The 103,152-nt window shown below is 48.5% G+C and overlaps 21 protein-coding genes and 1 pseudogene across 22 annotated transcripts, besides 1 other annotated feature; 13 read left to right on the top strand and 9 right to left on the bottom strand.

Moving 5' to 3' along the window:
* Positions 1-9,190: 9,190 nt before the first annotated feature.
* Positions 9,191-9,997, top strand: NCS54_01196200 (Hypothetical protein; the record flags this gene model as incomplete). The annotated part of the gene is made up of 1 exon (XM_053157216.1): positions 9,191-9,997. One exon carries the CDS (start codon positions 9,191-9,193, stop codon positions 9,995-9,997), a length of 807 nt encoding a protein of 268 aa, XP_053013191.1.
* A 2,397-nt stretch (positions 9,998-12,394) lies between these two features.
* On the top strand, positions 12,395-14,683 carry NCS54_01196300 (Hypothetical protein; the record flags this gene model as incomplete). The annotated part of the gene is made up of 1 exon (XM_053157217.1): positions 12,395-14,683. One exon carries the CDS (start codon positions 12,395-12,397, stop codon positions 14,681-14,683), a length of 2,289 nt encoding a protein of 762 aa, XP_053013192.1.
* A 1,455-nt stretch (positions 14,684-16,138) lies between these two features.
* Positions 16,139-20,427, bottom strand: NCS54_01196400 (Hypothetical protein; the record flags this gene model as incomplete). Its single annotated transcript, XM_053157218.1, has 3 exons — positions 16,139-16,904; positions 16,968-17,954; positions 20,396-20,427. The coding sequence occupies 3 exons, from the start codon at positions 20,425-20,427 to the stop codon at positions 16,139-16,141; spliced, it is 1,785 nt and encodes a 594-aa protein (XP_053013193.1).
* A 6,007-nt stretch (positions 20,428-26,434) lies between these two features.
* Positions 26,435-26,818, bottom strand: NCS54_01196500 (Hypothetical protein; the record flags this gene model as incomplete). Its single annotated transcript, XM_053157219.1, has 1 exon — positions 26,435-26,818. One exon carries the CDS (start codon positions 26,816-26,818, stop codon positions 26,435-26,437), a length of 384 nt encoding a protein of 127 aa, XP_053013194.1.
* Positions 26,819-37,202: 10,384 nt separating this feature from the next.
* Positions 37,203-38,003, bottom strand: NCS54_01196600 (Hypothetical protein; the record flags this gene model as incomplete). Its single annotated transcript, XM_053157220.1, has 3 exons — positions 37,203-37,464; positions 37,519-37,687; positions 37,763-38,003. The coding sequence occupies 3 exons, from the start codon at positions 38,001-38,003 to the stop codon at positions 37,203-37,205; spliced, it is 672 nt and encodes a 223-aa protein (XP_053013195.1).
* Positions 38,004-38,467: 464 nt separating this feature from the next.
* Positions 38,468-40,282, top strand: NCS54_01196700 (Hypothetical protein; the record flags this gene model as incomplete). Its single annotated transcript, XM_053157221.1, has 7 exons — positions 38,468-38,713; positions 38,775-39,055; positions 39,299-39,386; positions 39,437-39,603; positions 39,689-40,008; positions 40,073-40,182; positions 40,262-40,282. The coding sequence occupies 7 exons, from the start codon at positions 38,468-38,470 to the stop codon at positions 40,280-40,282; spliced, it is 1,233 nt and encodes a 410-aa protein (XP_053013196.1).
* A 2,982-nt stretch (positions 40,283-43,264) lies between these two features.
* Positions 43,265-44,633, top strand: NCS54_01196800 (annotated as a pseudogene). The gene is made up of 5 exons: positions 43,265-43,417; positions 43,467-43,503; positions 43,557-44,019; positions 44,069-44,199; positions 44,254-44,633.
* Positions 43,265-44,633: a sequence feature.
* A 3,018-nt stretch (positions 44,634-47,651) lies between these two features.
* NCS54_01196900 (AA-permease domain-containing protein) lies at positions 47,652-49,439 on the top strand (the record flags this gene model as incomplete). Its single annotated transcript, XM_053157222.1, has 3 exons — positions 47,652-48,139; positions 48,203-48,339; positions 48,391-49,439. 3 exons carry the CDS (start codon positions 47,652-47,654, stop codon positions 49,437-49,439), a joined length of 1,674 nt encoding a protein of 557 aa, XP_053013197.1.
* A 3,200-nt stretch (positions 49,440-52,639) lies between these two features.
* On the bottom strand, positions 52,640-54,357 carry NCS54_01197000 (Maltose permease; the record flags this gene model as incomplete). The annotated part of the gene is made up of 4 exons (XM_053157223.1): positions 52,640-53,632; positions 53,687-54,029; positions 54,096-54,162; positions 54,213-54,357. The coding sequence occupies 4 exons, from the start codon at positions 54,355-54,357 to the stop codon at positions 52,640-52,642; spliced, it is 1,548 nt and encodes a 515-aa protein (XP_053013198.1).
* A 496-nt stretch (positions 54,358-54,853) lies between these two features.
* NCS54_01197100 (Beta-glucosidase) lies at positions 54,854-57,464 on the top strand (the record flags this gene model as incomplete). Its single annotated transcript, XM_053157224.1, has 3 exons — positions 54,854-54,991; positions 55,048-55,502; positions 55,553-57,464. 3 exons carry the CDS (start codon positions 54,854-54,856, stop codon positions 57,462-57,464), a joined length of 2,505 nt encoding a protein of 834 aa, XP_053013199.1.
* Positions 57,465-60,940: 3,476 nt separating this feature from the next.
* NCS54_01197200 (Amino acid permease) lies at positions 60,941-62,578 on the bottom strand (the record flags this gene model as incomplete). The annotated part of the gene is made up of 1 exon (XM_053157225.1): positions 60,941-62,578. The coding sequence occupies one exon, from the start codon at positions 62,576-62,578 to the stop codon at positions 60,941-60,943; it is 1,638 nt and encodes a 545-aa protein (XP_053013200.1).
* An 871-nt stretch (positions 62,579-63,449) lies between these two features.
* NCS54_01197300 (C6 zinc finger domain protein) lies at positions 63,450-63,919 on the top strand (the record flags this gene model as incomplete). Its single annotated transcript, XM_053157226.1, has 2 exons — positions 63,450-63,553; positions 63,616-63,919. The coding sequence occupies 2 exons, from the start codon at positions 63,450-63,452 to the stop codon at positions 63,917-63,919; spliced, it is 408 nt and encodes a 135-aa protein (XP_053013201.1).
* A 796-nt stretch (positions 63,920-64,715) lies between these two features.
* NCS54_01197400 (FAD dependent oxidoreductase) lies at positions 64,716-66,062 on the top strand (the record flags this gene model as incomplete). Its single annotated transcript, XM_053157227.1, has 1 exon — positions 64,716-66,062. The coding sequence occupies one exon, from the start codon at positions 64,716-64,718 to the stop codon at positions 66,060-66,062; it is 1,347 nt and encodes a 448-aa protein (XP_053013202.1).
* Positions 66,063-66,173: 111 nt separating this feature from the next.
* On the bottom strand, positions 66,174-67,597 carry NCS54_01197500 (Hypothetical protein; the record flags this gene model as incomplete). The annotated part of the gene is made up of 3 exons (XM_053157228.1): positions 66,174-66,690; positions 66,772-67,237; positions 67,285-67,597. The coding sequence occupies 3 exons, from the start codon at positions 67,595-67,597 to the stop codon at positions 66,174-66,176; spliced, it is 1,296 nt and encodes a 431-aa protein (XP_053013203.1).
* A 1,376-nt stretch (positions 67,598-68,973) lies between these two features.
* Positions 68,974-69,591, top strand: NCS54_01197600 (Cupin-7 domain-containing protein; the record flags this gene model as incomplete). The annotated part of the gene is made up of 1 exon (XM_053157229.1): positions 68,974-69,591. One exon carries the CDS (start codon positions 68,974-68,976, stop codon positions 69,589-69,591), a length of 618 nt encoding a protein of 205 aa, XP_053013204.1.
* Positions 69,592-70,380: 789 nt separating this feature from the next.
* Positions 70,381-71,531, top strand: NCS54_01197700 (Hypothetical protein; the record flags this gene model as incomplete). Its single annotated transcript, XM_053157230.1, has 2 exons — positions 70,381-71,079; positions 71,136-71,531. 2 exons carry the CDS (start codon positions 70,381-70,383, stop codon positions 71,529-71,531), a joined length of 1,095 nt encoding a protein of 364 aa, XP_053013205.1.
* Positions 71,532-73,596: 2,065 nt separating this feature from the next.
* Positions 73,597-76,083, top strand: NCS54_01197800 (EKC/KEOPS complex subunit BUD32; the record flags this gene model as incomplete). Its single annotated transcript, XM_053157231.1, has 1 exon — positions 73,597-76,083. The coding sequence occupies one exon, from the start codon at positions 73,597-73,599 to the stop codon at positions 76,081-76,083; it is 2,487 nt and encodes an 828-aa protein (XP_053013206.1).
* A 2,696-nt stretch (positions 76,084-78,779) lies between these two features.
* Positions 78,780-79,376, bottom strand: NCS54_01197900 (Hypothetical protein; the record flags this gene model as incomplete). The annotated part of the gene is made up of 3 exons (XM_053157232.1): positions 78,780-78,900; positions 78,970-79,174; positions 79,232-79,376. The coding sequence occupies 3 exons, from the start codon at positions 79,374-79,376 to the stop codon at positions 78,780-78,782; spliced, it is 471 nt and encodes a 156-aa protein (XP_053013207.1).
* A 3,525-nt stretch (positions 79,377-82,901) lies between these two features.
* Positions 82,902-83,663, bottom strand: NCS54_01198000 (Pfs, NACHT, and ankyrin domain-containingprotein; the record flags this gene model as incomplete). The annotated part of the gene is made up of 1 exon (XM_053157233.1): positions 82,902-83,663. Exon 1 carries the CDS (start codon positions 83,511-83,513, stop codon positions 82,902-82,904), a length of 612 nt encoding a protein of 203 aa, XP_053013208.1. The 5' UTR covers positions 83,514-83,663.
* Positions 83,664-84,272: 609 nt separating this feature from the next.
* Positions 84,273-84,878, bottom strand: NCS54_01198100 (SesA domain-containing protein; the record flags this gene model as incomplete). The annotated part of the gene is made up of 1 exon (XM_053157234.1): positions 84,273-84,878. The coding sequence occupies one exon, from the start codon at positions 84,876-84,878 to the stop codon at positions 84,273-84,275; it is 606 nt and encodes a 201-aa protein (XP_053013209.1).
* A 758-nt stretch (positions 84,879-85,636) lies between these two features.
* NCS54_01198200 (Hypothetical protein) lies at positions 85,637-88,215 on the top strand (the record flags this gene model as incomplete). Its single annotated transcript, XM_053157235.1, has 7 exons — positions 85,637-85,784; positions 85,844-87,483; positions 87,559-87,561; positions 87,796-87,798; positions 87,874-87,876; positions 88,110-88,112; positions 88,189-88,215. The coding sequence occupies 7 exons, from the start codon at positions 85,637-85,639 to the stop codon at positions 88,213-88,215; spliced, it is 1,827 nt and encodes a 608-aa protein (XP_053013210.1).
* A 6,141-nt stretch (positions 88,216-94,356) lies between these two features.
* NCS54_01198300 (Hypothetical protein) lies at positions 94,357-101,085 on the top strand (the record flags this gene model as incomplete). Its single annotated transcript, XM_053157236.1, has 2 exons — positions 94,357-96,064; positions 96,521-101,085. 2 exons carry the CDS (start codon positions 94,357-94,359, stop codon positions 101,083-101,085), a joined length of 6,273 nt encoding a protein of 2,090 aa, XP_053013211.1.
* Positions 101,086-103,152: the final 2,067 nt, after the last annotated feature.

Consider the following 103,152-nt stretch of genomic DNA (forward strand, 5'->3'; position numbering starts at 1 on the left):
GATAGTAGAAAGGAAAGAGATTATAAAAGCGATCTAGTTAGACCTAGATATTATCTAGACTCGAGACGAGTTAGCAACATAGCCAACACCGCCACCTATAACTAACCCCATCTTATTTATCTACCCACCATAGAGCGATAAGTTAGGTTATAGCGAGGAGGGTTGTTTATATGTGGCAGGTTTAGCACGAGCCATGTAGAACCATTACCGCAATTTCCATGGATAGATAAATCCACGAGGCAGGGGTGGAAGTGCCTAGTAGCGAGCCATAGAGGCATAGCAGGTCCCATGGCGTAGTGGTGTCTAGTATCAATGGTTTTTCAGCAATGGGACAGGCAGCCATTGGTTTAAGGTCAGATTCGGTGCACCGATTAGCCAAGACCCGGACGAGGCAGCCATTGCGGATCGTTTAATGTAAACATTAGACTGGCAGGAGCGCCGGTTTGATTTAGAGGACAAAGAACGGATTAAGGCCGCTGATTCTAAGTTGGACGCTAATGCGTGGTTAGAGCACGTCGGATAGGCCACCTATTTATAAGGGTTCGACCCGGAAGCTATATAGCGGTTGGTCGACCTAGTAGGCGAGCAGGAGCACGAGTTATAGTTAATCTATGATAGTTTGGTGCGAGTGATGGACTAAGCACGCGCCATAGCTACGCCCACTAATATTAGTAGCTATGTATTATTCGAGGTGCAGCGGAAAGAGGTGGATAAGAAGCCACGGCGGCTATTTGACAACCGCGTCGAGGATAATACGTGGACGCGTTATATAACCGTGTGGACTAAGTTAGTGTGTTACATATATTGTGCCGAGAAAATGCCAGATGCAGACAGGCCCAGGTTTTAGTTATCTAAGCGGCAGGGCAATTTAATAGATGATTTGGCAGATTTGGTCAAGGCGTACATGGACGATCTGGAAGCATAGCTATTAGATAAGGACTGAGTGGATGGGTTAATATTATAGGTCGTTATAGTATTATTGGACTACTGTTTGACCGCGGGGGAGTATCGCAGTGCTATTATTAGTGGTTTAGCTATATTAGGTATCCGAAAGGATAGTGGTTAGATAGACGTGTTAGATTATACGCCTATGTATTCCGCCATCATCAAGGTTGCCCGCGCCATGGTAGTATACTAGTCATACTAAGAGAGGCAGGCCGAGGTGATGTGATTAAAGTAGGATAAGATGGATGAGTGGATGATGCGGCGGCGGCAGGAGGGAAATCAGACGTAGGATAAGTAGCATGCCCGAAAGGAGGCGGAAGATGAGGCGGAAGAGGAGGCGGAAGAGGAGGCCACCAGTATATTCCGCATCGTGCGTGGGAAGGTGCAGTGGTTCATGACGGTTACGCCTAAGGATCCCCACGCTAAGGCAATGCCGATGGATTGGATTTATGAGGCACGCATGTATAGGATATATATCTAGTTTAATACGCTAGCTAGCGGGTCCATCGATTGGGTCAGGGACCGCATTAAGCACTGCCGGGTGTAGTTCTGGATGGGCGAGTTGATAGAGATGTTATATGCGTTGAAGACGGAAGCATAAGAGTTGTTGATGACGTTGATGATAGTAGACGACATTAGCTAATTACCGCGGATCCCATGGCTATTAATCAAAGATGACTATAGCGAAGATAAGGTGGGATATTTATTTTTGGATAATAACCGTAACCGCACGTGGTTAGTAGCCGGTAAGAGCTGGAATACGCGCCGGATTATCGAGACGTAAGGGCGGCGTAAGATTTAGTTTAACTATGGAAGGGAGGACGGGAAGCCGTTCTAGGCCAGAGCCGTGTAGTTATATGGGAAGACGTTTAATGAGTTCATAGAAAAGATGTTTTTGGTGATGCATATGATAGGTGGGTAGCCCGCGTGATCCACCGAGATTTTAGGCATTTGATATAAGAATACTATGAATGGCGGCGTACGTAATATATTCGCGCACGATGGGTTAATATGTTTTATTATGTCGTACTATAAGTCATTCTGGGCTATAAGGCAGGCTAAGGTTATCTACTGATATTTGCTACGCGAGGTAGGCGAGTTATTAGTGTGGTATTTGTGGTTAGTGTTGCCGTGGTGGTAGTAGATATAGGGTGTTATTAAAGATGCCGGCATATATAGCCCGTATTTATGGCTAGACGAGGTGGTTCATAGGGACAAAGTTAGCGAGACGGAGTAGAGGGAGAGGAGGTAGGCCGAAATGGAGAACCAGGACAACTAGGACGGCATTGGTAGCGGCGGTGGCGATGATCGTGGTGATGAGGATGGTACCGATGAGCCCGGTTTTAATGCGAGGTTTAACAATTGGGTACAAGAGCGCAATTGGACGTCAGACCGTGTCCGCTGCATTATCTAACGAGATAGCAAACGATTATTAGGCACTATATTGAATATTAGTTCGTAGCGGCAGATTGCTATCGCCATATCCCGTCGATATTTAGATAAGGCATTTAAGGAGTCAATAATGGATAGAGTTAAAGAAGACGATAATAGCATGGATGATAACCCGATCGATTTATAAGCCGGTTATGGAACGCACGTGGCCGGCATGGTATACGCACGAGAGTTATAGCAAGGGTTATTCAGCACGGCCACGATGCGCAATAAGTTTCGGTCTATTAGTCGGCAGTGGCATCGGTTTTTGGAGTTCCGCGAGGGCGATAGTTTAGCCATAGCGATACGCTAAAAGCGGGAGCCGTTCGAGACGGAGCGGGAGCACCACTAGTTATAGCGTTTTAGGCGATTACAGCAGGTCGATATTGCCGCCCGGTTAAGGGAGATAATAGGACTAGACGCCGCGTTCCATGGCTAATAAGAGATGGTAATCCGGGCTATTATGCGGGGTAAGAGCCCGGTTATGCAGATCATAGGCACGGGAGAAGGCAAGAGCATATTGTTTATATTACCGGCGTATTATTCCGGCGACGACAGAGGGATAACCATTATTATCGTGCCGTTGGTAGCATTGCGAGATAATTTGTATGGCCGTTGTGCTAAGAGCTAGATCGCGATATACGTTTGGAATAGTCGCGGCGAGCACTAGATCACCCCTATCGTGTTTGTTACGCCCGAGTCGGCAGTGATGAAAGGGTTCGGCGATTTTGTGAACCAGTTATAGGCATAGAAAGCGTTAGATCGGGTTGTCGTGGATGAGTGCCATGCCATTTTAGATAATACTAGCTAATTCTGGCCGTAGTTGATGGAGTTAGGCCGGGTGTTAAATGAATGGGGCGTCTAAAAGGTATTTTTGATAGCCACGTTGCTATTAGATGAGATTGGGAGGTTTTTCGAGGTCGTCGGGTTATTAGCTAGCCGTGTAAAGGTATTCCGATCATGAACGATGAGGCCGAATATCAGGTATAGGGTAGTGGTTGTTCGACCAGCCAAGCGCAGAGATCACCATAAGAAGAAGCAGCAGTAGCAGCAGCAGCAGCAGAATACCAGTCAGACCGGTAGCGGCGAGGTTGGGGCAGACCAAGAGGCGGAAGATAGCCGCGTGGTTAAGATCGTGCAGGATTGGTTACATAGAAACAGCCAAGGTCGCGTCATCGTTTACGCCAATACCATCGACCGGGTTGAATGATTAGGGCGATTATTAGAGTGCAGCGTGTTTTATTCTAAGGTCGACATAGCAGCGGGCAAGACGCAGCGATTGAGGTCGTGGATCGATCAGGGTCATTTAATCGTGGCCACGAATGCGTTAGGGTTAGGGGTCGATGTGCTAGATATGTGGTTAGTGGTCTACGCTGGGATACCGAACCGATTGCGAGATTACGTATAGGAGAGCGGACGGGCCAGACGGGACGGTAACCATAGCGAGGCCGTCGTCGTCATATGCCAGCCAGGGGAGGAAATAGGAGGTCCACGGTTATTAGCCAAGGCAGGGAGAAGAAGAAGGAAGGCAGCAGCATCAGACAGGGCTAAGTGGCTAGCAAAGGAAGTAGCCGTTAAGCGGTTTATTAGTACGAAGTGGTGCCGCCGTGTGGTATTAGACCAGGTGATAGATGGCCAATACGATTGAGCAGGTTATCATCTAGAGTCAGAGGTGGTATATGATATGTGTCAATGGCAATGGGACTAATTAGCATTAGAGGAGGATATATTATGGTTTGAAAGAGAAGGCGACATAGCGGTAGAGGCGGAAGTAAGGAGGGTATAGGAGTGCTAAGAGATAGAGGTTAAGGAGCGTTTCAGGAGGGCACAGTAGAATAGCCGATATGAGTAGTTTAGGGCCAGATAGGATACAATGTAGGTAAATAAGGAGGCTAAGATGTTAGAGAAGGAGTTAGTATTGATGGCTGGTTAATATATAGGTTGTTTTATGGCGATGGGTATGGTAGAGGATAACCAATTTTATCCAAGGGAAGAATACCCGGTACGAGGTGCGAGGTAGTAGCGATAGGTAAGATGATGTGAGGAGAAGTGGCAGTAGGGCATGTTTAAGAAGGGCGTGATGCGGGATTTTTCTGGTTATTTTTAGTGTGGGTTACTGCAATATATTTATATGTATTGGGAGGCAGTGGGCGATGATTAGGGGATATATAGGTTGCGGAGAGATAGGGAGTGCTAGTACGCTGGGTTATTGGTGAGTGTATGGGGAGCGGCCAGTGCATAGTATGAGACTAATATTAACGAGGTGATGGGGAAGATAGATGTAGAGTGATAGTATGATTGGCAAGATATAGATGATTAAGAGATTTACGGGGAGGGGTTAATAAAGTGGTTAAGGGATAAAGTTCAAATAGGTTTATTAGAGATGAGTAGGTTTTATCAGGGGTTTTATGATATTATCTAGTTAATAATAAAGCAGGGGGGAGGAGGAGAGTAAGGGTATAGTAAGAGGAGACGATAACGAGGAAGCATTTTGCTATTGCCGTAATATATGAGCGTTAGGAGGCGGCGAGGAAATATATGTGGTTATTTAGGAGGGTTAGAGGGAGGAAGCGTTAGTATAAGGGGGTATTATTCTGGATTATGGTGGCATAGCGGGTGCGGGGAGATAAGTGGTAGTAATATTATATAGGGCAGATAATAGGGGAGAAGGTTGAGTTTTTAGATAAAGAGCAGATAAGTAGGATATATAGATGGTTAGGGGAATTAGTAGAGTGAGGTGGAAAGGCGGGCGGAGGGATATAGGCGAGCCGGTTATGCCAGGTAGTGATACGATTAGATAGGTTATGGATACAGCAGGGGGGTAGATAGATAATGGGAGAGCAATTAGGACCGTTGCAAAGAGTCAAGGCAAGGAACAGAAGGATTTATAATGCAGAGGTCGGCGGCGGGGCGGTTGCATACGAGGAGGAATGATCAAGCGGGTCAAGAGGATTACAGTAGCATTGAGGTGCATTATATATTGGAATGAGATAGGAAGTATAGAAGAGAATGTAGGGTAGATAGAGGAATAGAAGGTAAGCGGTTAGTAGGCAGTTATGGTTAAGAGTAGATATGCTATATAGAATATAAGTAGTTTACGCAGGGATACTATAAAGGTTATGGGATTTTATGTAAGTGAGTAGACGTAGGGGGGGAGATAGAAAGAGAAGCGAGTTAATCATTGGGTATATAGATATAGATATAGGAGCAGCATATTATATAGATAAAGGGGAGGGACGATAGAGAGATAGGGAATAATAGGGATAATAGGGTTAAAACGGAGAAAGAGAGGAAGGAATAGAGAGGGGGAGAGAGAGAGGGTATAAGGTTATATATATAGGGTAAGTAAGAGTAAGTATAAATAAAGCATTAAATATATAAGAAAAAATAAGAAGTAAAAAGGTAAAAGTAAATAAAGAGGATAAAAATAAAAATAAGAATAAATAAAAAAAATAAAAAATAAAAAATAAAAGAGTAATTATAAATATAAGTAGAGATATAAATTTAAGAAGATATTTAAGAAGAAGGTTAAGGTAAGGGAGTAATTTATAGTAAGGGTTAGGGGTAGGATTTAAGAAGAAGGTTAGGGTGAGTAGTTTATAAATATGGTTAGGGGTAGGATTTGAGAAGAAGGGTTAGGGGGGAGTAAGGTCCATATACGGCCATAGAGAACCGAGGCAAGGGATAGCATGTATAATTCATCACAGAATAGTCACGCAGGAGGGTCAAAGCAGAGTAGTTGCAGGCGTTGATTTGTATTTTAGAGTGAGTCCATAGCCATAAGACCAGTAACCATTGCGTTGCGTCCAGTTGTCGGGGATAATGGGATTGATGAAGAAGCCGACGTGAAAGGGTGCGGCGGCAGGGGTGAAGGCGATATTGAATAGGACGATGGCGGTGAAGCGCGGAAAGTTGAGAGAGAGGCGCAGCGTGACAGTGCCATTGCCGTACGTGAGGGCGAGGGCAGGGGGGCCAGTGGGCAGAAGATGGGGCATTTTGGCCGATATTTCCAGTAGGCGTTAGCACGGAGAGCAATAAGCAGGATGGAGGTGAAATACCGAGTTTTGAGAGTGAGGTCGTTTAAACGGAGGGGCGACGATCGAGAGGTTTGCGGTTAAGATATCGAGAGGTCGAGCATAGGCAATGGTTTCGGTCGGTGGTGGTTCGGTCGAGTGGTGGATGGAGAAAGGAAGAATTGAGGGGAGAGTTGAAGAGAGGGGAGGGGGGGTTTATAGATGATATGCAACCAGAGAGGCATGCGACCAAGAGATATGCGACGCATGCGATAGATGCGACTAAGGGATATTCGAGGAGGAGGTGAGGTAAGTGAGATAATAATAAGAGGGGAGATAAGCAAAGAAAAGAAGGTAAAGAGGGGAAGTAAAGTAAAGGGAAGAAGTAAGGCGAGCAAGGTGTGAGGTAGGAGAAGAAGAGTAATGCGATATTTATAGCGAGCGGGCATTGAGGATGAAGACATAGGCATGGGTGAAGGGATGGATCATGGGCCGACGGAGAAGGTGAATACGAAGAGGAGATGGCGAGGGCGGCCGAGATGGAGGCGAATTATGAGAGAGGCAGTAGGTTGATCCGGCAGAGAGAGACGGGGCGAGAGTTGAATATGGTGAAGGAGGCGCAAGATGCGGTGGATTTGGAGGCAGAGTTGGACGAGTAAAGTAGGTGTTGCATTGTGTATAAGGAGGGAGGGTATGATGACGAGGAGGATGTTGAGCAGGGAATAGATGCGTGTGCGAAGAAAGGGTCGGAGATGTGGCAATTGTTCGCGGAGAAAGGCAGTGAGGTTGGGGAAGGAATGTTTAAGAAGAAGAGGTTTATGAGTTGAGCCGCGGTGCGATGAGGCATAAGGGGTCGAGGTATGAAAGTGAGTTTTAGTGGGTTGTAGTCGCATTAGATTTGTGATATTGGTATGATTAAGCGAGTAAGTAGGGTTAAGAGGGAAAATGAAGCAGCATATAACGAATCGAGGCATGGGTTGAGAGATATAATGGGGTTGAGTGAAGGGAGTAAAGCAAAGAGAGATAGATATAGGCATAGAAGAAAAACACATTGGCAGGTGAGGTGGAGGTCAATGGTTATATAGGATAGGTGTCGATCATAGGTGCAATGGGTTAGAGGGAAAACACGGTGCGAGTTACAGAGGGTAAGCATTATAATTTTGAGGATGGATGGATGTAATATAAGGAAGGCGTTGGCAGAGCAGTAGCGACACGATAATAGTGGATCGATTATGTGTAGACGCATGGGTTGAGGGTTTGACAGGGTTTAGAGCGGGGTTATATGCAAGGTAATCAAGTAATCAAGGAGATGCGAGGTAATCAAGCCTACTGCTACATACCAAAATCAACTTTAGTAGAGTTGATTTATTTTGCCCCACTTCACAGGGGGTAGAGTTGATTTATGCCGGGGGGTAGAGTTGATTTTCAGAAAATCACTCGACAGGTCGACAGGGAGGGTAGAGTTGATATTTACCAGGGGTAGAGTTCATTTAATCAAGGGGGTAGAGTTGAATTTATGATTGGCCATAAACCTTGCCATCTAATTGAGGCACGTCATACGCGAAGAACTCTGGTACGCGTCGCGTAAGGCTCGTTGTAATTACCTAGCATTTAAAAAGGGGGGGGGCAACCGCAATCGGAAAGAAGTTAGAATTTTTAACGGTGGCACTTCAACTTTTCGATTACCACAATGCGCCACGACGATGAGTTCTGTCATAGAACGAGACTCGTCTAGTGCAATCTACCCGTTCATTCTACTTCATGAATACAAACTCCTTGTGTGCCAGTTATGCGAGTTTGGGTGTGTTGCAGATGAAGTTGCCACGCACTTGCGAACAAGACATCACGACATAGACCCGGAAGGTCAGCGTAAGCTGGTGGAAACCATACAAAAATTGCCCCATGTATTACGAAATCAGTCTCAACTGGATCAGCTGCAGTATCCACCACCGACAATCGAGCCCATTGCTTGTCTTGGCGCACCGAAGCCGGATGGACTGAAGTGTCGAGCATGCGGCCACATCATACGTCAAGTTCAGAAAATTCAAGCTCATTGTGCCAAATCCCATCAGTGGGTCAATCCAAGGTGTAGAGGACGACCATCAAAGGGATGCCCAATACCTCCCACTGAACTGCCGTGGATCGAAAACGTCGCATACCAACGCTTTTTCCCTTCCAGGGCGGGCAACAGATGGTTTAAAGTCAGTCAAAATACTAGTCGGCAGAGAAAGAAGAAGAAGTCGCAAGCGAAGCCAGCTTCCTCAAAGCCGCAGGCGACGATTCAAAGTCTTCCCTCAGAAGCGTCCATCCACCTAAGACAGATATTAGAACGAGAAGAGGGATACCAGGACGCCATGAATCAGCCACGTATAACCAGCAAGGATTCAGGCAGTGAAACTTTCGCAGCTACAAGTCTCTGGTTAGAGAGAACTCAATGGCCCTCTATGTACCAAAACGCTCGGCGAGACATATTACGGGCGTTGACCAGACTACCAAACCGGCAATCCCTGACGATAGACTACATTTTGGGTTAGGGAACCCTTCAGGGCGACGCAGACTTTACAAGCCCACACGAGGATGAACAGAAGATATCGTGTATTATGGGCGCATTGGACTCGGTCATAGATCGTTGCGAAGATACGGTTCGCTACACCAGCCGTACCCTTCTCTGCTGGCTGCTTAGCTCACGACTTCAAAGCCCCCGGGAAATACCCTTCGGTCTCGTGACAGAGAGGAATACCGAGCTCAGATACAGGCAGATCGAGAAAAAACTCTTGGCCTTCACTTTTCGGACGTACCGAATGCCAAGCAATGCTCGACAAGAAATTACAGACATCAGGCTGAATTCGACACTCTCCGGCCAACTAGAGCAGATCTGGAACCATAGAGTCTGGGACCTATTTGACACATCGAAGGGGCTCTGGCCTAGGATGGAAAGTCAGAGTTGCTATGGTGGCATTGGAGAAACACTTGATGATGCTCCTATCAGCGATGATCGATCAAACAGGGACGCATGCGATGTGTTGCAGGATGGAGAAGGGATACACGGTGATAGACAAGATGAAGAGGAGGATGACGGGGATGATGATGATGACGACGTGGAGGACTGGGAGCTCGAAGACGACGAGGATGACTACGATGATGATGATCCTGGATATGACAGCGACCTTATCGGAACCAACAAAGAGCCCAACTCAGAACCGCTTATCAGAGTGGAGGGCAAGTCTGCCAAGCCAGCATTCGACGAGTTCCATGAGCTTCTATTCCAACTATGTCTCACGCTATGCACCGAGACATTCATCGATGGACAGCCGGGCTCTACGTTGTTGGTATACTTCAGTGGGGTTCTTGGATTCTCTGGAGACTGTCGCAAGTTCCTACTCGCCCGGCAGTACTGCCCCCAACTGTCAGCAATCATCCATATCCAGCGCATATTGCTTCTGGAGCGTGCGTTACCGCTACGTCCATATCCCATTGTCGGCATTCCGCAGCGGCCGCGGACGGAGCAGCTCGAGACCTCGATGGATCGAGGTCATGACTGCCTAGGCACCATTGGGGCAGTTGTTGGACTCGAACGTCAGTTGGGGTTAGGGGTTGGGGTTAGCTAGCTAGGTTAGGGAGAAGAAAAGAAAGGAAAGGAAAGAAATGGATGGAAAAGAACATAAGAATTAAAGAAATCAAAAATCAAAAATCAATCAAAAAACAAATACTAAGGGTTAAATGATGTTTTATATGCTTTATTTCTATAAGATATCATTAATATAGAATAACTCTAATGATTAGATAACTAGCTAAACTTATGCCGCATAGGTTAGGGGTTTTAGCTTAGGGTTAACTTAAGGTTTTAGTTATTAAAGAGAAAAAAAAAGGGATATTAATTATATAACTATTATTAATTATATCTATTTAAATTTAAATTTAATTCGGCATATATATATAGCATAGGTAGCATATATTTAAAAAGGGGGTAAGAGGTAGTATTAATATTACTTTATAGAACCTCTACTATTATTATTATTAATATTATTATTATTAATTACTATCTACCTCCTAGTAATAATAGTAATAAAGGCAAAGGTAAAGGTAATAATAACAGTAGGAGAAAACAAGGACTAAGAGGGGAGGGATATTAATATATAGCGCTAAGTAAGGTTTAATACGTAACATAAGGTATATATATACCTAATATATAGAGTAGCGGTGCCTCTAAGAAGGGACCACATTAGCGAGATTATTAGCCACTTCCATAAGTAGTACTAGCTCAAAGGAGAAGAGCTAGCCTAGGTGACCGCATACTGCTCGGGACTGCCGCTATGGGATCTATATAAGATCTAGCTATTAGCCGACAGTAGCGCACCGATCGAGGATCTCGCCGTGCTAAGGGGCTATAGGTGCACCATATGCGGGTACCTAATAATTAACCGAAAGAATATACTCGCCTATCTGAGGAAATTAGACCACATAGACATCAGGGGCAACTAAGAGGCAATAGAGCTCTAGACCTTCTTATAGGGACGCTTCGCGAGGTACTAGGTTATTAAGAGGCCAGTACCGCGGGACGCTATGGTTAAAAGGGATATAAGCTAGTACTTAGATAAATTAGAGCTAGGCTTAGATGCTAGTGGGTATTATTATAGGGACGAGGCTAATAAGGGGGATTAAGGAGGGATATTAACCTAGTATAGCTATATACTTAAGAAAGAAGAAGATAAAAGGCGATAAATCACATAGAAGCCTAGCGGTATTAACTATAACTTAATATAGATTAATAAGATAGGCTAGGCTAAGCACTTCTAGGGGCGAGATCTTAAGAGGATCTACTAGCTCAGACTAGGGCCTAAGTCTAAGGCTATGCAGAGAGGTATGCGAGATGGCGCTAAATGCGAGGAGTAGGAGACGCTGGCGCGGCTTATTAAGAGCTTTGATTAAGAGATGTCAAGGTATGTCGGTTGGCTAGAACGGGTGCTAAACGAGATGCTTTGCTAGCTAAATAGCATTAACCTAGAAACTCCGGTAAGGCAGCCGTTTAAGCTAAAGGAGCATAAGAGCTCTAATGAGAAATATTAGGCATACGGGGGGCGGTATCTATGCTATTGCTAGCGGGTATAGAAGCTTGGGCGGGATAAGGCATAGACCGAGGTCGAGATATGCTTTATGGACGAGTAGTAGGGCCATTTATGTGCCGTTGTGGAGGCTCTCGATAAGGTTGGCGGGGGGGTACCGGGGCCATCGGGGCCATCGGGGCCCACTATAGGACGGAGCAGATACGGATCCATAGTTAATAACTAGCGCGGGCGCCGCGACGATAGCGGCAATAACCCTACTGTACCAATGTTGATCCAAATCGCGCCGCATTATTCAATTTTCGTCCGTGCCAACCCTAACCACTATATAATTCCCCGGTATTTTCCCGAAAAACCACCCCCAGATTCTACAATTTCTGTCCGTGCACATTGACACAGTAACCAGGTTCGACAAAAACAACCTGTTGTTTATCTATTTTCTATCCGTGCACGCGTTCCTTTCACTACTCCACCACATCCACTTCCCGTTCCAACTATCCACTCTATACTACTATCTCCTGCCTTTTAGTCTTCCGCCTAATATTAAAGAGAAGAGGAATCAATGAAGAACATCGAAAAGTAGTAGCGGCAAAAGCAACGGCTGACATCATGGACCCAATACCTATTGCCTCTGCTGAGTTTCTCGAGTCACTTTCTTTATGGGTCCATCCCGAGTCACGACTGTTGATCTGTTTCGACGAGAAATGCAGACACGCCATTTCCCCCGTTGGGTCTAACCCTACCAATCATCTACGTGATGAACACAGCATCCCCCTACCTCGGCGGAAAGGTCTCTCCAAGGTATTGGCTAAACTAAAACTAAAAAGTTCAAGCGGAGCTGCGCCTCTTCTTGACGGCTCGCCTGAAGAGCAAAGGCTCCGGTCTTACGATGGATTTTCCTGTCTGCATTGCAGCTATCGCACCATCAACCTTACTCTCATCATGCAGCACTATAGCCAAGACCTGCCCAAGTATCCCCAACACCCGCGGAGGCCTACCAGGCGGGCGGACATGGAGGCATACTTCGAGTACGTTTACTTGCAAGCTTGGGCCTCTGGCTCGTCTCGTGTCTACTGGATTGTTGCACGCAATGGCCAACTGACCCGACCGACGGTGCCTGTGGGCCACATGAGTGGGTCAGCTTTGAGCCGCCGAGACAGGATTGGTCAAGAACAACAGGACTTGATCAGATCTGTGCAGGAACGCGAGCACCAGCGCAACCACGGCCTTGCAGCCGATATGCAGACCTCAGCGGCCGGCTCGGCGACCATGTACGCCGAGCAGCGGCCATGGCTGGAGAGAACGAGGTGGGAGATCACGTACAGGAACAGGGACCGAAGCCTGCACCGTTGCCTTATCCAGACACCCTATCTCAGTTTCTATGGGCGGCCAGATGCGCCGCCGTACCTCCTCGCTAGCGCGGCCCGAGTCACTGGTCTCTCCACCGATCTAGTCAGCCCGCGCGAAGATGAGATCAAGATCGATGGGATCTTGAAGGCCGTGGATGTGGTTATGGACCGCTGTGAAGAGACCGTTCACAGGACGAGTCGCAATCTCCTTTGCTGGCTGAAAAGCAACCATCCCCATATGCCTTACTCCAAGCCGTTCACACTGGTCAAACATGCCTCATCAACCACCAGATACCGCTTACTACTGAAAAAGGCATTGGCCTTCTGTTTTCGGGTATACCGCATGGACGCGAAGCAACGAGAGCGGCTTATTGGCGTGCATTTTAACAAGAAGCTGAATCGTTTCCTTGATGAAATTTGGCATCATGAAGACCTAGCCAATCTACCTTTAGTCACCGAGGATGTGGCTCAGGTGGAAGGGCGGGCCGAAGAGGCGAATGGGGACGAAATGGGAGTCGAGTTGGAGGATATGGATATGGATATGGACGGAAATGTCTATGGAGACCTTGACAAGGAAGACGACGACGACGACGACGGCTACAGCGATCTGCAAACCACCACCGATAACGACAGTGATGATGATGCTGATATACCTAGCGATGACGACGAGAATGGAGAAGGGGGCTTCACTAATAGACCCGAAAGAGTTGAGTCACTTGGCTCCCTCGACGAGCTCGTTTTCGGCCTGAGTCTCGCTTTATGTACGGAACGGTTGAAGGACGGCCAACCAAGTTCGACGGTGCTTGTGTACTTCAGCGGTATACTTGCATTCTCGGAAGCAACCAACAGCTTCCACAACGCGCGTTCCTACACACCTTACCTTTCTGGACTTATATACATCCAGCGACTCCTTTTCCTTGAGCGAGCTCTTCCCCTGCGGCCGTATGCTCTTCTAAGAATCGAACGCCGGCCGCGGTTCAAACAGCTTGAGCGGTTCAAGCAGGTGCATAGGCGGCACATGGTCATGGGATCCCAATCGACGTTTGAAGAATTTGTCAGTCTTCGTGCCTACGGGTGCGTGGCAGCCCGCAACGATACGCCTTCCTTTTTCCTGTACTGGAGCGACGACGGCCAGAGGGTAAGCTGGGGGCAAGCGACAGAGGTCTCTATGGGGCAGTTCAGGTCTCTGAGCGCATATCTCATCAGAGAGGCCAATCGCCTGTGCAACGATTTGATGTTCGGGCTCGAGCCTGACATCGACCTGCTCAAGATCAAAGACAACATGGCCAACTGTGACAAGGGATACTCTTTCGTGACGGACCCCAGGAACGAACTGACCTCAGCCTATCTCGATTTACTCAGGAGAGCTTGTACAGCTCGGAGTGGGTGTCTCTCGCGAGGGAATTCTTGGAACTGGGCAGAGGTCGACCAATACATGAAAAAGGATGAGGACTTTCGCGAGCTCTTGGGAACGGGGATGTCCTTGACTGGCGGTCAGCTGCCACGATGGCCAGAACTCTCCAGCCTCTGGGTTGAGAACGACGAACTTGGACCCAGAGGCCTCTACGTCTACAAAGGCTACATTATCTATGTGGTCCGTCACCACAAGGCCAAAAGCTCTACCAACCGAGAATTCGTCGTCGTTCGTTTCCTTCCAGCCGAGCTTGCGTTAGCCGTCTTCAAGTATTGTACCTACATCCGTCCCTTCATCAATTTGCTAGACAGGGAGCGCGGCATTGTCAGCCCAAGCGAGGCGGGCCAGAGTTCCTCGCCGCTGCTCTTCCGAACCCAGACCGTATCTTCCAACAGCAAGGTATGGAGCACCAGCCGCTTCACCAGTGTGATTCGAAAGGTAACGACAGAGGCTTGGGGTTTGCAGTAAACTCTCGACTTCTTCGGCAGATCTGCATCGGTATAACCGAAAAGCACGTGCGTGAGGTATACCAGCCGTTTAATCGATTCGATGATCGAAGCAAGGACGCCCATCGAAACGTCGTCTTTGCTTGGCAGAGCGGACATCGTCCCTTGCAGCGTGGGTCAACTTACGGTCTTGACGGAGCGTTCCCAACCACGATGCAGCCTACCAACAATTCAGCAGCAATGTTGCCCCCCTAATGAGATTCCTACTTAAGAATTAACTGCCGAAACGGGGCTCGTTCCTAGTTTTGAACCAATCATGCCTCTCAGTTATCACAGGGGTCATCCCATATTGAAACGGGGCCTGTTCTCATTTCTGACTCTGAACCGCGATCGCGAAACGGGGCCCGTTTTCGCGTCGCGTTGGTCCGTGCCAAAGATGGTAAGCGCAGGTGGTTCTCGATAGACGTTCACGGTGAAATCGGACGCTCGGTAGAAAACCCTTCCCCGGAAAGATGGTGCTGGGCGAGAACCTGCTGGCGGTCGGGAATAGTGATGCAATTTTCTGTATACGTACGTACTATATTTTAAGCAGTTGTACGTGCGTATAACTTTCTTGTACGTACAAAATTGTACGAGTATTCTCACGGTCCTGGTCTCCTGCCATTCTAATCTCGAACCACTGATTCCACTTTCGTACTAACCCCTAATACATCACCTGTCGGCTGTAATACAACCTCTCACTCGAAATCTCCATTGGTGGAGGCCATCACACCATCCATCCAGACCTTCTTGCCCTGCGCATTCACAAATAACTTGGGTATGAATCTTCAAGTTCCAGCCAGTCCTTCTCCTCAAGATCCGCCCAGCGCTTTTTATGGGAGTACTTCTGATCCTTAAGGCGATTTAATACGCGGTTATTCATAAGAATGAAGGCCTGCATGTCCGCGTGCATGGGCGTAAGGCGATTTCGAGCTTTCGTGTGTATGAAACTGATAGCGAAGAAACTTCGTTCGGAGGGTACGGAGTTTGCAAGCGTGTTCATTACCTTCACAGCCACTCTAGCCAAAATCAAGCCTTGGTTGAGGAGGGTCGACGGCATTGTTTCTTGAGTTCAATCATTTTATGAAACCCTCCTGCCGTCGCAGCCGTGGGTCACTCGCATCCGTGATGGGTCCGGCCTTAGGTCTTTTTGGTGGTTCGGTGTTTTCCATCTGAGAGACGCGAAATTTTGAGTCTCGTCTTCCGAGGGAGGTGATGGGAGTCTCCGTTTTCGATCTTCTTGTCTGATGGCGTGCTTCAACGAGGGCTCTATTCAGGGCTCAGATCTCAGTTTTCTGTCGTTGCAGATGCTATCCAGCTAGGCCAAAATCGATTGCAAATGATACATATAATTAGATTAATTATTAATCTCAAATATGAGTACTATATGGCTTAAAATAAGTCATTTACCTAACTAGATACCAACACATATATGATACTAAGCCCACAATGCTGTGCATTTCTCACCGACCGCTGGGTTCCACTTGGCAAACTGCGCCATTGTGATCTTATAATAGTCTTGAATCGAAGCGCACGTGGTTGTGCTTGAAACGAGATGGAACTTCTTGTAGTTGCTAACTATGCCGGGCTGAATTGGCGAGGGCGTTGAAATACTGTTCCCTGGGTTGGTGGGGGTTCCGCCTATGATACCAATGCACACGTGGTAGTTAGCCCATAGGGCAGTGTACTTAGACCCGATTGTAGGATTCCACTTGGCAAAGTCTGCCATGGTGATCTTGTAGTAGTTCTGGATGGATGTGCAGGTGGTGGTCGAATTGACGAGGTGAAACTTGTTGTAGTTGCTGACCATGCCAGCCTGGATTGGTGAAGGCGTAGAGATTCCATTCGAGGGCCCCTTTGTGGTTGTAGGTGCCTTGGTTGTGGTCTTGGTGGGGGGCTTCCAGCTGATGGTGGCGATACAAACGTAGTAGTCGACCAACAAGGATGTGCAGTCCTTGCCGACAGCGGGGTTCCACGAGAGAAAGGTTGCGAGAGGGAGGTTATAGTATGACTCAATAGATGTACAGGTGGTCGTGGACATGATCTTGTGGAACTTTTCATAGTTCTTGACCATGCCATTCTGAATTGGCGAAGGGGTCTGAATACCGTTGGCTGGCGCCTGGGTGGTCGTGGGCTTGGCTGTTGTCGTGGACGGCTTCCATCCTTCGACGCTCACACAGACGTAGTAGTTGACCAACAATGCTCTGCAGTCCTTGCCAACAGAAGGATTCTAGGAGAGAAAGGTCGCAAGCGGCAGCTTGTAATACGACTCGATTGAGGAGCAAGTGGTTGTTGACATGATCTTGTGGAACTTGTTACAGTTCTTGACCATACCGTCTTGGATCGGCGAGGGAGTCTCGATACCATTTGTCGGCGCCTTGGTCGTGGTGGGTTTGGCGGTTGTCGTAGAGGGCTGATATCCCTCGACACTCACGCAGACATAGTAGTTGACCCACAGAGCACTGCAATCCTTGCCAACAGAAGGGTTCCATGACAGAAAGGTTGCAAGCGGCAACTTGTAGTATGACTCGATCGAAGAGCACGTCGTGGTGGACATGATTTTATGGAACTTGTTGCAGTTCTGAACCATGTTCTCTTGAATTGGTGAGGGAGTCTCGATGCCGCTTGTCGCCGTAGGCTTCGGTGTAGTTGGAGCAGGCTTGGTGGTGGGTGTCCCGGGAACACCTACATAGTAGTAGGTGCTCGCCCAAATGGCGCCACAGTCCTTGCCCACGGCCGGGTTCCACTTATAGAAGTCATTAAAGTCGAAGGTGCCATACTTAGCCACGATCTTGGCGCAAGTGTCGCCCTTGGTAGCGAAGTAGAAAGAGGTGTAGCTCTCGATGAGACCTTCTTGCGTAGGGCTGGGCTTTGATGGACCAGTCTCCACGGCCGTCTCAGTCGCGGTAGTCTGAGAGGGAGGGCTGGTGGGAGTTCTAGGGATGCCTACATAGTAGTAGGTATTGGCCCAGAGGCCACTGTAATCCTCCTCTACGGCGGGATTCCACTTGAAGAAGTCATTAAAGTCAAACGTCTTATATTTAGCAATGATCTTAGTGCAAGTGTCTCCCTTGGCAGCCTGGTAGAAGGATGTGTATGTGTCGATGAGACTGTCTTGAGTAAGGCTAGGCTTCGAATCCTCAGTGGGCTTAGGCTTAGCGTCCTTAGTTGAAGTTATCTCGGGCTCTTCAGGAAGGCCGTGGTTAATCTCGATATAGTAGGAGTAGCTAACCTTGATGCCGGAGTAGTTATCGCTAATAGTTAGGTTCTGAAGACGGAATATAAAGATAAGTCATGGGAACCACAAAGATAGCTAGTAAATAAAATGAATACTTATATATTCCGAGAACTACTCTAGTATAATAGACTAGTCCTCGAGCCACAAAAGATAATCGAGGTTATTATTAACCTATATATTATAAAAGGTATATTTCGGTATAATACCTAGGTTAGTAGGGTTTTTAGGTATCTTCTAATGATAAAATCTTTTGCCTTTTACCGCATAAATACTAATAGTTAAGAGACCTAGGGTAATAATAGAAGAGAAGCGCATCGTAAAGGGATTACTAGGTCTATATAAAAAGATTAACAGACGGCGATAGTATAAGGAACAAGTAAACTTAGGGGGTATATGACTGGCGGTTAAATACGGGTTATATATATTATCTGTAAGATTGGGTCGTGCCATGTCCGTCGTGTTCTTTTTACGCTTGCCTCTTTAGGTAGATAGCCCGTTTACGAAAGTCAAGCGAGCCAATAGTCATAAACTACCTATTTTGCAACTAAGAGTAACCCCCAAATAGGTCTAGTTACTTTTATTAAATTAAGGCTATTCGTTTTTAGGATACTCCTGTATAGCAAATAAATCATATAGATATATCGTCTCCGCAATTAGTACCTAGTCTGGGCATTCGGTCTCTCGCTCGCTCGGGCGGATATAATAGAATCCACCGAACACCATATAACTATATAATCAACTAGAGTAGAGTTCTGCTCCTAGCGGGTAATATTCTATCTTTACTAAGAAAGGTTTTCCCCGGCTCGATAAGGGCTTTAGAGGCTTTAGCTATCTAGGTATATAGAGTAAAATTATAAATTACATAAGGTTTATTATACCTACTCCGTGGACCACAAGCATGTATATACCAAGAGTAGATACTACTTTAGCCTAATAATCTTATTTTAGAGTTAATACTCTTTGTTGGCGGCTTTGCTAAATAAATACTCCCTGCCCTGGGTTAGCCTTAGCGCACCACTTTCCCCACTGATGACTATTGGTTCTAGGATGCTAGGGAGTTGGGCTATGCCGAGGTTAATTATTGTAACATTTCTACGACCTAGGCATGATCCATATGACTCGTGACGATTGGCTCGCAAAGGATTATCTAGTATACTGCGGCTAGGATGCGTCATGTCGCTGATCACTAACGGCGGCCACAAGGATGATCTCACGTACTTAGGGAACCCTAGCAGCAGAGCTTATTGCAAGATAATTGAACATAGTAGCTAGCTAAGTTATAATACCTAAATTATTTATTTTAACAATTAATACGAAAGATACTAACTATAATTAACTATGCTATATATAGAGAAATTATTCCATAGAAACAGTTTATCAAATAGTTATAGTTCCAATAAGTAAAGGCTTATCTTAGGCTTTAAGACGCAATTAACTACTAAAGATCATTCCTTAGGGGCTTCGGGCTTAGGTATAGGGCTATTAGCGCTACTATGCCGGAGTTATAGGGCAGGGCTAGCAACATCGGCTTCCTTATCCTTATCCTAGATCTAAGAGCTAGTATGCTTAGAGCCAAAAGCCCCGATATAGATAGTTTTGCCGTAAAAGTTAGTAGCCTTATAAAGGTTACTGTAGTCGATATTAATCCATGAGTTAAATGACTCGACGTCGTTGATATAGAGGCCTTATGCTCGCTTAATAGACTAGTATGTATCGTCTGGCTTTACTATATATATCGGGCATATCGTGGGAAGGCAGAGCTTAACACCTGTAGGAATTATGCGACAGTCGGCGATGAGTTCTTGATTACCTATATATAAAAAGATACCAGCGACGCCTAGGTTTACTTTGGCTATCGAGTTATATATATCGCCTTTTTTTATGGTATAGTACTTTTTGGTTAGGCAGAAATCCATAGACTCCTTAACCTTAGGAGGCGGGGGAATTTCGGTTAGGCTAGAGCCACCGTATATCTTATATACCTTCTCTAGCTCTGACTAGTAGTAGCGATTATAAACCAAGTATGACGAGGACTACATTATAGCGAGCTTTCATCCATAGCAGACGCTATAGAGCTTATCGCGGGGCATTTCCTCGTCGTCTTCCAACTCTATAAACTCATCGATAATATCTAATCAATTAGCTATATTCCTATTGCTGATTTATATGCAAAGCTCACCATTATAGTATCTCTTAGTCCTAGGATCTTTAATATAAGTCTCGTTCTAGCCGGCCTAGATATAGCCGCCAACGCATTAGGGGACGCCATCTCCGTAATCTTCGTTTGCGCATACGCTAACGACGGTATTAAACTACTTCCTGAGAGATATAGAGCAGGCTCCAGTATAAATCTTATCTATTAAGGTCGCATTTCAAAGCGACACATAAACACGCGGTGCCATAAAGGGACGTATAGCTATTAGACAAGTAATATTGGCCGACAAGGCCTTAACACACGCATCGCCGACATTTTTAGCCTTAAGATCCATAGCATTATAGATACTAAACGCGGTACTGGCACCAAGGCATAAGCCCAGCAGAGGGATAAGATAGTTAATAGCAACTATTATTATCCTTTAAAGAGTTAGTAAACTTAATAATAAGTAAGCGAGTAGATAAGATAGGCGAGTAGATAGAATAACTAGAACAATATCTAAAAATAAGGGACCTAAAATAAACCCTAAATTAAGCTAAGCTAAGGGCCTCCTATCAATTAATAGCTAGCCTCGGCAGTATCTATTAAGTAGAGTAGATACGCAAGGCATAAGAGAACTTATCCTTATATATCCAATATCCCACGTCCTAAACAGATCCTACATTAATTAATAGCGGAATAGCGATAATATAAGACCTTTTATAAGAAGCTAGACAACGGTTAGGAACAGGCGCGTGATTTTTCTTACCATCTAGATGCCAAGACTAAGCATTTTGCGTTTTTTGTAGAACCAATAGGTGGATCTATGTCCATGTCTATTTCTAAAGTGCTATGACTTATAAGGATCCTACTTTGATTAATGGCAAAGTGGCGATGATTTGAGACCTTTTATAAGAAGCTAGATAACGGTTAGGAACGGGCGCGTGATTTTTCTTACTATCTAGATGCCAAGATTAAGCATTTTACGTTTTTCTATAGAACCAATAGGTGGATCTATGTCCATGTCTATTTCTAAAGTGCCATGAATAGTAAGGATCCCGGGCTGGTGGTTCTAGCAAAAACAGAGCCACAGTGGTGCGATGCTACCCTGTTCCTAAAAAGACCCCGCCCTCACCTAAGTTATGCAATGCTGCGTTGGTGAAAAGGTCTGATGCGGTGAGACGGGCCAGGAGAGATAATGCCCAACCCATGATCGATAGGGTGAGCTAACTTTCCAGCGAGTTAACCCTAGTAGTGATAGATTCTTAGACCCTGGATTCTTAATCGTGGGTCTGGTTCATACTTTTTTCCGCTAGTGCAGGTAAAAGGACTTAGTCAAGGGTCTATCTGTATCTTATTAACAGCTTAAGCTAACTAGTTTTAAATTTAGGTTATCTCTACGACGACTAAGCTGTCGCTTCTAAACTACTCCCTTACCAGGATGTTTGGTTCCAGCAAAGATATTGCATTATTTCGCAATACATTCTTCCCAGTCACTAATTCAATTTAACTTTAGTGTGATTGATTATTCTTTCTAATACGTTCTTTCGGGCTTACCTGTCCCTTTCAACAAGACCAAGATGCGTTTCCGCGTCTCGTCTTTCGCTATGCTGCTGCTGCTGCTGCTATGCAGAGGCATAGCAGCAGCCAACAGCACGACCTACAGCGCAACCAAGAGGTATAAGCAGGGATACTATAATAAGTCTAGCAACTATGGATTTGGCCCCGATTATAAGGACACTAATATACTTTCTCTACATAATTGCTAGATACTAACTAAAATAAGATTATGGAGAATCTGTCTGCCGTTCTAACTATAACAGAAAGTTAGAGTGTAATCCCGGTTTTAGTAGCAGTTAGGCCATAAAAGATAAGTGCCCTCTGAATATCTGCTGCTCGAAGTATGGATACTGCGGTATAAGTAAATAAAAGTAATGCTACCCTGAGAATATACTGATAGGTAACCTATAGATAACTAAGGATTTCTATGGAAGCAAGATAATTAAGCGTCCGAGCTATGAGAAGGGCGGCGAAATAGAATGCGTTATTGGCTACTTCGAAGGCTAGGCCAGAGACCGACCTTATGAGGTCTTTTAGCCTAAATAGATCCCTATCAGTCTATATATGCATATTAACTTTGCTTTTAGCACCATTAACCTAAAGACATTCGCACTTAAAGCTAATACGCTTAAGGATAAGGTAATATATAAAAGGCTAATATTTCTAAAGAAGAAAGACAAGAGACTTAAGATCTATCTTACTATTAGCAGGTAGATATTTAATAATCCCGGTCCTATAGCTAATATCTTCTCCGATTTAGCTATATTAAATAATAATTAATAAAAGTTCTTTAACTCTCTCTAGTCTTTTATAACAAAGCATAAATTCAATAGCCTAGACTTGGACTAGGAATATCTTATTAATGATAAGCATAGCGGTAAAGAAGATAATTACTATAACTTTCCTAAGTTTATATAGAAGTTAAAGAAGTTAATAAATTTAGGCGATAAAGGCTTAACTATTACCCTTCCTATATCCTACTAGTATTTATAGTACTTTAATATTAAGAAGCTAGTAAGTATATTTCTAGTTATAAGGAGTAATCTAAAACCTAACTAATTAGATTTAGGAATCCATGGTTAACTTTTTTAATATTATATCCTATGACCTACATGGTACTTAGGACCAGCATGTTAATTAGACTAAGCCCTATTTTAATGCCTATACTAATTTGACTAAGATCGAGTTAGTACTAGATCTTCTTTGGCGTAATGATATTAGCCCGAGCAAGGTTATCATGGGCCTAGGATTCTATGGTCATGCCTTTACTATCTAATTAGCAGCATACAAAGATCCTAGCTGCCTATTTAATAGGCTAGCTAATATAGGTAGTTATAGCCGAGAAAAGGGTATCTTACTTAACTCGGAAATCCAAAATAAGATCAAGAAGCGTAAGCTAAAACCTAAGCTCTATGAAGAGGAGGCCATTCAGGTGGTGACATAGGGCAAGCAATAGGTATCATATGATAATGAAGAGACGCTTCAGATTAAAGTTAACTGTGTGGGAGAAAGATGCCTAGGCGGTGTTATAGTCTAGGCAATCAGTTATAATACAAAAGATGCCAGGTATAATAAGGCATTGGCCGGCATACTTAGACGTAAGTAGATAAGCAGTTCCCTTGATGATAATGAGAAGATAGGCACATAGGTAAAGAAGCCTTACAAGCAATATTAATAGACAAACTATAAGGAATTATACCCTAAGGGCTAGGTACACGTTGGCCATCTCGATAAAGGTACTCGGAAGAATAAGCTAATATATGACGAGACTGGCTATGGTGGTGATGGATTGTATCTCTTTTGCTATCCTCTTGACTAAGATATTCCCTAGTATGGATAGTACGGTTATGGCAATAGTACTTATAAGAAAACGACGAGTTGTCCAAGCGGCATGACCGAGATCGGCAGTAACTAGATATACTGTAGTTATCCCCCAATAATATAGATAGCGTATTGTATGACTGAAAGCGAAAGCATAAAGGTCTACGGCGAGTGTATATAGGGAGTGTATCCCGAGTATGATAGTAAGCCTAAGTATCCCTCGGGCTACCACGATACGCCCATAGCTAGATCTAGGTTAGGCTTTGGTGGCCTAGAGTGTAATAACCTGAAGAATGCGCTTAGCGCTGACATTTTAGGCGTATAGATGCGTAACTACTACTGCGGCACTAAGTAAGACTTGCAGTTCACTAACTGCTAGATCTTTCGCAATGTTGGCCCTATGATCCTAGGATATCCCGAAGGAACCTATCGCAGCAATTGCCCTAGCGACCGCGTCTGCGTCGCTATCGATTAGGCGTTCTATATATGTTCTACTTATGAGGTTAGCGGATAAGCCATATGTTGCAAGATAGAGTATGGCGAGGAGATATGGGAAGTGAATGAGAAGCTCGAGGCTTATAAGAATTATATGGCCGACTGGATAGAGGATGAATACTGTCTTAACCCCTCTAAGGTCCTTAAGAAACGCGGTTTATCGCCTTCATCTACTGAGCTTGAATACCCCCTCGACATGTCGCCTCTGGACCTCTTTACCAGAATACTTGGTTGTTTAGCCAGTGATGCTATGCTACCTTAGATATACCTCATCTGGAATACTGCTATTCGAGATCGCTATTTTTATCTGCAAGTTACCTATATATCTAACTATATCAGAAATAATTGGCGATTCGACTGGGAGGGCCCTGCTGTGTTCGCCCGCAAGGTTCTGTGCTATCCCGCCTACTAGGCCGCGTAGATCGAAGCCTTCTTGAACGGTGACAAGGACGGTGATACTCTACTTCTTAACTGTACGGAATCAGCTCTCTGTTATTCTGATGGAGACTGTGGGGAGCTGGGCGAGGACGCTAAGGCCGACAACAAACGTCGTCATGCCGCCCTGTTTGGCCGACATTCAAACCATCTTTCCCATTCAAGCCACCACTCTCACTATCACCACCGGGCTGCCGGCGAGGAGGAATCGGGAGAAGTGAGTACTGTCCGTATTATGGATGAAGATGACGAAAAACATGACTTCCAGATGAGGGTTCCTCCAGTAAGTCTTTTTTAGCACTGCTAAATTCTGATTTTAAACTAATGTAAGTAGTATTCTGATATTAGTAAACTTCCCCAAGATAATCCACTCCTTAATAGAGTAGTAGAGATATATTACTGTGGTCCCTGCGAAAAAGCCGATATAAGAATGAGGAAATATAGCGACGCTTGTGATTTTAAAGTGCATCATATATATCATTCGCCCAAAGTTCCTCTTTAGTATTAGTTATAATAGGTAAAAATAGTTAAGCATGTCCTCGATAAGAATATCTATAAGGCCTTTCTCGCAGGATTAGCCCTGGGACTATATGATATAACCCATAATATATATACCTAGAAATGTTTACTAATAAAGGCTAGTATACCCTTAACTAGTAAACTCTCAAAGTATGGACCTATTCTAATTGAGTTCTAGTTCAAGATAGAGAATCTCGACTTAAGCTTAAAGCCCAAAGCACCTAAACTCCCTGGAGGCAGAGAACTAGAAAGGCTCTTCGAATATGCGTATAAGTGTTTAGGCAGTAAGAATAACGACTAGGTCTTTATGATTGCTGACGAAGATATTAATGATGCTAAGAATTTTATAGGTCCTTTCTCTTATCTTTATTTCTATTTCCTTTGTTCACTCTTGATTCTCTCTCCTATTCTATTCTATCAGCTCCCTCATAGTGTATGTCCCCTTCTTTTAATACCAGATTGGCTTACTGACCCTGCCAGATGCTTCGCTTCCAAAAATAGCCCTCTAGAACTAGTATAGAGGACAAACTGGACCCGGATGGCAAGTCAAACGACGAATGGAAGCAGGACGCCAGGGTAATAGTCAGACGAATCCGTGCAAGATTCAGCGTGTTTAGATACATGAATCTGCCCGAAACCCTGGTTAGGTTAAACAAGATCGTTAAGGATGTCTATATGCAATTGAAGTTTGCCGAGAATGTCTACAACGAGGGACATCCTGGCGAGAATATCTAGATCGCCAACTACTAGCTTGACTGGATCAAGGGTTACTATGCGAAAGTGGTCAGCGAGTTTAAGGAGAACATGACGGATATGGTTGCACAGATCCATGAACTGATGGAGGATAAGCGTGTAGAGGAGAGATATGCTAGCCAGATGCGCGAGATGATGGCGCAATTTGACGAGATGGCAGGTGATCGTGATCGGATAAGGATTAATACTTCGGGGTTTCTAGCTTTTAATAGTCCTATTACTAAACCTAAAGATATAAAGGAAGATAAAGATACGGAGATGGGAGGGACTTGATTGGGGGCTTATATTTAGTTTTGGTTGTGTTGGTTGGGAATTATCTGGATTCTGTATATATTCCTATGCTAAGCTGGATTGAACGTTTTGTATCTTGACGAATATAATTCGGGTTGATGCTTTATACTTCCTTAGTACATATAATCCTTTTGGGTATTATAGTACCGCCGTGGGTGAATCTCTGAATATCTTCTAGTGTAGTGAAGTGTAACGTCCCCGGCCCAGATATAGTCCTCAAGATCTCCTTCAGGCCCGCGAAAGCAAAGACAGTACTCCATTCGGTCATTATTCCACATGAGGAATATCTATAACTCTAATAGATAGCCTATTGGGATCCTTATCCATCCCCATCCCGAGTTACCGTCCCATAGTAACGAGACAGCCTTAATAATAGATTCTCCCTTTTCGATGTCTTTCAAAACTGCTTCATTAGCAAGCAGAATGAAATTAAATAGGTGGTCTGCTATGGCTTAGCTCTCACGAGGCCTTGTGCTTACGCGGAGCTTCTAGCCGCCTTTCTCTATGACTTTAGTCTCCTTGAGCTTTTCGGCGTTGCAAAATTTCCGAAGACCTCGAACATCGAGTCCGTCTAGTTGCGAGGGATCGTCACGGACATCGAGATAGAATGATTCCTGAAGTTTTCGCCTAACGTCTTGGTCTATCTCCTTGTCGTCTTCGAAGGCTCCGAATGCCAGTTTAGTCTGATGCCTTAAAGAGTATAGAAGCGCTTGCCAATTCTCGTCATTGCCGTAATAGGTGCGGTAGATGGTAAAGCCCCATTTGCGGTAGTACTGAAAATTGTTGGGGTTCTTCCACGCTCCACGTCCCAGCTTGGACCCACGTGGGGGGCACCAAACCTGATCAATCATTTGTTTAAGAACGTCAGACATCTTGACAGAGCCTGGCTATGAGGATACGGCTGGTGAGGGCGTGGGTTTTGCGATGCTGAATGTAGAATAATGGGCTGATGTGGAGTGGAATAAAACAGAAAGAAGAAAGCTCGCAATTACAAACCGGCCGGATATACTTTATCGCACGGCCCTCGCTTAAGTCACCACTAGGGTTATCCCTTGAGTTATGTCAAGCCTCCCGGCCATACCGAGCCCTATATCCCCCTATTTATCAAGAGGGATAAAAGGGGAATAATAATATATTATTAATTAATTCCGCCTTTATTACCTTATAAATTATTTTAAATTAATTAATAGGTTTCTAATTAATGCCTATAGAGATACTAGCGGAGGCACTCAACATAACGTATATGATAAGCGAGCGGCGCAGACAAGCGAGCGGCGCACTTTTCCTAACCTTCAATACAAGAACTAAAAAAATAACACAACACAGCATTCAATCAATTGAAATAAATCGCTACACTATTACCCAGATGTATTAACAACTATCTGACATGTTCTTGTATTATGACCGGTGTTGCCGCATGTTCCACAACGCCTTTCCTTCGCTCGCGCCGACTCTCCTTGACCACCACTTCTCGACGATTCGGCTCCTCCCTGCGTATCAACGCCCATTTGATCAATTGCTTCTCTTCCCTCATCTACAGTCATCTTCCCTCTATTCTGCAGGCGGGTTCTTTTTACTCTACGCCGCTTGCTAAGGGTCTCATTTGCCTGTCGAAGGATTTGATTCTCCGACTTCAATAGTGCTATTTGATGTATCATTGCCTTCGTTCCCTTAGAAAATGACTCAATAGCCTCTAAAATAGATGCTGAGAGCTGCTCTGATGTCTTCTAACTCGCCTTTTGAGGTATTCAGACTGAGAACTAGTCTCAAGGACGGTCTTTGGGGTCTTTGAGACCCAAGGGTCGGGAAGGCCAGCCTCCTCTTCAACGGGTGTTGGAGTCCGTAGCTGCACATCAAGCTTTGATATGACACTTTCCGGGTCTCCAGGGGGGAATCAGCACTTAGGTTTTCAACACCACAACCAAGATTCCTTATCTTACATAGTTTTTTTCCATAAGCCTAGTCGCTAAAAAACATGGAAATGAATTTTTTTTTAATTAGATCTATGTTCTGGTTGTAGCTGCTTGTTAAATCTTAATAGACAATGCCGTCATCGCTCGGCCGTGATGATTTCCTCTTTTGGATTAGTATGATTTTAAGAGAGCGTGACGATTCCTTAATATAGTTAGCACCGATAGGCTACCCCACTACTAGGTTCGTGCGTCTAGATATAAAACGCCGCCAGTACTTTGGGGTTATGCGCCCAGCTTTGCGTTCGACTTATTGCATCAGGGACTCTATTTCTAACTACATAGACTTAAACAAAGATGCCTAAATACACAACTAATTAATCTCTTTTACTCTTTAGAAATTCTCATCAATTAACTAGCATCGTCACTAATCCCCGCGGAACCTATTATCCAACATTAGCTAATAAGAATTACCTAAGTATACCTCCTTCAATTTATACAAAACAGCATCCATACAAACACAGAAAGGAGAAAGGTATCCTTAAGAAACCTACGATTAAACTCCTATGAGCCCCTATTATAATCCTTAGGGTCTTCTATCTGCTATTAAGCTATTACTCTTTTTTAACTCTATAATATCAATTACTTTAATAAAAGTCTAAATATATTACTTATCGGGGAAGCAATAATGCGATTCAAATTTATTAGTGCTTAAGAATAAGACCCCGCTATGCGATATCGGCGTCGTCTAGATGCGAAACGAGCCCGTGACTACTAGCCGCGTCGAAAAGCAAAGCAAGGCATCGACACCACTGACCCTCGGACCGAACCATTATGCCAAGCAGTTGAACCAGGGATAAAGCCCGAGCAGGCGGGATCCAATAGTGCGCCAGTCGATTCTAAGGAGTTTGAATAGGAATTTATTCCTGCTGATAATATATCTATTACCTCTAGGCAAAGAGGTATAGATTCTGATGGGAATAGCATTGAGCTGGATCCCTATGGCGATGAGGAACCCGTCGGCCTTTACTTTTACTATGCTAGAGATTATAAAGCTTAGACGGAGCCCTAAATTCCAGAGTTCTATACTGAATAGGAAGCAGATCTTCCCGATGGCGATATCTGGCCAGACGTAGAATATGCCACCGAGAAGTTTATTTAGTAGTTTCTAGTCGGAATTTATAGTTATAGTACTAAGAAACATTAAGAAGACCTAGCAACGCATATCAAAGCTAAGGGAACTCATAACCATCATAGGCTAGATCAACTATTCTTAAGTAATATGCCTCACATACTTAATAAACCATACGTGCTATCCTCTTAAGCTCATCATACGATACCTAGTATGGGTCCTTCTCAATGGCAAGAATTATTCTCTGGTCATACACCTAGACGATTCGAAGACAAGCTTAAGCAGGCCTGTCTCCACACCGAACATTCATGATAGACTCTTTTAGTCGTTTTATTCGATATTAATAACATCTTGGGTTTTGTGACTTCTCCTATAAGAGCAGTCCACGGGATTCAGTTTTATTCTACTCCTCAGTATAGTTAGAATACTTCCATAGGCGTTCACCTGACCTTAGATCGCGTGGATCTAGATCCAGAGCGGCCCCAGTTGGTTCCGTCATGACTAAAAGACGCGCCGCATTTTATCTTCGCGAGGGCCGAAGGTCCTGATTTTATCACATTTTACCTATTCTTTCCATATTTACTATGCTCCCGCGACTTCAATTGGTGAACTAACGAGTAGCTCTCGCGGTGGTTTAATGATATCTTCTATCCCGCTGTCCATTAGGTCTATGATGTCGATCGACTCCAGCACTTGCCCGCAAGTTATCGTTACGTATTAGCTACCTGCCGCGCTCCTAAAGTAGAGGATCGTTTACTTGAGACACCTAGTTATGGGACCTAACTACAGATGTCCTATTTCTTGCCACCGTAAGGTTTGCAGCAACTATGGGACTATATTCTCGCAGCGGTATGATAACCTAGATTGCAGGACTTTCGCGATCTAGAGCTATTCGTGGAGGCAAAGGGCACTAAGCTTCTATTTAAATACCCGGATGCGCCATTTGACCTGCTTGCCGTTATTGAGAACTTTGACCGTAAGCTATACTATGTTCTAGACTTCTCCCATATATGCAGCGACCGGTTATATATCGATATAGGTAAAGAGACCTGCCCACTGCATGATAGTATTCTATCGCCTGAAGCTTAGATATACCTTTGGCGATATTGTCGCATCTGTTATCACCTCGGCCACCTCTATGATGGGAATATTCCTAAGACTGGCTAAAACTTCTACCACGAGTTAATGCTTCGAGATGCTAGCGGCATAACTATACTGATACCTCCGAGCTGTCGACTCCATCGCGGAGGTATTCTCTATAGTTAGATATACAGTCTTACTAAAGAGATCATAGACGCTGCTCGCACGTTTCTATTTCAAAATCCAGATCTATGGCACTTAGCATTAGACCCTTAACTTCGCAATAGTATGCAAAGCATTTACGGTAAGCCAGCATCGGTTAAGAATATCATAGATCGAGCATATCTGGCCAGCAAGCGCCATTATCACTGCGGCCTAATGGATTCTAAGCAACAATCCTTTAGTATCCGCGAGGAATATCTTATTTCGTAGACCTTATTTCAAAGCGCCTTGATGGTCCTATGCTCTTTAACCCCTGAAACTTGCTCTATTAAGCTATCAGGGCCTCTACCTTATTTATAGGTAGTTCATAGTTCTGTTTTTGTTGATTTTATCTGGCATAATATTAACAAGTTTATAACCGGGTTTAAGCTGGCCTGAGCCTAGTGCTTCGCGGGATTGATAATATGGGAGTAAACTAAGATAATGGATATATTTCTCCGATGTCTCCGAGTCGTAGCCGGAGGGCATGATTACTCCCGAGAAGGGGCATTATGGTGGAGTAGATGAGAGCTGCCCTAACCAGTGGGCTTGCCATAAGTGCGTTATGGCCTTGGCTTTAGCTAAATACTAGAGCAGTATAGCTACTGCTGGATTAAGCCTCGCATTAACTGGGCTCTATTGAGGTTTTTTCTAGATATTACTAATTCAGTCTTATTTGGGAATGGCACTTATAATTAATAATATCTTAAATATGGTGGCCATATTAGGTATTTCTTTGACCTCAGTCGCCGCGCTGATTTGGGCCTCGAGTGGCTCTGGCGGTATCCCAGGGAAGATGTTATAACCGATCAGATTGTATCATGGCTATGTCATATTTATCTGCAGTAAATGAGGGCTAATGTCCTTCATTCTATTTAAGGTGACCTCCGCCTGAAGGTTCGCACTATGATCCTAGATGATCATATCGACTTTTGCCGCAAAGGGCTTTTTGCTGCCCTAGTTAATAGTATAACGGTAATATCGGGTAATTATTCAAGTATTAAGAGCCCTTAGGAAGTTACCTAAGCATTATTCGGTTTTAATAATAGTTAACTGCGAGACCATTGGGAAAATAAACCGTTTCAGAAGCTTTATCAGTGGATATATACTACATTGCAATATATTCTAATAGATAATAGGCTATCATAAGTATCCGCACGTCGACTTCAATGCTACCTATTTATATATCACTAGGTATTGCCATATCCTACGCCGGGAGGACTAGCCCTAAGGACTAAAGATAGTAAGCGCCGGTGGTCTTTGATAGATATTTAAGGTGAAATAGGACTTGCAATAGAGAAAGCTTCTCTGGAAAGCTGGTGTTAGGCGAGAACCCGCTGGCGGCCGGGATACCCTGCACCTCTCCCCTAGTACCTCGGTTAGAGCTAGGATCAATAGCAGTCTTAGGTTAATCGATATATCGGCTAAACTTTATTATATAAAGTATTGGAACTTGGCTATGATTAGGAGAATCTTGCTTTTAACGTATTAGATAAATTAAGCGGTTTGCGATAGAATCCCCTGCGGGGCATTCGTGACTCTATTATTTAAAATTTAGGGAAGAGTCATAATATTAACTCTTTGATCCTAAACCTATCTAATGTTGAAAGCGAGGCGCACATATCGACGAGACCATAAATAATAATCCTAAGCCACCTATAACCCGAACTAGAGTTCCAGATGTGTTAGCAGGTTGAGCGGCACATAATGAGTTTTCGGAAATAGATTGCGCATGGATGTGCGCATGTTTTTGAGTCGCAAAAGTTAACCATGGCTCGGTCGATATATGCAGATATAATAATCTGCTAGGCACCGCTATTGACTGTGCAACCGCGACTTACCCCAAGGCCACTACTACTTAAACAATTGGCCCCCCTTACCTTAGAATCACAACTTAACCCCCTAAGTCTCCCCCGACTAACTATGCAAATATATCATATAACCTGTGCTAACCAATAGCCACATTGCGGCATAGAAAATAGATACCAATCAGTTTCTAAATAAGGTTGGCCCGCAAAGTACGCAAGTCGAGAAGAGAAGGCGGTGGCTGATGTTGCCCGAAGGCGAGCCCGAAGATGAGCCCGAAGACGAGCCCAGCGGCAAATGGCCCCTGATCGCTGTGCAGAGGAATTTCCCCGATTCTACTAAGTCACTTGGGTTGAATTAGGTATAGATTATAGGGACTCCATAGTTAGTAAATAACTAATATCTATTAGAAAGGTAAGGAGATAAATAAGTATAAGTACTGTAATTAAGAACTATTAATTTTACTAGCGAAAGTTAAAATTTCTTACTTTTAATGCCATACTAGTAGTATAGTGTAATTATAGTAGGCCTCGAAGATATTCCATATCCGAAGCTAAGGCTGCGGCGGATGTAAAGCGGAGACGGGCGAGACGGCAGAATGCGGCCCCCGTGCCATGCGATACAGTATACGCCGACTCTCATAGCCTAGTTTTCCCTCTGCTTCCTCTACCATTAAGAGGAGGCGCCAGATGGGTGAACATATTCAGCGACTCTTATAATATGGCTAATCCCACCGATACACTAGAGCCAGATAAGATAGATATCTCTCGGTTCTTACCCCTAGTTGATCCTTAACTATTATAAGATATAGAAGAGTATATTATGACCGATGTTAGGACTTTCGTAGAGGCTATAGATGCGGTATCTAGCCCGAGATATGAGAGCCTGGGCGTGGGCTAGGCTGTTACTTTTAATATGACCTCGGAGATCTTACCATAAATGGAGAATAGCGAGCCAGATCTAGTTGGGCACCTCGCATAAGAGCTAGTAGAATAACTTATTAAATTTCAAGGATGCTATAACGACTGCTATCTAGCGGCATAGCGTAACTATATGAAAGATCCCAATGAATAGATCAGCCTCGCTATGTACCTAGAGTTTATACCCGAATTAGGCCCTGACGTTCTTAGCAATGAAATCATCGCACGCCAGAAAGATAACCTAGCCGGAAGAATAAGTCCCGAAACTAGAAGACAAGTCTTTTGTGGTATTAACTCGAGAGCCGAGATACCTCACATTTACTTAGATAAAGATGAGAGGGTCTCGAATGATGCTAGGGTTACCTTCGACGTGGATAGCGTCTTAGCCTTCCCGAGTACCCAGGGGGCTGACTAATGATAGGCCGCCCCTCTGTTCATCACAGAGGGGGCATCACAACCTGTAACTGCGTCACTGCTGTAACCGCCTTGCGCACCGTAATTGCCTCATTTCTCCACGAATTGAGGTCCGAATAGCTTCAAATTAAAGTCAGATCTTATTTTCAATTGAAATTAACTATGCCTCGATTTTCAGCCAAAGAAAGCGCCGCTGCGGCGCGTGCGGCGCATGCGTATCTATCCGGGCCATCCACGCCACCGACAACTCGGGCGAACCCCTCCCCAGCCAAATACAGCATCAGTGACACCGCCGCGCTTCACCACGCAAATACCTCCCTGACTAAGAAATATATATATCTATTGAAAGCTGGGAAACCGCTGCCTTCTGACTCCAAAGGAGGGACTCCGTCAGCGCTGACTGGGCCGGAAGAACGGGCTTTGGTGACCTGTATCCGCTCAGTTGAGAGCAGCGCTTTTGCTGTGTCAGAAGCCTCCATTCGTAACTACGCCAGCTTCCTTCGGGGACACCGATTTGACAACTCACAGTCTCCTGTATCAGTATCGTGGGTACGGAGGTTTAAAAAGCGTCATCCAGAGCTTCAACATAAGTCCCCAAAGGTCCAAGAAGTCACCCGTGCCGCCGCCGAGACAGATGTACAACACATCGACAATTGGTTCAAGGAATTCGACGCCTTAATGAGCACCCTTGGTATCCAAAAGTGCGATCTTTGGAACTTTGACGAGACCCCCTTACAAATTGGGTGGGTAAATGGTAGCCCAAAGCTCTTTTCTACCCGGATGAAACGAAACTCACGGACGACTGTCTTTCAGCCCGGGAATAAGGAGTCTTTGACGTCTGTTGATGCCGTCAGCGCAGCTGGGAGGTCAATTCCTTCGTTCCTAATACTCACGGCGAAGATATTATTAGAGGAATATACGCATGCCGATATTGACGAGCGGGTTGTCCTCACATTCACGGATATGGGTTACAATAACTCTCATCGAGCTGTCCAGTGGCTACAACACTTTAACCGCTGTTCCTTTGCCGCCAGCGAGACCTTCGCCGGATCCTCTATTGAGGAGTGGTTTGGCTACCCGACGACTATCACCAAGTCCCAATTTGACGAGGAATATGCGTTCAAACCTCGTTACCAAGTCAAGAAGGCACCGACCTCGTACCGGCTCCTGCTGATGGACTCCTTTTCCGCTCATGAGGATCCTGAATTTATCTGGTATTGTGGAATGTTTGATATTATCCCGTACCGCGTCCCAAGTCATATGAGTCATCGTATGCAACCTCTTGACGTTGGCGTCTATCAACACCTTAAAAATGAACAAAAATGCGCTCTCAGGGACTTCATGATAGCCGGCGGTATACAGATCTCTCGATTTGACTTTCTGAACCAGTGGAATCGTATGTATGCAGCCGCATTTAAGGCCTGTTATATATACGTTGGCTTTGAAAGGTCAGGCATCTTCCCTATTAACCCAGAAGTTATCCTAGGTCCGCTCCGCCGGCACGCTGAAGAGCGACAAAAGCCTCTATTCCCAGTGACATTAAACAGGGATAAGGTGACCCCGAGGAGAGTCAAAAAGCAACTCTCTGATCGCTCTGTTCAAAGGTCTATATCCCTCCTTGATACACCAACGCGGAAGGTTATCCGGAGCGCTGAAGCGTGTGTTGATCTCGCCATTGTGACGCAAAAGTCACAGGAGAATGTCATCACGTTACAGAAGAACCGTATACGACTCGAGGGACGCCGCACACGAAGTCGACGCCAAATTAAGGGCGTCAAAGATGGTGCTTTTACTGTAGGAGAGTTAAAGCGTATGGTTGAAGCACGAGAGGAAGAAGACCAGAGACTAGAGTCAAAAAGGCTGACCCGGCAGCAGAATAATGTCCTCCAGAGACTTCGTGACGATGGCCGGCCGCGCCTCCGTGGCGGCGCGGCTGTGAAAGCAAAGAGGGAAAAGGCGGCCGCAGAAGCGGCCGCGATGGCTTCACAGGAGGCCAACCGCCAGAGAATAATGTCTGAGACGGAAAAGGAGACCTTACGGAACCGCAGGCGCCTTTGGATTGAAGCTGACGAGGAAAAACGGGACTTCCAGTATCGAATTTGGGGTCGGCATGTTCTTGAAGCTATTCCCGAGGCCGCCGACTATTTGGCCGACCTTGACAAGGCTGCAGCCTTGCGAGAGGCGGCAGCCTTGCGAGGTCAGCTAGATAACATACCTGAAGATGTGCTCTCGGTATCATCAGGAGACTTGACGCCGCTGTTGCTCGGCAACGAGGAGGAGGATTGTGAAGATATTGAGGTCATCATGAACACACAGATCGAAGGATTCACACAAGCCGCTTTGGCGGCCGGAAGAGGGGATTATTCGCCTGAAAATAGCGATCAGGAAGAGGATCTATCACGCCGAGAAGATTGGGGCGGATTCGGCTATGATCGCGTGTCTAATAACTACTCGGATGACGAGAGGGTCGAGGCGTGCATTGTGGTGGCCGGGATGACAATTCCCGTGCCGCCGTCGCGGGCCCGAGACTAGGCATCACATTCACTTACACACAACAATGTGGAAATAGCCTCAAGAAGACTCAAATTGACAGAATCAATTGATCAGATTAAGCGCTATTTATTGATAGTATTTTTATTGAGATTGGACTTTAATTCGTGGAGAAATGAGGTAATTATGGTGCGCAAGGCGGTTACAGCAGTGACGCAGTTACAGGTTGTGATGCCCCCTCTGTGATGAACAGAGGGGCGGCCTATCATTAGTCAGCCCCCTGGGTACCCCGCAAAATCCTGTCAGGTCAAATCGTGGTGGGATAAACCGGCCCGCCCCGTGCCGATCGCTTAGAGCCTAATAGATGATCTGCGTTGTCGAGTCGCCCTCTAAGCAACAAACTGACTGCTGCATTGCGGGTGTTAGTTGTAACCAGGCTGCCTGTCTTACCTCCCACGATACGAAGACCCTTGAGTTGCTTGTCTCCCCGCAGCAGCTAAGGCGGATAAACCGGCAAGATGCGGTATTTTCTCAACTAACGTAGCCAGGAATGCATTGACCCACTGCTGCCTGATACTCAAACCTGCAGCAACACCAAAAGAGTCATGCACTTTGCTGTCCGAACTGGACGTTGCCTTGGTCGAGCTGAGGTGGCTTACTGGGGGTTGCGGGGACGCGAGATCGGCCGTGCTATGTTTGATGGGGGTCCGAGCGGTGGTGAGTGATCAAACGATACTCCGTGTCTCTTTGTGTTGCTCAAGACGTGGATCCGGGAGGCGATACCATTTCGTCTTTATTGCACAATAAAGTCGAGAAAGCGCTGTTAGGGCCGCCAAATCTGGCAGCAGGTGCCGCCGCTTTTAGCGGTTAGAATAATGAGTGACCATGTAGCGAGCAGGTACTCGGGCTGATAGAATTAAGTGATGATCAAAGCTGAACTAAGCTTGGATAAATTGACAATACGCTCCTGTTTCGGAGAGATGCGCAGGCGTTGGCTTCGGCTGATCCGCTTAAGCTAGCTAGGTCGTATGAATATTGGCGTCCGCAAGCGTTAACACAAGCCGCCCTTCGCGAATTATGCCGTTGACTTTGCACTTTGCGTACTAATGGACTTTAAGCGATACTCGTCAAATAGATTTCAAGGGTTTTATGTCTTACAAGTCCTCCCCCGTAGCTCCATCAGTGGCAAGCGTTGCTTTGCATCCTGCGAGGCCCTCCAATTGTAAATCAAGAAAACAGTTCTGGGGCGATGAATATATGCGAAGAGAATATCCGCAACCTTGTCGTGCGTGACGCCGAGCATTCAGCTCAACCCTCTTAACAACTGATACTGATGCTTCCTCACCACGCTTTGATGACCATCCGTCAAGGTCCAGCCATACGCAGCATCCAGGCACTGGGAAATGGACTCCTTGTAATGCGAGTACGCTTCCCGCCGGCCTATCCCATGGAGCATGTACCCCAACGACGACACTAACGTCAGCAGCGCCGCTCCTGTTCCGACGCATACCACCGCCTGGAGTAGCTCTGATCTGACCTGTTGAAGACCAGATATTGCCATTCCCCTAATGCACCAAAGTATGAGGATCCATCACCCAGCACGTGGAAGAGGTACTCACGAGAAGAAAGCCACACCGATAGGGATTCTGACTTCCGGCTGCCGCGACAATGCCAATTGCTCGATCCAGAGGCTCATCTCGTTCAGGTCCCTGATGAGGCAGTCTCTAGCCGCTTTCATGCCCCAGTATCTGCCGTTACGCAGCTGTTCTCCTCGAGTCTCAACTGCATCTGAAGTGTCTGGTGGTTAGTTTGAAGGACTGCTGGTACCGAGTCAAACCCCAATGGCAGTGAGGGGAACAATACCGAAATGCGAGTTTGGCGCAGTCTCTGGCCGGGCAGATCCAGCTTTGAGGTGCTGGAAATACCTATCCATATAGAACTCTGCTGATCTCCTCGCTACTTCAAAACGACGCCAGGCTTCGTCGATATCCACATCAACATCGCCTGAAGGCGGCAGAGCGTCATTTTGGGGATATAGATATCTGTCTTTGGGCTGGGTGTGCTCGACGTGAGGCCCGGCAATCAGCGCAGTAGAATCCTCCATGGTGGCCATCTGCCCCTCAAGATTGACTCGTGATGTTTCAAGCACGAGAGAAATGGAATAAGAGAAGGAAAGGCGGTGAAACTGAACGTCGGCCACGTCATTTGAGCACATTGATAACCCCCTCGTCCCCTTTCAGCTTCAAGCATGCTACCGAAACGCAAGAGTGACACCATCTCAGAATGCGATTGGGCATCATGCGGCTACACGTGGCCGTCGGGATACTCGGACTACGGTATATTGCACTTTGCAATCACCAACACTACGTGTTGGGCGAATCAAGCTCCCAATTCGCAGAGCCTTCTGGTGAAGGGTGCCATGATGGCACAGCCGGAAAAACGTTTCTTGGGGTCACATCATCCAAGAGGCTCTCGCAGTTTCTTCCCGCCATGCCAGAAACCGGCGTACCCTGATCTCTCTGGCTCACTGTTCAACTTGCCTCGCCCAGAGCTTGAAGATTGCCCGTGATGACGCGGAAAGATGATGCAGTCGCGGGCTCACAGGAACGTGGAATAGAACGGAGCCCTGAGCCCCACACATATTGCTTCCAAGCATGGCATTTCAGCGACAGCCCGGTGACCGAGACATTTCACGGCAACCAGGCGATGGCGCGGCACCTCGAAGGGCGTCTTAGCCCCGGCTTCGCCCAAGTACTGCGCATAAGAGCATCCATCCCGGCAAACAGACGCCAGACTCTCATAGTTCCACGCACAGTAAGGCTGCCCCCCGATATGGGATGAATTAGGATGCTAAGCCGTCCGCCGGTGGTTCTAGATATACGTGTCAGTACGCCAGGATGCGGGCCCCGAGGTCGACGAAGAGGACGTCATCACCGCATTCCGAGACGAACATTACGGCGGCTTGGTTAGGGCGTATTTCCGAACGGAGCTTCACAAGACGCTGGATTTCTACAACTGCTTCGTCTGCAGCCCTAATGGAAAGGTCACGCGTAACCATTTCGCCAAGGTCATGGTGACGAGAGCTTTCAGCCAGACAATGGACAGGGAGCTTCGGCTCCCGAGAGAAGAGTCCTGGGGCGATATTGGCACGGGAATGTGAGTAATCCCCACAAATCCAACACATGTTGCTCTCTGCGAATATGCTCACGGATTCTGGCTCAATGCAGTATCCAAACCACCCTATCGATACCTGTGGCGTCGACATGCACCGCTGCCCGTTATATTTCGTCTTGGTTTGGGTGCGAAATCTCGGGTTCCAACAGTAAGCACCCCATCTAGCAGCTCCAAGCACCACAGACGAAGCTGAAATGTAGTAGATCGGCCCGGGACCGCCGGCAGAAGTGGGCCAGCTCCTCAGTCGAATGGAGCTGCACCACAAGCTGCTCCACAGGCTGCGCCAGACCGTCCTCCGAATGACACCGGAATTGTACGTCGCCATCTCGAACTTTTCGCAGGCATCAGCTAAATTATACGCAGCAAAGAGTAACTGATGCGCTACGCAACTTTTTCGAGTGGCTCACAGCCCAATCTGAGATTCCAGAAGCCATTGCCACAGCGGGCACCGCAAATAGCTACTGCCGGTTTAAAGAAACGACGGAAACACTCATCACCCTGCTTAGGTCGCTGAATCGGGCTTACGAGAGGTCTGAAAGTCAAGGTAGAGCCACGTCCATTCCCTGGGATTGTCGTCGTTGGCAGAGACATAGACCCAAGACGCTGACTCGTAAGGGGCAAAGGCGAGGCCATAGACGTGTCCAAGATCTGGACGCACCTAGTACGGGCCGATGCCGCACGGCGCCATGGCCAGGAACTGACCATCAATCTGAACCAGACCGGGCTTCTGGATGCTGTGGTGAAGAGACATTCGGCCACCAGATCCACCGCCTATGCCATCGGTAGTGTTGGCGGCGTCGGCGCAGCTATCTGGGGCGCTTATGCTCTCACTGGTTTGCCCATGTTCGCTATTGTTGTGGCCGGTTGCGCTGCAGCGTTGGTCGCGGGCAACAAGTCGCTGGATCATAAGGAGTACAGGGATCGAGTCAAACAAGGTAGGTGGACGTCGAATCTCACAGCAGCTCCATTCTGGGTGTATGTGACTGACTAGATGTGTAGTGAAGGACGACTTTGACAGTTTCAGACAGGCCTGGGACACAGTCGCAAGAACCCTGGCGCTCCAGTTCGCCGCCTCTATGGGTGTCGATTTGACCATCCAAGACGAGGACGTGCGGGACAACCTTTTGAGGAAGTTTGGCCTAGATTCTCGCGATTTTAATGAGATGGATTATATCATGGCGGGTCTAGGCATGCACGTCGATAATCTAGAGAAGACCTTTGCGGCATTTACTAAAAATGTGGACTGGATTGATGAACATGAGGATTTGGGTCTCAAGAGAGGGGTGGAGGCGAAGTGAGTTTACTACTGTACAAAGGATCGCTTGCAGTTACTTCACATGTTGAAGGCATCCATGCACTATTGAAGTCATACCTAAAAACAAGCAATTTCGACCTTTTCGATGTCTGGAGAACCATTAAGCACGCAGTCGAGAATCAGTTGTCAGAGCTGCAGTCAATACAGGCCAGGCAGCAGACTCGAAAACCAACAGAGCATCTCGGCGCAGGCTTGTTCAGTGCTCTACATGGTTGGATCTCCCACGAGGCCATGAAAAAGGTCGAAAAGCAGCGAAAGTTGCTGGACAAGAAGGATCCATTCTCTTCGCCACTCTGTACGGGGACCTCACCAGGTCACATGGTCTGCCTTGTGTTCACACGATCAAGGCACTGCAAGAGAGAAATCAGGTTCTACAAATGCATGATTTCCATCGCCAGTGGCATCTCAAACGCAGCGGGACACATCCACAGCCTATCCTTGAACCCAATAGGGTTAAAACAGGCACCATGAACACGAATATTGCACAGCCGAGCACCCAACGGGAACCAAGCGCGTTTGAACGATTGGCAAAGCCAGCACCTCCGAAATGCTCAAGGTGTCATATTGTAGGCCATTCAAGGACGTCAAAGTCATGCCCCCTGAGACAAGAAGAGGTTTTGTTAGAGTCGTCAGCCTCGCATTTAGCTGAATCCTTAACCACGTCAACGCAGATGTTAGCTGGCTGGTCTCAGGAGGCTGAAAATGCACTGGCCAGTCAGAGCCGAATCCCGTGCTCTTCGATTGATCAGCCCATCAATGTAGAAGAAGCCCAGTGCCAGGATACTATAGTAGTGGAGGGCACATCGCCGCAGCCATCACGGGCCTCAGAGGAACCAGAACTGCCCATGCCATCACAGTCAACGCCACTACCTTCATCCTCACTACCGACAAGCCGAAAAGCACGGGTGCTGCCGTATTATGCGCCTGAGGCTGTATATCAACGATATGTCGCTGCGAGAGCTGCATGGTACAAGAGCCAACCTGCTGGGAGCCTAAAGACCAACCAGGCATACCGTGGGGCAATGGGTCTTCCGCAACGGTACAGCAAGGAAACGTACGCTTGGTGCCAAGACTATAAGCAAATGGGACGATTTTGTTATTTGCCACAAGGAGGGCGAAGAGAATGGACGAGAGAAGAAATGATGGCCTTCATCGACTGGGACTGTGAAGAAGTTCGACGCACGGATGCTCAGGTCCAGCGGCAGCTAGAAAACAATAACAAAGAAAAATCTCGACGCGGCATGGCGGATATTTTTAGGGAGGCAGAAGAGGATACAAGAGTTCAAGAAGCGCGGTATTCTATAGTGTAAATATTCCAATCCATTCATTGTTACATGAGCATGGCCGCCCGTGGAGTACATAAACGATGAATTGTTTTGCTGGGGTTGAATTTGGAGCTGGTGGCCAATCAAAAGACAGGATGCCCCGCTAACATCTTATCGCGGCGCCCGGGCGCTGATTTTATTGCGGCGCCTGGGCGCCGTTCCAGTGGGAGCCGTGAGCCAAGACTTTCTTATGTCAGCGACCAACTCTTCAATCCATTTAATATTCCAAACCACGATAACTTATTCCACAAGATAGTGAAAAATATGGGACTAGTCTCATTTGATCGCATTTTTCTTGCTCTATTATTCATGTCATATTTTCTCTGTTCTGACAAGATTTTGTTTTCGGAACTCACCGTCATCCCTAACTCCCATTTCTCCATATGAAGCGACAGAGATGATGGAGCCACAACAGTCAGATGGCCCGTGGCGTGTCTAGTTCCCGAAGGTCGATGCATCTCGGGAACAGATCCCGAGCACGTGGATGGGATCTCGGAGTCTGGATTGCGCGAACTGACCAGGCGCTGGTCTGCGCCCGGGGTTTGACGCCATTTCAACTGAATTGTCATGCATTTCAGACCGGGCTAAGCACCTAGCGGCCAATCCAGGTGTCGGTGATGACATCGTTCGGCAGGCATGGAACGATGGCTTTGAGGATTCCAGAACGCGCCTCGTCCAGAGCCAATGTAACTGCAACGTCTTTGTCTGCGAGTTTGAATCGGGGGAAGTTTGGGCTTGATCCACTTGGTCAACGGTCATGCTGCTTCTTGTCCATCATTGCTCGTGGACAGCCTGTGGACTCATCCATCCGCAGCTGAACTCGGCTCACAAGAGAGCTCAACACAGCCGGGTATATTTGCCATTCAAGCCATAGTCGCCAAGAGCTGAGCCTTCCTCTGCCGTGCCACCAAAAACAGGTTTTGGCAAACCAGGGCGGCAGAAGTCGAGTCAGGCTCTTGTCAGGATCGGCTTCTGAAACCAACAAACTTCAGCCAATCGACCATTCGCAGTTTTGCCCCCCTTAATTAGAACCCGCGTTACCCGGCCCTTTGAGCATGCACTTTATCCTGGGATCGATAGCTAAATGGTGTTAGCCCCGGCCTCGCTTCCAGCCAGGACCCTTATCAACTGTAGAGGTTGCGGGGGCCTGACTTTCCCCGGATTTTATCAAACCCTCCGCGGTGAGACTATCCACAAAGCACCCTCGCTGTGACCCTCCCCCGCAAAGCCCAGCAGCCAGAATGTCCCGTTCGAAGCCTCTGCCCCTTAATCCAGGGCTTCGCAGCCAAGACTGGGCTTGTTGCCGTTTCTCCCCAGAGTCTTGGCGAGGCCTGGCCGAATGTTGACTGCGTCTCCTCCCCCGCAAGTTGGGCGCTGGCGAGGCGTTCAAATGCAGATCAGGCCCCCCGCCTGGTCGCCTTGCATTTGCCTTCTGGGTTGCCTTGTCTGCGACTTGGTGACTACTTGGTCCCGTGCCGTCGATCTTTCTTTCTGTCAGGTGTAGTCTAATCCCAAACCATCTTTTGATGACCACGACCTCGTGAGACTAAGTCAAAAACCATGGCTGGGCTCCAAGCGAACGCCTACGCCGGCATCTCCATCACCTGGGGTGCGGCCTTTGCTGCGCTGATCCTGAGGGTTTTTGCGCGCCGCATGACGAAGCAGGCCTGGTGGTTTGATGATTACTTTTGCGTGTCGGCCTTTGTGAGTCTGTCGTGAGTTTACTTTGAAGTGATATACTGATGGTTTGAAGGTATTTGCCAGCGCTTACAACAGCGTGATCATCGCATGTAAATACAATGCCTCTACACCGAGAGCATGTGCCAGTACTGACTGTTGTTAGGGACCGCTCATTGGTATCTGGGTCAGTACCTCGAAGACTCTCTCTCCGGCGATGAGAGAGAAAACATACTCGTCCGCAACAGGCTCCTCATGTTGGTCTGCGAGTACTGCTACGCCTTCTCGATAGCGTCGTCCAAGTTTACCATCCTCTCCCTCTACTGGCGCCTCTTCAAGCACTCCAAGATTCGAGTCCCGATCCAGATCATGCTCACCATCTGTCTTCTATGGATCTTGCTTCGAATCTTTATGGTTTCTCTGCAATGTATCCCATTGACCTTCTTCTGGGACAAGTCGGTTGATGGGTACTGCGGCATCGATGAGTCGCAGTTCTTCTTTGGCACTGTCCTGACCCATTTCGTTATGGACATTGCCATCTTGATCTTGCCGGTTATTGAGGTCGGCAAGCTTCGTCTGCGACTTGGCCAGAAGCTTGCGGTCATTGGTCTGTTCCTCATCGGCGCTGTGTAGGCCCCTTCCATGACCCCTAAGGTCTCCCAATTGCTGATCATCTAGTGTCTGTATCGCCTCCATCTTCGTCCTCGTCGAGTCAATCAACTATGACGATAACACCACGCAAATGCCCCACGATACTTGCCTCAACTTCATCTGGGGGGGTGTTGAAGTTAACGTGGCCATTGTCTCTGGTGAATCCCTCTGTCATCAAACTCTCCGCTCCATCTTGCTAACTCTATTCACAGCCTGCTTCCCTCTTCTTCGACCCGTCTTCCGCCGCATCCTCCCCGCGTCCTTCCTCTCCTCCTACGGCAGCAGCCATCCCGTCAGTCGTACCACACACAGCTACGCCATCAAGCTCACCACGATACGGACAAACAAGGAGAAGGACGTGGACGAGTCGAGCTCGACGCACCAGTTGGCAGATTCAGATCAAGGCTTCGGCGATGGACCAGAGCCTATCCAGACTGTCATTTCCAGTCACCTGCGCAGCTCTAGGAGCTACAGTAGTGGAGAGCGTGATCTTGCAGGGATACACGTAAGGAACGACATGGTCGTCGAGGTGGAGGCAGCGCTGCCCTTAAATGAAACAAATCAAATCCGGGGTCATATTTGGAATATTTGATAGCCCGCAAGGCTAGATTTATCGTTTGAAATATTTGATCAAATACTTCAAATATCAGCATCTGTGCTCTCTATACTACTTCTAATCTCCCATTATAACCCATCTCTCCCAGGTGCTATAGCGCCTAGCTTCATGGCACCATGCCTGATCTAGTTCTTGAGGCATTGTAACCTCTCTAATGTTTCCGCAGTTATGAAAAGCCTCTACGACGTCAATACCAACTTTGCGTGACTGAACGACCTCTCGCAATTAGTTGCCATGGCTGGTATAGCGAGTATATCAAGAGCCAGCTGGCTGAGCATCGGGAATTGCCCCTAGCAAGCCATCCACCACTCGATTAGATCCTCAGTTTCTTGCGATTCTAGCCGCAGATACCGCTTGAGTTCACTGCCCATCACTATTATTTTTGCTATCCTGCCTTTCACCCATTACTTAAATATACTATCTTTATATATTTTCCGTGGCATGCATAGGGACGCCATAGTCTCCGCAATTGTCTCCCACTACTTATCTATTGGCTGACTATAGCGATACTTATTAGAGAAGTGGCATGCATAATGATATTATATAGGTAGTTACCTCAAGGGAAGATATTACCCTATGATACCTTAATTATCAGAATAGTGTTATAGATCTATTACAAGATTAGCAGGTCTAGTATCTTAGCCTTATTATGACGATCGTGTAGGTCCTAAGGGGGGGTAAACCGGTCGCACTGGTTTATGTTGGCAGAGGGAATGCTGGTGTTGTTCTTGAACGGGATATAAGTCACGTCTGGTAATGTGCTCAAGGTATTGAGTGTAACCAAGTTGTATTGATAGCTGAGGTAGCTACTACATAAGGAAGTGCTAATGAGCGTGTACTATATACTTCGGTGTTGGGCTGGATCGCGATGCGCTCCCAGTGATCCAACCGTGATTGGTCGGCCTAGGACCCGCTTATGTCACGTGCTGGCGACCTTTCTTGAGGCCGTGACACTTATACCCTTAGATATAAAGACACGAAGGAGAATTAAGAATAAGGAAGATAAATATAAGAAACCTTATTAATATACTTAAGATCTATTAGATAGCGCGCCCTCACTAGGTCACTGATAATAAAAGATAATATTAGGATAATCTTAAGTATTTATTAGGTTCCTTTTATGTATCCTCCTTATTTTTTATTCTCTCTCGTTATCTTTGTATCTAAGGGTGCAAGGCTAAGATACTAGACCTGCTGATCTTGTAATAGATCTATAACGCTGTTCTGATAATTAAGGTATCATAGGGTGATATTTTCCCTTGAGGTGGCTGTCTGTGTAATATCATTATGCATGCCACTTCTCCAATAGGTAGAGGCCCGAGAGAAAGAAGAGCGGCAGTAGGACTTGAGGTGTCGGAAAGCACGTGTGGCACCAAGATGACTACAATTGTGTTGTTGTTCTTGTTGAGTTCAATCCGACTGTCTGAGGTCATCGCCACTTATGAGATACGCAGCTCCCCTCCTTCTTGCCTAATTGGGCCAATTTCCTTCTTCGGGTTCCACGTGAGCTTGTTGCGTACAGGGCCTAATTCAACATGAGAAGGTTATACCGGTAGTAGTAGGCTGACTTCGTAAGCTTCGTGATGATAGTAGACTGCGCCTTCGTGGAGGCGCTGCTGTGAAGGCGAAAAGAGAAAGAACCGCCGCAGAAGCCGCCGTGATGGCTTTAAAAGAAGCTGACCGCCGCAGGCTGTTAGCTTCGGGGCTAGGCTACGATAATATGTTGCCACAGCCAGTAAAAGGCTCCGCGGGGATCTTTTTTTCCAGCCCGGGTAACGCGGTAAGTGCCCTGCTTGTCTTGCCTCTCCCTGACTTGTCAGTTGTACGGGAGAGTAAGCCTCGTCTCGGGGAAGCTTATTTATGCTTCGGCTTCGGAACCCGAGTAGCCAGTCAACGGGCTGGTGGCTCTCATTCGTGACGTTAGTCCGCAGAACGGCCCAGCAGGGAGGCCCATGCAGCTGAACGAGAACCATGGGGGACTGATTGGAGAAGTTGGAGGGATGCGGCTAGGCTGCGGAGATTCCGTGAGGGGGATGAGGGATGGTGCGGAGGCAAGGGCCAACAGGTTACGCCACACTAGAGGGCAGGGATCGGTATCTGATTCCGAGGTCCTGCTGTTGTTTAGTAGGATCAGCACGGTCTTGAATCAGAGGCAAGGAGGAAGTGGACCGTACGTAGATAAGGATTCTGATATCAGATATGGCTCCTCGACTTCGGGACTTGCTCGGAGAGCCCCCAAAACGCGTAGAATCTAGAGAAGTCAGTGGCGTCCCCGTCGAGGTTTTCTGTGGCGAGCTGTAACAGCGTCGTTGGCCTGCAAGGTATTTCCCGCAGAGGCTTCTTCCCTTGCATGGGTGCCATCACATGTAACCCGCCAAGACCTGCTCTCGGAGAAGACCTTCAGCTCGGCCTCCCCCAACCTCCCCGGATTCCCATAGCGCCGGGCTAACGAGCTCTAATGGCTGGAGGCTAGGCCGGAAGGGGGCATGATTGCCTGACCATGTGGCGATGGGATGGCTCGAGGTTTTGGAGTCGAGCGAGGTGGTACGTATAGCCCTCCAGACTCTTCTTCCCCAGACTCTTTGCTTTGTCGGTTCCGCCGAGGGACTGGGGTTCTGTGGAGAAAAGACGACTGTCAGACTTGAAGGTCATGGAGATGCTGATGCACCGGCTCGCCGGATCGTTCAAGGCCTGGAACCTTGGCAAAGTGTCCGGCAGGCGTTTCCCCATCCATCGCTAGTAGCGCGGGGGATGGCTATCTGTTGGAGGGGGAGGTGTAATCATGGGCTCGAGATAAGCAGGGTTCAGGTCCAACGCCAATTGAGTGCGACGCAACCCAGGATTTTGGAGTTTGCTATCTCTGAGCTTGGTCTATTTAATGGCCTTGTATTCCTGTCTATCCTTTCTTTTTCCCGCCTCTCTTTTCCCTGTCCTCACAGCTCCCTCTCCCATTGTCTTTTCCTCCCTTCCTCCTTCAGCTATCCACTCGCAGCCATGAACGTAGACGAGGAGAAGCACCCTAAGGCCGACTTTGCCGACGCCGGCAGCCTCCAGCATGGCGACGTCGGCAACATGGGCCACCTCCACCGGCGCCTCAACAACCGCCAGATCCAGCTCATCGCCGCCGGCGGCTCCATCGGGACGGCTCTCTTCATCTCCATCGGAGGCGGCCTCGCCAAGGGCGGCCCCGGCAGCCTCCTGATCGCCTACACCCTCTACTCGCTCGTCCTCGCCCTCGTCAACAACTCGATCGCCGAGATGAATACCTACATGCCCGTCGCCGGTGGATTCGTCCGCCTAGCTGGATACTGGGTCGATGATGCACTAGGCTTCCTCGCCGGCTGGAACTTCTTCCTCTACGAGGCACTGATTATCCCCTTTGAGATCACCGCCCTGACCTTTGTTATCTCCTTCTGGAACGACACCGTGACAAACCCTGGACCTACGGCTGGGGTTTGCGCTGCCGTCATTGTCTGCTATGGGTAAGCTCTTGCTCATGCTCCGTGCCCGCTAGTTGCATCTCGTTACTGACAATCCAACGCCAGACTTCTCAACGTCCTCGCGGTCCGCTTCTACGGCGAGGCTGAATTCTGGCTCTCGGGAGGTAAACTCATCCTCATCTTTATCCTCTTTACCTTTACCTTTGTCACAATGTGCGGAGGCAACCCACAGCATGATGCTTGTAAGTGCAGACATCTCTCTATTCTGTTGACCATTGCTGACCACCATGTAGACGGCTTCAAGCATTTCTCAAACCCCGGGTCATTTGCTATATACCTCAGCGGAGGTGATAAAGGCCGGTTTGAAGGCTTCCTCGCCGCCCTCTGGAGTGCCTCCTTCACCATCGTCGGACCCGAGTACATCTCGATGGTCTCTGCCGAGGCCCAGCGCCCTACCTACTATATCAAGTCGGCCTTCAAGACCGTCTACTACCGATTCTGCATCTTCTTTATTATTGGTGCCCTGGCCGTCGGCATCGTGTGCGCCTACAACGACCCTGCTCTCGTCGAGATCTACTTTGGAAGCGGTAGCTCTGGCAGTGCGGCTGCGTCTCCCTATGTCATTGCCATGACCAACCTTGGCGTCAAGGGCCTGCCTCACCTCGTCAACTTTTTGATCCTCACCTCCATCTTCTCTGCCGGAAATACCTATACCTACTGTGCTACTAGAGCCCTCTACTCGTTGGCTCTTGAAGGCCGTGCCCCTCGATTCCTCCGATACTGCAACAAGGCCGGCGTCCCCGTCTACTGCTTCTGTGTCGTCATGTGCTTTCCCTTCCTCTCGTTCCTCCAGGTCGCCAACGGCTCTGCCAAGGTTCTGGGCTGGCTCATCAGCATCGTCACCGGTGGTGGTCTGATTACCTTCATGGTCATGTCCATCACCTATATCAACTACCACAAGGCTTGCATTGCCCAGGGCGTCGACCGAAAGACGGAGCGTCCCTACTACGGATACTTCCAGCCTTACGGAGCCTACATCGCCCTGGTCATCCAGTTTATCATCGTTCTTACGTACGGATACTACGCCTTCCGACCAAAGTTTGATGTAGAGGTCTTTTTCCAGAACTACTCGATGCAGATCCTTGCTGTTCTTCTCTTTGGCGGGTGGAAGCTCTTTAAGCGCACCCGCTATATCCGGCCCCACGAGGTCGACCTGGTCTGGGAGCGACCCCAGATCGAGGCCTACGAGAACTCCTTTACCGAGCCCCCGGTAGGCTTCTGGACCGAGATGGCCCAGCTGGTGGGTTTCCGAAGGAATAAGAAGACTTCGGCTGAGGCTTAAGCCGGGGCCAAAGTTGTTTCCACCATGTACATATTCTTTAGCTCCAACACTTGAGAGACTGGACAGAGCGGACCAGTCATAGCCACGCTAGATTCTTGCCAATATTACTGTTGATACCATCAAATTTGTCCCTTTTGCCTGTTACATTAAATTCTAGCTCGCACCATCTAAGAGAAACCCATCTCAGCAGCCATGCTTCACTTTTCATATATTCTACACCCCGTGATATGCCTTGTGCACGAAGCTATTAGATTAGTTAAAATTATCCTTTTTAAGTTTCGTAGTTAATACGCTAGCCTATTCTAGACTTATTGCTTAAAACCTCTAGCTAACTAGAATTTAGTAATTATATATTAACTTTATTTAATTTTTATAGTTATATACTAGCCTAATTAGGATTTCATAGTTAACTTAGGGGTAAGCCTATCTTATTAAGCTATAAAAACTTTAAGATAGTCTAAGTTAATTATTATAACATACATAATAAGCTTGTGCACCATCCAAGTATGTGTACTAAAAATCTCTTACCTTCTATTATTACTTTTTAATCAATTGATTCTTAACCAAAAATTATGCCTTAATCTTATTCTAAATATCAAATGCTTTTTGCACTTTAAGCCCTCTAAAATAATCCAAAATTAGGTCTCTGAGGCACTGCTAGGCTATACTAAGTTAACTACTGGGCCTTACGTCGCCGTCAGAATGGCATTCAATTAAGACGCGATTAAATCCTAAAGTTACATCGATTATCTAATCTAGAGGAATAGATTATAGTTTAATTCATTCTTGATCTAGATTTGCGAGGATTTTCTCCCCGACTACGTGCTATTAAAGAAATAGCTAACCAATTGCTCGCTAACCGCGATGCACCACCTGTCGGCAAGTACTAGGCTTATAACTTCGTTACGTAATATTAAGAGCTTAAGATGTGTTTTTTTTATAAATATAACTACTAGAGAGCTAAATATAAAGATCTAACTATTATCTGCGATTAGTTTTAGCTCGTAGTAAACATAATCGCGAAGTATAGTATCTAATTAAATAATATCTATAATATTAATAAGACTAGCTTTATAATAGGTATAATTTAGAACGGAATAGTTATTATAGGCATAGATAAGCATAAAAAGCTAAAATCAGTATAGCCTAGAAACCGGGAATAGATTATAGTTATTTAAGTAATTAATGCGAAAGGCTAGCTAATCCCGCTGTTTATTATTAGTATAGGCTAATATTACCTTACCAACTAGTATTAAGAAAGTAACCTCCCGGGCGATTAGGCTATTACAATAACCTAAAATAGCTAGACTAATAATGAGACTAGTCTTAAGTAGCTTAAGCACTTTAACTAGTATATAACTAATTGATTAATTAGTTCTTATTATCTCTTAATCCTTAATAGCCATAAAAGTTATTACTTAATTAAATTTAAGAGATATTACTAGGATAATAAGATTATCTAGCTTTATATACCTCCCTATTTATCTTACTTACTTTAGCCCCTTAATATTAGGTACTTTAGTATGCTTAAGAATACTTATGGCCGAGAAATAGAGTATCTAATCAGATGCTTTATTACCCATGTTTCAAAGACTAAGTTCTTCTTAGCCTTCTACGCCGCATTTTAGGCCACTATAATAGAAAAGAATATCAAATTAGCCTTTAGAGGGGCTAGGCTTATTCTTCTTAACCTAGAAAGTATTATCTTAAAGCTTAATATGTAGCTATGGACTCCAATGCCTACCGAGGAGGAGGCTAAACCGTTGACCCCTTGGGTCTTAAAGACCCCAAAGACTATACTTAAGGCTCAATCTTAGTCAAAATACCTTAAGAGACGAGTTAGAAGGCATAAAAGTAACTCCCCAGAGTTAATTCTAGAAGCTATATGGTTTTCTTTTAAAGGAATAAAAATAATTATGTATAAGGTTGCCTTATTAAAGGCTAGGGTTAAAGACCTAGAATAGGTAAATAAGATACTAAGCTAGCGCTGGAGGGTAAAAAGGATTAGATTATAGAAAAGAGGGGTAATAACGGTAGAGAAAGGAAGGTAAGTAATTAATCAGATGGATATTAATATATAGGTAGTGGCTAAATCGTTAAGGAGTGGTGGCCTAGGGAGGTTAGCGCGATTAAGTATTTGGCATTATGGTGTCTGCGGCAAGCCTGGTTATAATATAAGAATGTGTTAGGTAGTGATTAAGATATCTAGGGAAGAGTATAATGAGTAGTATAGATTAATTAAATGGTTTATAGTGTTTTTATTGCGATTTTAATCATGAGGTTAGGAAAAGTACGGCGCATACTTGCCTGCAGCGCATGCTTATCATGTATGTTATAATTATTATTATACTTTATAAATTAAGAAGTTTTATTATTAGCTATAATAACTAAACCTATACTTATTAACCTTATTGCTTAATAATTATTAAAAAAATAATCTTAATATAAACTTGCCACTAAAGTATAAAACTTATAAATATATATATTAATATTAATATTAATTAATTTATAAATATTTATTTTATATTTTATTTTATTTTTAACTTATTATAATTATTATAAGAGCTATTTTATTAATTATTAATTAATATTTATTTTACTTATTAATATATTTATATTATATAAGCGCTAAAGAATTTCTTATATTAAATTAATTATTAGTTATTAGCTAATATAAGCTATAATTATTAGGGATACTAGAAATAGGTAAACTGGAGTTTATTAGTTACCCCTATTATAATTTATTAGCTGCCCTCTGTTATGCTAGCGCCCTTTTATTTCCTACCTAAATGAGTTCGTTAGTTGCTAAATGACGCGAGGGATTTTATTAGGGCTAGGACATAAAGGGCATAGCTTAAATAGGGGTAAACTACCTGAAAATAACCCCAAATCTAAGGGTTAAGTTAATATCTTATTAATTAAAGTATATTATAGGTATTATATTAATTAGAATAACCTAACTAAATACTCTTTTATCTTCTTATTAACTTTTAGGCTCTTGCGGTAATAGGAATCTAATTTTTTAGGACACCTGGGGTTAATAGGGTATAGAACCTGGGCTTCATAGGTGAGCTGCTAGCGCCTCGCTAAATCCCCATATAAAAAAACCTTAGGTTGGCCAACCCCCGATTACAATATATGGTAGGTATCTCTCCAGAGCAACACCACACTGTAGAGTAACACATACATAAATAGTCGACCTAACCCGCAATCTCGCCTTCGTCGTCGAACTTATAGGAGCTGAATCTCTTTGCAGGTAGTTTCTTCTCAAACATGAGATCCAACTCCTCGTAGCTCCGACCTCTGGTGTTGGGAACGTCAAAATATAAAATGACGAGGTAAACAGCAGACATTCCAAAAAATATCCAGCCAATATTTCCGCCCATATCTGCTTCATCTTGATTAAACATGTAGGGCAAGACAATTGTCCAAACTGTAGAGACGATGGAGGAAAAAGCTTGACCTACTGCCAGAGACTTGGATCGGAGCTTGATTGATGACACCTCTCCAGCCACAGCCATGGATGCCCCGACTGTGGGACCATAAGAGATGCTGGGAAAGGCAACTGCAACGCCAATGACAGTAAGCGTGGTCGATGTACGAGCCATGGTACCTGCAATACCCATGGCCAAGTAGAAGGCCAAGCAGACACCGACCCCGGAGAACATAAGAGTCCGGTGACTGAACTTTGTCATGGCGACAACATTCAAGACAGCTGAGACAACACCAAGGCTAACAGCGACTTGAAGGATCTTGACAATCAGATTGTTGTCCATGCCGGTCTGAGAGAGGAAATATGGTGCGTTGGAGGATAGCACGGCTCCAGCAACCTGAGGCATGTACATGCATATGAGGAGAATGCGGGAACGGCGCAAATTCGTACCGCGGAATAGCTCAAGGTAGGATGTTTTCTCAGCCGCAAGCCGACGTTCGGTTTCGATCGAATGCTGGATTTGTACAAGTTGGGGCTCGATTTCTTGGCCAGCCGGGGACAAGCGCTCAAGAGCACGGCGAGCTTCTTCGTGTCGGTTCTTGGACGTCAGCCAGTAAGGCGATTCGGGCATGAAAGGCAACCCTAGTGCTAGCAAGCCTGGAAAACACCAGGCAACGGCAAAGACGACACGGAATGCAGAGTCATTCATGATCGACACTCGACTAAAGGTGACGGAAATAGCAAGCAAAAGTCCGAGGTTCTGTGAAAGTGTTAGCAGCGACAAGGACGAGTCGGCGGCAAAGACAATACTTACCAGCATAATCGCGTATGTTGATAAGGCAATTCCTCGCATTGGTAATGGTGCAACCTCCGATACCCAAGTCTGTGTGCCGGCGAGGATCAAGCCCATGGCATAACCAGAGACGATCTTACCACCGAGAAACTCGGGGGGAGTATTTGAAGTAAAGACCAGAGAAATGCCAGCAACAGCGATCAAGATCGAGGCCAGGAAGACGGACCGCCGACCGAACCGATCCTGACAAAAACCGGCCGACATGGAACCGAGCATAGTTGTAACATTGTACATGGCGCTCCAGAGCGACTGCCAGTAGGCAGGAATGATAAGTGTGCCATTGACTGGGGTGGCAAATCGCATCCTGCAAAGAAATTGGTAAACATATGAGGCGGCAGGGGATGGTATCGCTATGGAGGGAACTACTCACTGGAAGGCGGGCATAGCCAGACAAACTGACATTGCTAGATTCTCATATCCAACCATGAGAGGGCCGACTGGGCCGATGATCAGCACTTGAACGCAGAAAGGAATAAGCAGGACTGACTGTTGGCCCAAAGCGTCCACATGACAATCTTAGGATTAGCCTTGAGGCATTGCCAAGTTGTCAGTGAGTCTTGTTCAATTACGACATGCTCGTCATGGACTGCCCCCGGCTTCACGGCTGTGATCTCGTCCTTGCTGTCCGACATATTCGGAAATTGTCCTGCGACGAAAGAGGCTGATCTCGCTGCTTCAACTTGAATGGCAAATAACAATGATATGAATCGACTTGATGTCTTTGAAACTGGGATAATATGAGAGGAAGGGTTTGTGAGCAAAACCTCGAACCTGTTTTAAGCATCGACAAAGAGTCATGGAACCCCTTACCTGGATGGGTGATGGTTCACTAGTGCTCGGGATTTCCGACTTCCCCACACGCTCTCTCTCTCCCGTGGGGATAGATGCAGGGGTGGGATGTTCAGATATTGAGCTCGGTGCTTGCTACCCCGAGTCAGCGATAGATGTATCCGACTCGGCATTTCCGGACCCCGCTTCACCCCTGCTCCCTCGGCTCAGCTTTGCGCCGAGCAGTTTATTGAATATAATTCAGGCTAAATCTTGCTTTCCCATGATGATACTCAATGTTTCTGATCACATTATTTGCTCTCATTTGCCATCATACCAGCCACAATCCATCAATCAGACATGAGTCTGTCATCAACTGATCGGGACTTTTCCTCCCTACTTCCTGCACTCACACTCGAGGAAAAGGTTTCACTTCTGTCCGGGCAGGATTTTTCAACAATTGCTGGCGTGCCTAGGCTCGACGTACCGCCGATCAGAGTGAGCATTTGTTCTTTCATGAATGTCGTCGACTGTTTACTAACGAGACTGTTCAGGTTGCCGACTCGACTTCGGGGATCCGCCCATCAGGCCTCGAACTAACTATAACAACCGCATCATTTCCTAACACGATTTGCTATGCATCAACGTGGGATTCGAAGCTATTATATCGCGTAGGCACGCATCTTGCGCAGCAGGCTCGCATGAAAGGTGCCCAAGTTGTCCTTGGACCGACCATCAATATCCACCGCGATCCACGAGCCGGTCGGAATTTTGAGTGTTTCAGCGAGGATCCTCTCCTTTCCGGTCAGCTGGCAGCAGCTCTTGTTAATGGTATCCGATCTCTGGGTGTCGGATCCTGCCCTAAGCACTTCGTGTGCAACGACTCGGAAACTTTGCGACGGTACTACGATGTGCAAGAGTCTATTGATAGCCGTACAGTCCGTGAGATATATCTCGCGGCATGGCAACATCTCCTGCGGAGATCGAGCCCAGAAGGGATCATGACTGCGTGGGTGGATTTATAATGATCTAGCTGGGTATTGAGCTAACATGTAGCAGCTACAACAAACTCGACGGCCAATTTTGTAGCCAGAATCAAGACCTCACGCAACGTGTCTTGCGGCAAGAATGGGGTTTTGAAGGCATTACCATGTCTGATTGGTTCGGAACACATGCAACCGTTGAATCAGTCAAAGCCGGGATTGATATTGAGATGCCGCTTCCTGTTTTCAGAGGAGCCAAACTCGTCGAGGCGGTCAAAACGGGGCGCATCGCTGAGGCCGAGATTGACACTCTGGCCTCAAGAGCCTTGCAGCTCCGTGACCGAACCCGCGCTTGTCTTGGGTTTACAGCAGAGTGTTCCGAAGCAGACGACGATACAAACAAACTGGCCCGCGAAGTTGCGATCAGTGGTATGGTCCTTCTCCGAAACGAGAACAGTGTTTTACCGTTGGAAACATCGCAATCGCAACGGATAGCTGTAGTTGGCGAGTATGCAGCGGAGCCTGTGATTACTGGAGGTGGCAGCGCATCCTGCGTTCCGCAGTACAGGCAATCCCCTCTGGACGCCCTTGAGAAGATGTCATCCGGCATGATTCAATACTCCCGGGGTGTGAGAACTCGGAGAATAATCCCCATGATAGCGCACGAGAAACCTACATCTGACGAAGGAAAGCCAGGGGTCAACATCAAGTACTACAACCAAGGCGATAGTGAGCCAGTACTCGAGGAGTCCCAGAAAGACGCCTCCGTGTGGATGCTGGGCGAGTTTGACAAGAAAGGACTGAACCCGGCTGGCTCCCGCCTGGAGATGTCAACAAAAATAACGCCAGCTACGTCCGGCACTCATACCTTGGCCGTCAGATGCACGGGTGCTTTCTTGTTGTCCGTCAACCATGAAGAAGTGCTGTCGGGCCAAGAGATAAGCATCACGACTGAGCAATTCATCTTCAATCATATCTTGTTGGAATCACGAGTTCAACTCTTCATGGATGCTGGGGTCACATATGAAATTCACTTGAGTATGGATGGCCCTAGGGAACTTCGTGTTGACGAACCCACCCCTTATGCTGCTACCCTGGGCTTTGAAGAGGCTTATTCCGAAGATGCCGCGATCGCCGAAGCCGTCGAGATAGCACGATCCTCCGATGCCACCATTATTTACGCTGGAAGAAATGATCAATACGAGTCGGAGGGGTTCGATCTTGAAGATATCCGCATGCCGGACAACCAGACGAGACTTATCAAGGCAGTAGCGGCTGTGTCCAAGAAGACCATTGTGGTCATGCATTGCGGAAATCCGATAGACGTCAGCGCATTCATCGAAGATGTCGACGCCCTTCTGCTCGCCCATTTTCCTGGCCAAGAGGGTGCTAACGCTACTGTCGATCTTCTCTTCGGCCATGCTTGCCCTAGCGGGCGCCTGGCCACAACTTGGTTCAAGACCTTGCAAGATTGGCCGAGTTATGGACATTTTCCAGCCAAGACATCGGAGGAAGGCGATCCATTTCTTCGATACGCAGAGGGGCTTGGCGTCGGTTATCGTGCATCAAACTGCCACGACCGAGTCAGGTGGCCATTCGGTCATGGATTATCCTACACTACCTTTGACCATACGAACTTGCAGGTAGCGGTGGACGAGGACTTGAGAACTGGGTTACTTCGGTGTTCCCTCGATGTTCAGAACACTGGCTCAGTTCCGGGAAAAGAGACTATTCAACTATTCGTTAGCCCTACTAAAAAGACGAAGGTCTGGAGACCGGAACGGGAGCTAAAAGGCTTTACGAAGATATTGCTGAAGCCTGGTGAGACTCAGCACATCGAAATGGAGATCGATCTCAACGTGGCATGTGGTTATTGGGACGATCAGGAAAGGACATGGAGGCTTGATGAAGGCGAATACGGGGTAGTTATAGGGAACCAGCGGGTAGCATTTGTAGTTGCTAAAAGCTATGTTTGGAATGGGTTGTAGTTGTTGAATTGGGACCTACTACTACTACTACTGTACGCAGTCGTGCTGGTAATTCGATTAATTAGATAGAAACTGGTCTATGCACGTTGCTGGGTCGTCCGTGTATGCGTCGCGTCCTGTTGTATTTTATTAAATTACCTTAAATATGGCCCGTGTATGCATCGCGTCTAGAGACATTCCTCTACTACTGCTTCTACTATTACTACTCCTACTAACGTACTTGATAAGCAAGTGAGCCAGACAAGCAAGTAAGCCAAAAATCCCTCAACCTACATCATCTCTATTTGATCAATTGATTCTCAACCAACCAGCATGTCACAGTCTAATTATGAAGCTAGAATGCTCCTTGCCCTTCAGGCCCTTCAAAATAACCCAAACCTACGTATCCGACGCGCTGCAGAGATATATATAGTCAATCGTTGTACTCTAGGTCGCCGGCAAAAGGGCATCCAGTCTCGGCGCAATACCATCCAGAAATCACGTCGGCTATCTAATCTAGAGGAAGAGATCCTTATTTATTTTATTCTTAACCTAGATTCACGAGGATTTCCCCCCCGGCTTCGTGGTATAAAAGAAATAGCTGATTAATTACTTGCTAACTGCGATGCGCCACTAATTAGTATATATTAGGCTTTAAACTTTATTAAGTGATATTAAGAGCTTAAGACGTGTTTCTTTTATAAATATGACTACTAGAGAGCTAAGTATAAAGATCTAACTATTATCTACGATTGGTTTTAGCTTATAGCAAATATAATCGCGAAATATAATATCTAATTAAATAATATCTATAACTTTAATAAGACTAGCTTTCTTATAGGTATAATTATAAGCAGAATAGTTATTATAGGCTTAGAAAGGCATTTAAAGCCGAAATTAGTATAGCCTAGAAACCAAGAATAGATTATAGTTATTTAAGCAATTAATATAAAAGGCTAGGCGATCTAGCTATTTATTATTAGTGCGGGCTAATATTACCTTGCCAACTAATACCAGGATAGTAACCTCCTAGGCGATTAGGCTATTACAATAACCTAAAATAGCTAGACTAATAATAAGACTAGCCTTAAGTAGCTTAAGCACTTTAACCAATATATAACTAATTAATTAATTAATTCCTATTATCTCTTAATCCTTAATAGATATAAAAATTATTAATTTATTAAATTTAAGAGATATTATAAGGAAAAAAAGATTATTTAGCTTTATATACTACCTTATTTATCTTATCTACTCTAGCCCCTTAATATTAGGTACTTTAGTATACTAAAGCGAGCTTATAATTAAGAAATAAAGCGATTAATTAGATGCTTTATAACCTATGTTTTAAAGACTAAGTTCTTTCTAGCCTTCTACGCAGCATATAAGTCCACTATGACGGAAAGAAATATCAAGGGGGCTTTTAAAGGAGCTAGCCTTATTCCCCTTGACCCAGAAGCTATAGTCTTAAAGCTTAATATGCAGCTATAGACTCCAATGCCTACCGAGGAGGGGGTTAAACCCTCTACCCCTTGGGTCTTAAGGACCCCAAAGACCATACTTAAGGCCAAATCTCAGTCTAAATACCTCGAAAGATAAATCAAAAGGCATCATAGTAGCTCCCCAGAGTTAATTATAGAGGCTATAAAGTCTCTTATAAAGGTAATAAAGGGAAATATGTATAAGATTGTATTATTAAGGGCTAAGATTAAAGACCTTTGAGAGGTAAATAAGATACTAAGCCGGTGCTAGAGGGCAAAAAGAACTAGATTATAGAAAAGAGGGGTTATAATAATAGAAGAGAGAAGGCAAGCAATTAATTAAATGGATATAGATGCGTAGGTAGTGGCTAAATCGTCGAGGAGTAATAGTTAAAGAAGGTCAGTTAGACTAGGTATTTAGCGCTATAGTATCTGCGGTAAGCCCGGGTATAATACAAGGACCTATTAGGTAGTAATTAAGACGTCTGGGGAAAAGTATAGTAAGTAGTTTTAATTAATTAAATAGTTTATGGCGTTTTTATTGCGATCTCTAGTAGGAAGGTTAGGATTTTTAGCTTACTTGCTTGTCTGGCTTACTTGCTTATTAAGTACGTTAGAGGGAGGTATAAAAAGAGTTGACTTAGTTAACATAGACTAACGCGACGCGAAAATAGGCCCCGTTTCGCGATCCCAGTTTAGAGTCGGAAATGAGAATAGGCCCCGTTTCGATATGGGATAACCCCTGTGAGAATAGAGAGGCATAATTGGTTAAAAAGCAGAAACGGGCCCCGTTTCAGTCTTTAATTCTTAAGTAGGATTTTAAATCATATAAGGGGGCAATATTGCTGCTGAATTATTAGTAGGGATATTATTGCTATTAATATGCGATATTATTAGACTACTGTTTCTAATAGGGATACTATCGCCGCGAATAGTAAGTTTTATTAGCTAGAAGTAAAGAGAGATCTAACTATATTTAATAGCCTAAGAGCTATACTATAGAGATAGAATTAGATTCTCTTAGTAATTTCTATTATTTAATTAATATAATACGCATAGTAAAGGATTAAAATAAGAATTAAATAGCTAAGTATATAAAGTAACTGTCTTTATACCTAAAAAATATATTTTTTATATAAAATAAACTTTTTTTAGATTTTTAATAAATGTAAATATTAATTTTTTTACCTAGTCTATGATTTTACTAAGTCCCACGCGACCTCGCTAACCCGACCATACTTCTATGCGCGGATTTAGTTACTAGAGCTTCTAGGCTAGGTTAGATAAGGCATAGCTTAAATAGGGGTAAGCTATATTAAAAAACCTCTAAATATTAGGGTTAGGCTAATATCTTAGGAGTAAAGTAAGTTATAGATATAAGGTGAGCTAGAATTAATTAATCATAAGGGATTTTACCTTATAACTAATTTTTATCTTTATATAAGGCTAGGAACCTAGTTTTCTTAAAAATATGCCTTAGGTAAGGAAAAAAATATGCCTTCTAGGGTGAGCTGCTAGCGTCGCGCTAAACGCCCATATAAATTAAATGTGCCTTAACCAAGGCACTTTTATAATATATGGTAGGGTTACCCTAGGTGTGTACTTTGGTGCTGCGCGCAAGTATCTGAGCGCAACCAACCCGAGGTGTTTCGGATTGCATTTAAGAGGGGCCGATAATAAAGGGCATGACATCTCAAGGTATTGAGTTCTAATACTGCTATTGTATTAAGAATTACAACTTTTCCTTGCATGTCTTACCCTGTCTTACCACATACTTACGGTACAGAAACTGTAACCATGTCAACAGCACGGTGGCGATGGACGAATTTATGGCTAGCACGGGCGATTAAAGACAGCAAGTACTACGAATACTAGCATGTAACTCCGCCATGCAAACAATGGACACTTCTGTGCTTCGGTTGCGGTAATCTGAAATTTGATTGAATGAGCTTGATAGTTGTGGCAATATCCCACACGTCCAAGGTGGTCTTGAGTGCCCAGAAATATAGCTTGCGGTTACTCGTAGAGGGCATGAATAGCTCGCAAAAATTTACTTCTGTTCGGAATCGGATGTTCGGTTTCCAAAGCTTCATCCAGCCCTTCCCTCATGTCGATGTCTTCGGGTCGTCTGAACCAGGGATCACTCCAGTGATAAAATCTGTGGCCGAGCCAGATGCAAAGAAACGCAGCGATGCCAATGTAGCTGGTAAGGAAAGAGGCAGCAGACCACTTCGACGGGAAGAAAACTGTAAAGCCATTCAAGAGGAGGAGGAGGGTAGAAGTGATAGTTCCGGCATGCATCCCCCAGGGCTGGACGCGGGATCGAAATGGCGGCTGAAGCCCGTGGTAACGGATCGTCTTCTGATAGCGAATATAAATGACGCCAGAGCACATCCAGCTGAGATAGCCGGAGGTGTTCGTTAGACTGATGAGCCAAGTGAACACAGACGAACTCGTCTCCGATAGACTGAGATACGCCAGCACACTCAAAGACGCACTGGCAGCCACAGCCACATAAGGAAGACCATGTTTGTTACATCGCTTGAATATCGCAGGCGCGTTTCCGGCAACCGCGAGCGAGTATAGGTTTCGAGAAGAGGAATAAAGGAAGGCGTTACCAGCTGTCGATGCAGAGAGTACGATCATCGCGTTAACGATGCTATCGAGAACTGGGATTTTGGCATTCTTGATGGCGATGACGAATGGCGAACTTGATGCCCCAGATTTACCAAGCATCGGGTCATCCGAGGCACAGATAACGCTGATACCGAGAACAGCCGGGATGTATAGGATGATGAATCTCCATAGGTATCGGCGTGCGGCTCGAGGTAGGTTTCGTCGAGGGTTCTGCATCTCGCCAGCCGTGACGATAAGCTGCTCCGGCGCGAGCACAAAGGCGAAGGAAGCGAGGACGAAGGACTGCAAGAGGGAAATAAAGTATCCCACCCCGTCGTCGACGATATATGTATTCACGGCTCCGGGATCCTTCCAGAAACGGAAATATAGGGCATCGTGTGTCGGGTCGCCGCCGAAGAAGAGGACGATAGATAGAATGATGAGGCCGACGATCAAGATGACCTTCATACCAGCCGCCCAAAACTCAAACTCGCCAAAGTATTGAACTGGCATGGCGTTGACCGATACGATGATGACGAGAATCACCGTGATCCAGACCGCCGGGCTAATGTTGGAGCCCCAGTAGTCGATAAGAATAGAGGATGCGACAAGCTCATACGGGACCAGTACGCCAAGGGTATACCAGTAAAGGTAACCCATGGCGAGACCAAGGCTTCGGGAGACATATTTGTTTCCATAAAAGCTCATGGTGGAGCCGGCCACCGGATGGAAGGTGGCCATCTCAGCCATGCCTGTCATGACACCGTAGATGACGAAGGACAGGGCGATGTATGCGGTGATAAAGTAGGCCGGGCCACCAACTAGAAGTGTCTGGCCGGTCCCGAGGAAGAGCGAGGTACCAATCGTGCCACCGAGGGCAATCATCTGAGTGTGACGGGGCTTGAAGCCTCGGTGTGTTTCCTCAGCGACGGACGGCATCTGGTCGCCATTCTGGATCGTCTCGGTGCGATAGAACTCGCGTTCGGGACCGGACTTTTCGGCATCCCTCGAGGGTCTTTTTACGCTCGAGTTATCCATTGCGAAAAGTTGAGGTCGAGTTGCGAGTGATTCGATGTGATGGGGTACGAGAGAGGGAGGACAGAGTGGGAGGATGTGAAGAGGGACAGCGCCCAGTTGCGTGTTCAAGGTGCAAGACGAAGAGTGGGAGCGTAACGAAACAACTTTTCTTTTCCCAGGCAACTTGACAGGCCTTTATATCTTGAAGTCTGGCTCGAAAGTCGTATCGTCGCTGATGTGTGCCCCAGCTCAGACTGGCAACCTCTATCTCTGTTATCCAGCCCAAACCCCAAGCAGTAAGGTTTACCCCAGGCCCGCTGGCCTGAGCACCACCCCCGCACTCTCCAATATCCTGGAGGAAAGTGGAGGGAACCAGCCTCCCTGGCCGTATCTTCCGAGATGGCCCCCCTGCTCAGATAGGTGGTATCTTGCCGTCCCCAAATCGCGCTACTGAGTTGGCCCAGCTGCGCTTGGCTGGTCTCATCGAGCTTCCCGAATTGGCAGGTCGGTGAGACTGAACTGGGCCCACTTCCCCGAAGAGAAGGGTCTTGGAGATGGCTTAATTGGGAAAAGGGGGAAAGGACGCAGCTTCATCACGTAAAACGCATCTTGTTGGTGATGCTACGAACGGTTTTTAGCGGCTCCTGAAGTCAGTTCGGCCAAGACACAAACACTCAAAGAGTTTCAAAGCATGGGGCGATCGCGGGCGGGAGTAGGGCCACTTCGGACATGCTCGGCATATCGCCAAGCAAAGCATCGCCTTTTCTGACCATCATGGTGATTCTGAGAATTGGGTTGTTATAAAGCACGGTAGTTGCCGCGTCAGTGCAGCAAAGGCTTACTCTATCAAGGTGTATTCTTTCTCAAGCACGTTTCCAAAACCCAGCCCACAATGTCCCGCATCAACATCAGCTCCGGCTCCCAGATGGAGGCCCAGATGGCCTACTCCCGCGCCGTCGTTGTAGATGACTGGATCATGCTTTCCGGCACCACAGGGTAACTGCCCAAGCGAAGACAAGGCCTTGTCGTTTCTCCACTAACAAACATTGCCATGGTAGATACAATTACCAGACGGGCGAGATTTCTGATGACCTGGTTGAGCAGGCAGAGCAGGTGCTGGCCAATATCAACAAGGTTCTGACTGAAGCCGGCTCTTCCATGTCGGATGTCGTGAGGGTCGTGTATATCCTCCCAGACCGCAAGGAGTTCCCCAAGATCTGGCCAGTGTTGAGAAAGTGGTTTGGAGATGTTCTTCCAGCGAGCATGATGTTCGAGGCCACTCTGTACACGGACGAGATGAAGGTCGAGATGGAAGTGACTGCCAAAAAGGGGTGCGGCAAGAAACGCTCAGCAGCTTTGTAAATTATCATGGACGGCATACTACGGCATCGGGCACAAGTAGGGGCTCCCTTTACGTAGCGGGCCCCGCCTTTTTGTGATCCTACGGTGCTAATGAGCTTTATCACGTGGCTCTAAAAAGAATCTTTTTTCATCTTATCAGACTTATTAAGCTTGTATCGGTAAATAAGAAGATAAGATACACAGTGGCTTTTCTTTACCCGATACCGTAGTAGACACTCGCTCAGCACCAATGGAAGTGAAATTGGCCGATCGATCGTTGTGTGTGGCTCCTACACTAGCTATTGACATTCGTGGTAAGGGACCCGATCGCAGCGAGGTCTAGGCAAGAAACAAGGGTGAGGGCTCACTTGATTAGCCAAAGATGCCCCAAGGGCCCGACCGAGGTTCAGGCCTCAGAATTAGATCCGTCGGATGTGATGTAGCTCCCCGCAAAGCCGGACCAAGCCAATAATGTAGCCTCACCAGCTCCTGTTGGGTCTTGGGAGTCGCCTCCGCTCTTGGTCAGCTGGCTCTTGGTGTGGGATTGCCACTTTAGAATAGGCAGCTCAAATGAGCGCTTGAATGGGAAGGTAAAATGAGGCTTCCAAAAAGGAAGCTTGAATGAGTCCCCCGCAACGAGGGACCAGACCGACTCGGCCAAAATAGTAAGTCGAGGAGAGATTAACCCAACAACCGGATCGGAGCAAGGTCCCGACCAGTATTTACATATATAGCATCTAAAACGCTTCTGCTCTTAGTCAATCATCAACTTCTACCCAACCCATTCAGCTCACCAACTCTTCGTCAACCGCAGGAAATGTCTCTCTCTAAGGACGGAATCTACGAAAAAGGCGTCATCGACCCCGGCTTCCCAGCCAAGACACCAACCCAGCCCTTCTGGTTCACGCACAACTCCAAGATCAGCAAGCTACAGTCCACTTGGCATGATTCCGCCGACATTGTCATCATCGGCTCGGGCCTGACGGCGGCCAGTCTCTGCTACGAGTTGCTGGTCAAGCGCGGGACGAACCTCAAGATCGTTGTAGTCGAGGCTCGCGATCTATGCTCGGGAGCCACTGGGCGAAATGCGGGGCACATCAAGCCCTTTAGCCCCGGGGTGTGGTACGACCGGAAGAAGGTTTTTGGACCTGAGGAAGCTGTCAAGATCATGGAGTACGAGCACGGCCACCTAGATGAGCTGGCCAAGTGTGCCAAGGAGAACAAGATCGAATGCGATCTGGACATCCTGGAAGGGCTGGATGTCTACTTTGACGAGAAGGCCTTGCGCGATGCCCAAAAAGCCGTTGAGGACATGCGGAGGTACAGCCCTGCCCTCGCAGATCGCTATACCTTTTACGACTCTCCCGACAGCCTCCGCGCCCGAAACTGTCCTCGCGATTGCATCGGAGCCGTCGGCATGCGTGCTGGCTCAATGTGGCCGTACAAATTCGTCAGTGGGCTGTTTGAGAAGTTCGTCGAGGAAAAGGGCCTCTTGATACAGACAAACACCGTCGTCACCTCAATCACCGATCGCGATAACGAGGAATTCGCTACTGTCACCACCACACGGGGAGACATCAAGGCCGCACACGTCATCCACGCCAACAACGCCTGGATCGGCCACCTGGTCCCGGAGCTGCGTCCTTTCGTATCTCCTGTACGTGCAAATGCGCAGCGTTGGATGCCCAAGGAGCCCGCCGAGCGTCGCAAGAATTCGTGGTGGATTAGGTATGGCGAGAAGGACTACGATGCAATCATCCACAGAAAAGACGGCTCATACATCCTGGGACGCGCAAACACCGGTCGAAGAGCCACTGCAGATGATACAGCGGTCGATCTGCTCCCCCAGAAGCATCTTGGAGCCGTAACCCCTGTCGTCTTCGACTTTGGCGCCAACATGGACAAGACACATGGCTGGAGTGGCATTGTCGCGTTTACGCACGATGGCAATCCCTTTGTAGGCCGCTTGCCCTTCCACAATCGCACTCATCAATGGGTGTGCGCGTCGTACCACGCCACAGGCATGATCAGGGCGTTCAAGTCGGCCCAGCTGCTGGCGCACCTGTTTTTTGGAGAGGACGTGCCTGAGGCGTACCCTCGCTCCATGCTCTTGACGGATGCCAGGGTCGCTTCGTGGCGTGGCGAGATTACTAGCAAGCTGTGAATGGGTTGGATCATCTCTCCCAAGTAGAATAGCATTTGAATTGACTTGGCTTCCATTGCAGTGTTGCGAAACGTAAAGTACAGAGCGTGTGTGAATTGTCGGTAATAACAATCAAGCCATGAAGAAGCGTGATTGCGCCAGAAGCTGTGTCCAACGTTCACCCTGATTTCTCCTATCCCATAAATACTGCAGATGTTCCAAGCCTCTCAAGATATTGTTGAACCTGCTGCGGCTGTGAAATCTTAGCAGAGCCGCCTTGAAGAATTCCTTGTGCTCATCCAGAATGCTACAAGACGCAGCTATGAACGTCGGCCACACCAGGGCATGTTTTCCCGGAGCGTCGTCGGGAAAATCCTCGAAGGAACGCCTGAACCTGTTCAAGCGACAGATGGAATCTTCAAACAGTTGAAAGGAATGGGGCATCGAGGGGTCGTGACTTGCTTCGCTCAGATAGATGTCGTGTGCCTGCTGGAGCATATCTGCAACGAGGGCGGTGCAAGTAGCATGCTCGGGCTTCTGCCGGGAGCAAAACTGCAGACACTCAAAGATCTGGTTCCAATTATCTGGGGAAGAGAATGTCCCGCAGCCGGCATCTTCGCTGAGCAACGGCGCCGCGTAGACGCGCATCCTGCTCGAACCTGTTAGCGTGCCAGTCTTCTTCTCTGCCACTGCAGTCTGGTCGCGTTGATATTGAGACACCTTGACTCACTTTCTCATTTGGCGAATCATGAAATCTCCAAGATCGCTTCCACACAGCCGGTTTTCGCCTCCCAACACATCGACCAAGGCCCGCATCATGGCGTACAGCGTGGGGAACTCGTCCCCTCCGTTCACTTGGACCGCCGAGAGGAGAACCAGGATAGCCATGAGAACAGACTTGTTGGCCTCATCGTCGCCGCTAACAACGTCTCTTCGCTCCTTCAAGCTTCGGATAGTGCGTCTGTAGAGCAATTCTGGAAACGAGTAGTCGGCCGCCTGACATTCGCCGAGTGACATCTCGGCCGTCCCATTCCAGGTTGATAGACTGGTTTTTCTAGTGGCTAGGTGGAAGGCTGAGGTTGTGAGAACTGCGTTCATTACCAGATCATCTGAAAGAGCCATCGGTAGGAGTATGTAGCGCCACCCATTGTGCCGCCCGTCGATGCATATCATGTCCCCGGCAATCGAGTCAGAGTCTTGTCATGTCAGTACTTGACGTGTCAGGTCTACTGGGGCAACTCACAGTGCAGGAGAAGTTCCCTTTTCCACGACGCTATGTCATAGGGTACAATCTCGAATGTCAAAGACTCGGAGTGATCTGAAACTTCGAGGAGATGCCCTTGATTCGTTTTGGGATCGCCGTGCCCCAAAAGATCACCGAGCTCATCCCAGTATTCCACCACACCTTCTGAGCTTGAGAAACCAGACGAATCCACCAAAGGAACTGAGAGTTCCTGGACGTTGATGTCTAGCTTGACTGGCTTTGACGTGTCGTTCGGGGACCCAAACGTCTTGACAAGACGACTATTGGCATTGTGTGCAGAGTCCGGAGACATGGCCCCCTCGGCGGTCGGTTCTAGCACAGCTACATCGTCTATCCGAGGTCCAAAGTCGAGGACTCCAAATACGCCCACCCCGTTTGGGGGCTGAGATGTCTTGCTGTCGCGCTTGGATCTACCAAGCGGTTCGGGCTTTTTCTCACCAGGCACATCGAGCCCCCGTTGCTGCTGGCTGGTCGAGAAGGGGTAGCATCTTGGAAAGTTAGAGACTTGGTACTGGAGGCACGCGCAAATTCCTTCCCTTCCTGGACATACTCTTGATAGACGGACTGGATCGTTCGCCCTACCCACTTGCCACGTGTGGCGATACCCTTGGTGAACCGATACCGCGTTTCAAGGCCGCTGCATTTCAGCCCCTTGGCAACGCATTTGGAACATTGCGGCTCAGTGCGGTCACAGGATATGCGGCGTTGTGAGCATTCGTAGCAACCTGCCGCGGTCAGGCACCCTTCCAAATGCGGGCGAGAAACACACACCTTTGACTTTGGGCCGATAAGCACGCCGTGGAGGCATCTTTGGGCCTTGCAGCAACGAAACGCAACTGACGGATGGTGTGATCCGGCGATGCTGCCGCGGTCTCGGTGCAATCTACTCGTTGGGATCCTTTGGAAGAACGTGGAAGTTGAAATGAGACCACGGATCAGAATTGACGCTCCACCCCGCACCTCAGAGTCCCTGGCAAGATAAGGATGGGGATGGGGGTGGGTGACGACTCCGGGTTAACCCCAGGATTATGGTGGGTTGTGGGGGAGACCAACATCTGGCTTAGCATTTGTAATCTGTAATGCAGACTCACGTACTGGCCAAAGATGGATAAGCGTGAGGGGAGATGCGAGTCAGTTGGAGAAGAGAGGAATCGAGGTTGGCCTATTTGGGAAGCTGGATGAGACCATGCCCGGATCACCGGATAAGTTTGCGGGGAAAGAGAGGCACCAACAGATAACCAGCCCGGCTAGCTGGTAACTGATCTTATCCCGCATCTTCTAGACACTTCGCGGGGAGATAGGGCCACCATTCCGGTTCGGGAAACTCGATGAGACCCATCGATTACTTGGTTACCTTGTCTTGCACAACAACAACTCCTCGTTGAGGGACGACATGGTGCTACCGTTCCGATTCGGGAAGCCCCATGAGACCACTCCCCGAAGCCCCCAAGTGCCTACTTGGCCGGGATCGCAAGCAGAGGAGACTTCCATCTGGGGCTCTACATTTGCCAAGATGTACACAAGATGAGGTAGTCAATTAAGGAAGCTCGCTGAGACCAGCCAGCAGTATTTATCTTCAACCGCTCGTTGTGTTTGGCCTCATCAACTTCACTCTACCTAATATCAACTACTACCTTAGACAAGTTGCATTCCTCCAAACACTCCAACATGTCGACCGAAACTCAAACCATTTCTGCTCAAGAGAAACCGGCCCAGGTGGCTCCGACCAAGTCCAAATCCGTCTTCGACGGCGCAAAAGAGTCCATCTCGGGAGAGGAGGCCAGAATCGCCTACCGCGGCCCTCCCCTCCCCAACGTCCCCGAGGACGTCGTCGTGCCCGGCGTCTTCGACCTCGAGTGCGACGAGCGGCTCTGGGTCCCTCAGGCGCCTGACGTCTGGTTTCGTCCCTTGCTCCTCTCCGTGTCTCAGGGCTATTTCGTTAATATCCTGCGCGTTCGCAAGTCTGGGATCCTCTCGCGGCACCGACACGCAGGGCCTGTCCATGCCACTGTATTAAAGGGTCGCTGGCACTACTTGGAGCACCCTTGGTGGGCGACTGAGGGTGGCTATGCCTTTGAGCCACCAGGTGATATTCATACGTTGGAGGTTCCGGATGATGTGAAGGAGATGGTGACAATGTTTCATGTCACGGGGGCGTATATCTATGTTGATCCCGATGGAAACCCAGTCGATGTGGAGGATGTCTATAGCAAACTGTCCAAGGCCCGAAAGCATTACGAAGAGGTTGGGCTTGGGGCGGATTTTGTCAACCAGTTTGTACGGTAGTTGCCTGAAGCTTATCCACGAGCATACAGTAAAGTCAATCATTAGCAATCCTCCAATGAGTTCATCTTTGCGGGATTATGACTCACTGAGCAATTCCTGCCCCCCCCGGCCGGATCAAAACGGGCGATGGGGGCCCAGGGGAGCTTCAGAGCAGCCCAACGGAAATAACGTAGAAGTGACGCAACGAAGACTTGGACCCAAGATCGCCCAAATAGAGGCCTAAGTAACTACTGCAACTACTGCACATCGGATCCCTTGCCACCCAGTGAGGTGCACGCAGAATGGGCTATCGATGGCGCATAACCGATCGCCAGAGTCTACACATTACGGTTGTAGCTTCACGTCTGCACTAGAAACAGCCTAGTCAGGATCAGATGCACGCCCCTCCCAAAGAGGCTTTCTTCAGACAAGACGTGCGTGAAGGTGGTGCGCACTTGAGGGCTATGGCAGCCAGACCCCACCTCCAACAACATTTCTCTTGCAACAACAAGAGGGGAAGTGCGCATGCGAGATAGACGAAGTGCATGATATCGGGTAGAGTGACCCTTTCTGGTAGTTAAGGGCTGGCATCGTGAAGGATCATATCTGTGAGTTTACCCACTCGTGACCCATGGGCTGAAATCACGATACATGTGATGCTTCCAGTTTTGGCCAGATTACCCGTTTTTGAGGGAGAGACCATTATTTAAGTGTACAGCTCGTCTACTCTAGAGTTTCATCCATACAACGAGTATCACGAGCAGAATAAATCTGAGCTTGTACACCTCCCCCTCGCAAAAACCTCATACAATGTCCACTGCATCAGTCGAATCCATGGCCGCTGCCCCGGCGGGCTCCGCCTCCGGCTCAGGGCTCCTGGGCGATTCTTGTTTCGATGCAAAGAAGCATATCGCCTACAGCCCACCTTCCAAGGTCCTGACCATGGAGGATCTCCATCTCAAGAGTACACCAATCTCCTCGGTCGCATCAACAGAGCCCTTCCCTCTCCTCTCAAGAGACGCCGTCCTGCAACACCGCCGAGAGTTATTTTCAACCGAGGTGCTAGGTAACTGTCTCTATCATACCCGCCCAGGGTCGGTTCAGCTCCGGGGCATGGCGCCTCGGTACGCCCCCTTCATCCACAAGTTCTGGAACTCCCCCGAGGTCCTTAAGATCCTCAGCGATATTGCCGGAGTGGAGTTGGTGCCTGTCTATGACTATGAGATCAGCCACACCAATGTTCAACTCGGACCAAATGGAGTCCCTGGCATCTACTCGACCCCCGTCGAGCCCCCTGAGGCCAGCGAGGAAGCTATTGCCGAGTTCGAGAATGCCCGCTCCCGCCCAAAGGTCGTGACAGACCAGACAAAGCCAATTATCGAGTGGCACGAAGACGCGTACCCTTTCGTTTGCGTGGTGATGCTGAGTGATGCGAGGCACATGGTTGGTGGGGAAACCGAGCTCATGGGAGGTGATGGAACGACCCTCAAGGTCAAGTCGCCGCAGATGGTAAGATCCCCGTACTTGTGTGAATGACTGTTTCTAACGGGTCGACCTATCCATAGGGCTGCGCAGTCTTGCTTCAAGGACGCCATATTACACACACGGCAGCACCAGCTGGAAACATGCCAGAGCGCATCACCATTGTGACTTCTTTCAGACCCAAGAACCCAGTACTTCTCGATGAATCGACCAATGGGGATATCCGCAACAAGTCCCTGCTGCCAGAGCTTTACTACCAGTGGACAACCTACCGATTGCATGTCCTCTCTGAGCGTGCCCGTATCGCCGCAGAGTTGTTGAAGGAAAAGTACGAAAAGACGATTGGCAACGAAAAGCCAGGGCACTGTAGCTCAGAGGTTGTGAACCTTCAAAAGGTCACGGAATGGGCCAATGAGCAGATGGCCTACATTGAGCACACTCTGTATGCCATGCGACCCCTGGACGAGAATGGTCGATGAATTATGGCACGCTGGGAGCCACCCTGACTCACGGGCTAACGTGTGACCCGGGAAGTCCATATAGGACATGCGAATCGGGCTCCCCCCAGGCTTGAGTCCTGGGGGACTCGATGGAATTCGCGCGGGTAGTCGACAGAGGCATTTTATTTTGTCAAAATTCAACCACAACGATGCATCTAGCGATATGTGTATAAAACGATAGAGAAGAAAGCAATTGATTGATCAATTTCTATAGAGTCATTTTTTATTTTATCGTTGGCTAACAGACACGCAAAAGAAAGCATCTAACTCGGTGTCGAGACGAAAGCATGGTCTGAGCTCAGAGGCTGCTTACGAAATATCGTTACACCCTGGTCGCTTGGCCTAGACCTCAAACCAATGAAAGGAGGGCTTGGACCGGACGGCATCCTTGTTTGCTCCACAGTGATTTCCTGAAACAGCTAGCTGAACTGAGTATGAACAGGGGCAGTTCGATATACTGATGACTTTAGCCAATGATAGCATGGCTTGAACCGGACGGTATCCTGGTAGGCTCCACAACGATGTCTTAAACAAGGGTAAGTTTCGTTTTGCCCATAGAACTGGCCTCACGAGTAGTCAAGCAAGCACTGTCGAGACTAAACGACCGGATAGTAGCAGACATCATTATATTGCGCACAACCTAGACTTTATCACCCTACATAGCATGAATTCAAGATGCAATACATATGATTTTGAGGGGCCGCTTGGTTCATTAAGAGGTTATCATGTATCCTTCGTCGCCGGGTTTACTTTTCCACCGCGATCGCTTGTCGCGATTGTTCTTTGCACCTACCCTAGATCGCTGTATTTTACCTGGCGGCGCTGAGATAGCAAGTGCCGGGTTGAGCTCTTATTTGCTTTTTCCCCATCAGCTCGCAAACTCTCAACAAGCGCTTCCGTCCCTCCGAAGCCAGTAATCGTTCCTCAACCCTACTCAAGTATTAAAGACCGAAACGGGGCCCGTTCCTAAGTTTCAACCAACCATGCCTCTCCATTGTCACAGGGGTCATCCCATCCGTACCACAGAGAGTGATCCATAATAATCATCCACAAGACGACCTGTCCCCCTGCATTAATGGCGTCATACTCTCCCCTCCCAGATCCAATGTCTCGTCAGGATGCACGTCTTTGATCTCTGACCACTGCACGGGCCTCCTTCCAACGTAGCACGATCACGCGCCCTAGTAAGCCACCTCAACTCGACCAAAGCAAGGTGCAGTTCGGACGGTAAAGTGCATGACTGTTTTGGTATGCTGCAGATTTGAGCATCAGGCAGCGATAGGTCAATGCATTTCTGGGATCGTTGGCTGAGGAAACACCGCCACCCGCCGGTTTTATCTGCCTTGGCTACTGCCGGTAGACAAGCAACTCATGGATCTTCGTATTGTGCGAGGCAAGACAGCAAGCTCGGTCACAACCAACATCTGCAATGCAGCAGCAAGTTTTTCCTGTGGGCGAATAAATAACGCGGACCATCTAGTCGGCTCTAAGCGATCTGCACGGGGTCAACAGTTTCTCTCTCACTGCCCCACTACGATTTCGTACTACGTAAGTACTGGTAGATAAGAGATGAACCGCAATAAGTATTCATCCAGACACATCTAACCCCAGCCTCGGAAAAATGTCTTCTCTTTCTTCTAGCTCGAGAAAGCATCTGAATATTTATGTCAGCCCCCCTCTCACCTGGGATCCTTTGAATCCCAAGCTTTGGTTGTAAGCCACCTCATATCTTTTGTTATTATCCATGATTCACTAACCAATCAATTAGCTCAGGCATTAGCTGGCCCCTTCCGAGTGCAGGAGTTCATGGGCCGTGTTCTTTTTGTTTTTTTCCCTTCCCCGTCCAGGCCTCGGCGCGGAAAAAGTTCGGCCGAAAGTCTGTCTGGTGGAGGCGACTAGCCGTAACCCCTCGCAACAAAGCTTCTTATCCACTACCCACATCAGCCGTCAACATGCTTTCTAAAAAACCAAGGCACACGCGACTGGTCAACAGCTCACTTCGAACGCGGGCTTCATCGGTGTTCTCTGATTTTATTCATTGAATATGGGTGATCCAAACAGCATGGAAGAGCTTCAAAGGCTCCTTCAAGAAGCACGACAAAAGGCCGATAAGGAACGACAACGCGCCGAGGAAGCCGAGAGAGGGCGTCGAGAAGAGCAAAAACGAGCCGAGAAGGAACAGCAACGCGCCGAGAGGGAACAACAACGCGCCGAAGCGTCAGAGCAGCAAACCCAACCCACCACCCTCGACGAATACATCACTGGCTGCCACTCCCTTGTATTCTCCAGCTTCAATATTGAACGGAACCAGAAATTGACCTCGAAGGGCCCCATCACTAATCCGCGAAACAAATGGTGTCCCACAAATCTTCGACCGTGGCCCGACTTCCTGCACCAACAGAGGATCACGTTCGGCACCCTCTACGACACCTTCCCTGCCGATCGTCGCGTTTTCGAGAACCGATCCTTCCTCTCCGGCTTAGGAAACAGACTCGCGAAGCGCAAGATAGCAGATGAGAAGACACTTGAGAACTTCCTCCACCACAGCGTCGAGGATCCAGTCAAGGCGATCGTGGATCAGCTCAAAGAGGTGGAAGAGGTCAGAAGTGCATTTCATCTAGGAAACGGCATCATTTTCGAGAACCATGCGCACGCCATCAGCGACTTGGCTGAGGAGGTTGTCGACCGCGACACTCCATCGACGCCACCCTCTACGCCAGACCACAGACTCGATCTCAACCAGTTACGACCCGATCAGATCTGCATCTACCGATCCGACAACGCTGGCTCGACTAGACGTACGATGATCTACATTTCTGAGTACAAGACGCCTCACAAACTGACCGCGCCGCACCTTCGTCTCGGTCTACGCCCGATCAATATATACAAGGACGTGGTCAACCGGAAGACGATCCCGACGTCCGTGGACCCCGATGCGCGTTTCCAGTATCATGCGGAGAAGCTGACTGCAGCCGCTGTCACGCAGACCTACCACTACATGATCGAGGGCGGACTCGAGTATGGTCTATTGACCACGGGCGAGGCGGTCGTGTTTCTCAAGATTGACTGGCGGGAGCCCGAGACGCTTTTGTACCACCTGGCAGAGCCGGATGCGGAGGTGTCGGCGGCCCACCCTGATCAATTTCACCTGTGCACGGCAGTAGGTCAGTATCTGGCCTTTAGTCTCATGGCGCTTGGTCTGCCGGGTGAGCGACGGTTGCATGGGCAAGATGAGCGCCGCCAAGCTACTGAGAAATTGAAGACGTGGACGGAAGATTTCGAGACGACGCTACGATCGATTCCGGAGGACGAACGACATGCGCCGAAGAGCTCACCCGGCTACCAACCAGAAGCTTACGAGGGTGTCGACCGATCTCCTTACCTTCTCCGAGGAAAAAGACGGCGACGTGTGGGGGATGAGCCCGTGAAGGAACATGCACAAAGGGATCCAGGAGAATCATCTGATGACGAGTCAGCGCGCAATTTTCCAGACACACCGAGCCCGACAGAGCGGCGATCACATCGAGGAGGGTCAGGAGGCCAGAGAACTCGACGCAGTCAGCGAATTCTGGCGCAACGGCCGCGGGGTGGAGGAGGAGGAGGAGGAGGAAGCAACGACAACGAACAAGACAGGCCGTACTGCACCCAAAAGTGCCTTTTAGGGCTCATCAAGGGCGGTGTCCTCGACCCCAGATGCCCGAACGTGTCACTTCACAGCAGGCAGCCCAACAATCACCGCAGCCACTGCCGTGGCCCAAGCCGCACCTGTGCCCGCCATCCAATCGATCACGCTAACTTCCTTGAGCTTCTCTGGGAGCAGCTAGAACGGTCATTAGACGACGGGATCACGCCGTTGGGACAGGGTGGTGCGCGCGGCGTACTGTTCAAAGTGATCTTGCTTGCGTATGGCTATACCTTCGTCAGCAAGGGCACGGTTCGGGCATTTGTTAAAGACCTTGAGCACGAGGCGGCGGTTTACGAACGACTGCGACCCATCCAAGGCATACATGTGCCCGTGTTCCTTGGGGCTATCAACCTCGGATTGATGAACAGGATTTATTACTATGACCACCGAGTCTATGTGATGCACATGACATTTCTGTCGTGGGGAGGATATGAGCTTGATCCGACAGGGATTATGGGCGATGTGAGTGGTGTGGGTGGTGTGGGTGGTGTGGAGGGTGTGGAGGGTGTGGAGGAACAGCTCGAAGAGAAGGCGATGCGGTCGTTGCGCGCAATGCACCAACAGGGAGTAGTCCACAAGGATGTACGAACGGCAAACATGCTGTTCAATGCGGAGGTCAATGGGGTCATGATGATTGACTTTGAAAGAGCGCTGCTGCTGTTGGAGCCACCTCGACGTCCGTTGGCTCAGCTGGTGCCGAACAAGCGAAGATGGAAGCCAGAGACAGGAAATTGCAGCAAGCCGGCGGCGAGGCCAAGTGATCGAGGTCAAGTCAGCGGGGCATTTTCCGAGGATATTGGGATGATGAAGATGGTATTCAGAGAGCATCATATTGACAAGCCGTAATATAGTTAGCAGCATCATCATGACAGGACATTTGTTAAACGTAAACTGGCCGGATTTGATACTGATGCAGGTAGACTTGCTCCCTTTTCGAACTCTTCCGCTGTGGGGGTCTTGAAATCCCATTATCTTTTTCTTCGAGGTTAACATATGGTCTAGCGAGCAGACGACCGTCGCGGCAGCAATGATGATGGCGCGGTGTACCTGCAGTTAAGCGGTCAATTTGAGCACATGGTGCAGCTGTAGAAGTATCTGTTGAAATGAGAAGACGGCGTTGTTCATTTTTCTATCTTGAAGTGCAGTAGTGAACCGCTATTTATGTACAGGAACGGTCTCTTGTAGAGTGTTCCTCCTTCCATACTTTGCCACCGCCTTGGTCGCCTCACACTCGTGATCTCCAACAATCATAACTCCAGGCCGAGCGTCATTACCATCTCATGTCTCGACAGGTGTGAATGTGTCGTATGCTGGGCTGGTTTTGGTCAGAAAGCGGGCGTCTATGCAAGTCGTCCATAGTTCTTGCAGAAGGATGATGTCGTATCGTTTGGAATCGGCCAGCGCCAGGGCGCAGTCGTGGGCCGGGGGGATTTGCCGATGTTAGTCTGAAAGATCCTAAGTGGCTTTCTGTCGCTCTTGCGTATCTGTGAATGTCTATTCCTAGTTGTAAGGGCAGGTGATAAGGACTATGCGGCGCTTTCTTGGTGAACCAGGCCTAAGGTGCTCCGGTTCTTCCTGTTGAAATGAGCATGTTGTGTTGATTAAAGAAGAAGAAAGACTGGTGCTAACCAGCGGAAACTATTGACAAGAAGACATCCACATCCTCGCCACTAATGGATCTGAATAGCCACTGGTCCGTTAAACAATGGATCTCAACACTTCCTCCGCTTCGGAGATTGTGACCAGTTTTGCCACAGCGTCAGCAAGGAGGCTGTCTGTTGCAGGCACGGAAAGGGTGATAGCCCCAGCGTATTTCAGACTGTCTGGGACGATCGGTTTTGTCTATAAGCCTGGCAACGCGGCTGCCAAAGAGGGACCGGCATTTATTGGCCGGTCTCAGGAAAGATACAGGCAAGGCCTTGGTCGAGGGGTTATCTGAGATGTGCCGCGAAGGGCGTACATCAACAGGTTTAAGGTCCGTCTGGACTTCTATCACCTCCCCCCAGCCTTTACAGACGAACCGTATCCTGCCCTCGCTCGTTTCAATGACTGGCGCTTCCCTCACAATGCCTTGCCTCCCTTATGGGCCAGGCTCCAACGGAATCTTTCCTCGGGTGCTGAGCCAGAGCGAGTCGGTATCAATAACGGCATTGCTCTCTCAGCAACTAGGTATGCCGACAGGGTGGTATCAGCCCATCTGGTTCCATCTGCGCAGTCGGGCTGGCGTTCAGGGGACCACATCGCAATGTAAGAGAACTGTATAGTAACCTTACTCTAAAATGAAACCTTGGTTTAAAGGTGAGACTGACGCTCGCTATGGCATGGACAGATACGGAGAGACGAACGTGTTTTTCCACGGACCGGGTTAACGCCCCGACGAACCACATTCCGCTGCGCAACGATATCTACAAAATATTTGACAAGCGCCACTTCTGCCTAGTGCTAAAGGAGCCACGCTCGAAGAAGTTCTCGGATGAGGGCGAAAGGGTGGTGGTGCCGAGATAATCCGAAGCCGAGTCAACTTCACCCGAAGGCGACAAGCGCCGGACGGCGAGCTTGAGAATGACAATATCCCTCCTAATACAGCTTCTCAGACTGGGCCTTATCGCTCACGTCTTCAACTCTACGCCGAGCAGATAGCTTCCAAGGCTACGGCATAACTGGCGAGTCCACACCCTGCCATCGACAGTGTCGGCCGAGTGCCTCTTTGCCCGATTTGCCTTGACGGCTTTCTCGCCAACTGTCTTCCGCGACTTTCTTTACGCAACAGAGGCATCATCTAATCCTCGTGTGGGACCCCGGCAAATCTGAGCATGAGGTGCAGGAGGCTAGCCCAGAAAGATGTCGGGCCATATATACTGCTTCAAGGTCTTTGAGTGAAAGTCCGAAGAAGAGATCTTGGATTGATATCGATAGGCAACGGGAAGAAGACAACAGGCGGCCAAAGGAGGACGAATGGGCAAGGGAGTGGAGCAGTAGCGATGAATGGGATGGAGACAGTGGATATCAAGATAGCATATGGCCGCCCGGCGAAGCCTCATCAGAGACAGAAGTTGAAGTTCAACCGCAGGGTAGGACGAAGAAACGAAAATCTAATACCGCTTGGGATGGGTTGTTGGAGTTGGATCCAGACCTGCATCGCCGAGGACTACTTGCAATCTCTTGAGTTGGTTGACGGAGAAATTCAGTGTGTATTTGTGAGAGCCGTCTAGTCCGGCATTCCCCGTGGGAGCTGCCACTCCCCACGAGGAATAAGACGAAATAGAGTTCCCCTCAAGTTACTGTGCGCAGCGACGATACGGGCTCTGCTCCAGGGCAAACCACCCCTTCTTCCGTTATAGGGTTGCTTACGGCCGAAAGCCAGGCGGCTTGTAACACTTCAGGCGATTACGAGCATCAACAACAAAGCAGCAAAGACTTTGGCCGTCTTACCGGTCTATGAAAGGGTCGAAGTGCGGAAGGTTTCGCGACCAAATGCAAAGAGAAGGATAACTCTAAAACTTCGGGTCCCACTTATGAAATGTAAATTCTGAGTAAAAGCATTAAGGTCCTTCTTGCAGAACGTTGCCGGCGCGCCACGACCACCACATTGGACTTCGGCCGGCATGGCGTTGCTTCTCGGCGGCAGCGCCTGGAGCAAGAAGCTCGATCATCTTGACATGGCTAGTATAAGAACACGAAGGAGACGTAGAAGCTGACTATAGAATAAAAGCACCCTGCCGATATGCTAACCAGATAGCAGCCGGAGCGAGGATAGCACGGCTCTCTCTCGCTCTACCAGTGATGGCTTTGAGCCACGACGAACCTCCGACCCAGATGGCGCCAACGATAGCGGTGATTTTGCCCAGCGGGCCTATTGCCAGAATAACATTGTCGGCCCAGCCCATGGCTTGGCTCATATTGTGTAGTGGCCCTTTCTCCGAAGAGGACTGGCAGCCTAGATGCAACCTCCCGTCAGTGCGCAGGTTGGCGCAGGGCCAGCTGGAACACGTACAGTGCCAGGTCTGTGAATAGGTTGTTGGAGAAATCGTCGCTAGGACCCGCAGCGAGCACGGGACGAAAGCAGAGGAGCTGCAGGTTGTTTGGCGGCCAGCATTTCGCGCCGGAAGATATCGGTGCTTGTATAAATGTTTTCTCATTCTTGGGTTCGAGAGTAGCCGTGGTTTAGTTGTGCGACAATCACTCGACATTCAGTCTCATAACCTTAGAGCCCACTTCTAACCTCGCCGCACCCTTAATCCTTAGTCGGCGGGCCTAACTCCTCAGGGAGTGCTCGCCCCTCTCAGAATCCGGGGCGCCTGCGAGTTTGGGGCCGCTCGTCATATCTGGCTTGTCACGATAGGTACGGTCCAGTGCGATTGACCGCCTGGAGAACATAGGCTGTGGAGCGCCCGACGAATGACAAGAGAGAAACGAGTTGCCGACATGATGGCGGCAGCCACATTGAACAGCAGTCGAGGGCTCTGGCTTGAGAATCTGTCACAAAGGGAGGTGGGCGGCAAGAAAAAGTAGCAGTGCATGAGGAAAGTTGGCCCGCACTTATGCATGCTGATCAGACAGAAACGAAGACACGAATGGACCATTGCTTGAGCAGCTGAGGGTACGAACAAGACCTACTGGCCCCCGAGGTGTGTGACAAGACATTAGACATAGGAAACGCGTCTGGGGGCGTGCGTTCAGCGGCAAACGCGTCAAGCTCCAGAAAGGCCAGAGGCTCTACCATGATTATCTTATGACAGTTAAGGTGATCTACGTTTCTCTGGGGAAAGAGAAAACTGCGTCGATCCATTACCATTTTTGGTTTTGATCGGGACCCTTGTCGAAGACCCCCATTGGCAGCTTGTTTAACCAGCTGCAGCCACAACAGCCCTGTCGCAGTGGTCGAGCCTTACTACGTACAAGCAGGGCGGACATGAGCACGCGCCAAACAGGTGCCTAAAGCTGATCAAGTCGTGGCGGGGACACATGGGTATTGGACCCTCGGTTGCGCTTGATCACGGGCGTGGGGGTAGGCGATCCCGAGGCCGGGAAAGCGTATGTTAGCTTGCCGGGCTCTGGCTGGTGTGGAAGGGGTATTCCACGTCGTCAAGAAATCGTGGTGGCGCGGTGAGGGGGTGAACTGTCGACCCAGCGGCAAGTGCGACGGGATTGGGAATCATTGGCCGTCGTCATCTTCTCTAAGTCCCAAGCTGACACTGAAGGTTGCACTTACCTGAAACCATCGCTTAACCCGCACACCTTTGCCAGATCAAATCGTGGTAGGGGGCTTGATTGAAAGAAGCCCACTATTCTATAGATGGCCTTCATAGCAAAAAAAAAAAAAAAAAAAAAAAATTGGTGTTGCAACCAAGCTTCCTGTCTTACCTCACACGATACGACCGAGTTGCTTGTCTCCCCGCAGCAGCCAAGACAGATAAAACAGGCAGGATGCGGTGTTTTCTCAGCCAACAATGGCGGAAATGCATCAGCCCATTGCTGCCTGATGCTCAAACCTGCAGCACGACAGGATAGTCATGCACTTTGCCATCTAAACTGCAAGTTGCTTTGGTCAAGCCGGGGGGGTAGTGTGGTCAGTGATCAAGCTCTTGGTGTTGTGGATCATTATTATGGATCACTCTTGGTGGTACGGAGGAATGAGGCCAGACGGCAAGTAGGGCTCAGATCACAACATCGTATCCGCGATTACATAAATGCAAATGAGCGTATGCTACATACTCCTGTTGCTTCCTGGGACCTGTATGTATGTATGCATGTATGTATGTGTATTTTCCGCCCCGGGGGCCATGAGACCCGAGAAGTCTCCTAAGGAAACACAGGACGTGCTAAGCTAACCTGTCTACAATTGCTGTCGCATCCGACCACAAGTCGTTCTCTGTGCCTGTTAGGGCCCCGATGGGACCTCAAGGGCAGAAGCGTGGTAGGGTGGCCTGAAAAACGCCTTCCACTAGCAGGCTGCTAACAGCTGCGGGGAAGACAAATTTTTTACAGGGGAGAGTTGACGTAAGTCATATCGTGCCAGCTACATCTGGCTACAGGGTACCAGGGCTCCGATAGAGCGTTCTTCTGCGAAGTTGTTGAGGTGGCGGTGGCAGTGCCAACTGGTGGCTGGTTGTGCGCATGGGTCTGGCAGCGACACCATCCATGGCTGCCTGATGCCTTACTGCTCATTCTTACAATTGGTCCCTGTTCTTGGACATTTCCAGATTAATTTCGGCTTTCGGCCCTCAAAAAGTGGATTAGCGTGAAAAACCGTCACCAGCCTAGATTGGGGCAGGAGACACGAGGAAAAAGGCGGAGTGATAGCACTTTGAAGGCAGGCACAACTGTCAGATCATGCCCGAATATAGACACAGGCCGTGCGGTGGATACCCACACCAACACCCATTAAATCCTCGAGACAGCACAACTTCTGCCAGATCTTGAATCTGCAAGGGTTATTGGCGCGGGTTTGTGTGCAGGTGGCTATGACAAAAGCAAGCCTGATAAGCTCATCGCCTCGTTCCCGACCTGCGCCTATAGAAAATGGCCGGCGCAAAAGCCACGCCACGAGCCTCAACCTAATTGACCTGGATGCCCCTCCTCTCGCCCCTCTCCACAACTTCTGCCAGCAACTGTACTTTTGCTTTGTTGAAACGAAGAGTAACAACCCAATACGTACATCCTCACACCAAACCCTGATGAAGTATTCATCTGTCCCGCGATTTTCCCGCCGAATGGATATCGCCAATCTCTCAGAGCCAGGTTGTCGTATGCAGGTTGCTGTTGATGGCCGCATCTGAGCTTGCGCTCTCGAGGGAGGAGCGGGAAATCTCTGGCCAACCATTAGCCGCCTAGAACATACCGAGGTGGGTACAAGCCGGCAAAGCCGACCAATCATAGTTCCTTCAAGCTGGGCATGAACCAGGCGCTCAGTAGCCCTTGTCTCCCAGACCAGTCTGGTCCTCAACGGCCGTGCCGGCTTATAGCCGGTCGCAACGCGTTGCGCCCTGACCAGCCTCCAGGTCACTGTGGTCCCCGCAGGACCGACGTTGGCCCCTAGATGTCCACGAGACCGAATCGTCGCTCGCTCGACCAAATAAGGGGCATGCCGTCGGAGACGTTGAGGTCTTCTCGGAGCAGCAAGCGAAACTCCCGCCCGCCCCGGATTCCCGGCCCTCCAGCTGCTCAACCGGAAGTCGGGTGCTTGAAGACACGATACCCGAAACAAATGGCCAAAAAGGGAGACATGGGCATGGAGGATCAGACAATAACTTGGGGATAGTTAGACCGTACTGAGTCCACAGACGAACACCGCCGTTTTCCGCATGTCGCAGAAGTACGCGAGCGCCCTATCTCAGATTTTAGACAAGACGCCAGACAATTTTTCGCCCAGGAACATGGGCGTGATCGTGTTGCCCGTCCCCGGGGCTTCTGCGGAATCAGACAACATTCCTCTGAGGCGACGTCAATCCCGCCGCATGGCCGAGCCGGGCGGTCATTCCCCAAGAATGGAGTCGCTGGGTTTTTTTCTGTTGAACATCTCCATGTCCTCATAGATGGGTGACGGAGGAGTCGCGGAAACACTCCCTCACCTTGGACTTGTCTGCATAGGCTCCTACAGCTGTCACGGCGTGGAGGCAATAAATCGGGGCATGTAAATTCTTGTGAGATGACATCGATGCGAGCTACTGTGTAACTCCACCGAAATATGCAGTGCCAGAGCCGCTATAGACATTGTGATTCCCTTGGTACTTGTTCCCCGCAACATTATCACCGGAGCCAGAATGGTGCTGACTGACAGATTTCTCATCCGGCAGCGAAGGCTCCATGCTGGACAATTCCTCGATAGCCTTGAGGAGTTCCGCAGCTTGGGCTTCGGTTGCCGCTTGGACTGCACGATTCGTACCAAGCAACCGAACTTCCTCCATCAACTCCTGAGCCAAAGTCTCCACCAGAGATCCCTTGCCGAAACGCCGCACGGCCACTCGATAACGCTCGAACCTGGAGGCATTATCTGAGGCAGAGACGGCATCGAAGATGTCCTTCAGTTCCTCCGCCTTCACCTTGCAACTCTCCACGACCGTCTTTACCGCCTGACATGCTTCATCATCTGTGCTGGCCCCGATCTGTCGCTCGGCAATCCGGAGAGTGTCCCGGACAAGCGGGAGCTTCTTAGCCACCTCGCGAAAGGCCCGTGGGAGATTCCTGGTGTCCCTGATACCATTGTATACAATCTCGACGGCCTCGACAATCGATATGACGGCAGAGATCAGGCCTACAATCTCCAAGCCGGACATGGTTGAGCAGCGAGTTGGTGGCCGGATAAGCCGAGTATTGGTAGAGATTGATGGAAGTTGACGTAGGGGGTGTTCACTGTCAATCTGGTACAGAGAGCCTGATGTCTGGATAGGGGTTGTGCTCAGAAGATGGGCCTTGGGAAGGGACAGAGATATCATTGGAGGCAGTTCGACACCTTGCGATGGGTTGCACCAAGCAAGCGTGTTGGTCAGCTGACTACACTGCGTGGTACATAAGCGGGCTGTGATTGGAAAGATGCTGCCCCATTTGTGTCTCAGAGGCCCCTGCACGTCGTTTCTCAACAGAGCTGAAATTCATCAGCCACCAACAAGCACTGGTGGGGCCGGCAGAATCACGCGGCGATTGAGTAATGACGGCTGAACCAGCTGGTCGCTTCGGGCTGGTGGTCGTTTGAACAGTAGATTAAAACGTCTCGTGGCTGGTAACCATGTATCACAAGATTGAAAACATTATTGGTACCTGGTCTAGTATCTATCCCAATCAGCAGCGAACTTCCATCACATATTCTCGGTCACGGGAGTCGTCGGGGATGATATCGAGGGTTTCTACGAGCTCTTTCGCGGGGTGCTCGTTGCCGGTCGGCATATGTTACTGTCTTAACCTAAAGCGTGGCGTCGCGTCCCCAAACTTCGGCGGCAGCTGAGCGCTTTGACCGAGGTACCGTCCGGCAAGACAATCCAGGAACGCAGGCGTATAATGTATTAAGGCCATGACTTCTATGAATAGGCTAGTCAAGACTACTTTGGAAGATTCTGGGTGTAGCTGCCAAAATAAGCCGGACCAGAACCATGATTCTCGTTATGGTTACCCATCACCTTGTTCCCCGCAACATTATCGCCAGAGCCAGAATGATGCTGGCTGACAGAACCTTGAGTCGACGGCAAAGGCTCAATGTTGGAAAGTTCCTTGATAGCCGTAAGGAGCTTTGCAACTTGGGCCTCGGTCGCCGCCTTGACACCGTCATGCATTGCCAAATCTCGCACGCCTTCCATCATCTCGCGTGCTACGGTTTCCACGGGCTTTCCATCACTGATGCGTTTCATCACCGTCAAGTACTCTTCTTGTATGAATGCATCCTCCCACGCAGCGACGGCCTTGAATACTCTCCGCAGTCGAACTGCGTTGGATTCGCACGTCTTCATAATGCTCTCAATGGCTAAGCGGGCTTGTTCGTCTAGATAAACATGCCCGACAGTTTCGAGGAGGCGTCGAACAAGTGGAAGCCATTTTGCCACATTGTCGAAGGACTGCGGCAGGCCTTCGATGCCTTTGACACCTTGGTTGTATATGTCCTCGATCTCTTCGTTGACAGAGATCAGATCCTTGGTCTCGATGGACGTCATTCTTGGTCAGGGTTGGATGTGTGCGGAGGTCGCAAAACGCCAATTGCGTCTGGAGTGGGGAGTGTCAGCTCAGGTAACCAGCCTCTGGTACAGTTACGTTCAGGTCTCTCCTACCGGGGAATCGGGCCTGTCGATTGGGGGAATGTCTCCCAGAGGTGGTCGGAAAATCGAGAGAGAGCGCCCCGTATTAAAAGAGGAGACCATGTTCGCATGAACCTCTTTCGGAATGCCTTTGAAGGGTGCCGGACTCCCCTGTCGAGGCAAAATTGTGGCCTCGTCAGGGGGTTGGCTGTGAAGCCCCGCACTTCACCGTGGTCTGACCTCGTTTCAGTCCATGTTATGTGACGATAGCGAGCCGTGGCCAATCATGACCTGGAACTAGCCCAGCAGCCACTGCCAAGTTTAGAACCTGGTACGCCAAGATCAAGATAAGCGCTAACGCCACCCCATGATTGGACTGCGGTCAATCTAAAAACGAGCGGGGTAGCAGGAGGGAGAGTCGAGAACCAGTGCCCCAAATCCAGCGACTGCCAATCCCCACATAGCCATTGCCGTCTCAGTGTCGCGAAATCCGCCGTACTGACCCCCTTCTCGCCCCTTTCCCTTCCCTTCCACGTTCTGCGATAATATCCCCTGTATGATGGTCATCATTCTACCGAACATAACTACATGAGAGCGAGCCTGCTTTTCAAACTGTTGGCCCTGCTACCGAAGCCCACCTCTCGCAAGCCTAGAAAGCTACCAAGGAAGCCTCCAAGATGAATCATTCGCTACCGAACGAAGGCCCGGTCAACCAGAGCCACTCCGGTTCAGGCGACAACACGGCAGGAAATAGGGTCGGGCGCGATCACAACGAGAATCACGGCGATGGGCATATTACCATTAATCAGTGTTGTCATCAGGATTGTATGAAACTATCAGACCCTGCTTTTGTTCCACATCCTCTAAGTCATTGCTCGAAACAGCCAAGTCGGACCCGCGCCAACAACTCATGACGTCCTTAGAGTTTACCGGTATGAACAGTCGGTCCCATGACATAGGCCTCGCTGCGTCAGGAACATGCGACTGGCTTCTGGGACACAAGACGTACGATAGGTGGACCAGTAGGCATCACGGCCTCCTCTGCATCAAAGGGAAGCCTGGCTCGGGAAAGTCAACACTGCTACGGTATGCTAGCGTCAAGACGCCACGAACTGATGGAGGGAACCCTCTCACTCTCTCGTTCTTCTTCCACGGCCGCGGCAGTGAGCTTCAGAGAACACCACGTGGTCTTTTTCGGTCACTTTCCCATCAGGTGCTCCAAGCGATCCCCGACGCACTTGATCATGGCCACACTTGGCGTCAATGGCAGAGCGCTGTTGATGCAGAGAGTGAGGAGAAGCATCTACGAGATGTTTTCGAAAAAACACTTGAAAAGGCCTTGGAGACCCGTCCAGTCTGGCTATTCGTCGACGCATTAGATGAATGTGACAACAGCTATGGGCCCGACATAGCGAAGCGATTCAGGGACTTCCTGTCTTCCCTCTCGTCCTGTCTGAAGCCACTTCGCATATGCTTCACAATTCGCTCTAATCAGACACTGAGTCTGTCAGACATGGACGAAATACGTGTCGATGTTGAAAACATCAAGGACATATCGACTTATGTCAACGAACAGCTGGCTAGGCAGCAAAATGTTGCGAAGTTGATCACGGAACGCGCTAATGGCATGTTCCTGTGGGCTTGTATTGCGGTTCGCAAGGTTCGTGAAGTCCAGGAAGGTCCGGAGCCAGTCACGCTGGGGAAGATCCAGGACGCGATTCTTGAACTGCCCCGAGAGCTGGACGAACTCTACGACAAACTAACCTCAAATATGGGCGAGGACTCTCTCAAACTCTTCCAATGGATCACCTTCGCCATGCGGCCGTTGGAACCATCTGAACTGCAATGGGCCATGCTGATCGATGCTGATCGCCATGACCAGTCAATGGATCAGTACCGAGAAGAAGCGACTTACCGAGCCACTGACATCGGAAAACTCAGCAAGGGCCTTGTTGAGGTGACGCCAGACGAGAAGGTTGTCCAATTCATCCACCAGACAGTGAAGGACTTTTTCCAGGGGACCCTGTCGAGGTTGAACGAGACCTCGAGATCCCAACACGTGGCGCACAATCTGCTGTATAAGACCTGTCTCCGCTACTTGGAGATGGCAGAGATCGATCAGTCAGTGAGGCTTAGCCGGAACGACATGATGTCCAAATTTCCACTCTTGCAGTATGCTACCACCTCATGGGTTGACCACGCCAGCAAAATCGCTGCAGACCGTCTGTTAACTTTGGAGTGGCCTGAGCCCGATATTATCAAACGATGGGTGTCCGTTTACCGGGTATTGGATAAATGGAATCGTCGCTGCCCTGGTGAGGGGACCACTGTTCTTCACATCATGTCGAGGTATGGGATGGAGGAAGAATTGCGGGAATATTTGAACGGAGGAGACGGGATTAGTGTCGACTCCAAGGACTCGAATGGATGGACGCCGCTGTCTTGGGCAGTGCAAAACGGGCAAGCATCGGTAGTAGCGCTGTTACTCAGCAAAGGGGCTAAGAGAGATTACAAGTACAAGTTGGTAAGTAGATCTCACACGAACGGATGGGATAGGTATTGGACTGATGGCTGATAATTACGCCTTTCGATGCTCTAGGAAGTAAGTGAAGCCGATGCAATCTGGGCGGATGGCTAGTTAGACTAATGGCTAACAATTGCATTTTTCGACTTTCTAGCCTATAGGTAAAGCCGATGCAATCTAGGCGGATGGCTAGTTAGACTGATGGCTGATAATTACGTCTCCCGATGCTCTAGCCTATAAGTAAAGCCGATGCAATCTAGGCGAATGGCTAGTTGGACTAATGGCTGATAATTGCGTCTCCCGATGCTCTAGTATGTAAGTAAAGCCGATGCAAGCTAGGCGCATAGTAATTAGACTGACAGCTAATAATTACGTCTCTCGATGCTCTAGGGAGTAAGTGAAGCCGATACAAGCTAGGCGGATAGCTGGTTGGACTAATGGCTGACAATTATGTCTCCCGATGCTCTAATATGTAAGTGAAGCCAATGCAAGCTAGGCGGATAGTATTTGGACTGACGGCTGATAATTGCGTCTTCCGATGCTCTAGGATATAAGTGAAGCCAATGCAATCTAGGCGGATGGCTAGTTAGACTAATGGCTAACAATTACGTCTTTCGATACTCTAGGGAGTAAGTAAAGCCAATGCTATCTAGGCGGATAGCTGGTTAGGCTGATGGCTAATAATTGCATTTTTTAATGCTCTAGCTTATAAGTAAAGCCGATATAAACTAGGCGGATAATAGTTGGACTAATAGCTGACAATTGCATTTTTCGGCTTTCTAGCCTATAGGTAAAGCCGATGTAAGCTAGGCAGATAGTATTTGGACTAATAGCTGATAATTACGTCTCCCGATGCTCTAGTATATAAGTAAAGTCGATGCAATCTAGACGGATAGCTGGTTAGACTAATGGCTGACAATTACGTCTTCTAATGCTCTAGTATATAAGTAAAGCCAATGCAATCTAGGCGGATAGCTAGTTGGACTAATGGCTGATAATTGCATTTTTTGACTTTCTAGCCTATAGGTAAAGCCAATGCAATCTAGGCAGATGGCTAGTTAGACTAATGGCTAATAATTACGCCTTTCAATACTCTAGGAAGTAAGTGAAGCCGATGTAATCTAGGCGGATAGCTAGTTAGACTAATGGCTAATAATTGCATTTTTTAATGCTCTAGGATATAAGTAAAGCCAATATAATTTAGGCAGATGGTTAGTTAGACTAATGGCCGATAATTACGCCTTTCAATGCTCTAGGATATAAGTAAAGCCGATATAAACTAGGCGGATAGTAGTTAGACTAATGGCTGATAATTGCATTTTTTGATGCTCTAGGATGTAAGTGAAGCCGATATAATTTGGGTAGATGGTTGGTTGGACTAATAGCTAATAATTGCGTCTCCCGATGCTCTAGGAAGTAAGTAAAGCTAATGTAATCTAGGCAGATAGCTAGTTGGACTAATGGCTGATAATTACGTCTTCCGATGCTCTAGCCTATAAGTAAAGCTAATGCAAGCTAGGCGCATAGCTAGTTAGACTGATGGCTAACACTCCCCTCTTTTGCTCTTTTAGCTTATAAGTAAACCTATTGCAGGCTAGGTAAATGGGTGGTTGGACTAATGGCTAATAATTGCGTCTTTTGATATTCTAGTTTGTAAGTGAAGCCAATGCAAGCTAGGTGGATAGTAGTTAGACTAATGGCTAATAATTGCGTCTTTCAATGCTCTAGGGAGTAAGTAAAGCCAATATAAGCTAGGCGGATAGCTAGTTAGACTAATGGCTAACAATTGCGTCTTTTAATGCTCTAGGGAGTAAGTAAAGCCAATATAAGCTAGGCGGATAGCTAGTTAGACTGATGGCTGATAATTGCGTCTTTTGATATTCTAGTTTGTAAGTGAAGCCGATATAAGCTAGGTAGATAGTAGTTGGACTGATGGCTGACAATTGCGTCTTTTAATGCTCTAGGGAGTAAGTAAACCTATTGCAGGCCGGGTGAATAGGTGGTTGGACTAATGGCTGATAATTGCGTCTTTTAATATTCTAGTTTGTAAGTGAAGCTGATGCAATCTGGGCGAATGGCTAGTTAGACTAATGGCTAACAATTACGTCTTTTGATGCTCTAGATTATAAGTGAAGCTGGCATAAGCTAGGCGGATAGCTGGTTGGACTAATGGCAATTACGTCTTCCGATGCTCTAGGATATAAGTAAAGCCGATGCCATCTGGGCGGATGGCTAGTTGGGCTAATGGCTGATAATTGCATTTTTTAATGCTCTAGCTTATAAGTAAAGCCGATATAAACTAGGCGGATAGTAGTTGGACTAATGGCTGATAATTGCGTCTTTTAATATTCTAGTTTATAAGTAAAGCCGATGCAATTTGGGCAGATGGCTGGTTGGACTGATGGCTAATACTCCCCTCTTTTGCTTTTTTAGCTTGTAAGTGAACCTATTGCAGGCCGGGTGAATAGGTGGTTGGACTGATGGCTAATAATTGCGTCTTTTGATATTCTAGTTTATAAGTGAAGCCGATGTAAGCTAGGTGGATAGTAGTTGGACTGATGGCTAATAATTGCGTCTTTTAATGCTCTAGGGAGTAAGTGAAGCCGATATAAGCTAGGCGGATGGCTAGTTGGACTGATGGCTAATAATTGCATTTTTCGGCTTTCTAGCCTGTAGGTGAAGCCGATGCAATCTGGGCAGATGGCTGGTTGGACTGATGGCTGACAATTGCGCCCCCCGATGCTCCAGCATGTAAGTGAAGCCGATATAAGCTAGGCGGATAGTATTTGGACTGGCGGCTGATAATTGCGTCTTCCGATGCTCTAGGATGTAAGTGAAGCCGATGTAATCTGGGCAGATGGCTGGTTGGACTAATGGCTGATAATTGCATTTTTCAATACTCTAGCACGTGAGTAAAGCCGATGCAATCTGGGCGGATGGCTGGTTGGACTGATGGCTGGTTGGACTGATGGCTGGTTGGACTGATGGCTGACAATTGCGTCTTCCGATGCTCTAGTATGTAAGTGAAGCCGATACAAACTAGGCGGATAGCAGTCGGACTAATGGCTGACACTTCCCTCTTTTGCTCTTTTAGCTTGTAAGTGAACCTGTTGCGGGCCGGGTGAATAGGTGTCGTTGTAGCGGCTAACACGGAAGTTCTTGACCTCTGCAGAGGGTAAGCCAAACTCGAACCCCCCACAACTCATCAACTTTGAAATTATAGTTTATGCTGACGTCGTATGCAGCTCGTGAGTTCTGTGTCCAACGTGGGTTAGCACTTCTTATTAAGGCAATACCTAGACCCCTCTGCAACATGCTGAAGCCGGACGACAAGAGAGAATTGCTCAACTCTTACGCGAGTAGGATGCTCGCCCAGCTGAACTTGATGGGGGCGGTCGAACGGAATTATCTCGAGCACGGCAGAGGCTGTAAACGTGCTGCATGAAAGCCCCCCTATGATATGGAGATCATCTATGATGGCTGGAGGGGATAGGGATAGGTGATGGGTTTAGGTTGTCGGTTTTCGATTGTGTTTGGAAGGGCTCAGCCAATCAGACCACGACTAAAATAAACAGCCAATCATACCGCGGACAAAAACGAGCAGTCTCCACTCAGCGAGCGCGATCTCTGTTCAACAGCAGCACCCCTGCTCTTTACTTGGCAAATGATAAGATAAGATAAGATAAAGGGAAAACTGCAATAAATATTAATCCGGACAGATGCAACCCTCATCCTTGGAGATGACGCCGCTTCATTTCCTTCATGTTTGGGAATAATCATTGCCCAATAAATATCCTAGATTGAGGCACCGAAGGTTTCGCGTTTGTAGATAATTTCTCTTGGACTTTCGTAGGTGGCTGAAAAAAAAGCAAGCACGTCGGTTGACGATTGGATATATCAAACCGTCCAGGGGAAAATCAAAGTAAAAGGGGCTGCTGCATCACAACTCCAGCCACCATCATCGTCGACGAGCGATGAAGTCAAAAGGGTTGCGAACCCAGAAGATTATTGAGGCTTGACAAATTGTGCGTGAGGAAACATTCTGTTGCATTCTCGGAAGATGGGTCGCCGGGCACTTTCTCTTGAAGAAAAGCGAGCACGTGCTCGAGAACGCAAACAAAAGCAAAGGCTCAAGCAATAACACCCAAACCAGCAGATCGGACGTGTCCAACACTATTCGCATCACTCTACAGCCTGCCAGATGAACAACGCCAACAATACACTCCTAGTTACCGAAAGTATGGTTTTGCCTGGTCCCGATGAAGCTTTCCCCTATCATTATTGTCCTTCGCTTTCTCTTTTCTCATCCTCCCGCTCAAATGATTGACATTTTCTTCTAACTCGACTTTAGCCGGAACGGGCATACTTCATCCTCGGGAGACTACCCTGTATCCAGGCAACGAGCTGGAGGAATCATCATGCCGAGATAATGAGCTCCGGGGGGTCACCGCTCCGCCAATAAGTCAAGCAGCATCTTTCATTCCTAATTCAGAGGCTCCTACAACGACGCACGCCACTGGGGATGACACCCTATCGTCATCATCATCAACGAGGCCCCCCTCGCGACGACCGCTTCCACACTCGTACGGTCCGGTCATGGCACCTGAGACCGGCTTTACGGCAGCGCCAGCAGTGGCATTGTCCGCTTCCAACGTTGGTTCCAGTTGCCTAGGCGCTGTACGCCAGAACACGCGCCCATTCCTTTTATCAGGACCCGGTCATTCCGACTCGTTTCTAGCTGCCCGTGTAAGGCACCAACCGGAGGCCTTTCCCCCACAATTCTATCCACATGTGCCCAGTTCCTCAGCGTTGGCGTGTTTCATCCAAGCTCTACACACGCAGGGAATTCATGACAATCCCGAATTCGTTGAGCGTGGTAGCGTAGTGTACGACCAGGTGTTCCGGCATTCTTTCAGCCCAACATGTCGTTGTAAGTTCGGATACAACGGCCGATGTTTATTTCAACGTGCGATGCTAAGAAAAGCTTATTTCAGGTTCGACCCCGGCCGAAGGGAATGAAACAGAGCATGCTCAAACCCTTCAAGAGGTTGCTCAGCATCTGCAGAACTTCCTTCCGCCCCTCTCAGAGGCCTTTGGCGACAGCGTCTCCTACAACACCAACGACTATTTTCACCAGTGGCGAAGCTTTCTGTCTGATCAGCCAACCCGACCCCTATCTTTCCAAAAATCGCAAGTTCCGCTTTTGCGGTCAGGAGTTTCGATATCACGACACTGGGACATTGATAGCATTTGGATAGGGGCAACAGGTCTTCAGGCGATTCGACCGCCCACTGACTTTCGGCTTTCTTTTCTCCTATGTCCTACAGGATGATTACCTCTGGAACTCTAGTAGAGTTCCTTTTTGCGCCCCACTCTACAGGGGGTAGAGTTCCTTTAAGCGACAGGGGTAGAGTTCTTTTTCGTGACTACCAATCACGACCTCGTAGGCTCATTACATAAGGAGCGCGACGCGTAGTATATCCGAGCAAACACGTCCTACTTGTACGAACTCATGAGAGCTATCGAGAATACTCCATGTAACAATTTCCGAAGCATTTCCACGCCATGGAGCCCTTTATCTATCTCGAAACATATCGAATTCCTGTCTGTAAGAAATGCGAATTCGCCTGCGTATCAAACGAGGTACCTACTCATTTACAAACACGACATCGGGATATACCACCTACAGAGCGACGAAGAGTGGCCGAAGTCATCGGAAGCATCCCTGGTGTAATCAAAGATCAGTCAGGACTGGAAGAGTTTCAATTTCCTCCCCCTACCATCAGTGAAGTCCCCTTCCTCACTCCGCCGAAGCCAGATGGACTCAAGTGCCGGAAATGTCCTTATATCGTCAAGCATTTAAAGAAAATCAAGGCACATTGTCACGGTTGCCAGCATTGGAAGAACCCAAAAAGTCGTGGGAGGCCCAGGCAAATCGGTAGTGAATTGGAAGTTGAGCTTCCATGGAGAGAAGGGGTTCTTTGCCAACGGTTTTTCCCATCCAGACGGGCCAGCGGATGGTTTGAGGTTGGCCGCAAAATAGCCGGTTACACTCGCACGGGGACGCAGACCAGAGCTGCTATTGATGATTCTTCTGCACTTTCTCAGTTGAACCCAGAGACGCGAGCGCATTTACGAGAGGTACTAGAAAGGGAGCAAAAATATCAGCATGATGAAAAGCAGCCACGTGTTTACGGCAAGGCACTCGGCGACAATTCATTCGCAGGTACGAGCCTCTGGTTAGAGCGCACGCGGTGGCCAATCATCTACAACAATGTTCGGAGGGACATCCTACTGGCAATGACCCGGATCCCGTCCTTTCGCGATATCGATTTCAGGTCCAGTTCCAATTTCATCCTCGGTCAAGGACCACGCGATGGCGATGGTGATGTCATCAGCTCAGGAGAGGACGAAATGAAGATACTGTGTGTGCTTGGAGCCGTGGACCTGATGCTCGATCGCTGTGAACTTACAGTTCAAAACACTAGCCGCTTACTTCGCTGTTGGCTGCTCAGTGCTAACCCCACAAGCTATCAGCCGAAGCCTTTTGCTCTGATGGCCGAACCAAACACTAGAAAGAAATATCGACTTTTATGGAAACGATTTATTTCCTTCGTGCTGAGAGGCTACCTAATGCCGGCAACTCTAAGAGAGCAAGAGCTACGAATTTATCTTTCTCCCGACGTATTGCAACGACTAGAGTGTTTGTGGGAGCACAGAGTATGGGAACTTATTGATAGCAGACAAGGAAAATGGCCTGAAATGAGCGAAACCGTCGATGATAGTTGCCAGCCTTATCACTGCAGTTTCCAGGCGAGGCAGCATTCCACGTGTAGTTACGAGGATATGCCACACCACGATCTTCTTTCTAGCATGGATGATAGCAGCTCTATGGATGGCATTGAGGGTAGTGATGCAGAGTATGAGGATTCTGAAGAGGAAGAGAGTGAAGGAGAGTTCGAAGAGTGGCTAGCCGACGCAACACATGAAGGAGCCTCTGTCGCAACTCCAGACTCCACGGTCAACGTTCTTTCCGGCAGGCAAGACATACTTGGAGAGTCTCTCAAAGAATTTCTCGAGCTTCTCTTTCAGGTCAGCATCGCTCTCAGCACCGAAACATTCCTGGATGGAGATCCAGGGTCTACACTTCTCGTTTACTTTAGTGGTGTCCTAGGGTTTTCCACCGATTGTCGACAGTTCCGCTTGGCTCGACAGTACTGCCCATACTTATCCGGCCTCATATACGTACAGCGTCTCCTATTCTTGGAATATGCTTTGCCTCTATGTCCCTACCCTTCACTTGGGATACGACAGAGGCCATCTACTCAGCAGCTCGAGTGTTTGAACAAAGTTCGACAAGAATACATGGTAGCTGGATCACCATCCTCCTTCGCAGAGCTGCACAGTCTTCGAAACTTTGGTCATAGGATCGCGCGAACCGAGCCGCCGACCTTCTTCCTCCATTGGAGCGATGATGGGCAGAGAGTTTCGTTCGGAGACGAATTCAGTCTATCGATGGAGGATTTTCGACGGCTTCCTAGTCATTTTATTACGCGCGCTGAAGAGCTATGCAATGAATTGATGTTCGGGTTGGAACCTAATTTTGATCTCAGTAGGATCAAGGACGACATGACAAACACACAACCGGGGTATTCCTTTGTCCTACACCCAGAGAACAAGTTCGAAGACATGTACAAGGTTCTTCTTGTGCGGTCATGCACTACACGTACTGCCAGACTATCGAGAAACGGCCAGTGGAGGTGGGCGGCTGTTGCATCATATCTCAAATCGACGGCTAAACTGGAAGAAATGATCGGTGGCAGCCTTCTCACCGCTTGTGGGCAGGCACCGCGGTTACTCGAACTGCTGAGCCTGACGGTTGAGAACAGCCCTTCAGCAATCCGCGGGATCTTCGTTTGGAACAAGTCTGTCGTCTACACAGTTCGGCATCATAAGGCTAAGCGGTCAACAAACCAAGAATTCTACGTTGTTCGATTCCTGCCATCTCGGTTAGCCATTATTGCCCTCAAATACCTTGTCTGTATACGCAGGCTTGCGAACTTGCTACGGCGGGAGCAGTTTGGACAATCTGATCCACATGGGCCTTTGCCGTCAAAACAGCTGCTTTTCCAAAATAATGGCAAGGCATGGGTACCATCTCGCCTAACTGCGATACTAAAGAGCGCTTCAAAGCAGGTGTGGAACCGCGAAGTCAGCGCTCGAATGTACCGCCAGCTCGCGATCGGAATCACCGAAAAGCATGTTCAAGAGGTGCACTCACCATTCAACCGCTATGATGATCTTAGTTCCAAAGCGGATCCAGATGTCGTCTTTGCCTGGCAAAGCGGACATCGTCCTCTACAACGGGGTATCACGTATGGACTCGATGGCGCATATCCACATCAACTCCAGCCGTCACTCCTCCGCGCATATGAATGGGCGTCCACTAGATGGCACGAGTTTATCCATCAAGCCAGCAAGAGCTTGCCAGCAGTGGGAGGAGAATCGCAGGCGACAACTTCACAATACACAGGCGCGGCAAGTACTCGAGCTGCCAATCACACATCTAGAAACGACCACGGTATACGAGGACACAGTGTTATAAGGAAAAAGCCTAACCGGGAGGCCAGTGGTAGTTTGGGCCAAACTACCATTTCGGGGTCAGGGGCACGGACGAATGGGCATGCAGGGATACACGCGGGGGTGGGTCCCAGACGCGGGCAGGGGGGCCAAACTACCAGTCCCAAACTACCATTTCATGCTGCAGCCAATCAGGATAAAGGGAAGGGCAACTTCAGGGTTAAGGAAAAAGCAAGCAAAGGAGGGAAATACAACAGAACGCGTCTCCCAAGGCCAGCCTTCTCGCGACCGACCGGGTGAACGAGGGATATCCTTTTCATATGGACATGAGTCTATAAAATGAGCGCAACTAAGGACGACCGAGCAGTTTCCCAGCAAGCGGCAATCATTCGAGGGAGAGACTATCAAGAAAAGAAAGAAAGAAGGGAAACAAGGACTGCACGTACAGTATCCTAAGAGGAGGAACCAGAGGGAGGTAGGGAAGGGCTCGACATAGTCCAGATCGCAGCCATGGCCCGAGGGCGTCCCACAGACTCGCCCGGCGGCAACGAACCGGAGCGGCAAGAAGATACAGGAGAGTCCGCCAGCTGTGTTCATGCAGAAGCCACCAAACCGGGAGAAGGGTGGCTTATATATAATGGCGAATACCGGTCGTTGATCTGCGCCTTTCACGGCTATGCGGTCTGCAGCCTCGAGGGTCACTTGAGGGACCGTCACCCAGACATCGACCATCGGGCCCGCAGCGATATCATCCACCGCCATAAGGGTCTACAGCTGCAAGGGCCGGCATTGGAGCAGCTCGTCCAGCACGGTGCGTCAAACCCGACCCGGGCCGTCAAGGGTCTCGTCGTTCACCGGGGCTTCGCTTGCACCTGGCCGGGTTGCAGGCACCTCACGCCGAGCTGGAAGTGCCTGCGGGTTCACCTCAACGGCGAGCACAACATAAAGGGAGCCAAGGCGCAGGCGGGCCTCTGGACCGGCGTCTATCTGCAAACCTTCTTTACAGGTCCAAAGAGGGCGATTTACTACTTCTGCGTAAGAATCTCGACCAGCGGTAACGATGATGCTGTCTCGGCAGCAGGAGATCCTCCGACGCCGGTCGGCAGGGGGAGAAGAGCGACGATGGCAGACAGGCAGCAGACGCACCCGGAAGATCAGACGATGATCGCCGACATCACCCAAGGGTGGTCACTGCAGCAGGAGGAGCAGGAGAAGATGCAGAAGGTCATGGAGGAGGGGATCCTGAGGCACGAGACGACGAACTGGCTGAAGAGGACCGGCTGGTCAGCCCACTTCGCCGGGAGGAATCTGGTGGATATCCAAGCCTGCAGCAGGATGCCCGGCTGTGACGACGACGAGCTGCGACGGATGGCCACGGCTCTAGATCGTCTATTCTTCGACCGCTGCATCGGCGGGTTAAAGAGCATGCCCCTGATGACCCGCCTGCTCCTGGCCAGCCCCCACCCTCACGATGCCCACAGCCGACCGTTTGGGCCGCTGCAGGAGAAGACCAGCATGGATCGCTACCTGGTATATGTGAAGCGGTTCTTATGCTATTGCCTCAACGTGCTGTCGCTGGAGGAGGATGCGCTGTTTGCCGAACACGGCTTTCGCTTCACGCCTGCACAGAGGGCCAGCCTCGAGCTGCTCTGGGCGCATCTGCAGGACGAGGAACAGTCGGGCGAGGGGCTGCAGGAAGAGATATTGCAGATTCTGGCGGACTTCTGGATGCAGCGGCTCGACGGGGACCCTTTTGCGAGCCCGCTGTGGCACTTCGTCGGGGTGCTGGGAATCGACGGCGAGACGGGGCAGCTCCGACCTGCCCACCTATTCACCTACGTGCTTGCGGGACTCGTCTTCACGGGGCGGGCGCTGCTGGGAGAGTGGGCTATACCCACCCGGGAGCGGGCCGGGATGACGGACCTCGCGCAACGGTTCGCCCAGGTTCGAGACGCCTGGCTTTGCAAGGCGACATACTCTCCCATGGGCTATACGCTCAGCTTGCTGTTATACGGAAGGAAGATCGCGCAGGAGACTGGTAGCCGGCTGATGGTGTCCTGGAGCAAGGACGGCGAGATGATGTACTTCATGGGCAAGCCGATCCTGATGGAGAAGATTCGTCACATGGTGGCTAGGATGACGAAAGACGCCGAGGACCTGCTGTGGGGTCAGTTGATGTTCAAGGAGGGCGACGACGAGCGTTTCATCCTTCCTCTGGCCGGCATTGAGGATGACCTCACCCATACAAGACGAGGCCGGTCCTTCATCCATACCAACGACCTCGCTGGCAAGGAGGTCGAGATGCTCGAGGACCTCGTCATGGGCTCGCGGAAGACAGAGTTCCTAGATCGAGCGGGCGAGTGGAAGTGGGCGGGCATCAGGAAGTACCTGAAGCTGGTGAAGAAGTTCGAGGAGTTTCTGCTGCTCCTCTCCCACATCACCGGCGGCCAGCCCAGCCGAGGGGAAGAGATCACGGGCCTGCGCCTGGTCAACGGCATCAACAGGGACCGCAACGTCTTTGTCATCGACGGCGATGTTGTGCTCGTCACCCAGTACCACAAGTCTCTGGCCCACTTCGACTCGCCGAAGGTGATCCCCCGCTTCCTGCCGGAGAGGATCGGGCAGCTGCTCGTGATGTACATGGTCTACATCCGACCGCTGACGGATCGCTGGGAGGCGGACAGATGGGAGCTATATGGCAAGATGGCACCGCCGAGCGACTTCATCTGGCATAACGAGACGGGGCCATGGGAGAGCAGTCGTATGTCTGGGGCCATGGGGAAGTGGACCTCCCACTATATCGGCCGCAGGATCACGCTCCAAGACTGGCGCCACATCGCCATCGCCATCAGCAAGAAGCACGCTCGCGACCGGGGGGCCGCTCGGGCAGACTTTGAGGACGGCGACGACGATGACGAGTCGGAGCAGTACGAGGCGCCGGACGATCTGGCTGCCTGTCACACCGGCCAGACAGCCGCCAACTACGGTGTCACGATCGATGTGCTGAAGCGCTTGACGGCCGAGTCTCTGGACATATTCGGGCAGGTGAGCCGTCGTTGGCACAAGTTCCTCGGCTGCGACGCGCAGCAGCAATCGGCCTTGGAGCCGCCGCCGTCAACTTCGTCCTCGAAGCGCAAGGGTGCGGCCGAGTCTGGCGGCGAGGAGAAGAAGTGCCACCCTCCCCGGAAGCGGGCCAAGATCGCCTCGCTCGAGAAGCTAAGGGCAGGTATGACAGCAGCAGTGGGGGACAAGAAGAAGGACGACATGATCCTGCGGGCACTCCGGGCTGTCCTGCGTGATGACGCTGCCCAGTTTCGGTCACCCCAGCAAGAAGAGGCCGTCAGGTTGGCCGCGGCGAAGCAGAGCCCGCTGGTTGCCGTGCTGCCAACGGGCGGCGGGAAGAGCTTGGTCTTCATGGTCCCGGCTATGCTGGCAGGTGCAGGCGTGACCATCGTGGTGGCTCCGTTCGCCGAGTTGAAGAGGCAGCTAGTCACACGCTGCGTCGATGCCGGCCTAGACTGCAAGTCCTGGCCCGAGGCGCGTGAATCTTGGCCCAGGGTTACGCTGGTCTCGGCCGAGGCGGCTGTCACCGATGACTTCCTGCAGTGGGCCGCTGATCTGAGTGTCAGGGGAAGGCTGGACCGAGTGGTCATTGACGAGTGCCATCTGTCATTCACTGCCGCCGAAACCTACCGCGCGAAGCTCCGGTGCCTCGTTCTCCTGCGGAGCTTGGGGTGTCCCTTCGTATTCCTCACTGGGACCCTGCCGCCGCTCCGTCAACGCGACTTCGAAGAAGCCATGCAGCTCCAGGCTCCGCTCTACATACGGGCTTCGAGCCATCGGCTGAACGTGCGGTACTCCGTCCTTCGCGTCCGTAACGGACGGGGCGTCATGGAGGTGAAGAGGCTGGTGGACGCCCGGCTCCCACGTCTAGCACCGGGGGAGAAGGGGGTCATATACTGCACCAGCCACGCGAAGTGTAGAGCGCTTGCCCGGCAGCTTGGTTGCCATTACTATCACGCTCAGCGCGATGATAGCGATGCGCAGTTCCTTGCCCAGCGCGAGCAGGGCTTCCAGGCATGGGTCAACGGCGAAACACCCTACATCGTGGCTACCGCGGCTCTAGGCACGGGCCTTGATGTTGCAGGCATCGTCCATGTCATCCATCTCGAGGCCCCATTCAGCATCATCGACTACGCCCAGGAGGCGGGGCGGGGCGGGCGAGCTGGGGAGCCCGTCACCGCAGAGATAGTCGTCGAGGAGAAGGACTGGCCGGTTGAGGACCATATCCGCGACAGCTACCTAGACTTGAGCACGCGCGAGGTACGCAGTCTGATCCGGACACAAGGTTGCCGTCGCCGCCTCCTTGGCCAATGCTTGGACGGTGACCTACGGGACTGTGGAGATCTCGATGCCGTCCGATGCGATAATTGCCGCCGCGATGAGCTGTTGTGGAAGAGTGAGCTATCCTCGCAGGGTATCATAGCATCACATGCCCGCGGCAGGCGCGATGCCCTCGCTCTAGAACGTTTCGAGGCCGCCTTGGAGGAGATAGAGGAGCTTGGCAAGATGGGCTGCCGCATCTGCTGGATGTTCGATGGCGTCAAGGAGGCCGGGCACCAGTGGGGTACCTGTGGTGCCACAGCAGAGAAGGATCTGTCCTTCTCCAGCTGCATGATCTTTCAGGGTCTGGTCAACTACAAGAAGGATCCACAGGCACGTTTCTTGAGCTGCTTCTACTGTCACGTATCGCAGGAGCTCTGTCGGGACGGTTACGAGACCAAAGGAGCATCATGTCGGTGGAAGCATGCTGTAGTCCCTATGGCGTTGGCCGCCGTGACGGAGGCAGATATATGGTCGCAAGTCCAGGAGGCTGCCGGTCGAGACTTCAAAGGTCGGGATGACTATGCTGACTGGCTGGGCCGTAAGCATAGCAAGTTGGTATGCGGGCGAGAGATGACCAATGCTATGGCCGTCTTTGATCTAGTGCTCAAGTGGAGACAAACTCAAGAGCTTAGTTAATTACTATGTTTTACGCATAGTGTAATACGTTTGACTAGTTATATATAATGATATATAATGTGATGTGATAGGCAATAATAGGAAGGGAAAATAAAAATAAAAAAACAAAGGAGTATATGAGAGAGAGAGAGAGAGAGAAGGGGGGGGCTCCCACAGTAGGTATACTACCCACATAATACTTAACGGTAACTATACATACGAATAGGACTTGGTGATAATAGCTGGCTTTAACTATATAATTAGAATGCTTATAGGAGATGGTATAAATAATATAAGAGGAGGTAAAAATAAAAGAAGTAGAAGAAAGACGAAAAAGAGAAAGATATAGTAGTCCAGGGTAGGCAAAAATAATATCATTCTAATCAGCAAAAAAAGCTCTTTGAGGCTGGCTAGACGCTTCCGAGACTCGAACCCGGGTCTGTCCCTTAGTCAGAGGGATCGCTCTGACCACTAAGCTGAAGCGCCTTTTCGCTCTCAAAGTTACTAAGGTCGAGATGGGGCTGGCACATGAGGGTATCACGAAGACGACGGCAAGGTGACCAGGTCAACGCGGCACAGCAGGCAGCCATAATGGCAACTACCGAGGGGAGAATAAGATAAAGGGAGGGTAATATAAAAAGAGGTTAGTTATTATTAGTAAAATAGTATTAGATATTTAAATAAAAGAAAGGAAAAAAAAGATAAAAAGTCTTAATAATAAAAAAGAAATCTTCTTAGGATAACCCTAGGATAATAGAAGATATATATATATATAACCCTAACCTTAAGGTAAGAAAAAAAAGGGGAAGTATATAGGCCTAGCCGGAGAATAAAAGAAAAGAAAAATAAGGAAGAGTATATAACCCTAACCCTAGGGTTAAAAATGAGAGAAATTAAGGAAAAGTATATAACCCTAACCCTTAGTTTTGCTTTAAGCTAGGAAGTAATTAGAAAAGTTGGCTTTAAGGGGTTAGTTAAGAAAAGAAAAAAAAAAAAACCCCCAACTTAGGCCTAACCCTAGGGTAGCCCCTAGGAAGTATTGGCTGAAAGAGACTAGAGGGGGTATTTAGCCCTAACCCTAACCCTAACCCTAAAGCAAAACGTTAAATTTTCATTTAATCGGGGAAGGTAAGAGCCTAGCGGGTGTTTCAGAGGGTTAGACCAAAGAGAGACAAGGACTGCTTAGCCGTTACCCCAAGCTTGGCCCTAGCCTTAACCCTAAGTCTAACCCTAACCCTAACCCTACCCCAATGTCGGGCTAGGGTTAGGGGGAAAAGGAGAGTTAGGGTTAGAACGGGTAAGGAGGTTAGTGTTGTAAAGGCCCTGACGTCTAGCACAAGTAGGAAAAGAAACAAAGAGAGGGTGTGAGAAGGTACGAGGTAAAGGAGTTAAAGAAGCAAGACTAACCGCTGCTGTCCGGGGGGGAAGAGTTGGAAAGTAAAAACTAACCGCTGCTGTCTAGGAGAGGAGAGTTGGGAAGGTGAAGGTAACCGCTACTGTCCAGGAGAGAAGAGTTAGAGAGGTAAAGCTAAGTGCTAGTAAGTTCTAGTTAAGTAGGTAAGGAGAGAAAAGGACAGAGGGTGTGAGGCGAGGGTTAGGAAGGTAAAAGTAACCGCCAGTGGGCGGGAGAGAAGTAAGGTAAGATCTGGGGTAAGAGAGGAGTTAAGGAGTGAAGACAAAATAAGGAGTGAAGACAAAAGTGCTGTGGGAGAGGGAAGGAAGGGGCTAACCACTGACGTAAGGGTTGGTGTAAGGCAGGCGGAGGCGAACCGCTAGTGTAAGTGGTTAGTTAAGTAAGTAAGAAAGAAAGACAAGAGCAAGCGCTACTGGGGTCAGGGGCTAAACAGTGCGGGAGGTAAGCGCTGACGGGGCTAAACGCTGACGGGGTTAAACGCTGAGCAGGGCTGGAGGTAAACGCTGACGGGGTCAAGCGCTGGCGGCGTCGCTAGGGTTAGGGTTAGGGTTAGGGTTAGGGTTAGGGTTAGGGTTAGGGTTAGGGTTAGGGTTAGGGTTAGGGTTAGGGTTAGGGTTAGGGTTAGGGTTAGGGTTAGGGTTAGGGTTAGGGTTAGGGTTAGGGTTAGGGTTAGG

This window comes from Fusarium falciforme, chromosome 9, assembly GCF_026873545.1.
Source record: "Fusarium falciforme chromosome 9, complete sequence".
Taxonomy (NCBI): domain Eukaryota; kingdom Fungi; phylum Ascomycota; class Sordariomycetes; order Hypocreales; family Nectriaceae; genus Fusarium; species Fusarium falciforme.